Here is a 144,179-nt window from a genome sequence, read left to right as displayed (position 1 = left end):
GGATGCACATTCTAAGGTGTGTAATGATAGAGGAGCCATGTCCTACCACACGAGTCGACGGATGGAATAATATTTGTTATGTTTGCATCAGCTGGAATGAACCTGTGTTGCGCATTCAGGATGACACCTTGACTCGGATGCAGGAAAAAAAATATTGGATTTGTGTGTGACTCACGGTGTTTTTTGATCATCTGGTGACGCAGATCTTATGTAGGATAGATGTTCAGTGATGAATACTGGATGTTGAAGGTGAAGCGGTTGAAGGAGAACAAAACCTGCTGCAGCAGGATCTTGGAGTAATGAGTATACACTATTATGTTTATATAATGCTATGTGTGACTTCAATTAGCGCCACTTGTTAGCTGAGAGGAAGGATCACAATGCGACTGAATAGAGGAGAGAAGACAAAGGGGGGAGAAGATGAGACATGAGGAAATGTAAGACTTCAAGTTTGTCTTGTTTATGACAGCCAGTTATTAAATCAGGGAATACAAGTAATTCTCTGCTCAACTGACTCTGACGTTACATCTTGAATATTACATTTTTCACACAATTGCCACTATACCAACACTGGTTGCATGAACAAAACATCCAAAGCTTTAGACTTTAGCTGACTCTTGATCTCATGTTCTGTCATTCAGTATACAAAACGCAAGTCATTACAACGCAACATTAAGTTCTCACACTAAAAGCCTCATTGTGCAGTCACCAATCTGAATGTACAAAAAGAAAATAAAAGGGGTCATATGTTTTAGAGCAATGAAAAGATACCACCAACAGAGAGAGTACAAATGAGATAATAACACAGCAGTCGTTCTAATTTTTGCAGAAATGAGGGACAAATAGCCGATGGTGGTGGGAAAGAAAAGCCATTGTCAACATACATCTGTTCTCTGCGGTGATACTCACCCACGAGTACTACAGTGTAGAGGGTGAGGGCATTTTCTAAGAAATGAGCGAATCAACATTTTAACCTTGAACAACCACTTCTGAATGCTGTATAATGACTGCAAATAATGTTTCATGTGATGAAGCTAATTGACTGTGTTCAGGCATACTCTAACCTACTTATTTAGATTTCCTTTCCTTTTCCACCACCAGCTCAAGCCAACAGGTCATCCTCATTAAATGACAATATACATTACAAACCACTGCTGAAGAATAAATGTGTTGGATTATGTGGCCACGCTGTGGTTAGGGATTGGTTAGGTTTAGACACAAAAAACATTTGGTTAGATTTAAGTAAAGATCATGGTTAAAATAATTACTTCATTTAGGTTAGGCCTTCGTTGTCATGGTTGTAACAACATCCACGTTGTGGACAGCTCTTAACAGAAGTGTAAACTACCAAGACATGTTGTGATCCGATCACTTAAACCTACACTTGGCCCCGACTAAGAATTTTCCTAGTCGATCAATAGTCATCATTTAGGGCCGTTAGTTGACTAGTCACTGCATGCTTATGATATTAATTTAAGTATTAAATTATATATTTTGGGTGGGTCAACACAATGGTTTGAGTTCAAGGTCTGAGAAAGAATCATAACAGTAACATTGTTAACACTGTGCTACATTACAGAGAAATACAAAAGCGTACTAATGAACCTTCATTAATATAGGCCTATATTTTATCTACAAGTGCACGTCACACACTGAGCGAGCCGCCTGTTAATGACGCTGTCAGCTAATGGGCATGTAGCTACTTCCATGTTTCAGATGATACATCATGTTTGCAGTCAACCAATAAAGACGACTTTACATATCACCTTGGGTTCATCCTTCACCTTCTCAAAATGATCACACACTTTGGATTTCGTGCCCAACATGCTATTAACTAGCCTGTGTAATAACCGCAGGTACCAGCCCTGTAAATTAACGTGATGCCTGTCTGACTGCTGAGCGTGGCCACTTCCTGTGTCTGTCCTTTCAAATTAAATTCCCACATGGTCCAGTCATATAAGTTTTGATTAATTATGACTCCTAATGGTTGTGACTAAGTGACCAATGAAATCTTGCTAATGACCTTACTGGTCAGTTAACGTATGGTTGACTGGTAGGTGGCAGCCCTACTTAAACCCGTCCTCAATGCAAGACATGGTGGTTGTTTCTGTGACAGCACACTAACGCTCTGTAACTTGTCCATTTTATGACAAGTTGGCTGAAATGTTGCATAATAGTCCATTGTTTCTCCCTATGAAAGGAGATGTGTTGGATTTACAACTGCTAACATGACTAGCAAGCACATTACTGAGCATGCTTTGACCTTCTAGCATAAGTGATGAAGGCAGTAAGACAGCGATGTGTCTCAGCCGTCCACTAATGCTAGGTGAAAACAGGTTCACTGTCATGCTTAAAAGAACTTAGTCAAGTCAAGACAAGTTTCCATCCAAATGTAATGTAAATTTTAACAAAATTTCTGGGAAATTAACAATGCAAAATAATTAATGCGCATTTCTATCCACTACCATGACATGCTTATTAGTTACATGAATATTAGTCACATTAGGCTAATGCTAGCAGTTGCAGGTGCTAATTCTCCGGTCAGGTGCCACTAAACAACTGCAGAACAACAGGGCACAAGATGACATCATTAACAGAGCAGCAAGCCACAAATGAACAAAAACCATGTGGAAAACATAAAGGGAGTATTTTATTTATATCATTGGATAATCTGAGGAACGCCACAGTCTCTTTGTCGTCCACAATGTTTGTCTCTGGCATTCAAGTCAGATGATTTATGCCCGTCATGATTGATTCATGAAGTCTGTTTCTATTGCACTTTAACACATTTGTTTTTATCGACACCACATTTTCCACCTCATCCAAGCATTAAAACATTTTTTCCATTTTTGGACTTTCTCCAAATTTCCAGCATTTCTACTCAGTCTATTTATGGGCAAATTGAAAACACATCTAAAAACAGGTGGCTAGGAATGCACATACTGCTGGATGGAGAGAGGAAACGAATAGTGATCTCCCATGTTCACATCCAACATTTAGCCTACTTTATGGGTCTGTTGTATGGTTCAAATTTCAAAGAATATTGCATCCTGCACTTCCCATACAACAATTCAGTCAAGCATCTTTTAGTAAGACACTCCCAACCTAGTAAACACTTTATGACCCCAGGTTTTAATGCAGGCTTTCTCTAAAGTGTGTAATCGTCACCTTTTCAGTATTGACAAAGCTCAGGGTATTACTTACAGGCTGAGCACTATAGTACTGATGAATTGACTTAAACATATAAAATTGGTGTAGTGCCCCTTTAAGAAACGTAAACGTCTTCCAGAATCATCTGCTGAAGGTCGCATGATGGCCTACTTATCCTGATCTCTGCTGTACTTTATAGTAATGTTCTGGCAGCAGTAGGGTTTTTGTGATGTATGTCTTTTTTTACAGCAGCAGAGAATGCACTGCATCACAGCAGACGGCCTTGGGTTGCAGCAGAGGCAGTGTCATTCTTTTTCAGCCATCATGACATCCATAATGGGACAGGCAAGCCAAAGCGGGCCTACGTACAGTAATGCTAAACATCTGCTCGCATTCCTCAGTTGTCTCTCGGTGCTTTATTCCAAGAAGCAGAAGGAGGTGACGCTGGCCAGAGCCGTCCTGCTACAACATCTGGAACAATGTCAGGTCCGTATCTGCTGCTTCACTGAAATCCTTCACTGAGATTCCCCGGCTTGTTTCTACAGACCTATTCCTGATTATTTAACGCCATGATGGAGTTTTCTCCTCTGTGAGAGTCGAAGGTGTTGGACTTCAGAAAACTTCTCCAAGCTGTGGAGGAGGGCTCGTGGACACAAAGCTTTGGACTTGAGCCAGGGGTATTTCTGCTGCTTGCTGACCAGGGCCAACATTGTCTGTGATGTACACAGACCTCTGGTGTGACCCAGCCCAGAGGTGGAATGCTGGAAAGGAGTAAATGACCTTTTCTGTTTTTCTAATTGACCAATTCTCTTCTGTATTTAGAGTCTGGGGAAAATGTATCATCTCAGGAAACATGTAAAAATAACCTGTTTAAATTTCCAGCCAGACAGAAAGAATGAATAACGGACATATGGAGGGACAGATGGACAGATAAACAGACATGCAACAAGTCAAGGTAGGTAGACAGACAGACAGATGGATAAACAGAGGAAAGACTGACAAAAACGGTGTTTATCATAAAGAAGAAAATACAAGAGGGAGCTATGAAGGAGTAAAAACACAATGTCCCTCTTTGGTTGGGAAAATTGAGGGAAAAAACAGCTCTTCACTTCCAGAAGAATAGATTGTCATTATGACTACCAGCTGCCGCACAGCGACACCATGGTGACAGGTCTGAGATTGGAAATATGATTGGCTAATCCTGCAGGATGAAATGAAATACTGCGCCTTTCTGAAGACCAAGGTAAACTTTGTTGAGGACGGGGAGTTAATTGAAGTGTCACTCCATTCCCGATTTGAATGACGTCTCGGACAAATGAGAATCACTGTTCCCTTCTCCCTCACTCCCCTGCTCTGCATAAATCTCTGTTTGGAGGTCACTGACTCTGAAAACAGCATCCGGTCAGTTAGTTCACACCAATATCTTAGTCACTCTCAGGCATAAAACGGTTGCTCGGCTTTATCTGCCGCCAGTGGGCTTGACTGACATGCATATTAGCTCCTTTCTCCCAAGGCTCTGAAAACACATCATATTTTCCACAACTTTCATTTTCTCTATTCAGATTGCGGCCACATTGAGGTGTCTTTGTTGCATACTAATTGCGAGGTGCTCACCTCAGAGAACAAGCCAGATGTCTGTGCAAGGAACCAACTATTTTTCACTGTCTGCGTCGCAATAAAAAGTGTCACCCAAGACAGGTTGCCGAATACCTAAGATTCAGCGTCATCCGTGGAGAACTGCTGTAGATCAAAACACGAACAAAATGCGATTGTTTGGGGACAAAAAGTCTACATGGCAATATAAACACGAGCTGTCTTCATCTGCAAACCCACTTTTTGTTCCTCTCGGCCACGAGTGATATCCTGCACCCCAACTGCTGCTTCTCCCCCTTCCCAATTCTAATTCCACCTCAATCACCTTTGCTTTTGTCTCTCAATTAAATGACAAAAACAAGCCTCTTGTTTTCTCCCCTGAAAGATATCAGATTCCTCTGATGCATCTCTCAACCTTCACGCTCCTGTTGTCGAGCAGTAAGATATGTTATTTCCTGCCTGAGAGAAAAGATGATCACAAATAATGAAATGCCAGAGTGACATGTAAAAACATTACTGTTGTGGGGAGAGGGGCTCACCTAGGTACCAGATGTCTCTCTAGCACACACATGCACAGTTTTACCACTTAAATAAAAGGATTTGGTAGAGGTGCAGACATTTAAAATAACTGAGACAAAATCACATTTGAATGCACAAAACAGATTCTGTGTTATCGATAAGACCTCTGCAGAGATGGAGAGGCTGCATCTCATGTCTGTATTACATCTACAGGCCTTTTCATTATATGCATGGGGGGAATTCTCAAGGAGAATGGGACGCTCACAGAAATGTAAAAAAAAAAAAAAAAAAAAAAGAAATGAAAAGCTTCAGTAACCTTGTTTTGTTGCCCATTTCATAGATGGCGTGTGTGTGATGAAATATGGTCTGAGCAGGCCTTGTATTTAGGATGAAATGAGTAAGATGCTGTGTGTCTGTGTTTGTGTGTGTGGTTTAGGATGGTATGAGTAACATGATGATGTGTGCTGGAGCCAGAGGATGCATGAGTCGCACTGGAGGACAGAGGAAATGGCAGCTGCTGTGGCATGATCACAGACTTGCATACAAAGAAACCTCAAAAAGTAAAACCCAGGCCACTAAAAAAAATGCTTTCTCCTTTTTTTAAATACACTTGCCATGGATCATTTCTCATATCAGCATGCTGCTATATTTCTCTTATTTGACTGGTTGATTTTAGCATCTTGCATCACATGGTGCCCAGCCTAGATGGACTTACAATACACTTAACAACGACATCCAAATCCAGGAATATTTAAGATGGACACACAACAGTTCATTATATACCATTCAACAAATTCACATATGCATTTCTATTCAATTCACTAGAGAAAAGAAATTACAGAACATTTCTCAAGAGAACACTGTCACTGTCTTAGCTGCCTCACTCTCTGTTAAATTATTATATAATTTTCAAAAACAAAATCAACTTCTTACTATAAAAATAAAACCTTCAACATTACCTTTAAATGTGGTGCTCTTTTGACCCGTTCATTGTATACGAGATGGGTCAATGAGAGACAAAATTAAATGAATGCGTGCTGTGTGCCAGTGTAGCCCACTTATTTTTAATGTTTTAGTTTTAGGCTGTGCTGAACTTAATGACTGTAACTGACTGTGATTTGTCGCAAAAGTGCTAAAATCCATTAGAAGGTTTGTCAACACATAGGAAATTAACTGCAGGCCTCTAAGTCCCTGCAATAATGGTGACCTGACATCAAAAGCTTTAGAACAAGGTGGTTAATTTATTATTTCGGTACGCTAGATTTTTATTAAAGTGCACAAAGTGACTTCAAAATGAGTCACATAAAAAGTAACACAAAGAGAGGCAAAATGCATCACAGATTGATGCCAAATGACAGCAAAGTGACCACAAGGTGATGTAAAAATAACCACAAAGTGAGGCACATCCACCACAAAGTGATGTAAAATGACGACAAAGAGATGCAACATGACCTCAAAGTGAAGCACAACAACCGCAAAGTGATGTAACATGACCACAAGGGAGATGTAAAATAACCACAAAATAAGCAAAATGACCACAAACTAACATAAAATGCTGAAGTGAAGCCAAACCAACACCAGTTGAAGCACAATGGCCGCAAAGTAAAGTAACATGACCAGGAAGAGATGTAAAATGACCACAAAGTCAAGCAAAATGAGCACAAAGTGACATAAAACAACTACAAAGACACAAAACACAGTAATGCAGAGTGATCAAATGAAGCCAAACAACCACAAAGTGACACAAAATGACCACAAAGTAAAGCAAAACAACCACAGAGTGATGTAAAATGACCACAAATTGGAGCAAAATGACCACAAGGTGACCCCAAAAAGGCAAATATTGACCACAAAGAGATGCAAAAGAACCACAAAGAGATGCAAAATGACCTCAAAGTGAAGCACAATGACAGCAAAGTGATGTAACGTGATCACAAAAACATGTAAAATGACCACAAAATGAAGCAAAAAGACCACAAAGTGACATAAAACAACTGCAAAGATGAGAAAATGACCACACAGTAATGCAAAATAACCAAGTGAAGCTTAACAACCACATTTGTGATGTTTATGTTTATTTCGGTCATTCAACAAAAAGTACAATGCAGCACAACGTAGTATCTCTATAATTTTAACCGAAAAAGGTGTAGGCTGAAGCAATGAGCTTATGACGCCTACCCTTCTCACCTACTTACAACTAGCAGAAAAAATATATATTTTGTGAAGATTCATAATTTACACCATTTCCTATTCCAGTTGAAATGCAAAGGCAACAGTACCAACCGATTACACATCACCAGTCAACAATTTTCCGCAGCAACAAACAAACAACACTTAAAATATCTAATTCGCAAACACTTTGCTTGTATATATCAATCATCTTTCCTCTGAGGAGACTTCTAAATCTTTGAAATGTCTCACATAATTTCAGTTCATCCTCAAGATTGTTCCATAAATTCACCCCCTTTATAGAGGTGGACATACATTTAATATTAGTCCCTAGCTTTTATTTTTTTGAACATATATATTCCTCTAAGTTTACAATCACAAGGTGATGTAAGATCAGGCTGCGAAGAGATGCAAAGCAGGGCTAGTGGCGCAATGGATAACGCGTCTGACTACGGATCAGAAGATTCTAGGTTCAACTCCTGGCTAGCTTGTATAATTATTTAACTCATAACCACGTGTTCCTCATTTCTGATGTTCCTCATCTACACACCATCAAAAGAAAATTAACAACTGGAAAGAGCCACAAGATGGGTAAATGGCCTTTAAGGGGCGGCTGTGGCTCAGAGGCAGAGTGGGTCATCCACCAGTTGGAAGATCAGCAGCTGCATCTCTCAGGGCGACTGTGAGATAGAGCTTGTTGTCCACTATTTGAAAGGTAGATGGTCCCAAGCTCCTCCAGTCTGCATGTCGAAGTATGTTTGAGCAAGATACTAAACCCCAAATTGCTCCCGATGATGCTTCCATTGGTGTGTGAGTGAGTTAAAAACTGATTAGCAGGTGGCACCTTGCATGGCAGCACTTGTATAGCACTTCTCTAGTCTTCCAATCACTCAAAGCACTTTTACGTACACTACATGTCACATTCATGGATTCACACACACAGTCGAAACTAGTGGCTGAGGCTACCATGGTGCCACCTGCTATTAAGTAACCATTCACACACTGTCACACGCCGATGGAACAGCCATCGGGAGCAATTTGGGGTTCAGTATCTGCCCAAGGATACTTCATTATGGAGCCAGACCATCAACCTTTCAGTTAGTGGATGGCCCGCTCTATCTCACAGTCGCAGTCAAGATGGAAAAGACTACAAAGACATGAAAAAAGACAACAAAGAGATGCAAAAAGGATTCAAGAGACACAAAACAACCACACATTGACTGTAAAGAAATGCAAAAGAACTACAAAGAGACAAAACTATCACAAAGGCAAGACAATCAACAGAGACGTATTTGTCTCTTTCAGTCTGTGTCTCCTGCTCCTACACAGAAGGGATTAACCATTTTTTATGAACAATTATTTATTGCAAAGAACCCCAAACCACTTCTGAAGTCTTTCTCTCAAGTGCTTCAAATGTTTTTTAAGGAGTCATTAAATCAATCACAGATCTAAATTGTCTAGGCAACAGATGGAGGCAATGTTACCAGGAGTGGAGGAAGGTGGGTGGATGAAAGGCATAATAGCACCAGTGAAATGTTTTCACTTATTTTCACCATAACCTCCTGATCTGACTTAAAATAAACATTCAGGTCACACACGGGTTGCTCTCATCCACAGGGCATTTGTGTTACAGGTAAAGATACAAGTTAGTGTTACTGTTATTTATGAACGGATGTGCAAAGTCTGGCTGTTGCTGTGACACAGATGTCTGGCAGGTGCAAGAGGGGCCAAGTTGTCAGAGCAGCAGCAGAGTCTGTAAATATGAATATTAATGTACAGTAGAGAAGCAGCATTATTATGCTAAAACCACTCTGTCCTTCTGGCTGAGGCAGATTTACTATCACAATGCACTGATGTACAGTTCACTGTCAGTTTAGTCCATAAACTTTTATTTATTTTCTTGATTAGGGGGAGAGCAGACAGGAGAAAACTAAATACCGGATTATGTTACAGGGTGTTTTTAAAAGACATTATCATTTCTTTATGTTCTGGCCTGTTGCACAAAGTCTCCATCCCCTGCTGGCATCATCTAACACATGGTGTGTGTGTGTGTGTGTGTGTGTGTGTGTGTGTGTGTGTGTGTGTGTGTGTGTGTGTTGTGAGAGAGAGAGAAAGTGAGGGTGAGGGGTCTGACAAAGGAATGTCTGAGTGAAATGAATGGCTAAATCTGCCCATCAATAAGCAGCTTGGGTCTGTGCCATGAGGGCCGCATGCCTCCCTGCAGATGCAGCTCCACTTTGAAAAAAAAAAAAAAGAAGATACATCTGGATCTCAAATTACAAGTGCAGGCGTGTGAATGTGTGTGTGTGTGTGTGTGTGTGTGTGTGTGTGTGTGTGTGTGTGTGTGTGTGTGTGTGTGTGTGTGTGCGTGTGCGTGCCACATGCAACTTGGTGCTCCTTCCAACAAGGATTAAACTCTCAGACATAGACTCATCTAATCACTGGTGGCCCAAATGGAGAGAGAAAATCCAATCCCTTCTCAACAAAGTGTGATCACAAATACACACAAGCAAATGTGCACCACAGAGCATGGCAGGGCGAGGAGCTTCCCCTCTTTCAGCCCAGCAACTTGTGCTGCTTAGAGGAATGGTTCATACAAATTGCTAAAATAAACCCTCTCACTAGACAGTTGTAGATGAAGTATTCATATCACTTAAGTGGAACAATGAAAAAACACTCAAGTAAATATCCTGCATTCAAAACCCCACCTGAAGCCAGGGTGAGCAGAAATCTGGAAAAGGCAAAAAAAAACAAACCCAAAAAACAAAGCTCTCCCCTCTTTGTCCTAAGCATTTCCCACCAGACAACCACAGGCATATGCATGCACTTCATACAATAACCCAGTGTTTCTCATACATTGATTTATCTTATTTTATTGTAGAGTTGCACACAGCGCTCAGCCTCTCCTTGCCCCACTCTTTCTGTCTCTGTTTATTATACCATAAATGAGACAAGAAATAGGTAGCAAGCCACCCCACAGTCCCTCTGCCTCACTCCTTGCTACTGAAAACTGCTTTGCAGGGAGAAAAGCAGGTAGCAATTCCGAAGACGGACCTTTAGCCAAACTGGCGGGGTTGTGCTGGCTCAAATTTGGCCAGCACAACCCCCCACACTAACCCACACACTCACTCCAAAGTCGTCGGAATCTGTTGCTTGGGCAGTGACTTCTGGCGTTAGACACCAACAAAAAAAGACGTCCTTTCACGTTGCCATGATACATGGCCAGTCGCTGATAATGTTAAATGGTGCCCGGCAGCGTAAGGGGGAAACGCGGCAGAACAACAATGAAAGTTAAGGCAGTAAAAGTTTGTGTAGGGTTGGTGGGAGGGGTAGGTTGATGGGTCCAGCAACCACCGACCTTCACCCAGGACCTTCACCCAGGGGGATGGTGTTTGCTTCCTGTAAGATTGTACAGACAAACCATGTTCTGACCCAAGGTACCTAGCACATTGTATCTAGACGTGGAAAGCCCATGACCAAATGTCGATATGTGGCAAGGTTGGAGTGAGAATGTGTTGCCCACATGCACAGTGCCAGGTGTCACAGCAGGGCGGTGGGCAGCGTAGCTAACCTGTTAGCTGATCCGGATGGGAGTCAGGGCTGTCTGGTCCCCTAGAGCTGTGGTGTGTGCTGGCTGGATATGAGTGCTGCAGCTGCTGACTGGGGGTCCATCTTTACCCTGTAGATGCTACCCACTCTGGTCTGTAGCAGCAGGAAGTGGAAAAGAGGGCACACTGTGATCTGAGGCTCTATTTAATGTTAGCTACATGTGAACGTAAAGTCTTATGCTCTGATTAGCAGACAGCTAAACTATTAGCAATGTTTTCTTGCTTTGCCAATACTGACTCCATTTTGCTTGTTTGGGTTGCTTTGCAGAGGAAGCAATTAAAACTGCCTGTCCCTGCTTTATGTCAAAATACTGAAGGATCATCAGGATGCACTTGAAAGTATAAAAAGAGAACACTAGTGAGACGACATAACTTAACAGAGCCTTCATGACCAATCCACAAATAAATCCCCTTTTCCTTCCTAAGTGTAGCCTCACTAGAATTAACCAGGAAAGATGACAAAACTCAGACAGTTTTACAAATATGACCAACAAAACAATAAAAAGAGCTGCAGACACCTCAGCGGCTGCAACAAGCATTATTAAGACACATAAATTAAACAACCTGCCACTTTAACAGTTAAGTAAAGCATCACCTAGACAGACACCGCAGAGATGTAAAGACATTATAAACAGAACACACAGCAGCTACAGCCCACTAACACACACACATTACAGGAAAAAGAGCCTGCACGGCATCTGCACACAGGGATTATTGTCAAAACCAGGAGAAAAGCCTCACGCACCACACTGAAGGTAGAAGTTCCTGGAGAAATGTAGAAAGCACCACTGGAGGATCCATAAGCATATTAGCATTAAGCTAGATCCAGCATGCACCTGATGGGTGTGTTTGATTTAGGTCAGTCAGTGTGCTGCCTGGGTGGTGCTTACAATCAGTTATTGGGAACCACTGGTTTAATGTTCAGCAGTCAATTGTACTATTTAAGCCTGTCACATTTTTTTAAGTTAAGTTGTAATGTATAAAGTTACTAGCAATCACAGCTATTACATGTGGTGGAGTAAAAAGTACAGTATTGCTGCATTCTATTGGTAGCCGGAACCGGGATTGATACGGTTTCCGGTCCGGAAGGGTACAAAAGAACACCCGTTCTACCCGGAGGTCTCGTCATCAAACTCGGGCAAGGTCCAGGTAGACCGAGTCGGTAGAATTGACGTCACGATGAAGATGGCTGCGCACATTGTGAATGGTAAACAAAGTTATTTTTCCTCAATTTGTCCTCATGTATGCTGTTTAATTAAGCGTTTGTGTTGTAAAAATCATACAAGTACTTTGCAATGGCATTTCTATTTCCACTGTTGATTTGTGTTGGAAAAAAAGTCTGTGCAAGCCCGTTGTAGCCTAAAGTCGTTTGAACCAGCAAAGTCTCTGTTGCTCAGCAATCATGCCAACAAAAACAAACTTATGGCGCGCCACCATGTTTTCCGGACTGTTGCAATGAAACACATTCAGATCAGACGTGTCATACGGTCATATAAATCCGACAAGGAATGACCGGCCTGGATTGCCAAACGAATGTGGCATATTTCCCTGTGAGTAAAGTACAAGTAGCTTACCTAAAAAGTGTACTTAAGTACAGTATCTAGGTAACTGCCACAATGTATCCAACCATGCAGAGGGCTGAGATGAGTTTTCAACCTCCACTTCAATGAAATGGAAGTAAATAAAATGTTATTTTGGCGCTAACAGAATTGAAACCATGAGATATACCTGAAAACTCTGAAAAAGTTAGTAAATAGTAAGTAGATCTTTAAATGAGCAGTGTGTAAAATTAAGGGTGATCTTTTGGCAGGAATAGAAAAGAATATTCAGAGGTTTTCAGTATCATCACCTGAAACTAAGAAGTGTTGTTTTTGTTTGCTTAGAATGAGTCCTTGATATAACTACATGGGGAGTATGTGCCTGATTTGTAACGGAAACCTGACTTGTTGTGCAGATGTGCAAAGATGGTTGGGGTTATCCACTGATCTCAGATTGTTAGGTTAAGGACAGCCAATTGGCCGGGGGATAGGGCACGAACAGATTGGGTTTCCAGTACAGACTGGGTAGTAAAAGCTCCTGCATGTTGGACCGCCATGTTGAAAGAATATGTACCTTTTTATGTCACCTCTTTATTTCATTTTTCTTCCTGCTTCAAAAACAAATGCACTTGGTGCTTCTCAAAGTCAAGGATGGGTCCTTGGTAGGACAGGTCTGTCCAAATTGGGTCCTACAGAGGCTAAGCAAGACTCGGTGAACACACATTGGAACAGGTTAGCAAGTGCCCAGGGGTGCATCATTGAAGAGGTCCCACCTTCAATTTCAGCAAATTGTGCACAAAGAATTGTGGGTGATTCATGCCCACTCAAGATAAACACATGTATCCTAAAATTCTCTGAAGGAAGGATTTGGTCCTCTTAGAATTTAAAGGATCATTGACACTGAAACAGTCCTTCAGTGGGATTCAATGACGTAGCCTCCTTTAAATTCAGCCATTTAAGGATCCTTCCTGGACTTTGAGAAGCACCAAGCATCTCATCTCAATCTGTTCCACTTAGCGTTCCCCTCGAGGCCTGGAGAACTTCCGTTGTTTTGACTGGATTTGCAGCATTTTTCTGTTGCATTTGTTTTTGGGGTGTGTGTGTTTTTGACTGTGTATTATTTTTGTGTGTATTATTTCCGTATTTGCAGCATGTTGTCACAAACCAGTTCAGGAAGGACGCAAATGCAGAGCAGGAGGCAGGCCAAAGGTTAAACAAAAAGCAAGCTTTCATGCTGATAAAAAAAAATCATTGAAGCAGGCAGGCAACAAAACACAAAGTCCGTAAGAAAGGAGCACCAAAACTAAACTGATACAATCCAGGGAAGCTCGATGAACACAGGGAAGAACTGGGGAAGAAATCCAAAACGGAACACAGGAGACCAGGAAGAAACGACACCATGAACACTGGGATGAACACTGACGAACTGACAGGGAACAGAGGGAAACACACAGGTATTTAAACACAGAAAACTAGTAGTAGGAAGGAGTAGGAAGGCACGGGCAAAAGGAGGGGATTGGCTAACAACAAGGGTGTGGTGGGGAACATTAGGGTGGAGCAAACAAGACTAATAAGAACAGGTGTGAAGGGAAGACTTTGGGAACAGGCAAGGACTAATGAGACAGGTGTGACAGAAAACAGGCGGGAAAACACACAGACAGGAAGTCAAACCAAACATGACACATGAGGAGAGAATCTGCAAAATAAAACAGGAGGCAGATTAAACATGAATGACCAAGACTTTGTTTGGCTCTCTGCAGCACGTTTTTCATTTGCAGCACATTTCCGACACATTGTCATATGTATGACTAGATTGGCATCGTTTCTGAAGCAACAGCACATTTCTCCTATTGGACATATTTCGGGTCGCTGTAGCGCATTTGCCCTTGTCACCCACTGTAGTATTCAGTTGGTTGCAATCTGCAACCTCTCCACTAGATGCCACTAAACCCTACACACTGCTCCTTTCATCTTAGATTACTGTATTTCATTACACAAAATTCATAGTGTCTTCCCAAACCAGCATGTCAGCTTCTCTCCCTAATATAATCCTAAGAACACACTGTAAACAGTTTCCATATTCTTCTGCAGAAACTTGTTCCAGTGCAGAAATCTCAAAAACAGAAAAACTGGGGCAAACAAGACCAAAACTATCTGCATGGCAGTGGAAGCGAACTAAATCATGATATCCTGTCAAAAGTTATGTTACCTGACGGGAGGAGATAAAGATGGAAATGGAGATGCAACACAAAGAGCACCGGTTGCTGAGTGCATCAATATATAGTATGGTGTATGTATAGAATACACAGATGCAAATGGTCAAAAAAGACAAATGTTTATTGTCAGATGCCGTGGCAACACCACTCATCTATCATTCATGCAAGCACAGCACTGTGAATTGAAGTGAAATTAAGAGAAATAGTGAGGGAGGAGAGGAAGATGGAGCAGATCTGGCTTGGTTTGATTGAATTCTGCACAGACAGTGGCCAGATACACCTGGGTTCCTCTGTTCATCTGAATCCGGATATTACCCCTGAATATAAAACATCACAAGCCTGACAAGTCTGCCTCCAGTGTTTCTCAGATAAGGTGGAGCTCCTTCAGATGCAGTTTTTTCTTTTATAAAGGTGCTGGCTTTTGGATCTGCTGTGCCCTCCTTCATGATTATATGCATAGGAGAGGGGAGTGTGAAGAGCAGAGCAGCAACAAGCAAAACTCAGACATGGTGACAAATACCTGGAGGATTCACTCAGTTAAAACATTTTGGTCATGAAAATTATCATGAGGCTGAAACGTGACTGTTAATGCACACACACGTAGGAAGAATGTCCATCAACAGCAGAAATAAAAATGTTAACAAATGCAGACACATACTGTGCACTTCCCACTGAGGCGTACCCACCTACACTGCTGAAGTTTTTGCTTATTTAAAGCAAATATGATTACCTCGCAGCTCCAGAAACTTTCAGCTGTCATTGTTGATGTACACCAATTAGTTCACAAACCAACTGGATCATTAAGATGTTTTTTTACTCCTGCTGCACTGTTGTTGACATCTTATTCCATGCAAAAAAAGAAAAGCTAATTACTGTATGCTTCAAATACTTCTCGCCTATAACTTTCAACATTTTCTATACAGCTACAGAATAAGTGGCAATAGAATATATATTGTATTGACTTTCAGGAATTCAAAGTAGTTTAAAGTTTTACTGCACACATTTTATGAAACAGATCATTAAGGAGAACTACAATAAAGGCCATCTCCACTCAAGCCTTTAAAATCAATAGCATAGCAACACTGCAACAGATACAATCACACCTTATCTTCATAACAGTTTGTAGGAACTGAAACATGCTGTTCACTGTGGCAATGTTCCTTTCTACGATCATCCACCATTAGGTGCACAACTACAATGTCCAGAAATCATTATGACATAGCAACTGATTAATTTATATTGTATTTTAATTCACTTAATTGTTGTAAAAGGGAAGGAAATATGTGTCCTTTTTAAGCATATTTTTTTATATAGCATTTTCTTTGCTGGGCTTTCATATAAACTAATACCATGGAGGAAAGGATTCTGATACAGCTTTGCAGATAGATTCATGGATCAGCTTTACCATAAATTAGATGTCACTGGAGTTATTTTCTATGGAATTGAATAGAAATTGAGTATGAACGGGCCTGAAAGGTTTGGGAAAAGTGTAAAAAAAAAAAAAAAAAGAAGTGTTGCCTGGGCACTGAGTAGCTCACCTGGTAGAGTAGGTGCCCCAAGTGCTGAGGCTGTGTCCCTACCACAGCAGACGGGGCTCAATCCCAACCTGTGGCCCCTTGCTGCATGTCATCCTTCATCTCTCTTTCCCTTTCTTGTCACTCTTAAGCTGTCTTATCAAATAAATGCAAATGGCCAAAAAAATAATCCTTAAAAAATATGCCATGCTGTGATACATCAGTGTAAAACGGATATAAATGTATATATTAATATAAAGCAGTGTTGTCATACTCGAGACCGGTCTCCAGACCACTTTATGAATGTATCATCTCAGCCAAAGTTTTATTCAGCTTTGTCTTGGTCTCAGACAAAGAGGACTCTGGATTTTATTTCAGGACTAATCAAGACCACAACTGACGGGATATCAGTAACACCGCTTTTCCATCAAGATTAGCATGTGTATGCAGGTTAATTTATACAGGTCAACCTGCTAAAAATAGGATATACACTCCTTTCCTATTGCCAGTCTTTTTTTTTTTTTTTTTTTTTTTTTTTTGTTTGTTTGTTTGTTTTTTTGGTGTGTGACATTTGCGATCACGGGCAAGCCTGAAAACAGGTTAGTAAATAGTAGATAGCAGCATGAAGGCCCATAAAAAAACATATATTTCTTTCTTATTTAATCTCAATTTCACTTTCAAACTCTGTGCAGATTAATTAATAATTTGGATCAGTGTTTGAGCGCTGCTTGAGCAGAGACAGACAACATTTTGTGGTGGCATGTCATTGCATCTGTCTGGCTAAGGGGCTAAAATTAACGCCTTCATCTGGGTGTTGTGTTTTCATCAATGCGAATGCCAATTGTAAACTTTTCCATTACATTAAAAAGCCAGATGTTAGCAGGGTTTTTTTTTTTGTGCAATGGAAATTGGGCGTAAATGTCTGTGCAAAAAAAGGAGAGTAAAGTTAAAGACAGTTAAGTTGATTTTAGTATCTTAGTGTTTGCTTGAATTTGGTTGCTCAAACACAGAAAAATTCCCACATATAAAATTCACCTTTGTGATGCCCTTTGATTATTTTATTGAGACGGAGTGTGGATTTTTTGGATCAGTTTGAGAAGTGTCTATGGTTTGATTGTTTCACAGTTTATCTTAGATGCGTCATTCATTGTAGGAGTCACACTGATCTGGTCTTGACTTTGTCTCATCCCTTTAAAGTCTTGGTCTTGTCTCGGTTTTGATACATTGCAGTCTTGTTCATGATGACTTCGTCACAGTTTAGGTGGACTTGACAACAAAACTGATAGAAAGAGAATGAGCAAAAGTTTGAATATTGTTGTTTGGCCACTCCATTTATTGCTACGTGACTCCAGTCAGGAAAAAAGATTTATAGAGTAAGTCTTTCATGTAAGGGTGAGGCTTTAAAGTAAAGTATGGACTGTTCTTACAATCATTCAAACTGTTGGTGACCTACAAAAGCCTCCTCATTCCTATGGTCTGACTCAATAAGATCTATCAGCTGTGGTAACAAGAACTTGTTTTCAGAGTGATGCAACAACTGTCTTTCAAAGACTGCTCAAAGATCTCAGTTTTGCCCTTGCTATGACCTCCTCTCACAGGAAGTGTTATTTCCTATGTCATATCACTTCCTGGCAATTACACCTTGTTATACCACGCACCTCCTGACTGTATTTCGTCTGCAACACGACAGTACTTTCAATTGTGATACCTTCAGATACCAAGAAAATTACCTCTATCTTTGCTGTGACATTCAGCACGGATGGTTGTCAGATCAATAACTTCATAATGACGCCCTGTGAGGATTTTTGATAGAACTGGGGAGGATTAGACTTTTGCAGACCTCTGCTTCAGCTCCATCTCACTGATTCAGAAGCCACAGAAAAAGACTGCAGCCATAATCCAGATTCAGGCGCTGCAACACTACAGCCATTCCCACAGTTTTCTCAGATAAAATCTCAACCTATATACCTGCTGCAGCCCTGCTGTCATTTCCACCCAGTTACATCAGCAGCTCTATGTGTAAAAACCTGAAAGGCTGAGAAGCTCCTGCCATTTGGTCATGCAAAATTAATGAATGTAAACTTTTTTTTTGTAATGAATTGAGCAGGGTGTTTGTTTCTGCGTGCGTACTGTATATAGGCTTGTGTGTGTGTGTGTGTGTGTGTGTGTGTGTGTGTGTACGCTGTGAGGGAGGATGTGGATTATAGCTCTGCTACCTCTGTCTAATGAGCAGAAACCTTAATCCACACCTACCAGCTACTAATGCCTAACCTGACTCACCTCACACTCACTTACAAAGTAGCACTCAGTATGAGTGTGTCGATGGCAGCATGACACTGGTTCATGGAAGGTAAACAGTATTCAGGTCAAACTGTAACATCTGTATATATAATTTATGTCCTTGGTTTTTACTTATGTATTTACTTAATTAACATTTTCATGAGCAAAAAAAAAAAAAGACGTTTTAATGGTATTGTTTTCCAGCAGAGCTAGTGCCCCCCACATTGTTGCTCTCCAGGAGGCAAGAGTTTGTGGTACTGACTGATAATGTTGGGCGGTAATTCGATTGGTGCAATACTTGTGCACTAAAGAGTTCATAATACCACTTTAATTCTAGCTGAGGGGCCGACGCTGAGAGCTGTTATTTATGATATCAGCACTCCCAACTGTAGTCTGACCAATACTGGGGTTTTGAGGCTGATAACGATATATTGGCTTTTTAAAATACAAACACATAATATAAAAATGATCTTGGTACAGATCCCTTAGATTTTTTTTTATTGTAGTCAAGATACTAAATGAAACATTTGACAGTGCCTTGTTAGTGATCTCTGGTGAACAAACTATTCAAAGGAGACCTATTACAATCATTTTCAGGTCCATGCTTGTATATGGGTTTCTATTATAACCTGTTTACATGCTTTAACGTTAATAAAAAACACTTAATTTTTCTCATATCGTCTATGCTGAAACATCTGAATTCACCCACTGTCTGAAACACTTCATTTTAGCGCCTGTTTATTTAAAAAAAAAAGTGTCTTCTGCATCTTTGTTCTCAACTTCTCTGCACTGTCATAAAGTGCATCAGAAATGAGTCCTAAACCCGGATATGAGTTAGGATTTTAGCACTCTCAGTTCCCCTGTTTCAGATCAGTGGGTTTTGTGAATGGGTTTTTGCTTTGATGCCTGAAACAAGCTCTGTGGTTAACACAAGCTTTTCCTGTCTTGTTCTACAACATAATATAGGTCAGTTAATATCCCACTTGGCAATTTTTAAGCCTTTCCACAAATAAAAGAAGAAGTGGCTAAATGAGACTACACAACGTCATGACGCTAAATACGAATTTACAGCCTTGTTGTAGTGGTGACATTAAGTAATGCATCTGCACTGTAGTTTGTTTATTGCCTAACATTAGCTTTTTACTTGTGGTGATTGTATTACGCTTCAAAAATCATAGAAAGGGGTGTTCATTTGTGAGGATTATGTTGCCGAGCAAAACTTGAAAGCATCTTTTTGCCACAGAGCTTACTTTCTGCAATAATCCAAAAAACAATGGAAGTATCCCATTGGCTTTTTGACGAGGCAACCAAAGTGAAGCTTACTTCAGTATTGGTCCACAAAAAAATGTCATCCCTACAGCACTTTATTGTTTCCCTGACATTAGCATGTAGCTACATGTAGCAGTGTGCGTGTGGCCAGGGAATTACTGTAATAGAGTATAGCGGCACTTTCTACCATAAAAATTCATCAGTAAAAGCTTCACAACCAAAATCTTCACAACCGGACATGTTCCAGCAGGAATATGATCCTACACTAAGGAGAAATTAATTAAATCAGCAATCACAGTTACATGTTTCCCTCATGTCAGCATGTAGCTACATGTAGCACTGTAGGCTATGTGCTTGGGGCAGATAACCATACAAAGAAATCTGTCACGAGCTGCCATCAGTTTGCCTTGAAAGGAGAAAAAGAATGTTGGAAACAGAGTATGCAGAATGGTGTGAAGCCTGAGGTTTGCTCACATAGATTACTTTCACATACGTTTATTTCAGACCTTTGGCCTTTGGCATTTAACATGAACATCCGACATCAACTGAAAATAAGAAAGAACATAATAGGTTCCCTTCAATGGTGACACGATTTTAAAGGTGTAGTGCACCCAAAAATGAAAATTCAGCCATTATCTACTCACCCATATGCCGACGGAGGCTCAGGTGAGTTTAAGAGTTCTCACATCCCTTGCGGAGATCCAAGGGGAGAGTGGGTAGCAGCACAACTCCACCTAATGGAGGCTTATGGTGCCCCAGATTCAAACATCCAAAAACATAACTGAAACCACAAAATATCTCCATACTGCTCGTCTGTAGTGATCCAAGTGTCCTGAAGCCCTGACATAAAAAATTGTTTGGAAAACATCATTTGAACTCTGTTTTTAGCCTCGTTGCAACCTGCAGCTCTCACTGCCTCTCTGTGCACCGTGCTTATGTGTGCGTGCAAGACCAGCGAAAGTATGTGAGCACACATGAAAGGTGCACTATCCCTTTAACTGACATCAAACCTAGTTTGGCATTTCTGCATTGCAGGTCTTGTTACTTATCAACTGACATATACTCATACCAGTATATCTGCAATAAGCTAATATTGTTTAATAGTGGCCCTGGCAATTTATTGATCTAACTTTCCCCTATGTATCTCAGTGTAACAGTGTTCTGTGGTCACAGGACCTGTTTCTTTAAGTAGACCCATGTAAGAGAGACGGTTAGAACCCCTTCCTTTTTATACAGTGTGCAAGATGACTCGGCAGGTGTTGAAATGTCATGAACTTAGTGTGATGTGCTCCAGTTGATAGTGCACAGAAGTTGATCTCCTACAGATGCTGTTTCCACAAATATGTCCCACAGTAGTTTTATCCTCTTATGAAAAATGGAGTACACAACAGCTGCAGTATCACTATGGTTCATATTTCCTCACACAAAAAGTGAGGAGACTTTGAATTCAGTTCAACAAGCATGTGGAGATCACACAAATACACTCCTGCCTGCTACCAGAGCAAACCAGCAAACACAAACACAGGCCAACGTGCACACACAGACATCTACCCTCCGGCTCACACGCACGCACACACACACACACACACACACACACACACACACACACACACACACACACACACATAGAGGGGAGCTACACTATCTGTCATCCCATGTGAGAACCCTGTACAAGTTATCATATTGTTCAGCCAAAAGGACATCCTCTTTGAAAAGCCCCACTCACAGACACACCGTTTTATTTGTCCTTATAATTTGGGCTCACCGCCGCTGACAAGTGTGATGTCCTTTTATACACTGGCTGAGGGGGGAGAAAGTGCTGACATGGACACTTGTCCCATGAATTTTGTGCCAGCGGCGAGAATCTGCTGACGCCGCCAACTGTCTCAGGAAGAAATCTCAACAAAGAAGTGAAATTAAATGCCGACAACTTCTTCTGTGCTTCCTGGAGTCACACCCTGGCTTTAATATTTCATACCTGTTTCTTGCATTTTTTTTATGGACAACTTTGACCTTACTAGAGCCAGGTTAAAGGAAACAAGGAAAAAGACAACACAACAAAGTGTCCTTTCACAGACTGTGATTTTGCTGGTGGTTATCCCTCATTTTTGTGGAGAGCCTTTTAAATATCCTGATGTAAATAGACAGTAAATTGGATTTTTCAAATATCCATTAATTCATTTTTGAGAGGAAACTTAATCTGTCACACATTCTGGATGCCTTAAACAGTAAGGAGGTGTATACAACATTCAGAGCATTAATATCACTGCAAACAGCTATTTGCTTTGTAAAGATACAGTGGAGTAATGGCATCCTGAGCAGAAAATGAAGTCACATTCCTTCTGGGATTGATGTAGCTTCTCTATTCTTTGCTCTGGTAGACAGTCTAGCCACACATGGATGTTAGTGCATGTAAAGGTAGATTTATACTTGTGCGTCAGCTGTACGCAGAGCTCACGCCATAGCTTGTGCGGTTGTGTGTTTGTGTAACTCTGCTGTTACACCTCCAAAACACTAGCGATGGGGTTTTTGTGAAGTGCTGTAAAGTTGAGCTGATTCAAAACACACATTAAACATGGCTTGATAGATACAATTTCAAACACAAGTACACAAATCTGCGTCATCATGATAAGCCAAATTCACAAACAAAGCATTTGTCTTTTGCTGGAGACATTTTCCCCACAAATACAACATGCTAATGTTATTAGCACGAGTCTGTGGCAGTTTACATTGTATAAATTAGCTTAGTGGCTAGCGGACATTTCCTGTACTCATATGAAGCCAGAAACAACAGCAACATTTAACAAAGGTAACATTACAATATTGGGTTCCATTACAGCTCACAAGGTTCACCGACACAACTAAATACGTTTTCCAAACAAATACGACATGCTAATGTTGTTAGCACAACCCTATAGCATTTTACATTGTTTTGCCTAGCGACAAGCAGAGATTTTCTCTACTCATACCAAGCCAGGATAAATCACACATAAGACTTAAAATGCTGGAGGCTTTATTGTCTTCACAATTTATTGTTTCTTATCTGTGAAATTAGAGTAAATAAAGCTTTGTTTCCACTGAGGGAAATGGTTTTCACCTTACAATAGCTCTGAGGTCTGTGTCACTGCAACGTATAGTTACATTTCTGGGGAGGTGCACATCAGGCTACTGCGTAGGATACGGCATATGATGTCAATTCAGTGCAAAAGTATAAATCCCGCTTTGTCCTGTTTGTGTATCTCAATGGCTAGATAACCACTGCACTCACACAGTGCTAAAAACAGTGAAGGTGTCGCAAAAGCTAATGCCTAACCTCCAGTTACCCCGGTTGACACCATTAGCTCTTTAAGCACTGTTGCTGTGTTAGCACCATTATCTGCTAGCCACCGGCTCCTCAATGTTGAGAGCTGTGTGCAGTCAACCTCAGAATCATAGATACACTCTAAATATCATATAGAGCTGCTTTAAGTGTTACAGACAGCTGTGTTTAGAAATGATATAAGGACTTTTATTCTCCTTTTCACTTGTCAAGGATATCTAACAAAAACCTGCCCATTAACAACAAACTTTATCCTTTGCAAGGGATCCTTACCTCTCAACCGCTGAGAATAGAAACTCTGTACCTTATATATAAAGGTACTTTTAAGTGATAACATACCGTCCTTTGCTTGGCTAAAATAATGTGTCTTTGTGAGAAGCAACACTCATAAGATGGCAACATGATTCTGCTTTAGAGAATTTCTTGCTCGGTCTAAAGGTATTTAATTTAAGATCCTATTTTGATTATGAATGAAACGGTTAATGAAACACAACATCCTACACTGTGCATCCTTCATACCATTGTTGGCATTATACCCTCATTGATTAAGCTGCAATGGTCATATAACCAAAAAGAGAAAATAAACATGCCATATGGCTTATCTTTCAAGTTCCGGGACCAATATTTTTTTCCTCCTTTTTACTCTTTGTAAAGGACATTTGCAGAAACAATGCAGTATCATGTATCGCGGTGATTTGGCTGCTAACATTTAACAAGCCCCAGATGTAAAACCTTACATGCCCCATTTTACCTGATGTCTTAACTTACCTGACTTCACCCTATTGCAACATCCGAAACAGCATTAGAGACCAGGAAAAAAGAGCATTACCCAGAACTGGGTGAAGTCAAACAACCAAGTCATGTGAGAGAACTGGTCACTCAAAGAAATATGGGTCACTGTGTTGCCTGGAGTGCTGGATTTGATTCCTGAGATTTGACCTCAAGGAAAAATTCACCCCAAGATGAAATTCACATATTATATTATTGTCATATTGAACAGGCATGGACATTTCCAAAGATGACTGGCAGTTTTCTTGCCAGAAGAAGAAATAAAAATAATATATAATAGAAGAATAATTTAAAAAGTATTATGATTTCTGAGACCTTATGGACGGTTTTCAAAATTCCCTTTGTATGATTTCAGAAGCCCACAGAAACCCAGTGTTTGTTGTGGTTTCCCCCCTCAGGATGTGGCATGCTTTTCATTTATTTCTCGTGATTGCATGACAGCCTTGGTGGAGAGATGAAGTGTGACCTTGGAGAGAGTGTGGCACCTTGTAGCGCTGTGGGTGCATCGCAGATATCCTGTTTATGTACAGTAGCCATCCTAATATGATGCTCGAATGTTATGAATTTATGAGTTTATAAAGGAAATGTTATTCCCGCAGTACTTTCCCTTGTGTTTACTGAGAGCTTACAAAGCTTGAATCAAATAGAACTGGAGGGAAGAGCTCATCTCAGATCTCACCAAGACAAAGCCCGCAGAGGCTTGTCGAGAGCCTGGTAGAATAGTAAACCTGTCATCCTGATCAATATGCTGAATATACACATATATATATCAATCTATACCCGGAGACATATATCTGCTTCAGACCAACTCCCATGAGATGACTGCCTGTGCCTTTACTGATCCCCCATCAAAAAATCAGCAACTGACTTTTCTGACCATTACATTTGGTATTTGAGCGCTGAATATTTCTGATATATGTTGGTTTGTTGGTTGGTGTAGATGTATAAGTTTGGTATTCTCCTGAATTTCCCTCTAGCACCATCATGAGGTTGGAATTTGTGGTTTTTAGGTAAATATCTTATATGCAAAAACTAATGCCAGCCTCACACCAAACCACTTTTTAAGTGATTTCACTATCACAGACAAATTTCCAGTGTCAGAGTTTTGCTAGAGTTGTAGAGTTGTTGTACGCTCTGGGTTGTTTGAATTTCTTTAAACTAATCATACTCTTTTTGGGTAAGTCCAGGATGCAGCAACGGTGCCCTTACAAAAATGGTAGCACGCAGATAGCAGAAAGGGAAGCAAAAAGTGAGTCAATCTCAGGCTTATAACCACAGTCTAGTCTACATGAGTCAGACTAACAGCACCAAAACAGGAAACAGCAAACAAATGGGTAGAAAGTGAACCTGGAAGGGACCTGAGGGAAGCTAAAGAACATGAACGAGTCTGTTGGACTGTGGAAAAGGAGGAAAAACTGGTGGAGTTGTGGAGTTAACAAGGGTCCGTGTTTAATTCAGCATGTATCCAATCCACCAACCAGCACTTATTTTGGTGAGGACTAAAATTTGGAATGGTTCAATATAATCCAAAATGTAAAGTTTGTACGCAAACAAGATTTATCTGTATGGATTATATTGATGTCAACTTGACAGGAATACTCTTGACATACGATGCCTTTTATCTTGTGTTCCTAGAGTTGCAAGTTTTTGTGAACTCTTAAGGAATTATTAATATGTCCGATTTCTTAAAGGGAGTTTGGTGTAATATTTTCCACAAGGAGCAGGATGGGCAATAATCTCTAAGTAAGTAATCTAGTTGTAGTCTTGCAAATAGTGGCCCTGCAGGATTCCCAGTCTTTGGAAAATTGTTTAATGCTCTTATAATACTCTTTTTAAAGTCTTTTAGTGTATATTAGGCAGATAGTTAACATTTTAGCAGTCATTAAAAGCATGTTAGCATTAGCATTTAGCTCAAAGCACCACTGTGCCAAAGTGCAGCCTTCCAGAGCCTCTAGTGTGTTTGCAGACACTTTGTCATGCTCAAACACCAGCATCTCATGATGCTTAGATTTAAAAAAAAAAAAAAAAAAATTATTGCGACAGAAATAGACAGTTGTGTCAGAAGACAAACTTGAAGTCAGACCTCTTTTAACACTAACACGTTATACAACCAGAGTAATATGGCGTGCCCTTGTGACTGCATCTGAAAGGATGTCAGGAGAGAGACACCTCAAAGGGTTGAGAATAGCATAGCTTGGATCCTCTGGGACTTCCTGCTTTGGTAAGACGAATGAGTAGTGGCCATAGAACCATTCAGTGCGGTAATGAACATGGAGGAAATACAGCAGTGGAAATACTTGTAGTGTTCCCAAGTGGCATCAGGAAGAAGACATATGAGAAGCTGGAGAAATAATAGGGGCTGAGACAGGAACTGGAGACGATGTGGAAAGACCAAAGTGGTCCCATTGATGGTGGGAGTGCTTGGGGTCAGAACCTTAATGTTGGGATGATGGTTTCAATAGAATTAAGGAACAACTTTCAAAGTCACTGTCAAGAAAAAGGGAAGGTCTAGAAACAGATAAAATACAGTGCAAAACCCACAAACTACTAGCACAAAACCAACCTTTGGAAAGACATATAATATTTCTAATATAAATATCATCTTTGGGGGTTTCTAATATTTGTATGCAGAGGCTGCTGAGCTCTGCTTCACTAGATGTTCATTAGGGGAACAGCAGGAGGTAGGTCAACATTTTCAAGTATGTTCCCAAAGTCGAGTACATCCATTAGCAACCTGGGCTTTGGTTGCCAAAAGCATTTTAGTCAGAATTCAAACTCTGTGAAATCAGTCAATGGAGATGTCAGTACTTAGATGCTTTTGGGAAAGTCAGCCCTTTTAGCATGAATCTGTGATAGATAGAAACAGCAAGAGAGAGCGATTTGAAGAGAATTGGTCAGGAGAAGCAAAGTGAAAAGCATAAATTTGAAAATGTTTCTCAGTGGTTCAGGTGTGATTGTTAGCTATGCATGTTGGTGTCTTGTTTGTCTCTCTCCTGCACTCCAAACTCTCCCTGTATTAGTGGAGATGCTTTTAAGGGGGGCTGACAGCAAAATGGATTAAATGGGGTTTGCTGACGGAATACATATCAAATCTGCGGGCATGCAATTGTGGGCTGCGGCATTTGCAAGGCTTATGACTTCTGCTGAGGCTGTGGATCCATCATGCCTTGCCTGCTCTCCTCTTCTCCTTGCTATTCAGATGTGGAGGAAGAGAGAAGGAGAGAAGCGAGAGGGGAAAAGGAAAGAGCTCTTGATCACCTGCTTTGTCTGAAGTGAGTCACCTTGCAAATATATGAATAGCAAATGCAGGAAAAGTAATCTGGTGGCGCACTGGTACATCCTCCTATTTGCATACCTGCCAGCCCCTGTAGTTAGCTCCTGCATTTCAGGACTTGGCACCTCAAATACGCAACGGTATGCATATATTTTCTTCCTTTTTTCTTTAACTGTGGCTCTTTCTTTTCCTATCTCGCCTTCCTTTGTCTCCTTCTCAATCCTGTCCATCTTTTCCCCTCCTCTATTTGCTTTCCCCCACCCCTCCACCCTGCCACCTCACTCATCCTTTTCCCTCTGTCTCCCTCAGACATCAGGGTGTATTTCCCCCCCGGCAGGATGCATGACAGGGGAGCAGGTGGAACGGAGAGCAAATGACAAATCTCTCTCTCTCCGTCCCTCCCTGAATCTCTCTCTCCCTCTCTCTCTGCATCTCGCCCACTGTCCTGCCAGAGGCCCTCCTCAGCCTTCCTTCCTCCCTCCTTCCAGCACCTTCCCATCCTATCTGACCACATTGATATTCAAATCTGCCCAGGCTGCATTCCACCTTCTCTCGCTGTGAAGGTCTCGCCAAACAACCAAGGGAGAAAGAAAGTGGGCTAATGTCCCCACCCTGATTCTTAATCCACAGTTAGACTTATAAAAATGACAGAGCATACACTGCAGATGGTGCTCCGCCGCACTAACATCTAGCTCACTAGCCCTAAGATCTGTGCTGAAATAAACTAAAGAGAATTAATAAAAGAGTGTCGGACAATAGTCCATGCTGAGGGCGAATCCAGCCATGTTTTCTTTCCCAGACATGTGTGTACACTACTTGTTCATGTGTCTCTCCATACGTAGCTGCTTTTGCAAGACACAAACCCCACAGAGAGATGGCAGAAGAAAGTGAGAAAAGACTGTTTGCCTGTTGTTATTGACATGGTCCCACATGACATGCGAGCGGAGCCAACGTCTCACATCTGGCCATGAGCTATCATTATCTTTGCCTTCTCCTCTCTGATGAATCTGCCCCAGCTCCTTGCTGAGGAGCTGGGCTTTATTTAATGGGCTCTTTCAGCCGTGGTTTGCTAGGCGGAAGCCTCTTACAAACCCATTTAAAGAAGGGTCTATGGATTTCATGGCTCCCCGGGCGCTCTCTCCTTCTTTCAATAAGGTGAAGTCCAAGGCTTTATCCATCCGTCAATGGGCCAGGGGAACAGTGGATGCAGCAGTTTTTAATCCCAGAGATGCCACTGTCCACTGTATGCTTGGCTGTTCCCTGATAGGAGGGCCTCCTTGCACAGCTCTCACCTGGGGACTTTTTAGTTCCTGTGGCAGAGCAGATTTATTGTTACATAGATGGGGATAAAGACCGGGCACCTTGGACACCGCCTGTAGACAGAAATGTAGATAAAGGGAACGGAGGGAGAGACAGAGAAAGAGGAGAATCAGATGGGTCAGTAGGAACTATGGGATACAAATTCAAGCTTGACATGCTTAATATCTTTTATTCATAAAATATAGCTCAAAGTTCTCTGCAGAAAACAGTCAACAGTCAACCGTTGGTCAATGTCTGACACGTCTGTTGCTCTTGTCTTTGCGGTGTGTCCCGCACTGTTCCACCTTGTCAGCCCTTGTTGGCTGTTTTTCAGCCAATTCAGCATGTTGAATCACCATCAGAGTTGTCGGGGGCCCGTCGGTGAGTGAAATCACTCTGATTGGCAGTTTGTCTCAGTGAGCAAGTAGAGAAACAAAAGTGAGGAAAGCAAACAACTAAATTCAAGAAGGCGTGAGATTGAAATAAACGGTTGGTAATTATGTTTTTGTTCACTAGTGCACTGTGATTATCGTTTGTTCTTTTACATCGGGTTGTCTTGTTAATGAATTAACTAGTGTCTTGAATCCATCTTGTCAGTCTCCTGGTTTCCGTTTTTGAGTGATGAATATAGACTACTGCCATCTGCTGGTGTGGAGTTATTTCCTCTCTCGCGGGTGCAAGACGTACATTCTAGTTAGCTTATGGCTGTAGTCTTTGCAGTGTGTTTAAGTGCAACACTTTGGCTGGGACACCAACACATTTTCACTCCGACCTCGTCACATATTGACGTTTTTGTCATGGACTTTCCACATTCACATACAATGTGCGAGGTACCGTGGGTGCATTGTCTGTTGAGGTTCTGGGACACTGTGTCAAGTTCTGCCAGTTACATGCATTGTCTTCTTTCAAGATACATTCCGTCTTCACAGGAAATGTAATATTTATATACAGTTTCATTCAACATAAGCGCACTACGTTGGTACAACACCACAAATTGACATGTTTTTTTTTCCTTCAGCATCAAACACACATGGTTAGGTTTAGGCAACAAAAGCATGTGGTCAAAAACAACAGGTTTGGCTGTAGAATCTTAGCGGATGGTTAGGGTTAGGGTTTTGACGACTTTCAGAGTGAGACCGTGCTTGAGACACAGGTGACGTAAGGTGACGCAACAGTCACCCTTCATCGCTACTAGTTCATTGATGTCAGTTTGGTGTGTCTGGACCTCATGAGTCTACAGCCATGCTGGAGAGTTTATAAGGCTGTACTGAAGCACAAAGGTATCTTGAGCTAAATGCTAAAGGTTCACCATGATAGTGCTAACATGTTGATACTGAGTTGGTATAATCTTTACAATTATAGTTTTGTGTCTTGGCATGCCACATTTGCTATTTGGCACTAAAAAAGTGAAGCTAAGGCTGATGGAAATGTCATTAGTTTTTGAAAATTTGATCTGATGGTGGCGATAGTCAGGGGATCACCAAAGCTACTGTACTTCATCCTGAGGAAAACATGAATGTCAGTACCAAATTTCATGGCAATCCATCCAGTGGGTGTGGTGTCTGGACCAAAGTGGTGGACTGACATTGCCATAGATGGGAGCATAGTTAAAAGGGTTAAAACATTTAAACTGAATAAATGGTTTGCATACAGACTAAACAAACTGTGTTACCACTTTGTATATAAGTGGTAAAATAGTTAGAACTCTGAACACAGTATCAAATAATAAAATGATAAAATGCAGTTTGAGAAACTTGTATCTTAACATCATCTCTTCTTTCTTTCACACCAAACACAAAGGGCTCAGATCATTATCATGCTTTATTCTAGTGCTGTTTACAACAATAAACATAGACTACTTTTTAACAAAGGAGAGCTATTTGTCACTACCCATTCATTTGACCATCTTTCTCTATCTCACTTGCTGGCATACAAATGAAAGGCTTAGTAGGTGAGGAGCGATCGATGTATGATTCAGTTAGTTAGAAGCAAATAAAATGTGGTCAATTTTTGCCCTTTGATAAATCAGGGTGGAGAAACATCCGCACCTCTCTCAGAAATAAAAGTATTTTCTATTCTCAGTCTTTTTACTGCGCCCCAGAGAATTGCAGGGCAGTGGTTAATGGCATTATCAGAGGCAATCACTTCGCTGAGGTCAGGGAATGAGGACTTGAAAGCAATAAAATTCCCCACGATGAGAAATTATCCGCCAGCGCACACACAGAAATACACACACACATGCACACAGTGTCATTTCTATTGTGCAAAAAACGTATGGCAAAGCATTTTATTGTGAATTAAATCTGCAGTGAACAGTGTCTTTACATGTTGCACATATATTATTAACTGCAGAAAAATGAATACAGCAGATAAAAGACATAAATACAACACTAGCAGTGCTATTCATGTTTTATTTATGCTTCTAGCATGGCTCTTTTGGAGCAACGTTGGTCAGTAATGTCATGTGATAATATTAGTCTTATGCAAATCAGCATCTCAGTGATATGGGGTAAAATTAATTTTTTTTGTTTTCTCTGTGCCACTTCTCTCCCTCACAGTCTAGAGTTATGGAGGCTGTGCTGGCAATCATAAAGAAAGTTTTGACAGCACTTTGGCAGGAGGAGGCTCATCTCGCTACACAGCATGGACACCCATTCACAGAAAAAGCAAGCCCAAATTCATCAGGAAGGTGAAACCTCGAAACATGATGAGATGGATGATATGTGACAGTGTGTGGCAGAATCGGTTTTGTTTGTTTAACACACATTTTTAACAAAGAAGGAAACTACTGGACATCACCACTGTGTAGTATTTCTGTGTTGTGTAGAATGGAGTAAAAGTGATTGTGTGAGTCATATACAAAGCATAATGTCAATAAATTCAAATATAGTACAGACTTTGCTTATCCTGTGCAAATGCTCTGCATGATACGCAGGCGTGGGGGTGGTTATTTCTAAATCACATGAGGTCACCTTGTAATGTTTGTCCTGTATGATAAGGTCCTATATCTATATTTTATCTAGCATCTTCCACAGGTAAAAGCTTTCACTTATCCAGTGAAATATCTCAGGATGCATTGGCACATAGTTTTGAACAGATATTCAGAATTCCCAGACGTTGAATGCTGATGATTTCATGTGGCCACCATAAGGTTGACATTTGGGTTTTTGATTTTAATATCTTGACAAGTATTGGATAAATTGCCATGAAATTTGGATAAGACATTCATGTCTCCCTCTTGATAAAATGTAACAACTTTGGTGTTCCATTAAAAGGTAATTTCGGTATTTTGAGATTGGTACAGTATTGAGCAAGAGCGCTGTAGTTGCAACCCGGTCTCACTCTGAAGTTGTCAAAATCTGGCGCTTCGGCGGTGACTTGCGGCATCAGACACTGATGATTAATTTTGGCATGATATGCAGCCGATTGCCTGGTGGGGTCAGGGAGAAACGCGATGGGACAAGAACGAAAATAAAGCAGTGAAAGTCTGAGGGGGGCGGGTGGGAGGGGTTGGTGCATAGGTTCAGCAAAGAGAGCGGTGTTTGCATCCAGTGGGATTATAAAGCCAAACCCTGTTCTTTTTTCCTAAACCTAACCATGTGCTTTTGTTGTTGCAGGGGAAAAAAAGTCAATTCACGGTGTTATACCAATGTGGTACATTTATTTTGAAAGAGACTGTATGTAAACTGTAAATTTCCTGTGAAAACAGACGTGTATTTTGAAAGAAGACAATGCATGTGACAGGCAGAATCTGACACGGTGTCCCAGAACTTCAACAACCAACACCCGTAGTACCTTGTACATCGTATCTGGACATGGAAAGTCCATGACCAAACAGTGACAAGGTCAGAGAAAGAATGTGTTGGTCACTACCGGCTAAACAGGCTGAACTGTACTGTTAATGGGCAATTGTACAAGGTCAATATAGGTCCACTAACTTTGTTTTTGCCACTAACAGGTTCAGATTATTGTGTATTGTGTCCGACAACATAATGAAAAGGATCTCTGCAGAGATATACCTCTTTGTTCTCTCTCTCTCTCTCTCTCTCTCTCTCTCTCTCTCTCTCTCTCTCTCTCTCTCTCATGTCCTATTACTGCATCTTGCTAACTCAGGCATTCTGGATGTCACTAACTCGGCTTCTTCTCCGGAGCCTTTGTGCTCCACTGTCTCTCAGATTAACTCATATCGCAGCGGTGCCTGGACAGCGTGACGTGTGTGGTTGTGCTGTTGCTGTGGTCCTGCCAGATGCCTCCTGCTGCTGCTGTTATCATTAGTCATACTTCTACTGTTATTATACACATATGATTATTGTCACATATGTATACTATCAGATATTAATATATACTTTCAACATATTGTCCCACAGTAGCCAGAACTATAACTATAATAGTATTACTTTCATTAATATTGTTGTAAGCTACTGCTATTACCGTCTATCCTGCATCTCTCTCTGTCTCTCTCTCTCTCTCTCTCTCTCTCTCTCTCAATTCAATAAGCTTTATTGGCATGACTGTAGATTAACAATATTGCCAAAGACATTAAAATTTACAAATAAAGTACAATAATAAAAGTAAGTCAGAAAACTATAAAAAAAAGATTAAATATATGATATATAATACAAAATACACCAATCTACAATACAATACACCAATATATAATATAGAAAAAAAATGAATAAAGAAAAATGTAGATTGTGAGTTACAAGGACTGTAAATATAGACAGGTGTGTCAGGTGTTGTGATGGTTGTCCCTCAGGCTGTGGCATAACCTGACATATGTTGCTGCTGCTAAGCTGCTGACTCTGTTCTCTCCAAGGATGTGTTGCATTTTAGTTTGATCAGGCAGAGAATCAAAGTCAGTGACTTTATGTTTTATTTTTGAGAGGAAGTCGGCTCTGATGTGTTCATACTTGCTGCAGTGCAACATTAAGTGTGTCTCTGTCTCCACTTGTCTGTGTGGACAGAGCTCACACAACCTGTCCTCTCTGGGCAGCCAGGTCTGCCTGTGTCTGCCCGTCTCTATGGCCAAGCTGTGGTCACTGAGTCTGTACATGGTCAAAGTCTTCCTCAGTTTCTCATCAGTCACGGTGCTCAGATATTCTGCCACCATGTACTGTCTATTTAGAGCCAAATAACACTGAAGTTTGCTTTGCGTTTTTGTGGTCGATGTCCAATAGTTAATGTAATGTTCTTTTTGTTTCTCTATAATTTGGTGGGTCCAGATTGTGTGAGGGCTGTGCTGAGGTCTTGTGTTGTTAGAGGAGCTGAGCCTCAGGACTAGCTGGCTGAGGGGGCTCTTCTCCATGTTCTCCTCTTGGCATTGCAGAGCTTTGTAGTGGTAGGAGTTGGGGTCACTTGTTTTAAGGTGTTTATAAAATTTGATGGCTCTTTTTTGAATTCTAATTAAAGGGGAATTGGCCTAGCTCAGCTCGGCACCCGTTGTTGGGGTGTTCCTGTGCACTCTGAGGATGCTCTTGCAAATCTCTGTATGCAGGATTTCGATGGGGTGTTTGTCCCATTTTTCAAAATCTTGATTTGCAAGAGGACCCCACACCTCACTACCATACAGAATAATTGGTTCAATTATAGATTTGAATATTTTGAGCCAGATTCTAATGGGCATATTAATGTTTGAAGATTTCTTTATAGCATAGAAAGCCCTTCTTCCCTTCTCTCTGAGATCATCAACAGCCAGGTTAAAGTTTCCGTGGACGTGATGTGTAGTCCTAAGTATGTGTAGTCGTGTGTGCTCCACCTCATGAGAGCCCAGGAAAAACCTGGTTTGGTCTCCCTGACCCCTGGGTCGTTTCTGGAATATCATAATTTTGGTTTTGTCCAGATGAACTGTCAGGGCCCAGGTCTGACAGAAGGTTTGCAGATGATCCAGTTGCTGTTGTAGTGCTTCATGTGATGGAGCCAGCAATATGAGATCATCTGCAAACAGTAGGCATTTAACCTGTGTGTCAGACAGAGTGAGACCAGGGATGTCAGATAGTTCTAGTGATTTGGCCAATTCATCGATATAGATGTTGAAGAGGGTGGGACTGAGACTGCAGCCCTGTTTTACTCCTCTACTCTGGGAAGAAATCTGTTTCCATGTTGTTAATTTTAACAGCACATTTCATATGACTGTACATGGTTTTGATGATGTCATAGACCTTCCCCCCTACACCCTTCTCAATTAATTTTAAGAACAGTCCATCATGCCAAATTGAGTCGAATGCTTTTTTGAAGTCTACAAAACAAGAGAAGATTTTCCTCTTGTTTTGCTGGACATCTTTATTAATGAGGGTGTGAAGGGTGTAGATATGGTCTGTTGTTCTATGTTTGGGTGTGAATCCTATCTGGCTCTTGCTCAGGACATCATGTTCTCTGAGGAAGTCTTGCAGTCGGCTGTTTAGGATGCTGCAGAACAACTTCCCAGGTTGCTGCTGACACAGATGCCTCGGTAATTGTTTGGGTCGAATTTGTTTCCACTTTTAAAGATTGGTGTGATGATTCCTTCACTCCAGAGGTCAGGGAAATGTCCGACACCCAGAATAAGGTTAAATAATTTTAATATGGCAATGTTAAATTTATGGTCATCAAATTTTAGCATTTCATTTAAAATGCCATCAGGACCGCTGGCTTTCTTTGGCTGCAGTGCCTGGATTTTAGCCAGCAGCTCTGCTTCAGTAATTTGGTAGTCTAGGGGGTTCTGGTTGTCTTTAATGACTGATTCTAAAATTTGTAATTTGTTGAGGAGATTGTTTTGGGCCGAATTCAGGGGAACAGCAGTATACAGACTTTCAAAGTGATTTTTCCAGATGTCACCATTTTGAATAGCCAATAGTCAATAATAGTGGTTTGCTGAAAGAGTGCCATTTCTTCCAGAAGTCATTGGAGTCAATGGACTCTTCAATTATTTGTAAATGATGCCTCACATGCTGTTCTTTTTAGTTCCAGTGTTTTTCTGTATACTCTCAGTGTTTCCCAGTACTGGAGGCGGAGCTCAGGGTTGTCAGGTTGTCTGTGTTTTTGATTTGACACATTTCTGAGAGTTTTTCTCAGTTGTCTGCATTCTGTGTCAAACCACTCGTCATTGGTCGGGTCTTTTGGTCTGTGGTGCTGGCGCTTTTTCAGACTGGATAAGTCTGCCACATGGTCAAATATGTTGTAGATGTCCTGTACAGCCTGTCTGAGGCCGTCCTGATTGAGGGGATACGAGGTGGAAAGAAAACAGTCTAAATGGGATTGAAAGATTGGATTTTTGATTGCTGTCTGGTATTCGTCTTTGCTTTTGTTTGTCCATTCATAAGGTTGTTTTCTGTAGGTCAGATTGCAGGGTTCTACTGTGTGAGGGTCGTTTGCTGTCGTTTTAATGTGGAGTGTGATTTTACTATGGTCTGATAAGGGGGTTAAGGGGCTGACTGTAAATGCTCTCAGGTAGAAGGGGTCTAGGTCGGTGATGCCATAGTCTACTGTGCTGTTGCCAAGAGGAGAGCTATGCGTGTAGTGACCGGAGGCGTCCCCTCGAAGCCGAGCGTTCACCATGTACAGACCCAATGTTCGGCAGAGCTGTAACAGTTGCTGCCCACTTTTATTGACAGTTTTGTCAAAGTTGTTTCTGCGGGGTTGTGAAGTGAGGGGGATGCTGACTTGACCAGGTATATGTTTGTCTCCCTGTGTGCTGATAAAGTCTGGTTCTGTACCAGTCCTGGCATTCAGGTCTCCACAGATCAGTACACTTCCCTGGGCCTGGAAGTAACTAATCTCAACTTCGAGAACGGAGAAACTGTCTTCATTAATATAAGGGGATTGTGATGGGGGGATATATGCTGCACACAGGAATACATCTTTATCTGTGGTGATAAGGTCTTTTTTGATTTTGAGCCAAATTGAAAATTCTCCTTTTTTGATTAATTCAATGTATTGTACAAGGTTTGCCTTGTACCAGATCAGCATTCCCCCTGAATCCCTTCCTTGTGTTACTCCCTTTAGCTTGGTGGACGGGGACATTGTCTCTATGTAGCCTGAGGGACAACCAGTGGAGACATCTCCTCTACACCAAGTCTCTTGCAATATAAACACATCTGCATTTTCTAACTCTCTAATAAAGTCTGAGGTCCTGCTCTTAAGGCCAAGAGCAGAAGATCTCAGACCCTGAACATTCAAACAAGAGATGACAAAAGATTTAGATTTCATTTAAAACTCAAAAGGCTGCATTTGGTGATCAAAATGAGATAAACTACTAAGTCAAAGAAAATAATTTAAGAGTATCTACATGACATATTATAAAAGGTAACAAATCAATAACTGGTATATTAAATAATCAATACTTATGTACAGTGTAAATGTCCTTTTTTTTTTTTTAAACTGTATGAGCACAAGAAATACTCTAATAATAATTCATACAGTGTCTATTGTGGTACCTGTCCAATCAGATGAGAGCAAAGCAGGCTGAGCATCTGCTGAATGTCCCTCAGTTCATTGTGTGGGGGGGTGGTTAAGGTTGGTTCTGCTGCTCTCCGGACCACCTGGGCATAACTCAGTGGGCCAGGGTGTGGCTCTTGTCGCTGTGGTTGGGGTGGGGCCCCTAGGGACAGGAGTGACTGTGGTCTGGCTTGAGGGGGATCATGGTTGCCTTTGTGGGGTCTGATTTGGACATGATGTGGGTGGGGCTGAGGTGGTCTTGTCTCCATTGTGTTGATCTGGATGTTGGTTGAGGATGTCTTGGTGTTCTGTGGGGGTTGTGGGCTGATGTGCTCCTTCTGCGGGCCGTGGATTGGTCTCTGTTGAGAGTGACGCTTTTCAGTGTTTGGGCGAAGATGGGGACTGTGCTTTTAAACAGATGGACGTGGTCGTAGAGACAGCTGATGTCCAGGGTGGGGTGGTGGGCTAGGTGGACATTGGGTCTCTGTGCACAGTCTCTGGACAGGCTGCTGTTGATCCTGTGGATGGTGTCAGGGTGGAAGTCTTTCCTTGGAGTGGATATGACCACTCTGCTGTTGGGGAAGGTGGTGGAGGCTTTCTCTGTCACTCTCTTGAGTGACTCTGACACCCTCTCCTGCTGGCTCCGCAGATCATTGGTGCCAGTGTGGATGATGATGTGACTCGGAGATCCAAGCCGCTCCTCTGACAGCAGGTCTATGGCTTGGTGGGTGTTTGGACACCAGATTTTAGCCACTTTGTGGGTGGGGAAAAGTTTCTTTTCATTAAGGAATTTTCCATTGGAGTCGATGAGGAGGACAATGTCTGTCTTCTCTCTGTTGTGCTGGTCTGGTGGAATGAGGAGGTGCTGGTCTGTGGGCTGGATGTGGAGCTGGGGGTGGAGGTAGGTTCTTGGATTGGTGGGTCCTGGCTGCTCACAGGGTCCTGGTTGTGGTCTAGTTTTTCATCCAGGTCCTGTGTAGCTCCACCTCTCTCCTGAGGCTGTTCTGACAGAGTGGTGAGTGCTCTGCTGTGCTCCTCTCTCTCTCCTCTGAGCTCCTCCACCTCCTTTGAGAGAGAGGTAAGTTCTCTCCTGTGCTCCTCTCTCTCCTCTGAGCTCCTTCACCTCCTCTGTCAGAGCTGTCAGTGCTGCTAGACGCTGCTCTCTGTCCTGATGCAGCTCTCTGATCTCAGTCCTGAGCAGGCTCAGCTCTCTCCTGCAGCTGTCCCTGTCCTGCCTCAGCATGCCCAGCTCTGTGCTGATGGTACAGGGATCAGGCTGAGCTGTGGTGGGCTGGCATGGCTGTTGGCTGATCAGCTCTCTCAGTTGTACAAGTTCTCTCTCCAGCTCTGTGAATTTCACCTTCAGTTCGGTGATGGTGCGGTTCAGCTGGTGGTCCTGGGACTGCTCTGGGCTGGTGGGCTCCTTCTCTTCAGGGGGCTGCTCAGTAGTTAGGCAGCTGGGAGCTGGGACCTGGGAACTGTGAGTGGAGCTAGATCTCTCCTGCTGGGCTCTTTCCTTTATAAGGAGGAAGTCCATCTCAAACAGTTTGAGGTTCCCCTGCACTATGATAGTCCCATTCTTGTATAAGTTTACTGTCATCATGAAAGTATCTGAATCCTCTGCTTCTTTTATTTTTATTTTCCAGCCGTTACAGATCCCCTCTTTTTTGACAGAGGGGCAGTGGGCACTGATGGCAGAGTGCCATGCTAGCGGCTGGTCTGTGAAGAGGATCAGGTTGCTGACCTCCCCGGTCTTGTAAAGATCAGAAAACAGGGTTTCTGGTCTTTCTTTTAGCAGTTTTTGTTTAAATGCCTTCCTGGCAGTCTCATTGGTTACATCAGGAGGATAGAGGAGAGGAACAGCCTCTGTACAGCCTTTGGTGAACTCCATCAGGCTCTGCTGCTGTTGAACTGCTGCTATTTAAATTCCTTGGCAACAGTTGCTAAGGGTCTTGTTTACAGCTAGCTGTGTTATGCTAGCTTAAGTTTATTTAGTGTTCAGCAATTTTTTGTTTCCTCTTTTTAAATGTTATATTTTCTTTGTGATGGTTTCACTCACTTGCGTCTTCAGCTGCTTTCCTCCTCTTTGCTTGACCTTTTTTTTGTTGCTGGTTGGACAGTTAGGCTAACTGTCAGTTTGGCAGTTGGTTCCGTTGTTTTCCAGTCTATCACTGTTTTCTGAGGTTTTTGCTGGGTTTTTTTTTCCTTCTTGGTAGATTTTTTTTTTTAAAAACAACGGTTTTCTCTTCTGTTTTCTTCCAGCTCTTAGAAGAATAGTAGTTTATCTCACTTTAAAACATCCAAAAAAGCAAAAATATTCAGGAGCTCATGTTCATGCTCATCTTCATGCTCATGGAATCCTCTCTCTCTCTCTCTCTCTCTCTCTCGCTCTCTCTCTCTCTTTCTGTCTCATTGTGTCATACGGATTACTGTTAATTTATTATGCTGATCTGTTCTGTACGACATCTATTGCACGTCTGTCCGTCCTGGAAGAGGGATCCCTCCTCAGTTGCTCTTCCTGAGGTTTCTACCGTTGTTTTTCCCCCGTTAAAGGGGGTTTTTGGGGAGTTTTCCTTATCCGCTGTGAGGGTCCTAAGGACAGAGAGATGTTGTATGCTGTAAAGCCCTGTGAGGCAAATTGTGATTTGTGATATTGGGCTTTATAAATAAAATTGATTGATTGATTGATTGATTGATTGAAGAGTACGATTCTTTTTAACCAGAAACAGCCCCAAAATCTCTATCGCCAAAACCACCAGACTACATTTATATAAACAGTAATTTTATCATTGAAAACACACTATATTCAAAGTCAACAGAAACAAAACAAAACTCGCAAGAAATGGCTTGGTTTGTCTTTCCATCATTCCAAAAATCACCAACTCTGGTTTGGCTGAATTAAAAGCTTAGGTCACCCAGGTAGATGTGACAATATGTTGGCTATATTAATGCTAAAATTACTTCTTTTTTTTAAAATGAAGTCTAATGAGTTTGGAAATAGCATTTTCAGGACTGCTTATGGTTAAAGAAAGGGATCTTTCTCTTTAACAAAAAGGTTTGTCTCTGTATGGATCCTTTCGATAATGCTGTAACACTTAGAAATAATATTCTGAGCCTGTCCGTGGCAAAGACAAGCACTTTTAGTGGGCGTAAACTGACAGTGCACAAATGCCCTAAGTGGTTACACTGCAGCCAGTTTTGCCACTGTTCTCTAGCTCAGTACTGGACCAATTTCAAAACTGTTATTTCCATCAGTCGCTTAGACAAAAAAAACATGTGAAAATAGAGTCCATGTTGGAAAATACTGAAGTTACCCTTTAACTTAACCTTTAACATCTAGCACAATCACCAGGTCCTGAATTTGTCCAATACTTTGGTTTATGAGCGAATACTTTCAAAACTGATGACACTCCTATCGGCCTCAGATGTGTCTTGTGTTTAATTTTGATAAGAAAATGTCAGCATGCTAATATTGTTAAGATGGTAAAAAATTATATTAAACCTAGCTTAAAAACATCAGCATGCTACCATTGTCATTATGAGCATGTTGCCATGTTGGTATTAGCATCAGCTCAAACTCAGTACAGCCTCACAGAGCTGCTAGCATGGCTTTAGAGTCTTAGTCTTGTTAAAATGAGCATTAGAGTATTTCAGCATGATGTGGGAGAGTATGCCCTTAAGTGATTTAATTATGAGATTCAGAGCGAATAGTGAGATAGCACTAACATTAGCTCTTACTACTGTCTTTTATTTGATCCTAAATTTGAAATATGAAGAGTTGGCTTGTCGATGATCTGAGAAAAATAAAAAGCATCGTGTCCAGACGTACCTATTTATCTGCATACATTCAAAGTGCACAGATCGCTCCTACACACCATCAGTACCATCAGCACCAGAGCAGCAGTCACAGCCAGTCAGCCATGAGGGAAATGAGAGACATAAGCAAGAGTGGCAGAGCAATCCCTCAGTCCTTAGAAAGGTGATACACCTAGTGACAACATCTACAGATTAGAATATATCTAAATGAGTTGTGGACTGCTATGCAAATCACTGGGCAGCAGTTTACTGGCAACCTAAAGCCACGCTGCTTCTCTCATGATTGGGCCATTCCTTTGACATCAGAGAGTTTCTTAGAAACTACAAGACCGCATCAAAGGTTCAAATGTGAAAATGACTTTTATCTGCCTTGGTGTGTGTGTGAACGAATGGCTTTGAATTTGTTAGGTACTGATTGAAGGAAGTGAAAATGCATATTTGTCAACTGCTTTTTGCTGAAGGTCGGCGGAAAAGAATTGTAATGTCATAAAATGTTCTTTTAGTTGTCTTTTGATGAACAATTTACTCTTAATAACTAAAAATGCTCCATAAACATGATGAGTAGGAACATTTTGAGTATTCATATTTTCAGGGGAAACAGCAGCATTTTTAAATCTCGAAAGTAAAAATGAAATGCTCACTCTCAGTCCCTTGTTTTGTGTGCTGCCACAAATTGTTGTGTCCCACAAAATATATAAAGTGCTCTCATTCAAAGGAGCATTTTAAGTTTAGATTGCTGAAAATTGCATTCAGATTACACAGCAGGTAGCCTATATGTATTGTTCATTGTGCTATTTTGACATGTACTGTAAGTGCACCGTAATGATTGTACTGCCTGTTCCTGTTTGATTTGGAGGAAAATTTCACTCCCCACTACATGAGGTATAAACATCCAACTAAATAAAGGCTCAGAGACACCTGAACGACTGAATAGGGTTCTCTTTCTAGACAACCCGGACTCGAATATGTCTTGTCATTACTTTTTGTGGAACATCTTTACAGATTCTCATTCTTTTCATTGTCCGTATTTGCATAGTCCTGTTCAGACTCGTGGGGAGCCGGGCCCAGCATGAACTGTGAAGACGTCAAGGAAACAAGTGAGACAGGTCACCAGTCTGCAGGGGAAAAGTTACACAGACACACCTTTGGGCGACTGAAGGCCTCAAATTCACCTGATTTGCATCTTTAAACTGCTGTAAAACAACTGAACACACAGAGAACATGCAAACATGCAAATTTCACACACATCAGTACAGATCCAGGTTTGTTCTACAGAACAGAAGCCTGAGCAACCATTTCTGGTAATCCTGAAGACATTTATGAAGCATTTCTGACAAGTTAAAGGGCTTATCTAAATGAAATAGTAATTGAAGCATTAATAATTCATGATCATTTCTCCATTTAGGCACATGCCATGACAATTTGCTGGATGTAACATCTCCATCCGAAAGTCCTCGCAGGCAGCAGCCGATGGTTTTATTTCCATTTTTATGCACATTGTTATACTTTTGTAATTCAAGCAATCTCTCATACAGTAGCTGCTGTGTAATTTTTGGAGAAAAGGCAATTCTGGGGAGATGGTGTAGATACTGATGAAAGAAACAATAATATGTGTTGCCATTTCTTTCATCATAATCTCATAGAAAAATCCATTTCAATTAAGAAGACATGTCAAAATCTGTCCAACTATTGGAGGAATCCCTTCATGCTGCTGTCTGTCTTACTTGATAGTGTAAAAAAGACATTTCAATTGAACTGACACACACAGTTCATATGTATGGTTATGTGTTCACAGTGTATGTATGAGGTTGCTGTGGTATATGTGGGAGAAAAGTGAAAGAAAAAAAACACACAACATGCAGCACAATCGGATTTGTAGTTGTAGATAGTTGTCCATGAAAACCCACACTATCAGGGCAACAATCATTTTATCTCCTTGTATCTCCTCTGTACCCTCTCCGCTGGCACACAGCGCACCTCTCGTAATGTTCACTGACCCCTACAGGACTCTGCTGTGTCTCAATTCCAGTCTTGGGAACTTTTCAAGGAGGTGCATTTGAATTCTCACCAGTATATAGGCATGGATGGATTGCTGAATGGGCCTAATGGGCACAGGCCCAGGGGCCCGAAAGTGTCAGTGTCCCCCCCTGGCCTTCACCTGTGAAATGTCACTCAAATTAACTCATACCAATTGGGAAGAGACTCAAAATGATGACGGGAAAGATGGAAATAACAGCAAAGAGACACAAAATCACCTCAAAGAGACACAAAATGACTACAAAAAGAGGCAAAACAATCACAGAGACACATAATTACAATAAAGAGGCATAAAATTATCTCAAAGAGACAAAAATGACCTCAAAGAGACTCAAAATTGCCACAAAGAGACACATAATCACCTCAAAGACACACAAAATGACTACAAAAAAAGGCAAAGCAATCACAAAGAGACACAGAATGACCACAAAGAGACACAAAATTACCACAGACACCAAAATCCCCTCAAAGACACATCAAATGACAACAACGAGGCAAAACAATCACAAAGAGACACAAAATGACCTCAAAGACACACAAATGACTACAAAAAGAGGCAAAACAACCACAAAGACACATAAATTTACCTCAGAGACCCAAAATAACCACAAAGAGACACAAATTCACCTCAAAGAAACACAAAATTACTACAAAAAGAGGCAAAACAACCACAGAGACACAAAATGACCACAAAGAGTCACAAAATCACCTCAAAGACAAACAAAATGACAACAAAGAGACACAAAATGACCTCAAAGTGACACAGAATTACCACAGAGACACAAAATCACCTCAAAGACACACAAAATGAACACAAAGAGATACAAAATCACCTCAAAGACACACAAAATGACAACAAAGAGACACAAAATGACCTCAAAGTGACACAGAATTACCACAAAGAGACACAAAATCACCTCAAAGACACACAAAATGAATACAAAAACAAGCAAAACAACCACAAAGAGAAACAAAATTACCTCAGACACAAAAAATCCCCTCAAAGACACATCAAATGACTACAAAGAGGCAAAACAACCACAAAGAGACACAAAATGACAACAAAGAGACACAAAATGACCTCAAAGACACACAAATGACTACAAAAAGAGGCAAAACAACCACAAAGACACACAAATTTACCTCAGAGACCCAAAATAACCACAAAGAGACACAAATTCACCTCAAAGAAACACAAAATGACTACAAAAAGAGGCAAAACAACCACAAAAAGACACAAAATGACAACAAAGAGACACAAAATCACCTCAAAGACAAACAAAATGACTACAAAAACAAGCAAAACAACCACAAAGAGACAAAAAAAACCACCTCAGACACACAAATGACTACAAAAACAAGCAAAACAACCACAGAGACACAAAATGACCTCAAAGAGACACAAAATGACGACAAAGAGACACAAAATGACCTCAAAGTGACACAGAATTATCACAAAGAGACACAAAATGACCTCAAAGACACACAAATGACTACAAAAAGAGGCAAAACAACCACAAAGACACACAAATTTACCTCAGAGACCCAAAATAACCACAAAGAGACACAAATTCACCTCAAAGAAACACAAAATGACTACAAAAAGAGGCAAAACAACCACAAAGAGACACAAAATGACAACAAAGAGACACAAAATGACCACAGAGAGACAAAAAATCACCTCAAAAACAAACAAAACAACCACAGACACAAAATGACCACAAAGAGACACAAAATTACCTCAAAGTGACACAAATGTCTACACAAAACCAAGATGCGTAACGACTACAAAAAGATGCAAAGCCACCATCATTTCTGTGTCCTGCTCCTATGTCGGAGAGCTGGTGGGGTCTTTTACATGTCTGTGCCCAGGGGTCCATTGTCTCCTAATCCGCCCGTGCAGATAGGAAAGTATGCAGCACAAGAAGGTCCAAATTTTAATTCACCTCTCAGGTGGCACTCATTTAATCATTTTTTATTTGCAAAAAACTGAAGAAATAATTAACTGAAGCTTAATTAAGAATAAGATTTTCCCAGTGAAATGGTGATACATGAATATTAATGTACCCAAAAAAGTCAGTGGGCACCTTCTAAATCTGTACAGCACCCCCACTCCTCGTGCTCTCCCACCGCTCAGACCATCTGAATCCCTGACGACTGGTCTGTTTTTAGCCGTGCTGGATGGAGGCCTGGCACGGTGTGCGGGGGAGGCCGGACCAGTGGGGATGTCCTGGTGCAGTCTGTCCTCTGCTGTACGCTGGACTCCTGGCCATCCCATATTAATCAGATTTGCCGCAGCAACCATATGTCCAAGCAGCATGATAAACCCCGGCTGCTACCTGGCACCCACAGGACGCACTGTCAACACAGTGTGTGTATGTGTGTCTGCATGGGTGTGTGTATTTCACACATCGTTCCTCTGGAGACATTCCCTCAAAGATCTGTTGAGACGTCAAACATGTCATTGGCGTGAAGCTTTGTCTGTTTTTAATTTTTCTTGAGGATGCCCTGAGTAAAAGAAAAATGCATGAGTAAAGAAAAGGGCATCAGAGGTAACCCTGAAGGAGGAGGAAGTCATTTTGGGGCCAAGTGACGATTTGCCACACTGTTTTGGAAATACATGGGGTTATTTACGTCACACTGCAACAGGAGAACTGGCACTATGGACCTGCATTTAAAAAAAGCCTCATTCCTGTTCCCATCTGTCACCTTATGCTTAACAACACATTATATATTTCATATCCCCACATGATTCACATCCCAAGGTGTCACATATTTTAGACACTGTTTGTATCACACTGTTTAACAGCATTGTGGAGAATCTCGCCCTTGCATTAGCACTGGTGACACAGATAGGACGTTGGTGATACAAAGACTGACTGAATATCATTTCTTATCTGAAGCTTTCTATTAAATTCCACACAAAAAAATGTATTCCACAATCCATAATTCATAAACGAATCTCGCAAGAGGCAACACCAACACTTGTCAAACATGATTAACTACGTCTGTATCTTACACAAATTTAATTCCTCTCTGTGTCTCTGCCTGTAAATCAGCGAACAATCACTGGTGAGCCCGCTCGCAAGATTTGTGGCGGAGGTTTTTCAGGTGACACAGATAGGATTATCGGGTAAAAATAAATAAATAAATAAAACAGTTCCTGGGATTCAAACAACTTTTTTTTGAATGAATGAATAAAAACTTGCTGTTTAATTGAAAAAGAGTGAAGAGTGTGCAGAGCAGTGCTCATGCTTCTGTTATAATGAGGGCAGATGTTGTTATTGCCATCTACTGTCTGCAAAAGACAGAGAGCGGCGTGCACAGTACAGATCACAGTAATTACTATGAGCAAGTATTCAAAATAAACATACTGGCATTTAGATAATGTTGTGTATTAGTGTGTGTTTCATTATATTTTCCCATAATTCTGCAAGAGAAATAAACACAACTGAGGCTGAGTGTAACTTTAATGAAATTAAGCTTTATTGTGGATTTCAGCTGCAAAAAAAGATCAACTAAGGTCAGTTTGCATCATGCAATACATTCAAATCTTCAGTTTTAAGATACAAAAAAAACTCCACAATATCAAAAATATCTTAGAGTGCTGCAAAGTGACACACAAAAATACATTTTATTAAGCACATTAACACAAATTATTTTCAACAAGGCACCTAAACGCTCTCAGATGACATTATAGTCGCTCAATCATGCAAGGTAGACTCTTCTCCTCACTACCCACCCTCCCATGCGTGTATGTGTGTGTGTGTGCCCCCTTACTGCCGCTCAACCCCCTCCCACCACCATCCATCCACCCACCCTTACACTGACATACATCTGAGCAGGACCCTGCACCTTTTGTCTTGGGCTCCCTCTTTGTTAGCAGCTGGTGGACAGAGCAGCAGCCTGCAGCAGCAGCAGCATGTACACTTTACAATAACAGTGTAATGACAACATGCTGCAACATATCGGCCATGTTTATGTGTGAATGAGGGGCAGGATTAATTATGCAAAATGTATTGTTGGGGTTTTATTTGAATAAAGATGATAAAAGGGAGAGAGTGGTGATAATTAGATGGAGGCTGTGTGTGTTTTTAAACATATATTTCTATATTTTATTATGAATGTGTTTAAATATTTATTTTTAATTCATTGTGGTGGTTTAAATTCTGTGTCTATCTATCTATCTATCTATCTATCTATGCTGTCTGTCTTGTTTTCTGTCTGGCTTAAGTGTGAAGCAGCATCATCATCATCACCAAAGTGAACTGCAGATAACCCCATGACGTGGCAGACACACTATGGAAAGCCTATATAAAATTCACAGAGCCCCGCATGTATCTGGTGGTGGTCTGAGCCGCTGATAAGGCTTTGCAGGGCGATCTGACTTCAGTCTAGATGAAGGATGAGCTTCTCAGACATAGACGTTGTCCATCCTGCTGATGCTCCCTCGTCTCATCGTAAACTCTTGTGCACCCTCTGGTGCTTGCTAGTCTCCCAAACTTCTTTGTGTAGCCTGCTTTGCAGATTGTCTTCCTTGTCTGTGTGGTTGCTCATTATTCAGAGACAGACGGATCTCAGGTCATCTGCAGCTGCAGCAAAGGAGAAGCAGGAAAGATGGCGATCATCCATTAGACCGACCGGGCGCACGCATGAAATACGAGGACAACTTTTGGGAGGATCGCTTGAGGAGAAGATTGTACCAGTGAGTTTTTTCCTCTTGCACTATATTTCCAGTTTCGCCAAGATTTCGGCTGGGCTTTCAAGGTCTGCGAGAACGTCGGTATGGTAGATCATGGGATATAATTTGGAGAGCGCCTCGTGAATGACCTGGAAAGAGCTGATCCCCCCCGCCTCCACCACCTTTTCTCCTTTTAGTCCAGGTCCAGGCGACTTGGGAGAGGAAGCCGGGGCGAGATTTTAGTCGGTGGGCGCTCCGGCTGGCACCCATGCAGCCAAAGTCAAGTGGGTCTTCTCGCTTCCCAGTTAATATCCTAACCAACCTACCGCTTCCTCGCTATGTCGCCTTTCGGTCTGTTGTCAAAGTGACACAAGGAAATGGACGCGGCGGTGTAAAGAGGGGTCGCCTGCGTGTTTCAGCAGCACCGGAGCGGAGTGTTTTGTTATTCTGACATGTCTGGTCAGGGGAATTGTTGGCCCCGGCTGTGCGTCCCCTCTCCGGCCGTGCGTGTTGTTGCGCGTTAGCTTCATGGAGAAGCCATTGCACGGATTGCTCTCCTCTCCCAACCAGCCTCCATTAGCGACACAGAGGAGCTGGCATAGCCGCTGGTCCAGTCACACACACTCACACACTCACACACACACTATGAAAGCCATGTCCAGTGTGAGGAAGCAGCTCCTCTCAGCTTTTTAAAAAAGAAAGCTTATCTGGTGGCGATTGTGAGTCCACAGGGTTGGAGCTAGATGTCTCTTCATGGTGGTGGCTTTATATATATTTTATTCTACTGTTTTGTTTTTGCTCTCATTGCTAGGCTACGTTGTTAACCCGCCTGTCCCTGTCCCCCCCTCTCCTCTCTGCACTGTTTGGATGCTTATTTGCTGTCACTGGTCTCAAGTCAGGTATGTCATACTAGTAGGGCTTCACCATAAAATGGAGGAAAGCAGATGAGTCTCCAAGGAGAGCCCTGGAGTCAGACAGGCAGGATCCCTCACGCCAGAACAAAGGTTGTGTTCATAAATGATCGGCCACAACCTTCTTCTTCTTCTCCTCCTTCTACTTCTTCTTCTTTTTTCTGCTTTTTTCACCTCGGAAGTTGAGTCTGCTACAGGAAGCAGAAGAACTCTGAAAAGTGAGGTTAGATCCTTTGAAGGTTAACTCCATGGACTAACTTGCTGCTTTCATTTTTGCATGATTAAACACAATTTGGCTTGTGAATATGTGGGATTATATTTTTGTCCCCTGTGTGGTTTGCAGATGACACTTATGGACAGGACGTGTTTGTGATTATAATGGCCGAGGGACACATGGATGAGATAGGAATTTTAATGCTGAATAATGCAGTGTTTTGGCCATGCAAGTAGTTAATGTTCAACAAAGTAGTCTCAACACACACACACACACACACACACATTCTGTCTCCTCTGTGTGTGTGTGTGCGTGTGTGAGGGAGTGAAGTAATGGCTGCAGTTTCTTAAAGGAAGTTCTCAAGATGATTCTCTTTTTGTGTTTTGGATGACTTTTTGTGCGTCAGCTGTTGTCGAAGGCTTTAAATCGAAAAGTAAAGTGTTTATGGTGCTACTCGTAATTTGTAAACTAATTATTTACACAGGAGTTAGTGGAGCCTGCTGTTTATTGGCTGGCAAACGTGTGCTTGTTATTGTGAGGTTGCCTAAATACTTTAAAAGTTATTCAGACAAATGGATTTGGTCCATTTATGACTCATGTTGCAATGCACCCTGTGTCCACTGTACAGCCTTAGGTGACTTTTCACACATTATATCCTAAAGGTGTCTGTTGACCAGCCTGTCAGGAGAGCGAAGGAGGCGTGTTTTGCAAGCTGTAGTGTGTTCCTGTGGCAGTTACTGTGTGTGTATGTGTGTGTGTGTGGCTGTGCTACGCTCTGCAGTTCCCCTGGCCACTGTGTGAAATCTTGCTGACAAGGAGACTGTGAGCTTGACACACTGTGCTGCGACAATGCTGGGGCTGAGAAGAGCAATCAAAATGGTGGCGATGCTCCTTCTCCCTGGCGTGGCAGGGCAAACAGGTTCTCAAGGAGGAGCCGACAGAGGACGGCCGAGCAGGAATCTGCTGCGGTCGACACATTTGTCTCGCAGACAGGTGCAATGGATATGTAGTCTGGTGGATGGTGGATGTTCTGCAAATGAGCCCAGTGATTTAACTCTGGATGTGATTGTGATGTTTCTCTCTGGGATACTGTCTGTCTGCTGTGTCTCTGCGCACTCAGAGCTCCTGTAGTAACTTTCACAAGCCTTCAACACATTCTTGACTCTTTGTCGATTGTAAAGCTTATTCGTGCGACACTGGAAGCTAATCTGTGTGCTCAGGTTTTCACTTCAACTCACCAGCTAAGGTCATGAAGGTCGGGGCTGTTTGCTTTTGCTGCAGCAGAGATGGCATTTCTGGTACTTCTATAGTGTTGTAGTGTTACAATAAACCAAGGCTGGATTACTGACATGGGTATAGTAAGGAAGTGAACAGGGGCCCCAGGCTCTCAGAGGCCCCTGAAATCCCCAGGTTCTCTTTGTGGCAATTACTTTGTTGTCATTTGATTAATTATTTTTTTCTTTCTGGTAATACTCACCACTAAAGTAAATTAAAACCTGAAAAGCACAGAGCCCTGAGGTGGATCTTGACTTTTGACCTCATCTTGAGGCCCCATCCTGTAGAGAGCCTTTGTCTATACTGTAAAGTTGAAACTACAGATGTCATGATATATTGGTTTTGACAATAACCATGATATTTAAAAAAGAAAATACTGAAATCATTTTAATCACACATGCATGATTATATATTGTAAATTTTTCAAAGCCACTTGAATGATTTCACTTTGTCTCCCTCCCCAACTATGTGCAATCATATTTTGAGTGCTATTCGTTTACCAAAAATGAGACAAAACATATAAACAAAGTTAAAGATGACTCTCAGTAAAATAATTTTTTTCTCCAAATTCTCTATTGATATCAATATTGTGATTTTTTTTGGGCCTGATTATCATGTAGTGAAAATCTGGTAGCATGCCAGCCCTATAGTTGAAATCATTAGTTGAATAATCAGTTAAGAATTTATTTTATATAACTGTAAACTAATATAATTGCAAACCGTTGCTTTTCTTTGTTATCTAATGTATTGGTAAATTGAATATTTTTTGATTTTAGACTGTCAATCAGACAAAACAAGACATGAATATTTGGCTATGGGCTTTGGAAAATTGACAAAAAGATAAGTGATAAAAACAACGTAAGCTGCAGCCCTACTAAATTTAAAGTAAATTTAGTTCATATTTTGCTTGCATGATGTATATCTTTAAGCAAATGTGTACAGGGCTGCCCCAAATAGTGCAAAGGCCGCAGTAACATTAAATAATAGCAAGGTGATTTGCCGAACTTGTTGTGGATTTGTGATATGCCAGTGTCCTTTGGCGTTTCTGGCACTCAACTTTCACATGTAGTCAAACTGTTGCTTGACTGCTGGTGACTGACGATAAATGAGAGCGAATCAGAGTCACAAAACCATCGCTAAGTTTCTAACTAATAATAATTGATGTTGATGCATAATGAATAATGTTGGATACTTTAATCATTTCTGGGCTATTTGGGAATTGGTGAGTAATTTATATGTAAATAAATAGAGCATTTGACTACCAAGTTGGACCTCAATTACCATGGCAACCACTGAAGCTTCAAAGCCTTCAGGTCAGCCCTACGTGTGTTTAATCAGTTGAAACTAACTGACACACAGTCAGCCCGGAGCTCGCTTCTCCAGAGTCGAAATACAGGTTGGTTTCTTGAACTTTAGGCAAAACGTGTTGTTTATCCAGCTCTTCCTCAAATATCATCATATTTCTACAGTAAAGTGCCGTAATTTGTTCAAGGTTAAAGGTGTGGTGGTGTATGTATCTGCAGAGACTGTACAAACAGTAGCTTACGATTTCTACCTTTAAACATGCTCCATGTGAAATATATTTACACAGCCTTGATTTATTATGTGTTTAACATAGTATCTTGCAACATGCTATAAGATACTGTCATTTTTTTTTTTACTTTGACCTTTGTATAGGAGCTTTAATTTTAATTTTATTGTCCAACTTTTTGCCTGGCTAAGTATTTGTATTGTATTTGGAGGGCAACAAAGGTCACCCAAATCAGACTGGTTGAGTTTTACCTCTGCACAAGCTGTTTCATTCCCATTCTTTACTGCAGTTCAGCTTTAAGGTGACAGGGCAGAACTGAACTATGTATGGGAGATACTTTTAGAGAAAAAAAAATTACATAACTGGATTTTTGCAAGGTATTTCAGGATTACGCTTAAAAAGCTCGACAGAGAGGACAGAGGATTAAACAAGAGAGACTTCTGTGATGGTTTGAACGCTGGAAGGAAGTGGTTGTGAAGCTCATCACTCACTCTGATACTCTTTCTGTGTCTCTTGCGCGCACACACACACACACACACACACACACACACACACACACAGATGCACCCCCCTCCCTCCTGCCCTCCCTCCCTCCCTCTCCCCTCATTCACTCACTCACATTGGGTGATGCACTCCTCCATTCTTCTCTACCTGGGGCAGTGAAGAAGGCCAGGGAGACGCACAAAAGCAAATTGAAATGCTCCAGTGAGTGCTTTCTTGACATGATGCATGGCTCATGAGATGCAGCCGGGCCCCGCTGCTACACTTGTAAGTGTGCTGAAACACACAGGCCCCAGATCCAAAACACTATAGTCATTACAGCACAGCAAAAAAAAAAAAAAAAAACTCTCTACTTTCCGCTTGCTTTTGACCAACCTCTTTCACCCCGTAAACAAATTTCTTTCATGATTTAGATATTTGATTTAGATATGAAAGCACGGCATTGTTAGAAAAAAAAAACAGCCAGGATCCTTTGAATAATTCAGTGCTGTGTTGCTAGGTATAGGCCTATTTGAAACACTAAAAAGCAGCATCATGTCTGGGTTTAAATGGAACAAGGACGTGGCTTGCTTGAGGTGTCACTTCAGTTTCTGTTGTCAGTTGCCACGTTACACTGCTGCAGAACTGGTTCCTCCTCTCTGCTTTCCATCAGAACATCAACAGTTCAACGTCACCTTTCCCCTCCTGGAAAAAACAAGCTTGTAGCTCAGTATAGCTGTCTATCTTTGCTAGTTTATATAGGGGGGAGGGGGGTAGTTTCATAGAAAAGACGACTTCAGGTATAAAGTGGCCGTGCTGATGAGGCAGTTTGTCCGTTGAGATAAATTAAGCCATCTACGCGGCTTACTCAGGTTTCCAGCCTGAATTCAGGATTTATGCCCTTCTCTTATAAGACACAGTGAACCAACTCTGTCAGCCTCGAGCTGCCTGTGGTGGAAAAAAAAAAATCCTGAATTCTTTGGAGACGCCCGTTCCTTGGGCAGTGTGGTGCCACCGGACAAGGCCTTCATTGAGCAGGAACAGGAGTGGTCTTGTAGAAGGGATCCACACTGGCTCGGCCTACGAAGCAACAGAGCTGTCCAAGGACGATTAAATATTTAAGAGCTTGGAAAGGAGGTCTCAGTGGTAAGTTAATATTGATGGGTCTCTCATCTTTCCCTTCTCAAACTTGTTGAGCTGCCTCAAGAGGTCGGTTTTGGTGAACCTGGAGAGGAACCCTCACCTCTTCTCTTCTTAGATAAACTTACCAGGAGCTTTAAAAGAAAAAGCTGTCCAAAAAGGAAAAGTCTTTCATCCAACGTTTCTGAGAACAAACCACAAAGGGTTTGACGTTTCTTCTCATTTTTTATTGCTTCCTGTGTCCTCTTTTGGTCACTCTGAAATCCTCCATCCTGACTAGCTTGTAACCTCACCCACTCCCTGTAACTGTAGTAACTGCCATGTCAGGCTTACAAGGAAGTCAGCATTGCAGTGTTTTCTGGCAGTTGTCCACTGAGCACCACTTACAAGAAACTCTTCAGTGCATCTCACAGTCTTTTCTTGTAGTCTCTTTTCTTTGGGCGAATTGGTGGAATTGGATCCTGCTGAAGGCATTTTGATAGATGAAGCAGGACTGAAATCAAGGTTAAGACTTGTGATTAGGATGAGGTAAAAGGTAGATGGTTTTGCTCACAGCGAGAAAGAGGTGATCTCATCACTGTCATGCAAATAACATGCCTCACTTGATTGGAGTTTTTGTTTTCTAAGATGATAACCAACTTTATTTGAGACAGCAGCAGATTGATTTATGTCAGGAAATGGTTTCCTAGGAGAGATGGACTTCAAGGCTGGAATGTAAGATTTCCTGAAGTAATTGTCTTTGTGGAAAAACACTTCCTGGTTTCTCTCCAAGATCTGTCCTTGGACATCCTTCACTTGCCCGACTCTTCAGCAGTGTTTTATTTAGTCCGTGAACTTTGTGTGTTTCAGCTTGAAGAGGTCTGAATGGAGTTTTTTAGCCTCATAGGCCTGACTGTGAGCACGTATGGTTTATGTATTGTGTGCAGAGCAGCAAATAAATGAGTTTCCTTTGCCGTAGCCTACTTGTGTACAGTACTTGATAGAATTCGTTTTCTGAGAATTTTTCTGTTCAAGCTCGAGGGAAGAAACCTCTTGAGAAAACCAAATATATCTACCTATTCCTTCCAATATAAAATTGTAAAAATAAGCACGCCTGAGGCTATTAATTAAATTGTGCACTTAATCATTTTTGGATGGAATATTTAATCATGTTGCTGAGGGTTGCCCCAAGTTTTATCTTTTATGCTTTTCAGTCTAGAAAAAAAGGATTTGCACTTCTCTCATAGAAGCACCGAAACATGTTCAGAACCTGTCGGGTCACCTGTATTTGATGTCATCTACAGAAGACAACACATATTTTCTTAAAGTTTTTGGTGACAGGGTGATTGAAAGCTACATATTTAGAGGCGCTGTCCTCAGATCTCTCTTGGATGTTGTCTTCAGCTTGTGAAGAACAGCAGAGCCACACTCTAGGTGGCCATCTTTTGCAGCGAACCAAAAAAAGGAAAAAAAAAAAAAAAAAAACCACACATCTCACTTCTGCTTTTGCTGACTGCCATGACAGTCAGCAGAGGAACAGACAGGAGGGGAAGCTGCTGCTCGCTCAGGTCTGTGCTCTTAAAGTTAAACACTTCCATCTGTGTAACGAGATAGCAGAGCGAGCAGAGGCTGCTCCACTCAGCTGAGCAGGACAGTCAAAGACCTTGAGGAGCACAAAATGGTGGATGGCCATGCCACTGATACTCCAGCATGATTGGCAGTGTCTCCTTGGCCACAGTGGGGCTGGCTGCATGAAATGGAGTCCTCTGTGTGGAGCGTTGGCCCAGCCTCAGCTCTGATGCAGAAGATAATTCTGTCAGCCCCGAGAGAGAGAGAGAGACACAGAGACAGAGAGACGTTAGCGCAAGCCAAGTGAGGTGACTGTACTAAAAGAAGGTTGAGCTTCCAGAGAACTCAAACCATGCACGTCTGTCTGCTTCCACCTCTTATCCTCATTCAACTCTACTTGGTTTCCCAGGTTCTGACTTCTGCTGTTATCTAAAAAAAAATTCCCTTTTGGTGCTTTTTTGCATTTAACAGACACGTGGTGGCTAAAAAAAAAAGTTCACCTTAGATGAAAAGATTAATTTTTGGTTTTGTTAGCAGCAATAAAGGGAGCGACTATGTAAGGGTTTTCATAATCTAACCTTCACACCCAGCAGGCTTTAGCAGAGGGATTTACCAGCCCTCTGTTTTTGTTGCTTTGTGAAAATTTCAGGCTTGAAGGTCACATAAATATCTCTGAAAGCTTGTGATTAAAACGTGAATGCAGGAGATGTAAAAGACTGTAAGCGGCTACCTTTTGAATGGAGTAGTAGTTTTTTTTTAATTGTTGTTATTTTAAGGTGAGTTTTCACTATGACAACGTGAAGACAGTCGCCACACGGAAGACGACCATTAATTCTTGTCTCCTCCTTAATCTGCTCGGTCATTATCTTCTGTGCAAAAGAGGGCAAATGTTGCTACTGAGTGCTCTGTGTTGTAGCCGTCCCCCTTTTCAGAAGGAACAATCTGAGCCCTCTGCTAAACACAAAGCCTACCCTTGGAGCAAGGTTACTTGTACCATGATGGCCAGCTTCTTTTTTCTTTCTTTTTTCCCTTTTTTTTGGGTGCAGTTTTACAGAGAGGCATGTCGCAAATTAGCAAGTCGGATGTCTTTGATTGAGAAAGGAACTGTCTTGGTTTGCAAAGACAGGATATAAAGAGGAGAGTGAGCGCAGCGATATTAAGTATTAAAGGCCGTCTGACTGGGTGGGTGATGTCAGGTAACCATCTGTCAGAGAGGGACAGGCTGACACATGCACCGTCTGACCTTGCAGTATGGACGAGGCAGACATAAAATAGAAAACTATCATCTCTTCCTGGGATTAGCATAGTGTTGCAGACTGGGAGCCATACTTACGGCATTCCTCCCTCGCTCTTTCAGCCCCTCTGTGTCTGCCTTTTTGATGCGAGGTCTTGCTTGAAGGCCTCAGTCAGCAGAATACTTCAAGGTCCAGAGATCAAAATGCCTCAGTCCTTTAGACTCTGGTCGTTGTCCTTTATTATTGAGGTGACATCACACAAATGCTTTCATTTTGGTGTTGAATCAGATGATGTCCTGAGTATAATTTTGAAAAATAAACCAGGGCTGTAATATTATGTAAACACCCATAAAACAAAGGATTAATTTCTGCATCCACTGCTTTATTTTGTTCCATTAAACATTCAGTCACTTTTATAGGATGGTGGTAAGCGTACATGATCTTTTCCTTTACACACAATCGTCAAGGGTCACCCGGACCTGCAGTGGTGAGGCGTTTCTTTGTAACGCCCTCTGAGTGTGTCACCTGTGAAGGTCAGGCTGCAGACAGATCGGCAACGCTCACTAGATTGCAGCGTGTAAAAGGCTCTGCACCTGTATTTACCAGTCCTCCGAGACAACCTGGGATTACTGAGCTGTTTTTCTGAAAATTCACCAAGAATGTCCAGCTTTTTTCCCTCATTCATTCAGTTGAAGTATCCAGTAAAAGAAAGTTAAACACAAAAGGCTACTGTTTGTAGTCCCTTTGTGCAAGTATATAAGTATACTCATTAACTCAAGGTTAGAATTGTATTAAGAGTCAGTTAGTTGTATTGGAAATTAAGAAGTGAGCTACTTGTGCTTAATTGAATGTAATTAGATCATATAAAACTAGATTTTCAGAGATGAGCATGGGCAGCAAGGAGCCAACATTTCTGAGATGTTGCTGCAGAAAGACTCAGACATAAAATCAGATTTAAGACCCTTTAATTTTTTTTCTGGAACATAGTGAAGACAAACTTGGAGGAATTATGGCACCATGAGGACCTTATCTAGATCAGGTCATGCTGCTATGATGGATGGTCATGTAAAGAGGAAGCTCTAAAGGAAAAACTACCAAGAGGCCAACAGCAAGCTAAAAATAACCGAAGGGCTGTATAGCAGAGTCTGTCCACAGTTAGCGGGAGTTTCATGTGTTCTTAACACTTCTGAGCTGAGGGGTAGGGCTGCTTCTCACCAAAAACCACGTGTTAATTTTGCAAGCATGTGGTTCATTCCCATGACGGGAAATGGAACTTGTGATCTGATAAAACCAAGGTAGACTGTTTTGATCTTACCTCCAAAATATAGACCAATGGCACTGGCACATCAGGTACAGATCAAACAGTGGCTACTTTAACGCAAGCTGGTGGCCCATAATACCACACAGTTGTGTAGGCCAGAAGGGAAGAGAACAGTTTGAGACACTGAAGTTCTTTTCTGAGAAATGTTCTCCCTTGTAAAACAAAGGTATTTTATTGTTGCTGAGAGGAAATATCCTAAACCCACATATGCAGGTAAAAAAGATGTTTTTCCTCTGTAATGTAACAGCCGAAAAGCTTCTAACACCAGATCTGAAAGTCATTTTCTCCTGGGAAAAATATACCGTAGACAATTTCTAAAAAATCTATCAAATGAAAACAAAATATTTAATACAAAAGATTAGTTTTAGTGAGTTAATACCTTAAATGCTTGAGGGGGAAACCCACTTCCTGTCTTCAAAAAAGAAACCAGTGCATTCAAACATAGCAGTCCTCTATCATGGACAGACCTTCAGCTCCATTTAAAGCGATCCAATGTTGAACAGCTGCAACACATGGCAATTACAGGATGATAGAAAAGGGCAGCTATGCCTGTTTTCAAAATTCATACATGTCATTCTTATGGTCCGAAATCAGGCTCCCATTTACTGCTATAGAGCAGCTCCAGACTTTGTACTTGATGACATCACAAGTTTAAGACTTACTTCTCTGGTTTGTGGTTTTGACAGAGAGGAGCTCATGTTCTCACGTACTTACTGAACTTATCGGCCATGGAAACATGTTGGATTCTTAATTTAGCTGGTGTTCCCCTTTAACAGTAGCACAAGTATAGAAGAGGTCAGATTAATATCTGTCTGCTAACGTTAGCTAACATTAGCCACCACAAGCTACTAGTCATACCACTCCAAGAAAGGCTGCAGTAGTATGACGCCGCCTTTAAATTAGTAAGAGCTTTAATGCAAAGTACTTATGCTTAACATCAGACATTTCAGATGGCCTCGAGATGAAGCAGCAGAGCTAGAAGAATGTTTCTGGTCAAGGCCGTGTTAGCTGTTTAATGGTTGACCTACTTTTTTTGGTGCCATATGCTTCCTGAAGCAGATTTGTGGTCAGATTACCAATAGTGTTTTTAGTCAGGTGGCTGTTGAAACTGAATGACAATGTTGATGATTTTGGCTACTCTCAGTGACTTTAGGCCCATCCACGCTTGGTTGATTTATTGTTAACATGGTTTCAGTTTTAGGATCCACATCTGTTGCTGATGATTTAGCTTAATGTTTCTGCTCAATGTGAAATTTTTATTTAGAATATTGATCTCAGAGGATAACAGCTAATACAGACTCTATAAAAATATCACCAGCATTGGAAAGAAGCCTGAAGTTTGGATGTTATTTAAAATCACTACATTATAAGTCAAAATGTATGCCAACAGTTTGAAGGGACATGTGTGATGGCGTTACAGGTATATTTCCAGCTTTATCCTCCTGTTTTCTTTCTGTTGTATTTCATGCCATTCCCGTCCCTTTCATTCCATTCCAGCAGATGTCTGATGAATGTTATGACAAAACGTTTATACCGAACATTATTGATTCCTCACATCTCCTCTGAAAAGGCCTGCTCCATTGATTGGGCAGGTGGGATCGATGTCTCATCTCTGTGTATTCAGACTTTCTCAAATAAGCAGCGCCATGTGATCACATCATTTAAGGAAGCTCTCCGCTCTGATCACAGGCAGAGAGGAGTGAGGTCACTGTCCAGCTCACTGTTGTTCTTATCACTGAAAGGCTGTTGTAATGTAACAGATAGGCTCATCAAGACTACAGTAACAAGATATCTATCTGTCACATTCAGGTGGTTAGATTGTGATGCTGTAAATTAATTCCAATGTCAAACCCTGTTACGTTAAAGTGGGTTATTATTACATGTTTACCTGCATTTACAATAATCAGTGATCAAGGTATAAGAGGCCAGAGTGGCAGGCTTTCACTGATAGCCTACACTTCTAGTTAAAGTATGGTGGAGTTAAGACTAGAGTTTACTTACGGTAAATACATTGTAAAAATGTGGCAATCTGATTATGAAAAATCATTGAAAATTATATGGTCATTATTTATCTTACTTTAAATTGCTGTAGTGCTGAAACTTTCAATTAACTGATTAGTTGATTGACAGAAAATTTACTGACATCTACTTTAATAATCAATTTCTCATTAGAAACTTCTTATCAAGCAACACGAGTCTATAATCACACTGCTATGTGAGGCTGTACAGGTGAAGTGGTGCTGTAATCTGCATGCTAACATGTTCACAGTGTCAATACCGACATGCTGATTTAGCAGGTATTATGTCATCTCAATGACTGTATAAACTAATGGATGTAGCTGCCGTGATGTCACCCATTGTTATGTGGACTCCCGCCTCGAGTGTAGCATTTTGGCTGTCACCATTTTCTTTTATTTTTTTTGAGCCAGAAGTGACCATATTTGGATGAGAGGGTGAAGCTGTGGAGGAGGGAAGGGTGGATCTGACTCATAGACTGTTGCGACGCCCAGAGCCGATGAAAGGTTCAACTGGCGACACCTCGCAGATGGCGCATCACTCAAGCACCACCGCTCACAAATATGCATAATTTTAAGCTTTAATAAAATGGAAAAGGGCGAGTTACATAAAAAGTTATATAACAACCACCCCACCCCCACTCTGTTTTGGAGCCAGCCTCTAGTGGCCATTTGATGAACTGCAGTTTTTTAACCTTGAAGGTTGCTACTTGTGTTTACCATGTTGTCCATCTTAGATTAGCATGTTAGCATTTGTTAGGTAGCACAAAACCAAAATACATTTTGACCTGATGATGGAGCTAGATAAAAGTCAGTGATTGGGGCTCGGGTTCCATAGATATCTGCACCAAATTTAATGGCAACCCACCCAATAGTTGTTAAGATATTGCAGTCTGGACCAAAGTGATGGACAGACTATGGCAAAAATGCCAAATATTTGCCAGTTACAGCTCCTCAGATTTTAGAATTTGCTTATTTTCTTTTTATATTGCTGTGAAAATAAAACCCTTGGATTTTGGAGTATAGGTTGATCAAAACATGCAATTTGAAGACCTCACATTGGATTTTTGGAAACTGACACTTATATTTGTCCCTATTTTCTTAACATTTTAGAGAAGTGATAAACTGACTAAAAATGAAACTCTTGTAGTCCAATCCTGCAACCCACTGGCTATTGGTCTGACGACAACAGGCCTCTGGGGGCAACGATACGGTGTAGCCAGCGGATATCTGGGCCAAGACTTCCTCTTTTGTGTGCCAGTCATTCCAGCTAATCTCTATAAACAGATATCTGCATGTAAATAATAAATAAGATAATATAAAGCCAAATTACCATCAGACAATAGCCAATGGGTTCCGAGATTGCATCTTGGAACCCATGCAACCATCATCTTAACAGACAGTTAGCCTCCTATTCAGATGTGATTAGTTGATCCTTCTCAAGCAATAAATGGACTACAAATGGGTATCAGAGCACCTAGGATACCAAAATGTCCTGTTGCCTAAAGATTCTGCACGCATATGTAGATATCTGTTTACAGAGAAAAGTTGCAGCCCTACTCTTGTGCAAAATCTGCACCTCATTGTCATTTCCTATATTTTTCTTCCCTTGTTCATTTTTCTTCCCCTCTCTTCATTGTCTGAGCTTTCCTTTCTGCATGAAGACTTGTTTACTGTAAACTCTGGCATCTTCTTGTAGCAGGAAGCCAAACAGTTTTGGGTGCAGGGGGACAAAACACAAGTGTGAATTTGAATCGATCTGCTTTTCATGAAAATCTGTAAAAACCCGAAAGCGATGAGCAAAAAGCACAGCACTTACCTGCAGTGTCTCCACTTTACATGCTTACTAACACAATAATAGACACCCTTGCAGTGTTGTGGTTGAATCTGTCAATACGTTATTCTTCTGTGTAGGGATTAGGCAGCGGCACAGTATTGGAATATGAAGGTCATTCAGGTCGGACCAGCTTTTCTCTTTTGAACCAGTATTGTTATCTGCTACAGCGCTGACAGATAAAAGCCAACTGTGAGCCAACGAGAGTGTGAGCTGCACGCAGGCCAAAGAATCGCTGCAAACCAGACGCTGTTATTTTGGCTGGCTTGCATCTGAGGGCACCGTTCCTAATCTGAACCAAAATAACTTCCAAAGCATGTATTAAGAAAATTTTGGGAGATCCTTTTCAGGAAATATTGTTCTGTGACATATTCATGGCTTTAATGTGTGTTTTGAGATATTCAGGTGAGGCAAAGTTTTGAAAAACCCAACACAAGGTGATGTTAAAATTCAGACCTTTGTGTGTATTTGAGGTGGTGATGTTGCTGGTTCACTGCATTTGTGTGTATTTGCATCCTCTTATGAATGCTGTGCATATGTGGGCACATGGACATATGGTTGCATGTTAGCCGGACAGTACGGCAGTCGAAACGTTAATTACGCTTCCCAGTTATCCTTTGGCTGTGGTTTCAGCACCTGCAGCAGTTCCATGTCCGTTCACCATAAATAATACAGCAGGATTGTGCCAAAAACTATTCCATAAATGTGCCTGTTCACACTGTTAATATTGTCATTTTATTTAAAAAAAAATGTATTTGATTTATTAACATTTTGTCTGGCTGTTGTTTTAGCTTTTCAAATATGTGGATTAGCTGCTTTTCTTTGTCATATATGATAGTAAACTGAGTTTTATATCAGTGATCAGATGAGATAACACATTTTAAAATGCCAGTGGGCTCTGGGATGTTATGATAGGCACCATTTTTTGACATTTTAAAGACAAAACAAATAATAGATGGGAACAACTTTATATTGATGTGTAGTGTTGTTTTATGCCTACAGCTTAACTTCAGTAATAGTGCCGTTAAACTTTTTTATAGACTGACCTGTGATAAAAGCGAATGTGCAGTCACTGCACATCAAACCTTTTTTTTTGTGGTCAAAAAGGATGCTGAGGTTAAGTGAGTTCGCTACAGCTCAAACAGGAATGGCGTGTTAAGATTTCCCACAAATGTGGAAGGAGTGACTCAGTTGTCCTGACCCTCTAGTAGTCAGTGTCTCTGGTGGCTGTATTTGCAGCGGGGACATTCGGGCACTCAGTAAGTCTGAACTGTTTCAGGGTTCCATCTGAGTGAGCCTGTTCTCAGGCTGTTTCCAGGAGTTAATACAGTTAGAACCCTGTCAGGTCTAAGCACACATATCGTCCACTTTGAATACACTTAGCGCTCCCTTCAGCATGGTGGAATTTTCTTGATTTTACTCATTGTGTTTTCTCAATAACTTAAATGCAGCTTGCACATAATGTCTGCATCTTTTATACTCAGAGGTAAAACTTAAGAGGAAAATAGTGCTAAAGTTCTAAAAAAGACAAAAAAAAAGTATTTTCTTTGATGCTGTAGGTGCTGCACATGGAAGAAACTTCTTTTAAAGTACTGCTGTACCTTTGTGTATGTTTTCAAGCAGAGAACACACAAATCGTAAGTAATCGTAACTACAAAGTAGTTTGGTCTAGAGCTGCAGCAAACAATACTGTTTTTCACCAACAATTATACTCTCGATTAATTGTTGGTCTATAAAATGTCACAGAATAGTAAAGAATGTCCATCACAATTTTCTAAAGCCAGAGTTAATGTCTATTATTTGCTTTTTTTGCTTAACCAGCAGTCCTAAACCTCAAAATATTTATTCGGCTATCACATATGGCTGCAACTAACAGTTATTTTCATTGTCAGTTAATCTGTTCATTATTTTCTAGATTAATCGATTTGTTGTTTGGTCTATGAAATCTCAGAAAATTGTTGGAAAAATGTCAATCAGTGTTTCCCAAAGTTGAAGATAACATCCTCAAATGTCTTAATTTGTCCACAACCCAAAGATATTTGGTTATCTGTCAAAGTAAAGAGTAAAGTAAAGAAACCAGAAAATATTCATATTTAAGAAGCTGGAATCAGAGAATTTCGACTTTTTTTTCTCAATAAACTAGCAATACCGATAAAACTGATTATCAAATTAATTGGCAATTAGTTTAATAGTTGACTAATTGATGAGACGATTAATCGTTGCAGCTCTACCATCACATAAGACAAAGTAGCAGAAAATTCTCATAATTGAAAAGCTAAAACTAGATAATGTTAAGTATTTTTGCTTATAAATGGCACTTGCCAATTAGTTTTCTGTCAGTCGATTAATTGAATAATCAGCTGGCCAGATTCAGGTCTTCGTAAAACTGTTAATCTTAAACTGTTCCATATTAGGCACCAAATTTTGTCCATTTTAATGTGTTTTATGATTTGAAAACTGCTGCACTTCATTGATTAGGTATCCATTTCTTTTTATTTTTGTGCCAAATGACTGTTAGTCTACAAAACGCTGTAATATTATAACATTGTAACTAATATTGCAAGTTAAATGTTAGCCATCACAGTTGTTAATGATCCTATCGACAGTCTCTAATCATTGCTCTGAATCTCACACCTAATGATGCAGTCACCAGTTGTCGGATGAGTAAAAAAAAAAACAAAAAAACTTTGACTTTGAAACCGAAGCTTTACCTCAGTTTTTCTGGTTTCACAGTCCCTCAGTTGTATCTGGTAAAGAGAATGATTAAAGGTTTGGTGCCAAAATAAATATTTCTTGCTGCTGCTTGACTTGGCCCATACTTGCATCAGCAGATGTTGGGTTTCATGATGATGATTTGAGCCTTCAGATACAAAGCTACTGAAAGGCTGTCATACAGTGATGAAGACAGGTATTGTTTAAGAACAGACAAGAGGTCTTTGAGTAGTCATATTTGATGTAAATGCATCAGGAGCAATGGAATCTTTTTATAAAGCAACAGAAGATGTATCATTCCTGTAATATTTGAGGAGTATTTGAGAATATCCTTTCATAAAGCACTTGCTTCACTGTTCACCTCTACCGCCTTCACAAGGGTTGTTTAGTTTGATTAGAAAATAACTGACCTTTAAAAACCTTTGATTACTAATGAACAATGCGATCTAAAATGTTAATGTAATAATAAAATTACAATGGAAAGCATATTTTAAATTAGTTTAATTTGAAAATGTTTTTTTATTCATGGTCTGAATTACGGATACATTTTTAGAGCCTCATTATTTTGACTGAATATTAGTTGGTGTAAAGGAACAATGCGGAGATTCAGACACACAAAGGCCTTTTTTTGCACTTTCGGGAAAAACAGGTTGTGCAGTAAATGTTTACTAAACTCACAACAATAAGTGTGATAACAAGGGTGGGTGGGCAGGCTGCACACAGCGTAGGAAGACAGTGTCTCAGTAGGTGATCCGGTGAAATTAATGTGCATTGACAATTTGATATTAAGGGATGAACTGACCATTACACAAATTAAATTGCATTGAACAACAGACTTTGCACATGTGCTTGTCGACAACATCTTCATGAAGGTCTTATTGAATTACCTCATATTTTAAATATATTACAATTGTGCTTTGTTGTGGTGTGTCTCTGAGCATAGAGTAGAATTAAAACTAAAAGCAAAGGTGTACAATAAGCAAGTAAAAATAAAAACTTAAAAAAAATGACCTGAGCTTCAAGAATGTTCCATGTTGTTTAGAACATTAAGGTAAATACTGTAAAACTTCAGTTAGTAGCCCGGGCTATTATTATTTAAATCGCTGAAAACAACAGACCTCTATAGGGACAGGTGTCTATATGGGACAGGCCTTTAATTCCTTTCACACAAAACTGTTGCTCAGCAGTGATAGGAAATACAATCAAATTGTTATTTGAACAAGTATGAATATTAATTGTATAAAAATTACACTTTGAATATCAATTATGTGTTATGTTATGACACATGTTATACGGCACCTGGCATATCAACACAACACCACTTTATTCTGCTAACACAATATTCATAAGTCATTTTTATGAAAAACCCTCATGGACTAAAGAAATATAAATAACTTAACAGGTAATCGAGGAATGGACACATATTCTGACTTTAGGACAGCGGTAGGGAGTCACCTTTTGTTTTTCCCCCCTGCCCGTAAATCTTAATGAAGTTTGGTCTTCTCTGGTTTTAGTAAAATGAAATGAACCCACAGTGGTGGAAAAAAGTTTTCGGACACCCCGTGCATTTGTGAAATATTGCATTAAGAATCACTCTTAGGTCTTCAAGTACAATTACTTTTAGTACAGTCACAGCCAAAATACTAAATAAATCCTAAAAAAGCCATTAAAAACTTAAAATTGATTGGTTCCATAAAAATACATAAGAAATTTTGAGTATTGGGTCATTTTGGTACCAGTGATGAAGGTTGTTCTTTTTATTAAAAGACACAATTTTTGTTGCCAAGCTTCGTGTCTACATAAAGCCAGCACATTGGAAAGTTCTTCAGACACAAAAATGGCTAAAACAAGGAACCTAACGCAGGAAACATGCCTGAAGATAAAGATTCTCAGCCAGGAAGGGTACAGCTGCCGCCAGATAGCCAGGAAGTGCAGATGCAGTCCTTCAGCAGTTGGATACACTCTGCAGAAATACAGACAAACCAACAGCTTGGAAGACAAACCAAAATCTGGGTGTCCAAGGGTTTCTTCAGCAAGAAATGACTGCATCCTGATCCGCATGTGCAGGCAAAACCGCCGACTGACATCACAGGAGCTTCAGCAGCAGTGGTCAAACCAAACTGGTGTCCAGTGTTCCACCCACACTGTACGTGGCCGACTTTTAGATCATGGCTTAAGGTCCTACGAGGCTATCAAGAAGCCCCTGATCAATGAGAGACAGAGGTTAGCCCGGCGTTGGGCCCAGGCACACAAGAACTGGACAGCCAGGAATTGGAAGAAGATTTTCTGGTCAGATGAGTCCAGTTTCCAGCTTTATCTTCCTCCTACTAATGTGAGGGTGCATGAAGGCCAGGCGAAGCATTATCTCCAGCATGTACAGTACCTACTGTCAAGCATGGTGGAGGCAGTATCATGGTTTGGGGATGCATGAGTGCTGCTGGTGTTGGTCATCTCACTGTCTGTGATGGCACATTGAACTCTACCAAATATTGTACCATTCTCGAAACCCACGTGCTCCCTTCTGCGCATGCACTGTTCCGTCGAGGTAAAAACTGGATGTTTCAACAAGATAATGCCTGTTGCCACACAACCAAGGCCAGTAGAACATGGCTGCAGGAGCACAGTATCCAGGTCTTAGAGTGGCCAGCTCAGTCCCCGGACATGAGCCCCATTGAAAATCTGTGGTGGATTATCAAAAGGTCTGTTTCAAAGCATAAACCAAAGAATTTAGAAGAATTAAAAGCAGTAATTCAAGAAGAATGGGACAAGATTACCCCTCAACAGTGTGAAAGGCTCGTGGGGAACATGCCAGCCAGGATTAGAGCTCTACTACGTGCCAATGGCAGGACTACTAAATATTAATTTGATGATGTGATGGTTTATTTATTTTTTGTTCAGTTTTGAACACATTCTCTGTTATTTGTTGACTTTGATACCGACAATGTTGAGAACTGACATATTGAAACTGTCAAGATTTTAGTTTTGTTAGTTTTTCTTGTAAACAATAAACAAAAAAATATAATTTGTATTTGTTTGTATCTGTCTAATGCAGCCACACCTTTTGAAACACAAAAAAGATTTTTCCACAAATATTTCATGATAATATTTGAGATTGTGTAAAATTTTAAGGGTGTCCAAAAACTTTACTGTAGCTAACAATATGTAGCATCTCCATAGTGACATAAGTCAAACCATTTATATTTGTATGTGTAACTAACGTTACCTCAGGTAGGTCGTCAACAACCTATTTAGTACATCCAAATAAAAATGAACTGCTTGACAACTAGACCAGGCTTATAATTGAGACAGGCCTTTATTTGTCAAAATGTGTTGCTACACCGGGCCAGTCAATGAGGCCAGGCGTTAAATTGGGACAAGGCTTTTAATTGAAGTTTTACGATAGGTGAGGTGTTATTTATTTTTGAGCCATGAGATCAGTATTACTAGGCATTAGGGATTTCAGTGGATAACCCTTAATGAGTTATCTGCAGAGAATATTGTTGACTAGTTACGCATGTTGGTCTGTACGTTAAGAAACGCTGTCCCCGTGGCAGGACCAGCAGTAATCTCCAAATAAGCTGCTCTAGCTAGCTAGCACCCACCCAACCTAGGTGGTGCTCAGTGCAGAGCAGCCAAGGCTAACGTTCACTAACCAGTGGATACTGGAAGGTGAGCAGTAGGCACTATGTTCCCACATGTTAACTGGTCTAAACACAAAACATTTTGAAACGCAATGCGAAAGCTCACTGAGTCAATGGAGCACCAGACTAAAATGAAAGCCCTCTTGTATTTCAGTGGGTGATGAGCTGTCGAAAGCCAAATTAATTAAAAGTGACCTCCCCACTAAGGATAAATAAAACAAATCATGTGATGTTGCTTACGCCCTTGCTTCTGCTTAGTCTGATGACTAAGATGTCAATGTAGCTCAGGAACAATTAATCAATTAATCGACAAAAAAATTATCAGCAACTAATTTCATCATCAGATTAGTCTCTTTAAGTTGTAAAATAATTTACATATAATTGATGGCCCCACCAACTGACAGTAAACTGACAAAATCATCAACAGATTGGTCCAAAAAGAAAACACTTGTTAGCTGCAGCCCTGCTTCAGTGTACGTGACATGCCTGCAGCTGCTTCACAGTAAAAGCCTTTCACTGCTGCCACTATTGTACCTATTTCAGGTTTTTCAGTTCCATCCATTTTGATACAAATGCACTACCCGACGCTGTAAGCTCTTTAAGAGCTAGTTTCTATTAATATAAAATGTATACATTATGCATTTAATTGCTCATTGCCGTGCTCTCTTCTTTTGACCAGATGTATTATATCCTTGAATAAATTCTTCTATTGCAACATTCTGTCTCAAGTTGGCATATTAGCAGGAAGTGCTTTAAAGTGGAATAATGTGCACAAATGACAGGTGTGCATTATTACTGTGGGGAATTACGGAAAAGAAGGAAAAGCGCTGATTTTGGCATTGATGAGGTTGTCTGAATATTAGTTATTTACACAGAAAGCCAGCATGCCAGCATGCAGAAGCTGCCGGTTATTAACTATTATTTTGCTTTTTTTTGTCTCTTGTGTCTGCTATAAATGTATGATAAAGAAATTACAGTAAAGAGCCGCAAAAGCTGAATGCAAGTCTTACTCGCGCCAGGTGAGGTGCACTGCTTTCTGGATCTTATACGTAATCTTGAAGCCAAGTTTTAAGACACTTTGGATGTTACCTTAACATTTACTGTTGTAGTTAGTTTTGGTACATGTGTCTGTTGAATAGAGATGGTTTTGTGAGGTGTTCCTGAGCCAAAGTGGAAGTAATAATCAGAAGTTTTGTTTTCTGCGTTTAGTTTATGCAGCATTCTAAATGAATGTGATCGCCATGTGGGCTAAATATGTAGGACTGGGTATAGCCAGAGTGTGAAAGATCATCATATATGTGTTTCTTTTAGTATCACATTGCCCCATATGGGCCATGTGGACAGACAAACACCTGAGCAAATATCAATCCAGTACAATGGCCTTGCAAACATCCTGCTACTTTTGTCAAGACTCAGACTCACTGTTAGAGTGGTGCTGTTTCAACTCTGGTCATTCTGAGGCCCTCGTTTGTGGTTTATTGTATTATTTTAGGCAGTGTGCTGTATGAGCAACTGTTAAGCACACTATCAGATCCGGTGTGTTGAGTTCTCTTGGGCTTATGACATCAGAGGATGGGAGTAGCCATCTTGATCTCCAGCTCCCTATCTCTGTTTGTGCAAGAGGCCAAATTCTCACTGGGACGTAATGTGACGTAACGTTCTCTGCTCCTCTGCTAGACACTGAGATCTTTCTCTGCTGTCTCTTCTAAACCTGGAAAAGAATGCAGAGATGTAAAGATCAGAATTTGAAGCACTTTACATTTACCTTTGTTCTCCTTTCTCTCTCTCTTTTTGAATAACTTTCTTGAAACTAAAAATGTATTGATTTTTCTCTGATGTTGTCATCTCATCTCTGCAAGAAATCAATTTCCATGGCTCAGGCTACCTGCTATTATTGCCACTGTATTTTCCTTTAAAAAGCAGACTGTCATTTTCAATCAATGGGTCATTAATTATTGAGGGTGCGCAGGTTGACAAGATGCACATCCCGTCTTGTTTGCCAGATGAATTATCTGGAGCCAGGATGCTCGCCATATAATAATACACAGCATATTTTCTCTCCCTGACGGCATGAGATGGTAGCGCTAACCAACAGTTAAGGACAAAACCTCTGTACTCCTAATCAGCTTAATGCTGGCTTATTCAAAGGCCCTCTTTCAGACAGAGCAGCTGCTGTCAGCCAGTTTGAGTAGAGGGTGTGACTGCTGGCAGAGCTTGCCGATGCAGAGAGACCGGTTGGTGATTAACAAATGTCAGTAGACTTTGGAATCTGGGGAGCCCAGTCCGATGACTTTGTCCTCAGTTGCTCACCACCGAAGGTATTCCAGGTGGCTCTGTCATGCTCTCTCGCCGCCTCCCTTATCCTCCCACCCTTCTCCTTCAGGCCTGCTCTCTGCTTCTGCCTCTCTCTGCCCCCTTCTCCTCAGGGTTTCAGAGTGCTGAGATAAAGAAGTTCAGACATGCCTCACATTTTTAGACCCCCTCGTGGAACGCAGTTGGCAGTTTCCCTCTACAAAGTGTCCATGCATGCCGCTTGCTCTGACCTATTCTGTCTCTCTTTGGAGCGGGGATTCTAGCGTTTCTCTGGAAATCCCTTCATGTGAGAGATAATGTCCCTATGATATGAAAGGACCAGGCAAAGTCAGCCTGGCAAGAGTGTGAGATGTTTTCTGCTGAGCTGTGTGGGCAGAGGGCTTGGGTACAGTAGCGTACATCTGGCAGATAGATTTCTGTCAGCAGCTCTCCAGTGTCGGGCTGCCTGCCTTTGAGGAAGAGGATCAGATCTGTGGGTCCATGTTGTGTGCTGGCTGAACACCTAAGCGCACATAGTCAGCTCCTAAAATGGCTGCCCTTGAAGCTCGGCTCAGAGGAGGATCTGAGCAGCTCAGTCGCTGCCTGCTAGAGCCCCAGCTGACTAGATGAAAGCGGTTACACAATCTCACCCATTAACTTGGTGTGGCGTAGGGACTGACTGGCTGAAAAGACACAGCCAACTCTAAGGCAGATGGTGGTTGTGTAGGAGGTTTTTTTTTCCTCCTCCCCGGGCATTCCTCTCCCCTTCTCTCCGAAAGGATTCTCTTGATATCCATGTCAAGGAACCTGGCATTAGGAGGCAACTTTGTTCAAAACAGCAGTGAACTGCCAAGAGAGCAGGGTGGGGCCCCGTGGTGAGGCTGTAACCTGACCCTGAACAACAATGGATCCCCTGGTTGCTCAGGGACATACTGGCAGCTTGGCCGGCTCACATGGAGCTCTCCAATGGCTGGCCAGTTGGGTGTGGGAAGCAGGGCGGGATTCCCAACTGTCTCTGGCTGGATCTCACTTGAAATTTTCTTCTTTGCAGTATCCAGATCAGTGGGGTGAATTTGATCCTGGTACTGAAGCTGTATTTCACTATATCTCTGTTAAAATCAAAGCTGATTTTTTGTATTTTTTTCTCTATTGCATAATTTATTTCATTGGATTTTCTAGTGAAAATAAATAACACTGAAACTGTGAAATGTTTTCTTGCTCAATTTAAAGGAATAATTCACCCACAAAATGACCATTTGTATATCAGATACTCACCTCTCGTTATGCTGAATTGATGAGGAAAACTTTGTTTTTCTTGCATGCCTCAGGTGAACGAAGAATCCAAAATCAATTAATTGATGTTGGTACTCGTGTAGTATAATCCAAGTGTAAGTTATCTAGACGTATCATCAGCACTTAACAAACAGACAGCCCTTTTCAGCGGGGAACTTACCAATGCTCTCTTCAAAGCCAGATTCCATTAACAAAAACAGTAATTTTACTTTGCTGAACATGGGAGCTGCGGGTCTACCACTGCCTTGATCAGTAGTTTGTTTGTGTTACTTTGTGACTTTGGTGATTTAAAGGGTTAGTTGGGATTCAGACAGTAACACAGACAGACTACCTATCGAGGCAGTGGTAGACCAGCAGCTCCCATTTTCAGTGAGGTAAAATTAGTGATTTTGTCAATGGAGTCAGGCTTTGAAGAGGCAAGGGCTGTCTGTTTGGGAAGTACTGAGCATACGACTGGATAAATGAGACTCAGATTATACTGCATGAGTTATGTGAGAGTTTGATATAATTTTGCTGATGTGTAACACGGCCCCCTTTTGCTCAATTTCATCAAGATTTTCACAGTTTTTGGACTCTGTTCGCCATGGAGACATGCAAGAAAGATAAAGTTTTGTTTTCAAATTCAATGTAACACGGGATGAGTTATTGATACACAAATGATCATTTGGGGGGTGTAGTATTCCTTTAATATTTTAAAACCAGTATTTGTTAAATCAAAATTAAAGTTTTCAAACTAATGGCTGAAATTTTAATAAGTCAACAGCTTACATTTGGAGCTACTTTTCAATTATGTCCTAACAGGTTGTCTGTAATTTGAGAATTTCATGTCAAATACAGGAGCGCTTTTGTTTCAGGCTAACATGTGTATTCATGTCTCTTTTAAGTTAGTACACTTCAGTAATGAACCTGTGCCAGTTCAAAAGCAGCCCATGTGCAGCAACACTTGGAGCACTGCAAGGGCAAATATTTAAATCTCTCCTTTCTTGAGCCATAAGCCACAATTGAAAACATTAAAAGAATGCTGCACCTATCTAGCTTTGCGCTCCTGTAAAACGATTTCAAAATCAGAAAGATCCAAATCGATGCAGCAGAACCAGAGACGTTGTCTTTTTTATCCCCACGTATTCTTCTTCCTTGTCAAAGCACTGCACCTACATCACCCACTTTGTGTAACTTCCTCTGGAGCCACAAAAGGCTTCATACCACATTTTTTTCACATAGTGCTCCCCAAGACCTGTAAACAAACTTTGATGTGTAAAATCAGCTCAGTTCCACCTTAAGTTTGAAATGGCCGTGTCAGCGTGAGCGTCACATTAGCTTTAAAAAAATCTCTTTCATGGACACAGTGAAAAAAATCTATAGGGCCAAAGGAAATGGTGTACTGTATGTCCTATTGAATCACAACATTTTACATATTTGCATACTATATTGACCTGCTTTTTGACTTTATATATATTGATATGAAAGAATTACTTAATATCGAGCACTGAAATTAAAAAAGGAATTGCCTGTGTTAAACATCATATCTCTAAAGCTCAGTGCCCTCGTGAAAAACACAGTGGTGCTGTATTTATGCTACTCTTGCTCTGAAGCAACTTAATAATGCTGCTGTTGTATGAATATAATTTAATTAATATGATTATTCCCCTTATTTGTAAGAGCAGTAAGTGTTGATTATGATAGTTTTATAGAATGATTCTTTAGATATTATTACACAGCCACTGATGAAACATCTTCAACATCTGGCATTTTAGCAAGAAAATAAGGAGAACTGATGCTTATGGTATGATTGGATTTAGCTGGATTATACACACAAACCACATCATATTGTGATGTAGGGTTTTTTCATTAAGACCAATGCATCAACAAAGGGTCATGTTCGCAGTGTGAACCATTAATCCTCTTTGAATACATGCAAAATATTTCTGTCTTTGCCTAATAGAATATACAAATAAATACTTGCTTTAAATGAATAGTTCATAGAAAAGTGGCTCTCAGCTTTCAACAAAATGTGTGCTTTAGTTCTGGAAGTGTCTGTCGCAGTTTTATCATTTCTTAGTGGTATATTACATTTAATTTGATTTAAATTAAAGTTGTCTTTCTGGGATGTCATGATGGACCATAATGTGTACAGTAAAGGCAAGACATGTCTTAAAATACCAAAATGTTTGTTATGTCGTCAAAAAAGAGGAACGCATGCAAAAGTCGTTGCTGTGGCTTCTGTCCTGGTCATTTTTAATACTTACAAACTGACATGCAGTGTACACAGTTCACATGTTTAGATACCCTGGTGTTCACTTTATTGTTGTTTTAGTCTTGTATTTCAAGTTTCTCCGTCTGACATTGCCATGCAGGGCCGGGCAAAATAAAGAAAACACCCACTAATATATCAAGGAGAGTAATGAGGAGAAAGGCCACCTGTGCATTCAGAAGAGCTTTTATCCATCTTGAAGGCGTAGCTGAGAGTAAGTTCAAATATGTTCAGACCTGGGAGGTGTCCATAGTGCCCATGACACCACTATTAAACTTACTTAGTGGTTTGGGGATGTAATCATCCTGAAATGTGGAAACATGTATTTGTACCACAGGGTGCACCTGGGCCTGTAAAATGGTCTCATGCTGGTAGGCCATAATGTATCTACAGAGAGCGATCAACAGACCTAATGAATCCCATTTCATAGCCATACTCATACCATTATAGGTCCTTCATGTTAGTTGCATATTTGAGCATGGGCCGTGGATATGAGCAGTTTGGATATGAATGGAAGCCTTGTTATAAATATCAGCTCTGTAAACTCACGCACAGTTCTCATACAGAGTGAATCAGAGAGGTGCTGATTCACTTCCTGTTAAGTTTACAGCTCTTTAAAGGTGCTGTGTATGGCGTTCAGAGCATTAATATAGCAGCAAACCACCATTTGATATGTAAAGATGTAGGCTAGTGGAGTAATGGAGTCCATAGTGGCCAAACATGGAATTACAACTTCTAACATAATGCCATGGGGCCCAGAAAGACTTCTCTCATGGACTTACAATGTTAAATGTCCCTAAGTCAATGGAAACATTTTTTTTAGTGTTGCAACCTTAGTGAAATGACTCATTTTACTATCAGGATTTGATCCATTTGGTCTGGAAGCATTTGTTTTTTGTTATTTAATTTTTTTTGTTGAAGTTTTTCTATTTTAAGAACATCAACACAAAAAAAACAAATACATAAACACAAACAGCACAGACTAAACAAAAGCACAGCATCATCTCGGCAGTGTTGAGAACATTAATGATTCAAAAGTCCATCAGCACAGCACCAGTCCTTACAGGAGTCATCAGGTGACCTATCAAGCCTGGGAACAAACAAACAGACAAAAAGGTCCCAATGGCACAGCCAAAGCAAAAGAAGCAAGAATCCACTCCCTCCATCTGTATGTTACAATTGTAGTCCATTGAAAGATAAGTATTCATAATGATAGTTAAACATGGAACGCACATCCAAAAAGCAAATAAGTTCAGTACAGTGTCCAGCTCCTGTGACATGTTTAGTCCTTTTGTAAGACAAAAACTGGTTCCAGACAAGCAAATGTGATTGTATATGGTTATGTGATAGCATTTCTTAAGTCTAGAAGACCTGCATGATTAAATCATTAAATTTTATCCCCATTCAAATCAACCAAAAGTTGGTCGCTCGGCCACTGGAAGTATTTAGTGCACTTGCTCTATGGGCCCCATGATGTGGAAGTTCAGGGTAATTTCATACACCGTTTGCTGCTTACTGCTGAATTAGCCACCTCCATGTTGAGAGCCATATGCAGACAATCCTGGCTCAGACTCTGAATTATAGATATGCTCTGAATGTCACATATAGTGCCTTTTTTGATTTCTTGACACATACATTTACCGTAGAAATGCAACAGTAATACGATTCACTCACAATATTATTACTGCATTTACAAGTTAAACTCATGCGGTGTTGGGGTCACTGTCTAAAAAAAACCCATCTTTAATACAGCATGTTTGATTTTTGTCCTCCAAAATAATGGCGTGCACTACAGTATGAACCTTTTTTCAAACATGTGCATGTCTCACAGAAATTAGTAACTTTGTGCTTTTTAAGTGTGAGAAAATCCTCTATTGATTAGGTTTTCATTTGAGAGCCAAGGTTGTAAACTCTGCTCTTTAACTACCCACCTCAGATCCAGTGTGAGCTACAAATGCTATGTGTGATATATTATGCGGTTTTGCGAGACCAAATGACAATTGATTAGAAAGCAGTGATGAAAGAGCTGTGAAATGATGGCCACATCATCAGCTTCCATTTCTCTGGCCAAGTCCAAACTGCAGAGAAGCCCAAAGACATAAAGCCTTCATCTCTCCGTCGATTCATTCAATCTTATTTCAGAGCAGTTGATACAATCTGATGGAATAGTCTGCTCTAAATACTGAGCTGTGGAGCTGCTCTCCAGCTGTTGCTTATCCCAAGGTAATAAAAATGGGACAAATCAGCCCATAATCCCTCCTCAGTCCCTCCATTGTTCTTAGAATGATGCTATGCTAAAAAATGGGACCTTCTTAGTATTCTGAGTAACATCAGCATCTGCTGAATTCTGCTCTTTGTCATGTTTGGTTAGGCTTTCCATCAGAGTTTGTGGACAGCTGCAGTCGTTATAGAGATTGAAAATAATCCCTTTTATATGAATTTGGTGCGCTTTATGTGTGTGGTTTTGTCTTCATAATAACACAACAGGAATTTGTGTTAGTTTTGCATAAATAAACAAACATGCCTTCTTTGAATATATTACTTTTTGCATTTACAAATCTCTCATCGTTTTAATTTTGCCTGATTTGTTTGTTTGGGATGTATTTAAGTGACGTGATCTCAAAATGGATTTTTGATTTTATTAAAATGTTGGCAAACTTAGGCTTTTATTTTATTCATCACTCCCACATATTGTTCAACATCAAAGCAATCATAGCAGCATAAACACACAATATGTTGTGCCTTAATTTGTCTTAATTCACATTACAGTTTTCAGTCCAAACATCATGTTTCCCTCCAGTGTCAAATTTTCCACATGCTTCATTCTGTTGCAAATTCCTGCAAATGCAACTTGAAGAGGCTCTATAATGCTAGCAGATGAGACTCTTCTGAGAAAGGATATCTTAACACATAATCATCATCATCATCATTTTAAAGCGTTATATCTTTTGCTGTCTATTGTCTTACTTGTTCCGTATAAACCGTGCGTCATCCATCCTGCATTTGATTATTCTTGGTTCACAGCAGGAATTGACATTGGTAATCATGGTAGATCATCACCAAGCTCATTCTTATTGAAGGGCATGCTCACTACATTGAATATTGAAGCATTACAGGATAATGTTATTCACGCTCTGTAACAGCTCTGTACATACGAGTCTCCATGCTATAGTAAATACCCCTTAACTTGCTCTGTAAATGGCTCCTATGAATATTTAAACATGATTCTCATAAATCACTTTTATTTTCAATCACACTCACTTAATTAGACACGTGTTCGACATGGACTCATTGGGAAAATGCTGCATGTCCTCATGTGTTTTTTTTCTCTTTCTTTTTCTTTGCAGGTTTCCCTGATTTTCCAGGGAGTGCTCCCTCTTTTCAGTGATGGAGGTATTGCAGTGTGACGGCTGTGACTTCCGTGCCGAGTCATATGATGACTTGAAGACCCACATTCAGGAAGTGCACACAGCTTTCCTGCAGCCTGCAGATGCAGATGAGTCTGACTCTCTGAAGGAGGAGGATGAGGATGAGGAGGAGGAGGAGGAATATGACGACAAGGATGACAAGGATTACACGCCTCCTAAAGCTGGAATGAGTATGTCGACCAAAATAAATCAGATGTTACAGTTAATTTGTCGAGGATCAGGAAACACTTCTTTTTTTGTTTCAAATAACTCTTCATAGTAGGATGATTATACATTTTATTGGGGAACATAACATTTATGAGTTGGTGCTGGTTTTATTGACTGAAAAAAAAAAAAAAAAAATTTAATACTTGCAAAATGTAACACATTTACTGTCTTCCAGCTCACATGCTTTCTTGTTTTTTTAGGCCCCAACTCTGCTGACAATTCCAACCAAACACCACAAAAGCAGACAGATGAAACCCACCTGCCGTTTTACCAGTGCAAGTTCTGTGTCCGTTACTTCAGATCGAAGTCATTCTTGAGAAACCACACCAAAAAAGTGCATAACGTCATTGAGGAAGATTCAGATGCAAGCATCTCCTCGCAGACAGCGAAGCAGCCCAGCTACACCGTTATAATGCACAATGACCATTCAAAAGTCTACTCCTGTCAGTACTGCACATACAAGTCTCCACGCAAAGCAAGGATAATGAAACACCAACTAATGTATCATAACAAGGGTCCCTCAGACGGCACTGGAGATCCTTCAGAATACGCAGAGACCGGAGAGCAATCGGGCTCAGCAAGTGGACTCATGAAGGGAACATTTGCCTGCGAGTGGTGTGACTATCAGACTGACCAGAAGGACAGCTGGACTAATCACGTGGTGAAGGAACACAGTGACAAGGTCAAGATAGTTTCCTGCATTGCAGAGCTGGAAGGGGAGGCAAGTGCAAGCTCACCCAATATAGATTCTCCCTCCGCCTCCCAAAGCCCGACTAGATCAAAGACGACTTTCACTGAGGTTCAAGGGAAGGAAGAGCCAGTAGGAAAAACAGCAGAAAACACGTCAGAGAAGTCAATCCCAGAGCTCTCATCCTTTCAGTATGCACAGATGAGTGCAGTCACACCCAACAGCACAGGTACCTCCATTTTGTCCAAGAGGTTCACTTCGTCTGACGTCTCCAAGAGCGTCGTAGATATGGATGCCAAGCTACTCAATGAGGAGGACTCTAGGAGCAGCTTAGAGGATGATGATGAAGAAGAGTTGGGCGATATAGATGATCCCAGCTATACTGGGACACTGTCAGCAGATGCAAAGCAGCTTTTAACTGATGAAGATAATAAATTACTGGAGACTAAAGGAATACCGTTCAGAAAGTACATGAACCGTTTTCAGTGCCCGTTCTGCTCCTTCCTCACCATGCACAGGCGGAGCATCTCCCGCCACATTGAAAACATTCACCTCTCTGGTAAAACCACAGTGTATAAATGTGATGAATGCCCATTTATTTGCACCAGCCCACTTAAACTAGGCACGCACAAACAGAGCCACATATCCTCAGATTTAGACACCCTGGACCTAACAAGCGATAGTCCAGATCCTCAGAATGACAATGCTGCAGAGCCAGTGAATGGGGGTAGTGTAAGTTCCAAAGTCAATGGAAAAAAGACAACCAGCACACCGAACGACCAGCAGAACCCTCATCGCTGCACGCTCTGCAGCTTCTCTACCACCACTTTGAAAGGTCTGAGGGTTCACCAGCAGCATAAGCATTCCTACTGTGATGACCTAGATCCCACTGTCTTTGAAAGCCAGCTGACTGACCAGCCGGATTCTGAAGTGGACGCTTCTCCAATCTTTCTACAAAAAACCCAGACCTCCATTTTAGGACTTGCCACCAAAAAGCCCTCGGTAACAGGGAAAAGAGCCAGGAAGTCCATTAATGACTTACCTTTGGATTTGTCCTCGGTTAAGAAGAGAACTAGAATTGATGAAATTGCCAGTAACCTTCAAAGTAAGATAAGCCAAAGCCAACAGGATATGATCATAAACCTAGATGACATGGATGATGAAGATGCAGGAGAAAATCATGCCAGTGCTGATACAGAGGGTAGAAACCATGACAATAAAAACCCTGTCTTTACTTATAATACACAACAGTTTCATGCGAGAGAATCAGTGATCTCTCACGAGGGAGGCAGAATAGGGAAAAGAAAAAGCAACCCCAAGTCAAAACCTAGAAACATTCCTATATCCCTGACTCTCTCAGATGACAGTGAAAACATCTCTGCTGACCCCAGTGATAATGCTGTCCAAGAGAACGCAGATTATTCAGAGGAGCCAGGAACTACACGTTTTTACTGTAAACACTGTGATTACCACAACAAGTCAGCTCGTAGTGTCAGCACCCATTACCAGAGGATGCACCCTTACATCAAGTTCAGCTTTAAGTACATCCTGGACCCAGAGGACCAGAGTGCAGTCTTCCGCTGCTTAGAGTGCTACATCGAATACACAAATTATAATGATCTACACCAACACTACATGGATCATCACCCTGAAGCAAGCAATGTGCTCAACTTTAACCAACCGAATCTGGTTTACATGTGCCGCTTTTGTTCGTACACGAGCCCCAACGTCAGGAGCCTGATGCCCCATTACCAAAGAATGCATCCTACAGTGAAAATCAACAATGCGATGATCTTCTCCAGCTATGTGGTTGAGCAGTCCCACAAATCGGGGGAGTCGCAGACCCTGAGGGAAATATTAAACTCTGGCCCCAAGAATTTGAACTCAGCCACATCAACCACCAGGTCCTCCTCCAGTCCAGTGCCAAAACTGGTCTCCAAGACCCCTGAAACCAGCTCTGAGACAGACTCTCTCAAAGAATCCATGGGTGGCAATGTTGTCGTCTATGATTGTGATGTGTGTTCTTTTGCTAGCCCCAACATGCACTCTGTTTTGGTCCACTATCAGAAGAAACACCCAGAGCAAAAGGCGTCTTATTTCCGTATACAGAAAACCATGAAGGTCATCTCTGTGGATCAGTCGCAGCCTGCTGCAAACTCCTCATTCAATCTTAGCATGGCAACTCCTCCAAAACAACCAAGCGCAGCACTGTATGGAACAGATGAAGAAATGTACTACTGTAAACATTGTGTGTACAGCAACAGATCTGTTGTTGGTGTGTTGGTCCATTATCAAAAGAGACACCCAGAGGTAAAAGTGACAGCAAAATATATCAAACATGGTGCCCCCACCCCTGGTTTGATGAAATTAATGGATGAATTACAAATTGCGGCTCCGAAACAGTTCTTGAAGCAGTTTCAAAATAACGGTCACGATGGCTCTAACAGCACGAGCCCTAAACCAGGCAGTGGTGAGAAAGGTGAGGATGAGCTGTTCTTCTGTCAGCACTGTGATTATGGCAACCGCACTGTAAAAGGAGTGCTCATTCATTACCAGAAGAAGCATAGGGAAACCAAGGCCAACGCTGACCTTGTGCGTCGTCACACTGCAGTTGTCCGGAGCCAGCGTGAGCGTGCGCAGATGGTTCAGTCGAGTAGCGTCTCTTCTGCCTTGACCCCGGCCCCTCCAGACCCTGAAAACACTACACCCCTGCGCTCCCTGAAGTGCAAACACTGTTCCTACACATCCCCCTACGTCTATGCCCTAAAGAAGCATTTGAAGAAAGAGCACCCAACTGTGAAAGCCACAGCCATGACCATTTTACACTGGGCTTACCAAGATGGCATTTTGGAGGCTGGCTACCACTGTGAGTGGTGCATTTACTCCCACGCTGAACCCCAGGGCCTGCTGCTCCATTACCAAAGACGCCATCCTGAGCACAATGTGGATTACACATACATGGCCAGCAAACTGTGGGCTGGACCAGAGACCACCCAACAAGGGGGCAATATGGAAACGAAACATTACAAATGCAGAGACTGTGCCTTTGAGGCCTGCACAATATGGGACATCACTAGTCACTATCAGGCAGTCCACCCTTGGGCCATTAAAGGGGATGAATCTGTGCTTTTGGATATAATCAAAGGAAATGGCTCAGCTGAAAAGATCCAACAGCAGGTTGCCAAAGAACACGTGTCTTTCAATTGCCAGTCTGTCGAAGATGATGGAGCGCTGGTCATTGTCACCCCACCTCAAGAGAGCAATCCCCATCCTACCCACCCACGTCTTTCCATCTCTAACAACCCTTATCAGTGCACTGTATGTCTGTCAGAGTACAACAGCCTCCATGGCCTCCTCACTCACTATGGAAAGAAACACCCGGGCATGAAAGTAAAAGCTGCAGATTTTGCACAGGAGGCAGACATCAACCCCAGTTCTGTGTATAAATGTCGTCACTGTCCATATGTAAACTCCCGAATCCACGGCGTCCTGACTCACTATCAGAAGAGACACCCATTAGTGAAAGTCACTGCAGAAGACTTTGCAGATGATATAGAGCATATCACCGACATAAACGAAACAGACGACAAGTGCAAAACTCAAAGGCAAGGCTATGGCGCATACAGATGCAAAATGTGCCCGTACACGCACGGGACACTGGAGAAACTCAAAATCCATTATGAGAAATATCACAATCAGTCGGCCTCTGACATGTTCGCCCCCTCTCTGACACACTTCTCTCCCGCTAAAGACACAGAGCCAGTAGCCGAATGCAGCGCTGGTAATATATCAAGCGCAGCAAAAGTCCAGGAGGTCAGTGAATTGGACCTTGCCCTCTCTCAGTTACCCATCAATAAGGCAGAGAAACATGCTATATTCAAGTGTCAGCTCTGCAAATACTTCTGTTCCACAAGGAAAGGCATCGCTCGTCACTACCGTATCAAGCACAACAACGTCCGTGCTCAGCCAGAGGGTAAAAACAATGTCTTCAAGTGTGCTCTGTGTTCATACACGAACCCTATACGCAAAGGTCTGGCAGCACATTACCAGAAGCGGCATGATATTGACGCCTATTACACCCATTGTCTGGCTGCTTCCAAGACAATGACCGAAAAGCCTAGCAAAGTGATAGCACAGCCGCCGTCAGAAGGGGACAGTTCAGAAATGAGTGAAGACTTGCGCTTGGCAGTGGAGAGACGAAGGTGCTCTCTTTGCGCCTTCCAGGCCTTCAGCAGGAAGAGCATTGTCTCACACTACATTAAACGCCACCCAGGTGTCTTCCCCAAGAAGCAGCACGCTAGCAAGCTTGGTCGCTACTTTACCGTTATCTATGCCAAAGAACCCGAGAAGATAGCAGTCAGCGCACTGGCAGAGGATGACAAGGATGTACTGGAGGTTCAGCTTGAATCCGAGGAAGACAGAGAGGCTGAGTGGCTGCCGTTCAAGTGTCTGAAATGCTTCCGGTTGTCCTTCAGCACAGGCGCGCTGCTCTCTATGCACTACAACGACCACCACAGCAATGACTTGAAGAGGGACTTTGTGGTGTCGCCCGGTCCCGGGGATGAGGAGTCCGAGATGTACCAGTGTTCTCACTGTGAGCTGAAGTTCCTTGCTCTCCCAGTTCTGGCGAAACATCTATTCAACCACAATGAGGAGTTCCAGAAGAGGGCCATGAGGCAGGAGAGGAGGAGGCAGCTGCTCAGCAAACAGAAAGCCTCAGAACTACCTGAGACCAAACCTGAGAAGGTGAGCGGAGATACGAGTCTCCCTTAAAGCTTGTAAATGAAAGAATAAAACCGGCATAATTTAATTTTCCTCTTACCATTAATATCTGAGAGCATACAATAAATCTTCTGATGCTGTAAGCTACTACTATTATCATATCATACTACAGCTGTTTCTATACTCCTTGGAGTCATGGGCTCCCATGGTTTTGGAAAACAGCTTATAGAGATATAATTTATCACTGAGCGTATTGTTAATTTATCATAACATGACTTTATAAACCCACAATCATTGTAGTTGTACCCAAAGTAGTCATATTCTGCCAAAACGGCATTAAAGAGATAATTATGTGTCTTAAATTGCCCCTTTACTGTCACCAGGAATATATAACAGTGATAATGAGGTGTGATAATTAGTTTCATAATAAGTTCATTAAAAATACAATTGATCTCATTAAATGTATGTTTAAGAACAGTGGAGTCTTTAACTTCATGGGGAAAAGGTAAATCTCAAAGAGAAGATGTAGGAGTATCATCTCACGGCACATACACCAGCTGGTTTAGATTACACACTCCTATTGTCCTTGAAAAGTTAAAATAATATAATTTATAATAAATATATTATCACAAATATTTTCCAAATGCATTTAAAAAAGATGTCAAACAAAAACAGTAAATAAATAGTTTTTTCCGTTTTTTGCTCTGTGAACAGGAAAGTCCTGTAAATAAAGCTCCTATAGGATTCAGGTGTAACTTCTGCATAGAAATGCACCCCACCCTCCGAGCCATCTGCAACCACCTTAGGAAGCACGTCCAGTATGGAGAGGTCAAAGAGGGACACGTCAAGGTAAATGGAATTGGATTTATTTCCAAAATGTATTTAATGCTGTTACATTTGTCTTATTTTACCTCTGATTTGTTACATTAAAGATGTACTGTGCAGGATTTTCCTGAAAAACCAGAACTCATCCAGAAGTATTCCCCCTCAGTCATCACTTATGATGCACTAGAGGTGTGTGGCAGTGTATTTTTCCGCAGAGACTCTGCTCTTTGCCTGTATTTTCTTAATTCCGACTCCTTTTCTATGCTCAGGATGTTTATGAGTATGTAGCCCCACAGTACCCAAGTAAGGTCGGGGATTTATAAAAAGGTAGCCACCAGGTGTCAGAGCATAAGCAGCAGGCAAAACGCAGAACGAGAGTGATTCTGGAGTTGGCTTTTACTTAAACTTTCACTGGCAATCATATTTACAAAGACAATCCTGCATAGTATATCTTTAAGTCTGAACTGTTTTCATATTAAATACACACATGTCAATGTTAAAACTTGGTATTTTGGGAAATGTACTTTCTTACCAGGGGTTTGATTCATCTCATAAATATAAAGCCACAGCCAGCAGATTGTTAGCTTAGCTTAGCATTAAGACTGAAAACAGGGGGAAACTAGTAATCTTTAGAGCCAAACTAACTGTTTTGCCCTATGCTACGCTAGCCGTAGCTTCATATCAGGTGTACAGATTTAAAAGTGGTGTCAATCTCGGCATAAAGACGAATAAACATGTTGCCCAAAATGTCAACAAATTGTGCAGCTACGACTTCCGAGATCACGCAAATTTATAATATGCATTGTTAGTTGATATCCGCATTATATTTTGTTTAACCATATACTTGAGAGACTAACTTTGGCTGTCCCCGGTGTGTCTGTCTCATAAACTCCTCGTCCTCCTGGCTCTGCAGTGATCTGTTTTACTGGACTTGGGTTCTGTTTCCCATTTTGTTTATTACTGACGGTGGCTTCTGGGTAGACAGTCTGTCAGCTTCCCCTAGAGAAAACAAGCAACGCTGTCCCATTGCAGTGGAGGGGGGGAAGCAGAGGACAGAGTGGTGAGCCATAACTTTTAGGGCAGCGGTGGGTAACCATTCGAACATTAGTATTCCACTGAGGCTGCCAGTAAGGGGAACAGGCCTAAGGATCCAACGCCTTACCCATAAGGAGGCCTGGTTCTTCTGTTAGACACTCAGTCTGTCTTGTATGTATTTAAGATTTACTATATTCACTTTGGCAAATAAGGTCTACTGCAAAAAAAATGAGTGTGTCTTGCGTTGGCAGAAAATGTCAGCCTGTGAAGCTGATGGCACGTGCCAGGGTAATGGGTTAACTGTGAGCATTCATTTCCCACAGCATCCCTACCAGATGGAATATACTGCATGTTTTACACATTGCAGAAGGTATAAATGAAAGATGCTTCTCTATAGTATCATGAATAGAGTCCCAACTCTAGAACTGCAATGGTTTCTGATCCAGTTGGATGAGGAACAGGCTGACAGTGCAGTCAGGGCAGACTCGATGGCAAGGTTGGGCCTGTGGATGCCACATCTTATTTATGGCTGCATGAAGTGCAGGGTCAGGTCCTTCCACAGAAAGAATGAGCTTCCTCGGGGCAATAAAAAAGTCATGGTGATTGTTTGTCCACTTGTGACGACTACAGAAACCAGACTGCACTCCAGCAGATGAAGCAAGACGAAATAGACAGAGTTTTTTTTGTGTGTGTTGTTGTTGGGAGATGTCCGAATGTGCAAGGTCTTCTTCTTATCTGTTCTGTTGCGTGACTAGTTTTGTATCCTCCTGTTTCTCTCCTGAGTGATTTAGCATCAGCAGCAGCTAGTAATGAAGTTTATTTATGGTTTGATATAAAGATGGAACCGTGGATGGATCACTGAATGGGCCTACTGGGCACAGCCCCAGGGCCAAAAGTGTCAGGGCCCCCCTGGCCTTCACCTGCAAATTTTCACTCAAACAAACACGTACGGGACCGGAGGAGACTCAAAGTGACCACAAGGAGACACAAAAAGACCACAAAGGGATGCAAAGGAACTGCAAAGAGACACAAAATAACAATAAAAACAGGGAGAACAACCAGAATGTGGCACAAAGCCACTACAGATAGATAAAAAACAACCACAAGGAGACACAAAATGACTACAAAGCGACACAAAACAACCAAAAAGACACAAAATGACTTCAATAAGGTATAAAATGACCTTAAAGACACACAAAACCATAACAAGATGCATAATGACTACGGAAAGATGCATAAACACCATCAAGTCTTGTGTCCTGTGTGTCTTGTTCCTGTGTCAGAGAGGTAGTGGGGCCCTCTCGGCCCATGAATAGGACTGGGTGGATATTTTGATTGACTCTGTGAAGGAGATTTTTTACTCTTATTCTATAGTTACATGGTTAAGAGAAGGGAATTATATGTAACAAAGCTGCTGGACAGAGTCAAGGGTTTGACTTGAATTTTCATGTGACATTCCATTTGGATAGTGCAATCAACTCAATTTCAACTAAGTATGGTGCGTCAGTAAATACCAGCACACTACAGAGTTTCAGGTCAAGGTTGGAGCTGGTCTAAGGTTACTGATGAGGATTGGCTCTGCAGGACTTGACCCAGTCGTGTTTTTCAGTCATTTGTTGTTGGTGCAGAAACATTTCATTCACAGGCTCACACTGCAGCTTGAAGTATTTTGGTCAGGTGCTTTGGCTGTTTCAGGAAAATGTCTTGCATAGAAAGGCTGTCAGGTCAATGACACACCTACATGTTGATCTCCAGCACAAATGTATCCAATTGACAAAACAGAGGGTGAGTGAGAGAGCTGTAACTAACACTGATTGCACCGATACAGCACAGACAGAACCAGAGGTGTTAGACAGATGCTTAACTGTTGCTTATGTGCTGTTAACATGATTTGCCTGATTTAGGAAAAACGTTTAGAGGTGCCAGACTCTAAGTGATACTTCAGTGAACAGCTATTTTTGTCATCTGGTAGCTGACTGAGTGTCAACACTGGACCATCCAAATAAATTGTCACCCTTAATCTCTCTCCCTTTATTGCAGCTCTGTGCATCCGCATAAGAAAATGGCTGTGACAGACAGAATCAACAGAAAGGTTGCTGAAACATCTGAGACTTCTCCTCTTTGTTTTGCAGCAGGAAGTCAGCGACATCCCCCTGACCCTGCCTTCAGAGAGCCTGACTAATGGCGACCTCGAGGGGGATGAAGCAGCTGAAGGTGACAGCCTCGAGAGACCCGCAGCTACGATGATGGGTCCACCCTTGGTTTCCACAGTGTCTGGTGGTGGAGGTGGTGGTGGTGGTGGTGTTGCCGTTGCCGCGGAGACACTGGAACCAGAAACGCATGCCGTTGAAGGAAGGGCAGCGGCCCTCGTGGCTGCAGCGAGGGCCGCGGTGTCAGAGGGCGAACTGAAGCAGAGATTAGCTGCAGGGGGTCACCTGTGCGCCCAGTGCGACCGAGTCTTCATGTCCATGCAGGGACTGAGGTCCCATGAGAGGAGCCACTCAGCCATGGCGCTGTTCAGCAGAGAAGACAAATACAGCTGCCAGTACTGCCAGTTCGTCTCACCTTTCAGACACAAGTAAGTAGGGAGGAGCCGAATCTGTAACTGACACTTCTAACACTGTGAATAGGATGGTACTTCATAAGGAGTAAATAATAGTAAAGTGGGCAACTTTGTCCACATATGTAAACACGTATTTACCTGAATGTTAGATTTTTACCAGTATTAATGTGTTGATGTGTTGATCCTCCATTGAACATTGTTCTATTCTGACTGTCCATCTTTCATTCATGTTTTTCAGTGAAGTTAGTTCAGTCTTGATTGATCTGATGAAACCCTTGGTTACCGATGGTAACAGCAAGTGCAGTTGAACACTACAGCAAACACATAGAGATGATCTGCTGACCTAGAATTCTGGAAAAATTTGTTCTCTAGATTCAAATTTTATGATTAATCTCGGTCAGCTCTAACCTTGGTCCTGTATCACCTTCACAATAAAAGCCACCCCATGGTTTGCCAGTTGACTGCTTTTAATGTGAAACAGCATCAGTAGGAAATACTTAGTGTGCATCAGCAGTAGCTTAACATAGCTGTAATATGGCTTTGGAAAAGGGAACAGGAAACAGTAAGGCTGATATTAATGAGATAACATAACAAACAATGACTCTGGATTACATGCACGAATCATTTCCAAGGCAATTTAAATCCAGTGCAGTGATGGTGAACTCCGCCACAAACAACTTTAGTTTGAGGCAGTTATATAAGGGCTGCTAGATTATGGCAAAAATCATAATCATGATAACTATGGTCAATATAAGATCACAATTTTTTAACATTATTACTTATTGACTTTGGAAACATGCATTTATTGATTTATTTATTTATTTTAAATTTTGTCTTTTTAACAGTGTATTTTCTTGAGTTTAAAGTATATTTAAACTAAAAAACAAAACAAAATAAATAACAGAAATTAAATAAAATCTATGACTATAAACCAAGAGGAGAGTGAGAGACCCTGCACTCTTGGCATAAGAGATGTATATGCTGCAGTTACTCTGAGCAGCATGCATGGGAATAAATTACAGTATATTAGATTTAAATATACTTCCACTTTTTCTGTAATGGTCTGAATAAGTCACTAAATTTGTCGCTAGTCACTTTTTTAGAAAGTAAGTCACTAAAAGGGTCTGAAAAGTTGCTAAATCTAGCAAGAAAATTGCCAAATTGCCAACACTGAGTGCACCGCTGTAAAGGAAATGGGTGACTGGATTAATGACAAAAGACAAAGCAAGAGTGTCATTGTGAAATGGAATGTGGCATTATAATTATTTTATCTGGGATATATCGTTTTCATAGTTGTTAGAAACCAATTCATTTAGTTCCTCAGTCTTAGAGTATAAACCTGCAGCTGTACATTCAATAGTATAGCCCTGGTAGCAGTATATTTTAAGCTCCCACCCGTATATTCTTCACCAGTCTTACACCAACTGTTGTGCAAATCAACTGGATGTTAAACTCACTTTGTACAGAACCCAATTTTACACCCTATTCTGTTTACCCTATCACAATCCCTTTGAATCCTCAATCTTCTGTAAGATTTCCCGCCTCCTAGGAGAGTAAGACAAACATTACAGCGAGACAGACATTTTGGTAGTGTGATTTGTTTTATCCATCACAGAGACACAGAGCGAGAGAGGAAGAGAGAGTCCTCATCTCCTCTGAGCTCCCAGGTGTAATCCCTCTGTACTGTATGTGCCCTGACCCAGAAAGAAGCCGCATTCCCATGCCACCTAGGAGGCTGGCATTAAAAACACAGCCACCGTCCCCACAGGCGCTCACACGCTCACTCCCACCGAGGGATTGTGGGTAGATGAGTTCACCCCACGGCTCCTTGTTCTGTAGTCATTGGCAATGTGCGGCTCTTGTTTGTGAGGTAAACAGAATCGAGCGCTTTAGATGCTGCAGAAAAAACCCCGCTGTTGAAATCATCAAAGTGGATGCTGTTGAGTAGAGCTCTCTCTCTGTCTCTTGCTTTCCTGTACTCTATTCTTGTCACTTTCTCTCTTTATCTGCTATCCTTTTGTCCTCATTCCATCTATTTTTTTACTCTGTCTTTTATCCTCTTATCTCATATCCTCCCTTCTGTGTTTTTTTATTTGTATATTTTGTGTCATCGCCAGTCTGGACAGACATGTGCAGTCTCACCACGGGCACCACAAGCCCTTCAAGTGCAAACTCTGCCCCTTTAAATCTGCCTACGTGAGCCGCTTGAAGAGCCACCTGCACAAGGCACACACAGGTAAAAGCAGACACAACGCATACATTAAATCACATCTCACAGCTGTATCCATGACAAACAAGGTATTCCCGGGCCAGCATAGCAGCCTCCTGTTTAGCATCATCCACATAAAAGTGCTGTGCTTGATTTAGCTGATCCTGCACGGAGTAACCAGTGGATTAGCTGGAGGAGCAGCTCCGCCATCCACCGAGTACATTAGATACACCTCATTAAGCACATCCAAAAGAATCATGATTTTAGCACAAATAGCCCCAATGAATTTATTGTGAATTATGTTTATTTGGGGAAATGGGGATGAAATCCTCAGCATGTTTCAAAGGTGAATGCCAACAGGTGTCTTCAGTTAGATGTGATTCATCTCCTGTAATCGTTTCTTTGTTGCTGAGTGAGCCAGACGGCAGACAAAGACATAGACATTCAAGCCAATGTAAAAAAAAAAAAAAAAAAAAAAAAAAAGCTCCACCTGAGAGATCAATACATGAGCAAAAGAAACAATCTTAAAACTAGCAAACCAGAAAGGCCAATTTTCAAAAGGCATTTGAGTGCTCTCAACTGTCTGATTGGAGAGAACAAGAAACAGCACCAAGAGTTAACAGCTGCTGTGGATAATTGACACAAAGCAATTTTGAGTTGCAATTACATTCAAAAAGTGGAGTTTGGTGATTTTGCAGACTTTGTGAAAACAATCAGCGTTAAATCTTCATCACTGCGGCTCAGTTCTTCTCCTCTGTGTCCTCGCTTTCTGTCCAACGAGATATTTTGGATTGATGCATCCACATTCAGGAGCTAACATGTTCTCTCCTGAAATAGCACAATCAGGAAGTTGTTTCCTTATTAAAACCACTTCTGGTAAGAATACGTTACTGTCAGATCAGATTTGGCTCTAATGGCACCACTCCTCAGGATGCTGCTTGCATTAGGGTTGTTAAGCAAATATATTCAACAGCTACAGGAAGCAAGGGGCTATAAATCCCCCCATGGGTACATTCGAAACTCCACCATTGCTGCCAGAAACACACACAGTAGCCAAAGCAGCACCAGCACAGTCGTATACTGTGGCAGCATAAATCAAAGAAATTGGTCAGTGTATATGACTCTAATTCGTGAGTAAGAGAGTAGCTGTGGGCAGTATATGAGATGCTGTCCTTTTGTGAATGGCTCAGATACCGCTACAAAACTTTATTTAAAGGGACAGTTCACCCCCAAAGTAAATATACATATTTTTCCTCTTACCTGTAGTGCTATTCATCAGTCTAGATTGTTTAAGTTTGAGTTTCAGAGTGTTGGATATAACAGCTGTAGAGATGTCTGCTTTCTCTCAAATATAATGGAACTAGATGGCACTCGGCTTGTGGTGCTCGAAGTGCCAAAAAAAATACATATGAAAAACTCAACAGCAATGTCTCTTTCCAGAAATCATGACCCAGTCACTCAAGATAATCCACAGACCTTGTTGTGAGCAGCTTCATGTAGGAACTATTTTCTTTCTACACCCACCAACTGTATCACTCCACAGACGGAAGCTTGGCTCTACTTATGGATGAGAGGCTCGTGCTCATGACCGCACAAGATGTAAACATTAATGGTGTCCTCCTCGGCTGAGCTGTAACGTTAGCTAGCTCGGTGCTGCTAGGTGAGTTAGCAGTAGATGTGTGCTTTCTTCTGTGCGCTGATACAGTTGGGCAGTTGTAGGGTGGTAGAAAGAAAATAGTTCCTACGTGAAACTGCTCACAACAAGGTCTGTGAATTATCTTGAGCAACCAGGTCATGATTTCTGGAAAGAGACATTGCTTTTTCAAATGTATTTTTTGGCACTTTGAGCACCACAAGCTGAGTGCTGTCTTGTTCCATTATTTTGGAGAGAAGGCAGACATCTCTATGGCCAATGTCTCCAACAAAACTGTCTACTCTGACTAATACCACTACAGGTAAGAGGGGAAAATCTGTATATCTGATTTCGGGGTGAACTGTCCCTTTAAGGCAACAAGCTTCAAGCTAAGTATGGAAAAAAATCCTCAGTAACATTTTGCCTTCCCTTCAGAATTGCCTCCCTCTGTCAGTGTGAGACTGCGGTACATTCATGTTTACAATTATAGCCGTTGTATCTTTGTAGAATTAATACAAAATCAAAGTTGTAACTTCCAAATTGCCTACAAGAAAAGTGTATGTTGAGGAGTTAGTTGTCATGTTTATTTGTGATGCCTGAAGACATTTCTAATAAACACTGCAGCTCAACATTTTTTCTATCAAAATTAGACTAATTAGTCCGAGAGGAGCACAAAGTGACATGTTTGTTCCAGATTGGAGGAGAATAGCTTTGTTTGTGGTGGAGGATGTGTTTATTATTACTCTGAATCTTATGCCATGCACTGCAAATCCTCATCAAATGCTGCCTTTATATAGTAAACTCCATACAGCAGTCCAAGTTTTGACTCAAATCTCTTGATTGTCCTCCAGGTGAGCAGCACACATACAAGTGCTTGTCGTGCCCCTTCTCCTCCATGACCATCAGCCAGCTGAAGGAGCACTCTCTGAGAGACCACGGTGAGGCACTGACCCTCCCCAAACTGCGGGCTGCTACCCAGGCTGCTCATGGTGCCCTCAGGCCCTCACGGCTGGCCAGTAACACAGAGCAGACTCCCTTGGCCCCGGATGGTATGAGATCCTGCATAATTCATTTATTTCAATAGACATAGGATGATATGATAGGCCTGTCAGGCTGGATTTGGAAAATCTCAATTGAGCATCAAAGCACAATCCACTGCTATGCTGAATTCCTTAAAACTGAGGGGGTTTTTTTAGTGTTGGAGCTGTTTTATTTTATTTTATTTTATTTTATGATTTATGATTTTCTTTCAATCTATAAAACCAATTGATTTATGAAATATTTGACAATAGTGATATTAAAGAAGAATTTCAAATATATATTTTAAGAATAGAAAATAGTTTCCCACAGCAGAGGAGATGCATTCAAATATTTGTTTAAATTGTCCAACTGTTTAAAACCCAAAGAGATTCAATTAAGTATCATTATATGACAAACGAAGGCATCAAATCCTCACATGTGAGAAGCTGGAGCCATTAAATGTTCAACATTTTTGCCTGAAAAATTAGTCCATCATCTGAATAGTTATAGATCCATTGCCTGTTTAATGACTGTATAATCTATATAATATAAATCATGCCCTTGGAAATAAAATAAAGTAGCATTAGAAATGTAATTAAATAAAACTTAAGAGCTAATTCATTCACAATCTAAAGCTCAAAAGTAAAATTATTACTAAATATACATGTTCAAGTGGGCTTTTTATCTAAGGTGGTTTTATTTTTTATATATTGTTTATGCATCACATTTGATTTGCTATAAATACAGAAAATTAGCAGTTAGCATCACCAATTCTGTGTCATACGAGTTTGACTGCTAAGGTTTGACGACCCAAACCTCCTTTAATGTCGATGATGGCACCTTTCTTTTCAGAATATTCCTTATCAAAGAGGCACCTGCGCCGTAGGTTGGTGCAGCAGCGATCTCCTAGATGTGATGCCAAGTTTTAGGTGTTTTAGTGGCAGTGCAGCCGCTGCTGTAGCTCGCAGACTGTTCTTGGCAGCAGCTGTCACCTTGCTGCTGGAGCTGTGGAATCTTTCCTGGAGCTGAAGCAGGGCAGCATTCCTCAATGCACCAACCACCACCGTCAGCTGTGCCCTACCAAGACAAGTGAAGCATTGAGAGAGAGCAGAGCTGACATACTGAATGTCTCTCCGCCGTGTCAAACGAGCTACCTTCAGTCGAATGTCTTGAATTCTGATATTTGAAGTGCAAAAGAGGGTTTGTTTTGAAAAGATTAAGATTTGATTGGCTGTGAAACTATGAATAAGATCCAACTTCTTTGAACTCCAGCCCCGTCCTGGCTTTTTATGCTGCTTTAAGGTCACCCTTAAAATATATTTGAGGTGTTCTCCTCCTCCCCTGTCTTCTCCAACTCCTCACAGAAGTATTCCACCTCTCATTTATGAAATGTAATAGACAGTTTTGGCCCTTAATCTATTCAAAAAGACACATCACTACCTCACGACAGAATTTGCTCTCCATCTGCTATCTCATCTCCATACATCTCCACAATGCAGAGAGGATATTAAAAGCATGAATCAACTGTGGCATTGTTTGATTCGTGTGAATTCCTCTGCCTCTTCGGCAGAAGTGAGAAATTGGATCTCAAGCATTTTATAAAGCAAAAGTTTAAAAAGAAAAGTTTTTTTTTCTTCCATGCTTCTTCATACTCTGAGTGCTGAATGAAGCATTTTTCACACGGATAGATATTCTATTAGTGTCACTGTGGTTTATTTATTGATGTGTTGGAGGCTCAAAGTAGGGCGAGAAGATGAGCTTGCTCACTGATATTATAGACTCTTGAGAAAGGGAATGAGGAGGGAAAGAGGTAGGGGACAAATGATGACAGTCATAGTTATACTTCTGTATCTGGGGGGGGGGGCATTTGGTGAGAGCACAGCTAAATTCCAGATAGTCCCATCTCCGTTAGAGAGGAAAAAGATCAACTGCCGTCTGCTGATTGCCTTTTATTAAATAATAGTATATGCATTTTCTTTTTGAAGAAATAAGCAGACATCTCTCATAAATAGATTAGAAGAGGCAGATGAAAGAGACGATAAGTGAAGTAGGTTAAACTCCATCCTGCTGTGCAAAAATGTCCATTGGAATAACATGAGTCTTAGATGTACACTGACTCATGTGGGTTGGAAACTGGTGCCCAAATCCTCTTGAAAGCAACAGAGATTTTGATGATGTGTTCTTGTCGGAGTGGTTACTTCCTGTCCATGTCAGAAAATAATCTTGAAAGAGGAATATGCTGGTAGCCTGTACACATATCTTGTGCTATGCTAAAACATTTCTTCTCCAAAAATATCTCCAGACTAGAGCCAGATGACATACGCGGATATCATACTTTAAGGAGCAGTGTGTAAGATTTACGGTGAATAGTGGCATCTAGTGGTGAGAGCTGCAGGTTGCAGCTATCTGAAACTTCTCCCGGTTTGAATTCCTTCAGTCTTCATTGCTCAGGTTTTTTTTTATTTTTTTTATCAGGAGCCAAATGATCTAGAGGGGCCTCTGAGTCTAACCATGAACTCTGAGTTAACGAACCCTGAGATGGATAACTTTAAGTTTTTTCAGTTTCACAACAGCTGATCAGAACCAGTTTAGTCAATCTGGTCATCAATGGAGCTCAGATACTGCAGTTCACCATGGCAACTGGTAAATAAAAAGCCTCAATTTTAATCCAGTGGATGCAGAAGTTTTGATGCATGTATGTACAGACTGCGCACATTTATCTAAAAAAGAAAAGAAAAGAAAAGAACTTCCACTCACAATAAGACAGCTATGCAGAGGTTTGACTCCCAGCTGTGGTGACTCAATCTCGGAACCCATCGTCTGTCATCTGACAGCGATACATATGCAAATATGTGTGTATAGAGATTAGGGCTGACTTAATGCTGTGTGATATTTCAATGTGAGGGCAAAAACCACTGTTTGAAGAAACAACTGCATATAAAAGCAGTAACTTTATATTGTCCTGAGTATCAAACTAACGTCCAAACAGGGGTTTGATTCTGACAGACAGTAAACCTCAGCTAATTAATGCACTTCAGTACTCACTTTGATACGGACTGAACCAGTGAGGACATGAAACAGCATGTCTGGCTCTGCAGAGGGAGGAGACAGAGAGAAACTCAGGATTTGTTGAAGAAAACTAACTCAGAGTTTAAGTGACCCTTCTTTCTGAAAGGGAAAACCCAGACTTTCCCTCATCTCAGGGTTAACCTACTCAGAGTTTACACTAAACCAGCTTTCTGAAACAGGGCACAGTTTTATTTTTATTTCTCTTCTTCTCCAAAACAAAAGGACCAGGTTATTAGAACTGGTAAAGCAGTGAATAAAGCAGTTTCTCCAAGGCTGGCTGCTAGTCCAGCACCTGCAAATGTGCGCTCACCTTATACTATGACTGATACTCTGATAACTTAAGATGCAGACATTCAAGAGGTTTTTACCAGGAGCCGAATTATTTGCAGAGGTGTCTTCCTCTCAAACAGACAAACGCTCCCGGTGATTTAAACCTGCTCTTGTCATAGAGGAGCTGCTAACTAGAGTCGTCCATGCAAAAACATGAATCACCCTATTTAGAGTCAGTGTTTGGTATGTCCACCCTGGGCTACTGTAGAAACATGGTAGACTCTATTGACGAGGACCCACTCCCTGTGTAAATATAAACAGCTCATTTTAACAACCACACGATTCCTATGTACAGGTGGTCATATACTAAAAAAAAATATACCTATTGTATTCCATGTCTGCCAGTACAGCCCCATAAACCCTACACACTGGACCTTTAAATAAAACTACCAAATACTACCTAACAAGGAAATTGAAAAAGGACTTAAGTACAAGTGCAAAGGTTTGTCAATTAAATATAATTAAAGTATCAAGAGTATTCTTTCTGCTGGAAGATGCCTCTGCAACTGGTATATTATTACATATGACATTATTAGTTTGTTGATACTGATACGTCTATGTTAAAGTAGTATTCACTGTTGTAGCTGGCAGAAGTGGAGCTGGTTTTACTACTTAATGTACAGTTAGGTAGTTTAGTCCAGTGCTTCTCAACACAGGGGTTGGGCCCCCTCCAATGGATGACAAGATAAATCTGAGGGGTCATGATATGATTAATGGATAACATAAGAAGAAAGAAGAAAGTTCTGCTCCATAAATCTGCATTAACTTTTTGGATTTTTCTCTAATCCTTGCTTTTTTGTGATATATTGGAGACTTTACCTCTTCTGGCCTCGAACAGTTATTTAAACGAAACCATCTGAGAGGTTTAGAGGGGAAATGTCTCTTTGGGGGAACTGCTAACAATTTATAAACATCTGAGATGTGGCAAGGAGCCCCGACTACAGACAAGGTGCACAAATCCAGGCAAAAATAGGAGCCCCAAATACTCTGCGTTAATGTCGGAGGCCATGAGCCAAAAAAGTTGGACAGTCTTTAAATGTGAAGTATTTTATAAGCGAATCCATTTTCACTTGAATCCGAAGTGTATGTTACAGTATAATAAAGAGCAGGTTCTCTGCCCCTCTCTAAGATCCTTCATACCTGGAGCCAGCGGATGTTCGTCAGCAGCTCAGTCATTACCAGCTGGCCTCCCGCAGTCAAATGTCTTCCGGCTCAACACCTGGCGGCTCAACAGTGGCTGATAATCGACCAGACAGCGTCCTCACTTGTGAGTTCTGTGAGTTCAGCTCTGGATACATGCAGAGCCTGCGTCGACACTACAGGGACCGCCACGGTGGCAAGAAGCTCTTCAAGTGCAAAGACTGTTCCTTTTTCACCTGCTACAAGTAAGGACAGACTTCAGCAGAGAAAACTAGGACAATGACTATGAGTAACATACATTCCAAGGAGTATCCAACTGTACTGATACCAGAGAGACAACCGTTGGATAAATCCCCCCAGTGATTTAATGAACCTTTTCTCTCCCTCTGAATCTGTCTCAGGAATACCTTCACCATGCATGTGGAGGCCGGTCACAACAACAACATACCCGAGGACGTCCCGAAAGACCTGCGCTGCCCTCTCTGTCTCTACCACACCAAACACAAGAGCAATATGATTGACCACATTGTCCTGCACAGAGGTACACATCATGCTAAATGCAACCATATTAAACTTTATTTTTAAAGAAACAGTTCAACATTTTGGAAGATAATGTGCTAATTTGCTTTCTTGCCATGAGTTAGATGAAGAGATTGAGCTCAGCTTCAAGTCACTTCACCCCCATATCCAAAATACATATTTTTTCTCTTACCTGTAGTGCTAATCATCGATCTAGATAGTTTTGGTGTGAGTTGCAGAGTTTTGGAGATTTCAGAAGTAGAGATGTCTGCCTTCTCTCATATATACTAGAACAAGATGGCACTCGGCTTGTGGTGCTCAAGGCAGCAAAAAATACACTTGAAAAACTCAACAGCAATGTCTCTTTCCTGAAATCATGACCCAGTTACTCAAGATAATCCACAGACCTTGTTGTGAGCAGCTTCATGTAAGAACTATTTTCTTTCTACCAAACTACACCTGCCAACTGTATCACTGCACAGAAGGAAGTCTGGGTCTACTGCTAGCTCACCTAGCACCTCTGAGCTACCTAAAGTTACAGCTCAGCTTAGGAGAACTCCAGTAATGTTGACATCTCACACTGTCACGAACGTGAGCCTGTCCATGAGTAGATGCACACTTCCTTCTGTTCAGTGATTTGATTGGCGGGTGTAGTTTGGTAGAAAGATACTGCTCACTTCAAGGTCTGTGGATTATCTTGTGTAACCAGGTCACGATTTCTGGAAGGAGACATTGCTTTTGAGTTTTTCAAATGTATGTTTGTTGGCACTTTGAGCACCACAAGCAGCAGAGACATTCATATACACCTTGTATTCCATTATAAGAAATGTAAACATAATTCAAACGAGTCATATAAACTGTCAGTGGAGCTGTTAGTTAATGGAATAATTAAGGCATTGCATAGAGAACATTCATGAGAACTGAAACAAAATAAGATTTAGATGCAAGCACAGAGTGATGAAACTGATGTGATAAATTGATAAAACTTTTTGGGGGGCATGTAGACAGTTTTATATTAGGCTATCTCCAGTTATCTGGAGGAGCTGTTTATGTTGAAATTGACAAAACCACCAAACAGTAACAGCCACTGGGATCACTGGTGTGTAAGTGACAAATTTGATATCTCTCCTGCGCCCCCGCATCTCCTCTTCCCTTCTGTCATCACCTCTCGCTGCTCTTCTCTCTCTTCCTCCAACCTAATAATCCACTTCCACTTCTCTCCTCTTCCTCCACCAGAGGAGCGCGTGGCTCCGCTGGAGGTCAGCCGCTCCAAGCTGTCACGCCACCTGCAGGGCCTCGTGTTCCGTTGCCACAAATGCACCTTCACATGCTCCAGTGACCAGGCTCTGCAGCTGCACCTGCAGAAGCATGCTGAGATCAAGCCCTACCAGTGCCAGCTCTGCTATTATGACAGCAGTCAGCGGAGCCAGCTAGAGGAGCATCTACGCATTGAGCACAAGGTCAGTGGGACTCCGTATATCATGAAGTTTGGTGTAACAAAATTTGAATTGATATATCTTACATTAATTCATTTCTACAATAAAATTAGAGACTTTCTTGCTTATCTCTGACGGAGAGTCTTATTGAACATGGCTTAAGAACATGTTTTAATAATCAGTCCGTTTGATGGCTGTAACATGAGGTGTTTACAGCTTAAACACTCAACACAAACTGTTCATTTATGGCCTCTGCCTGTTTTATTGGAGGTAATCGTGAGGCCGCTGCCAATCAACCGTCTATATTCCCACAGAGTCAAGATATTGTGCCAAATTCAATTTACAACTCCCAAATTGAACATATCCTCAGCAGTCAGCTGCTGAAGGAGTGAGAAAAGCAGAGCTCATATCCTGAAATTATTGGAGTCCCAGATACCCAGAACATTTAAGAAAAGTGAATGCAGTTTTTAAAATAAATTATCTCTATAATCAGGCAAGTAAACAGCAACAATTGATACCCACTGAAGCAGTGGTTCCCGACTGGATCAGCCACGGGGTCCAGATTTCTCCTTTGTCATTAGTTCAAGTTCCCACAGTTTAATACATGCAGCGTCATACTTGTGTTTGGCCATGTCGTTGAGTTAGTTTGCTGTCTCTGTCTGGCAGTTGTCCATTAGTCACTCACTCTACATCAGGAAACAGCACTTCAAAATAAAAGCTCTCTACCGGAAATTCCCTGTACTTAAAAATAAAGTGTGTTTCAGTCAGGAACACTTTTGTCACAGAAAACTTTATTTTCATTTGCAGTATTATATTTGGCGCAGTATTATATTGCGCCTATGTGGAGAGAGAGCACACCTCTCCGTGCTTCTGCATGCCTACGTGGAAAGCCTAAGGCGGAGAGGGCACACGTCTCCACCCTTCCACACACCTGCGTGGAAAGCCATAAGGCAGAGAGTGCACACCTCCCCGCCCTTCCATGCGTCTACATGGAAAACCTAAGGCAGGGAGAGCAGTAGCAAAGGCCCCCCAGGAACAGAACAGAGCAGCATCAATGACAAACAGAAATGACATTGATAAGTCAGATACAGCATGAGAAGGAGGAGCTGGGGTGGAGGTGGGTTACAAAGCGACTTGCAGAGGGAGTAGCAACAGTAGGCAGACCAGAGCACTTTAAATAGGGCACCCTGAATGAGATTCGCCAATTGGTTGCATAGAAAGGAATCATGTCAGCTATCATCTATCCTGCCTGAACTAACACTGTGAGTCAATTGCGGTCCATTCAGAATGGATCCGTGACCCACTTTTGGACCACAACCCACCAGTTGGGAACCACTGATTTAAAGTGTAGCAACAGCAAATGAAAAGGATTTGTTTACTTGGTGATTTTAGGCCCACCTAAACTTGAGTAAATGTTGGAAAGTCTTTGTCTAGCTTGTCTACAGATCAAATGACAAGAAGGAGCCAAAAGTGTTTTTAAGAGCATCTTAACCAACATTAGTTAAAATGTAAATAAGCTACATTCCAGCCGACTTTAAACTTAGGCAGGGAAACCCGCTTAATGATTCCTTCACTATCATTTATTGTGTGTGTGGTGTAATTTTGTGAACATGCGCAATAAAACTTTATTAGATGAGAAATTATTAGAGGATTCCAATTACAGTGGGTCGTAAAGTCAATCAAGAGTATGAAAGTATGTAAACTGGCCCACAAAACACCTCTGTTCTTCCTTGTCTTTTTTATCCCATTCAAAGTTTTAGAGTCTTTAAAAGTGAATATTAACATACGGAGGTGATTTATTAAAACAATAACATAACATTGCTACATAAGCTTATGAAGCCAAAAATAAACTCTGTGTTGCAGATGATAAGAAGATAAGATATTAGTGAAATGACCACTCAGTGGAATAATATGACCACACATATTAGATTTCTAGAACTTCAGTGTGTTCTCACCCCATCCAGGAGAGAAAAGGTTTCATCTCTGAGTCTTAATGAGGATAATTTATGAGATAACGTGAGACGGCAGGTGGCATTTTAGAAGTTTAGAGTACATTAAACTCAAAAGGGCAACCGGTTATTGTTTTTCAATTCTTTACATAGATCCCTGATTTCACCTAATGCATGCTGGGATAAGGTCCAGCCCTCCTGTTTCCTAAAATAGGAATAAGCAGGTATGAATAATGGATGAATAGATAATTAACATAGTACATATACAGATAATAAAGATAATTTGTTCCTATATATAGAGAAAATGTCAAAGGTAGCAAATCCATCAGACCCTCATCAGGTTAAATTCATATAAACAGACAGCTCATGTGAACCATGCTGGCACCCTCTTTCCTTGGCTGTGTTTACATACCTGTATATGGTACTGGTACTGTTTGTCTATATGAAATGCATTTGATGAAGGTCTGCAGAACAACACTTCATAGACTAGAAGGGCACTCTGAAAGCGCAGACCTCCACCAAGGCCAAATGCTCTCTCGCGCAATGTCAACGGAAATTAAAAATAATTTGTGTATCCACCCTGTGATTCAGATCCACTCCAAAATGTAATGGGTTCTTTCTTTGCTCATGCTACACCCTTCCACCAAGTTACATGAAAATCAGGCTGGTCGTTTTTTCGTTATCCTGCAAACGAACAAACAAACTGAATAAAAATCCTTGGTGGTGATAATGAAGTGAGAATGATAGATTGGCAGCATACAGGAGTTTTTTAATCATTCACGTGTAGCTGAAGGACAAAAAAGGTGCAGGAAGCAATGAAGGCTACGCAAAAATATATATATTTGTCTTCAGGGTTGTGCAAATATATGCGTAGTCTTGCAAAAAACTTGAATGTCCATTGTTGACATGCAGCTGAAAGGAAGATTGAGTGAGCAGGGCTCAGAGCTAAAGCTTCTTCATTGTAGGAGGAGTGGAAGAACAGACGTTGTCTCGTGGGAAGGATGTTGCAGGGCTACAGCTGAGTCCTCGGGGAGCATGGGAGGAGGGAATAGCTCCAAAAGAGTGACATCATTTGCAACAAAATAAGCAAGGAAGAGATGGTTCTGTCATCAAAATCTTTCCATCTTATATCATTGTACAGTGTACAAGTACACCTCTGACTCGAGAGAAGTTCAGTTTTATATTTACGATCTCACTACAGGCTCTCCACTTTTAAACTTGTACTTTGGGTTACTAGTACATTTCAGTCATCCTCAAAACTGCTAAAAGTCTAATTTTTACTAAGGTTTAGATTTTGTGTATAGGCAGGCTGTGGATTTGTGTAACAATAAATTAATCTGGAGTTAGGTGTACCAAAAACCCAACATCAGCTCTACTGTAAAATCTGCATTAAGAGGTTTCAGAATTTATAATACTGTTTTAATAAGAGAGATTCTTGAGCTTTCCAATTAATGTTAAATATAAAAATTGCAAATAAGAACAGTCAGCCTAAAACTCATGTAATAACGTTCTAGTTTCAATTCACTTAATAAAAAAAGGAAAAATTAACACTTAAACACACCTAAATGTGATGCTGCTTACTGCTAATTTTGCAAGCTTTAACAAATTGTGGTAAAACAAGAAAAGACCAACATTAAAAAGGGAGATAATTACAGCTCAGAGCACACTATACCAAACTGATTAAAACCTCTTGTTTGCGATCAGGTTATCCGGAACTTCGAGCTGATGGGCCGCGTCAACCTGGACCAGCTGGAGATGATAAAGGAACATGAGAGCAGCGCAGATGAGGACGAAGAAAGACAACTCATGGAGATGGTTGTAGATGGAAAAGTAGCTGCAGACGAGGAGGAGGAGGAGGAGGAGGAGGGGGAGGAGGAGGATGAAGATGAAGGAATGGAGATTATGGAGAACATGGTGGAGGAGCAGAGGGAGATGGATGATGAAGAGATAGAGGACAACATCAAAGAGGAGGAGGAGGAGGATGAGGAGGAGGAGGAGGAAGAGGATGAAGAGGTAGTCAGGGCGGTGGAGGAGGAGAAGCCTGTCCTACAAGGTAAATACAGATGACTTAATCTCTCTTGCTCTCCTGTGTTACATATGATCGTCTCGTATTCATCCTCACTCTGCTGACAGACAGCGTCCATGTTCAAAAGGTTTGCTTCACACTGTCGAAAACAACCACTGATGTTTGCTGAAAGAACAAATATATACCTCACACACCACCTCAACTCCACTGAATACTATTTAACTGCTGCATATGAGCCTATTGCACAACAAATTTCTTTACAAAACCTTTTGGGATTACACTATAAATGAGTGTCTGCTGAAAAGTCATTTTCTGTCGCACTCGCAGTAATTTTATATCAAATTGCGATATGTGTAAAAAATCTCCCGTGTCTCCTTTTAAGCCAAACAAATGGGCCCATAAGTAAGAAAACAATCATACTGCCACAGTATTGGAAGTCCCATAGCATACATACGCTTTTATAATGTGTTTTAGCTATTCTTCATGAGCAGTGTATTTCTTCCAAAATAGCCACAGTCTTGTAATTCTCAATTGATTTTTGCACTTCATTCTTCTAGCGTATTATTCACTGAGTGTACTTGACTGGTATTGGCTGCTCACAGAACGAAAAAGTAGGTTTTATACCAGAATATATACTGATCATCCCTGGTCCACAGAGGAGCTGTTCATTTCTAACACATTAAACATTTTTACTTTGTGACAGATGTGTTATCAGGGTGTCTGCAGAGCTTTATAAAAAAGTTTTAAAATGTCTTTAATATCATAAATATTAGGTCTTAAAGGTCTAGTGTGAAGAATTAAGTGGCATCTAGTAGTGAGATTGCAGATTGCAACCAACTGAAACTTCTCCCATGTGTTAGGCATGTAGACGAAATGCGATGGCCCTAAATAGCCCTATGTGGAGTCAGGGTTTGATTTGTCCATTCTGAGCTACTGTAGAACAACATGGCGACCTCCATGAAAGAGGGCCTGCTGTGTGTGTAGATATAAACAGCTCACTGATTATATTACATTTAATTTCTGCCTATATATTTCCCCTAAATCTTACACACTGGACATTTAAAAGTCATAAAATAAAATAGAAATTTAAATCAGTGAGGTTTTAACCCATTGAACGCTGAGCAAATTGGTGCGATTTCTTTCAAGTCATGGGAAAAAAGGCATAAATCAACTTGGTAAGAAATGTCCCACAAATTGCAAAAAAAAAAAAAAAAAATAAAATATTTTTAAAAAATAGGGAAAATAGAAAAATGCCAGGGAAAAACTAACTTTACCAAATTATTATGATTTTTAAGCACTTTTGCCAGGTTATTTCCTTGTTTGTGTGTTGTTGTTGTTGTTGTTGTTGTTTTAACGTTCTTTATTTCTTTCTTCTTTTTTTTTTACTAATTTCCTTGTTTTCAATTTTCTCTTTTCACTAATTTCTTAAAAAAATTGCCTCATTTCTTCTGTCATTGCCATCTTCCCATGTTTTTAAAAGAAACAAGTCAATTTGCTCAGGTTTCACAGGGATAATTACCAACACACATTTATATCTAATTTCACTGTTCCATCTTTTAATTTCTTTTCTTTTTTTGTTGTCATAATGAGTCAAGCTCTTCTATCTAGTCCAAATTTCTGATGTTACAAATATTTCAACCTACCACTGAACTAAAACTGTCTTTTTTTACTAATTGCACTTACCTGTTAACCTAACTCGCTCTAATAACTATATTCCTACTGTACATAAAACCTACCGACAACATTTACAGTGACATGCAAGAGTTTGAGCACGGCTGGTCAAAATTTACTGCAAATAGTTAAGTGAGTAGAAGATGAAATGATTTCCAAAAGGCATGACGTTAAAGATGAAATGTGCTTTTTAACATTTTAAGCAAGATTAGTGTATTATTTATGTTTTGTACAATTTTAAAGTGTAAAAAGGAAAGGCGCACCATGCAAAAGTTTGGGCACCCCAAGACATTTGAACTCTCAGACAACTTTAAACAGGGTCTCAGACCATGATTAGCTTGTTAGGGCTCTGGCTTCACAGTCATCGTAAGGAAAGGCCAGGTGATTCAAATTTCAAAGCTTTATAAATATTCTGACTCCTAAAACCTTGTCCAAACAATCAGCAGCCATGGGCTCCTCTAAACAGCTGCCTAGCCCTCTGAAAATAAAATTAACTGATGCCCACAAAGCAGGAGAAGCCTGTAAGAAGATAGCAAAGTGTTTTCAGGTCGCTGTTTCCTCAGTTTGTAATGTAATTAAGAAATGGCATTTAACAGGGACTATGGAGGTCAAGCTGAGGTCTGGAAGACCAAGAAAACTTTCTGAGAGAGCTGCTCATAGGATTGTTAGAAAGGCCAATAAAACCCATCATTTGACTGCAAAAGACCTGCAGGAAGATTTTGCAGATGTTCTTCTATGCAGCAACACCTGCACAAATATGACCTTCATCAGAAGAGAATATTTCCTGTGTCCCCACCAGACGTTTGCAAAGCAACGTTAAAAAAAGCTGGATGCTTTTTGTAAGTCCAAGTGGACTGATTGGATGCATTGAGCAAAAGCATGTTTGGAAAAAAGGGTGCAGAATTTCATGAAAGGAACACCTGTCCAACTGTTAAACACGGGGGTGGATCGATCATGCTTTGGGCTTGTGTTGCAGCCAGTAGCACAGGGAACATTTCACAGGTGGAGGGAAGAATGAATTCAGTTAAATTCCAGCAAATTCTGGAGGCAAACATCACACCATCTGTAAAAAAAAAAAAAAGCTGAAGATAAAGAGCGGACGGCTTCTACAACAAGACAATGATCCTAAACACACCTTAAAATCCACAATGGACTACATCAAGAGACGCAAGTTGAAGGTTTTGCCATGGCCTTCGCAGTCCCCTGACCTAAACATCATTGACAATCTGTGGATAGACCTCAAAAGAGCAGTGCAAGCCTTTTGCAGGAAGAGTGGGTGAAAATCCCCCAAACAAGAACTGAAAGACTGGTTACACAAAGTGTTTAGAAGCTGTGATACTTGCCAAAGGGGGTGCTACTAACCACTGACCATGCAGGGTGCTGAAACTTTTGCCTCAAGGCAATTTTCCTTTGCAGCTGGAAAGGTTTTATACAGGGATACCCAAACTTGTACATGCAGCTGTATATTTCTATACTTACTTTACACGTACATGCACTGCTTGAGTAGCTCAAAGTAAGTAAAAGACAAAACTGTTTAAGGTTTTCTTTAAAAGGTTTTTAAAAAGTATTACATTTAATTGCCTGTAGACATCCTGAGTAATTTTGTGTTGAATATTGATTGCCTGACAATAAATAAACCATAGCAATAAATATTTAATGTTTTCAAATAATGTGGCAAATAGAAAATGAACACTTGTGTAATTACTGTACTCTGAGGCTCACCAATCATTTGAACTCTATTTCCCAGAGGTCCTTGCATCTCCCATCTGCAGCAGCAACAGCAGCAGCTCTGCGCCGAGCGGTACAGAGAAGCGTCTTCCCTGTGAGTTCTGCGGCCGCTGCTTCACCAACAGCCTCGAGTGGGAACGTCATGTTCTTCGACATGGCATGTCAGTATTTCTTCCTATTTCTCCTCTAATTTTGTGTGTGCACTTTTATACTTGCCTTATCACATAAGCCACCATGGTCCTGTTTGTCTTCCCAGCTTTACTTTAGATGTTTAGTGCTAATTAGCAAACATCAGCATGCTAAACATAGAAGAAGAACATGGTAAACATACCTGTAAACACCAGCATGTAAACACTGTCACTGTGAGTTAGCATTTAGCTCAGAGCACAGCTGTGCCTATGTGCAGCTTCACAGCCATAAGGCATGGATGGGTGTAGACTTTTAGTGTATCCCTACAGATTTAAAATCTTGCCCCCTCTGCCCTTTAGTCTCATGTTTGTTCACATTTTTCCACATTATAAGCACTTATTTCTGCCTCCTCCTTCGTTATTAGGATGGTTAACAACAGCCGAATGGACACCAGCACCACCTCCGCAATAGAGGCCTCAGCTTCATCTTCCACTGGCTCCTCTGTCTTGATGGACACAGGATTGGACCTGTCCAGCCACAGCAACGAGGAGGGGAACCCCGCTGATCTATCACTGAGAAGTCCCAGCCAGTATGTGGAAGACAAAGAAATGCTCGACACCAAAAAGGATCAACAGTTTGGCTGAACTGATTGTGGCCTCTTGAGATGTTGTGCCAGAAACTGTTAACATTGGGTAGGATCAGCACTGAGTTTAAATAGGACGTCAGAGAAAACAAAAAGAAACTGAAAAAAAGTGACTTCTTATGAGTTGGCGCATTACTAGATATTAGGTGTTACATACTGTATTTAAGTATTAGATTGTGCTGCATAAAACGGCTGAGCTCTCTAAATGGGCAGTCCCCTAGGACAGATCTTAATATATTGGTAACCAATAGTGAACAGAACTCTTTATTGCTGACATTCTGGTCAAATCTACCGTGAAAGATCCCACCTAGATGAAACGAAGCTATTTATAAAGAATAATGTCCAAAATGAATAACTAAATTTAGTATTTTATTATTTGAAGCACCTTTTACACTCCCCCCAAAACAGGGGTACTGTAAATTTACCCAAAAGAACAAATAGGATATGAAAGCATTTAAAAACCGTGGCCCACTCTAGAGCTACATTTTCTCGTTTCTTGTTGAAATTTGAGACTTTTTTCATCTTAGCCTTGTGTTAAATGTGTAGAAGTATTCCTTCAGAAGAGTCGCACCTTATCTATTTTAGTAAAACCACAAATCATGTTTTCTTCATTCATAGAAATACTGAAAATTTCCCCCGATGTTTGTAGCAAATTGCTATATTTTAGGTCCTTTAATAATATTATACTACGTATAAGCCTTCAGCCTGTGGCACCCTTTGCATTCTGACTGTACTGTTTTATTGTCCAGTAATTTCACTGATGAAACCATGGAAATAATGGGATTGGTTTAAATCTCCCGCCCCCCCCCCGTAAGATATCATGTTTGTAGTCCAGGTTAAACTATATCACAGTTAACCTGTGCACTCAGCAGATCAATATAACAATGAGATATGTTCGAAGTGTCATGACTGTATCCATGTGATATAGGTATCCGTTAAGCTGAGCACAGCAAGAACGCAACTACAGGATTTAACAACAGTGGCGTAATATTTGTCATCATCAAAAGAAGGAGATTACACTTGTCTTTTCAGTGCAAAACTATTAATGAGATGTGCCAGAATACGGCTTTTTTCAACACCGTATGTGCATCCACAAATAACAATTAAATGCAAAGTTTGGAGGAGGCTGACCCACATGGATGAGTGTTGCAGCTAGTGCGTAAGTGCCTTAAAATGCAGTTCCTCTTGGGCGCCCCTGTAGCTTACTGGGTAGAGCACATACCATTAAGGCTTACGGCAGTGTACATGTCATCCCCCTCCTATTTTATCAAATAAAGCAGAATGCCCCCCCCCCCCCCCACAAAAAAACTTTAAAAAATGCAGTTCCCCTAATGGCCACTAGATGGCTTTAATTGCTTTGAAATAAAAACATCAGCTGATTTGAAGTAACTTGGAAATCATCCCCAATCTCTCTCTTGAAATATAAAGTTTATTCCGTTACTTATCTCATTGTGTGTTCAGGTGTTTCACAACACTTTGCTGTGAACATGAAGGCATTCGCAGGTGTTCCAGGTGTTCATGAGACCGTACGCGAAGGCACAGGAGGTGTGGCCGACGCGCCCATTTGTTGTGGTCTGAGGTGCTTTTTCTCTAGTCCAACATTTAGTTGTTCCAAATGTCATCAATAGAGCCGTCAGTCCACAACCCAGTCACCAACATAAATTGTACATTGTTGTTGTTGTACATTTCCGCAAACCAAGATTATGCTAAATTTATATCTTTCATATGTAGCGGAAATGTTGAAACTTTTAATTTCTTTGCATTTCAGTTTTCAGTTTTATGTTGTGACAACGCTGGTACACGTGGTTACCTGTAAGTTTAGGCACAAAAACCACTTGGTTAGGGCGAGGAAAACATCCTTTCTTTTTTCGTAAAATACCCGACATGGTCACTCTCGTCAACAAACACTTGCTTTTGTAGGTCTTGAACAGTGGTCTGCTGCTATCTGCTGCTCTTAGCTCATATACATGTAAACTGATCTACGACACACATATAAAACATACAAACGTGTCATGGTTTGCAGAAAAGTACAACGCCAAAATTTTATTCCTGTAATTGGACTGTATTTCAGCTAGATTTTAAAAGATATATAAATACATTCTCACCAACCTCTGGTGGTGTTTAGCCTTGTAGATATCTTTGGTTTATTTGCCAAGGTTTATAGATATCCGTTTCGGAGATTTCTGCTGATCCAATAGAAGCAGGTGGAATTTAATCGGTTCTTCTCACAGCATTTTAAGAAAAATGAGCAGTTTTCATTTGGACCTCTTTCAACCAGATAATAGTCTCTATGAAAACTGTGTTTGCTGAGTGCCCTATGTTATCTGGAGTGAAAGGGTGATGCTCTTTATGGAAAGAAATGCTGCTAAGTGTGTTTTTTGTTAATGCTGTGACCACCACAGATGAAATTCCACGCTAAGCTGCATATAAGTGGAGCCATGTTTGCTTGATTGACAGATGTCTCTGCCTTTCACAGTCAGCCCTAGTGATTACCTCAACTTCATCCAGGTCTCTCCACATTGGCCAAATTTGGATTTTTAGGCTCCAAATGACTGACAGGCTGGCATGAAGCATTAAACTCAAACCTTGGCTTCGAGACGTCCCTTCAGAAACTTATGGCTGATGCCACAGACATGTTTTCCTACAGTTTGTGGTCCAGTTTTGATGTGATGGGATATACTGAAAAGACAAGTGTAACCAAGTCGGAAAGCCCTGAAACCATTTGTTTCCACGTAATCAGACGATATTTGCCACTGGGACTGTATGTAGAAGATTGACTTTTTAAGGGTGTCAAATTCCCCAACGTAAACCCCTTTAAATTCCGTACTGACACACCTGTCATAGCCTGCATATGTGTGCTTCGTTTTTAGACAATGCTGTCATGTTATTGTTGATACTGACAAAAGGCAGAGATTGTATTTGTTGGAAGTTGCTGCTTGAATGCCCGAAAGCCTTATAAGATAATGAAATAGCAATTAAATCAAATTTATGTCCCAATTCCTATAAGACCAATAAGCAACGTTAAACAATCTGAGATAAAATGGCTGATTACTGCAATTTGTAGAGGAGCACAATTCATGTAATTGTGTTCTTGGTACCAAAATATTTACCCAGCCCGCTGTGTTTGCTGCTGTGATTGTCCTTCTTGAGCATTGAACCATTGATGGAAATGGGAAAATTTGGGTTCAGAACCCAGGTGAACCACATGTTTGCAGCCATGTATAGAAAACAAAAACTACTCGTTAAGTGTTTGACCCGTGGTGTTTCAGAAAGGATACTTTAACCCTTTTTTCCTTTAGGTGTTCTCATTTTAAAAAAAGACGAAAAAAAAATCTAAAGATGATAGCTAACCCTTAGGGGCTTTTTGAGTCCCCAATCCAACATTATTACGCTGTTGTACAATGTCTGGTTACAATGAAAAATATCTCCTTTTTTGTACTGTAATGGGAATGAGCAGATAGGAAGAGCAGTGTGGTTGTACAATATTTTAACACGTGAAGGAAAATGATGCAGTTCTCTACTAATTAATGGCCAGGGCTTTAATTGTGAAGAAGAAAAACATGACAAAGACAGAAAATTGTTCCTTTGGGGGCATTTACCTAAACTGCTTGGTCCTTTTCTGGGCTTGGCCACCGACCTATAGATCCTTCTGAGATCTAGCTCACTCATGTCCAATCCAACACCTGACACTCCAGTATTTTCTATCCATGACCAGTAAGGGCATCAGCTGCCCATAGTCTACCCAGTCAACAAGAGGTGGGAATGTAGCAGCCCCACGATGCTCCTCAGTCCTTGTAATACCTTGAGAAATCGGTTGAGTTGGTGCTGAATCTCGAAGCCCTTTTTCTGTTCTTCAGGACCAGCTTGTAGCTTTTTGAAAGTAAAACTGTTTGAAAACTGTTGTTGTAGAAATAAGCTTTGTAAGGCAGCTCGTTGCCCAGCTAGAAAGCCCAGTGTAAACCATACGATGAATTGGGACAATCTGGGTAATGAAGCTGTCAACCCAAAATTGTTTGTTGTTCTGTGATCATTTTAATAGAAAATGACTATGAATCCCTCACTGTGTGCAGTCCCTGGACTGTGATATTCCCAGTTTACCCAAAGTTAAGCCCCTGCTGACAACACACTGGATACTTGTATATATGTTTAGTTTGTTTCCGATGCATTTCTCTTTTCGGACTGTTGTCTCCATAGTTTGACACTAGAATCTCTCCTTCTTGCCTTTCTTCCCATATAAATCTGATTACCTGATGGTGGGTTGTGATGTTGCCTAGAATGATTGTTTACAATTTTATTCCATTTATCTCTGGATATTCTGTAAATATTGTAATTCATTGTCTTTTTTTAACTTGATAATAAAGTTATCAGATAACGGTTTATTGTGTTTACCTCCTCTTTGTACAGATTCATCATATATATTCAACCAGGCCTTTAAAATGGAACCTTTGACACTGATATGTTAAGTCTGAACTATGCGATCACTCAAATATAGAATTGTGAGACCAAGCCGCACTTTTACCTCGTAAATAACTCTTTTATATTTGTTGCAAACTTGATAAACTTGAGATCATGCATATCAATTCCTCATGCCTGATATATTTCATCCGCTGCCCTCTAAATCAGTGAATTATGCACATCAGTGCACATGTCAAACTGTTTAAATTCCCCGAAAAGCAAGTTTCCTGAATAGCAAATTGAGAATTAAGTGTAAGTGAAGTGCTTCACCGTCAAGGGTGAAGTGATGCCAAAGGAACTAGTCAGGAAAGTACAAGTACCATCGGACAAGTGTTATTTTTTTCATCAGAGCACCTTTAATACCTTCTTTCTTAAGAAGTAATCACTATCACATCAGATCAAATAGCAAGCACTTGTCATTACTTGTAGGCAATGTTGGATACCATTCTCATAGGGAGATTAACATGAAATTTGGTAGACATTCATGTTCCGTCAGGATGAATTTAGTGATATGGTGATCCCCCTGGCTTTTTCATCTAGCACCATCATCAGGTCAAATATTTTGTTGTATGATGGAATACCTGATGACACTGCCATCAGCCTCAGCTGTACTTTGTGTTCAGTACTAATTGGCAAATGTCAGACATGCCAAACTAAGATGGTGAGCATGGTTAAAATTACACCTGCTTAACAACAGCATGTTTACATTGTTGTTTTGAGTATGCTGACGTTAGCATTTAGCTCATATCGCCTCTGCCTAAGTACAACTTCCCACAGAGAGAGTAGCATGACTGTACACTATCAGTCTAATTATGCCTCCTTGCAGGCGACAGCCGTGGCCAGAGGCATTATGTTGTCAGGTTGTTTGTCTGTCTTTCCCAGGGGTGGGCAACCTGCAGCTAGAGTTGCATGTGGCAGCTAGAGTTGCATGTGGCTTTTTAGACCCTCTCCACTGGCTCCCTTTGATATAAAATTATATGTACCATTCAGATTTTCATTTGTTATTGTTGTAGGCCTGAAGTGATTATTGCATTCTACAACTGTAAAAATTTGCAGCCTTTACATCGAATTAAAAAATCTTTTAACATTTCATCACCTGAAATGTGCATCATACACCTACGACATTCTGTTGAACTTAGTAGCGGTGGCTAGCCTGGAGGCTATCTGTGGAGTACAAATCCAAAAAAAGAAAAGTCTTGGAGGAAAATGAAGGATTCAATAGCATGTGGACAGATTCACTTGCTTTCACCACCAAGGCTGCAAAGTTTAAATACAAAATAATTATAAATAGCCTATTGCAGAGTAGCCACCTTGTAGTAAATCACATTAATGAATGCTCATTTAGACCTATTTGTAATTTTGATGGGCTAATTTAGAGTTAATAGGCTGTTACCGTTATTCAAATATGTTTTGTGGCTCCAGACAATATTGATTGATTGATTGATTGATTTTTATTTGTGTCATGCACACTTACATGTGCCCGAACCTCATGGGTTTACAAGACACCATTACAATGACGTTGCAGAAATTAAAAAAATACATGATATTTAACTACTCAGTCCAGAAACAGAGTACTCTGCCTTCTATCCCAAGCCTGGCAAAGAAATTCAGCCACAAAAAAAGGTTGGCCTTCTGAAACAAAACTCTCATTTTTCATGATCATCCAACCAAAAGAAATCCACATAACAGAGGTCATCTTACTGAAAAGTACATTCCTTATGTCTTCATATACAGGACAGTAAAACAAGAAGTGAACCTCATTCTCAGCTTCACCTAAATTATACAACAAACAAATTCTGTCCTCTTCTGGGGCAGCATTAAACCTTCCAGTCTCTAAGGTAGCTATTCTTTATGAGATAATAGCTTCATAGTTTTGGTTTATACCATGTGTCAACGGACTATTTTTCTCAAAACATGCATAATATTTCACTTCTTATCTCCTGAATATCACAAAGTAACCTCTCTGGTGATTTTAATGGCAAAGGTTACCAGCCTCTGGTCTATCCCATTCTTGTTAACGTGATCTCAAGAACACCTTGAGAGACGTTCTTCAAATTTGAAACACATGTCCACTTGGAATCAGCAATGAACTGGTTAGAATTTTGTTGTAGAAGTTCAAAGGTCAGGGTTACTGTGGCCTCACAAAATGTGTTTTTGGCCATAAAATTTCACACAAATGTATGATAGAATAACATGATAAAGTGATGACATCATATATCCAAAAGGTCAAAGGTCAACTTCACTTAACATGGAGGGGGCGGGTTTATGACCTATACTGCAGCCAGCCGCCAGGCAGCATTCATGACGTTTAGGCTTTACTTTTGAGGAGCTGTCATGTCGTCCATCTTCATATACAGTCTATGGTACAGATCTTCTGTGCTGCTGGGGGGAAGATGTGTGTAAAGCATCCATGTTTAAGAATATGTCACTTCTTTGCAGCAGCAAACATATCTGAGTCATTGTCAACTGTCATGGCTACATATGAGTCTGGACAGAACTGGATGTAATTGAAACGTGATGGGTTCATGGATGCATGCAACCATGAGGCAGTACTTCTAGTTTTTTTACTTTATATCTGCATGCCGTCTCATGTTTGTTCATATCAGTAATTTTTATTGTGGTTATGTTAGTGATACTCGGCAGAAACACTGTGGTCTTATAATGCAGTTGCTCTCATGTTTAATTACTCCTCCTCCTCCAGAGTTAATCATATGCTTTGCAAAATATCTCCATGATTATGAACTCTAGCATTTGTGCAACATGTTTCCCATCTACAGTGACATATAGGATTTCCTCTGTTACATGTCCAGAGCTTCTGGAACAACCAATAATAGTCCCGGCAGCTCTTCCACAGGAAATAGCTTGGGGCTGAGAAGGCATCTCAGTGGCCTTCACTCTGTGTTACACCCTTCCACCCTTCTGTTTCTCTCTCTACTCTACTTCACTCCACACCCAGCAAGAGCTCTGCTGACCAAAACCACAATCCCTGCAAATGCCAGTTGTGAGTGTGTGCTGTGTACATCTGTGTGTGTGTGTGTGTGTGTGTGTGTGTGTGTGTGTGTGTGTGTGTGTGTGTGTCTGTGTAATGTACATGCATAAAATGCTGCGGCTCTTGCGCCCTAAATATCACGAGTCATTGAGATCAGCAGGCTATGCTTGTGCTTTATATTTCTCTGTTTGACGTTTTTATTTTTTCAAAATCTCTCCATATCGCCAAAAAACAGCACTTGGAGGAGTCTGTCTTCAAGTGAAAGTCTCAATTTCACACTTGTCCTCTGCATTTCCTCTCCTGCCTGTTTTAGAGGGGGGCAAGTCTTTATTTCACATGTCTAACATCATCTCTTAAAAATATCTCCAAGTCACCAGGGATTAGACTGTAATCTCTGTGGCTCGCCACTTCAGAGGGGGGCCGATGGCAGACTGACGACCCCTGGAGACAGGAGCAAGAGGCACAGCCACAGTGGGGAGAGGGGAAAGGAGGACACTGCTGCTACTGCTGCTACTGCTGCTGAGTGGAGCAACATAAGGAATGCCTGATGAGTGTGTGCTCGGGCCAAGGCAGGCGAGGGCACTGCTCCTGTCGTAATGACAAGAGAGGAGGGGGGGGATTGAGTGGAGAGATAGAGAGGAAAGTCAGGATAGAAGAAGAGTAGGAGCAGCAGAAGGACAGGGAAAGACAGTGGAGAGTAGTGGGAGATAAACAGATTCACACGTACAGTGATAGAAAGTGAGGGGGAGTGATAAGAGAATAAGAGAGAAGTGGCCTGGGGAAGAGACCCCATTGAGCTCCAGCATATTATCTCTCACACTTAACAGTCCTCTCAAAGTCAGAGCTGTGCAGAATGTGAGACAGAAGTCAATAAAGCCTCTGAATACTGAGTGCTCGGTGGATGATATTGAAATTCCTCCATGCTTGACGGACCTGGGATTTTTAAAGTTTTGATAACAGCATAAAAAACTGACTTAAGTTCAGCAAGGGCAACAAAGTTTGTTCTACCAATGTCAGTCTTGAGAGGAGCCTGATGAAGACGCACCAAAATCATGCGAGTTAAAATGCAAGACATGTTTTCATCACAGTTAACACAAAAAATGTGAAATCTGTCAAGAATTAATGAAACAAAAATTAAAGAACTGATGACAGGCTATATTTTCAAGGCATCAGAGTAGAGTAAAACAACATTATTGTTTACTATTACACAATACTTCAGCCGTGTGTGATTGTGGGAGTGTGAAAAATAAGGCTGGATAGGATGAGAAAAATACTTACTTAAATTAGAGGCACGTTTGTGTGTGTGTGTGTGTGTGTGTGTGTGTGTGTGTGTGTGTGTGTGTGAGATTGTATGTTGACAATGCCCTAAACATTTGAAAAAGAGTGTAATGTCTGGACTTAAGCTCATTTTGGGTATTAAAAAACATGTTGTGGGTTCACACAGAATCATTCATTATCGAACTTAACCTGGAAAACTGGCAATTTTCGCTGCAGTTCTCCGGCTGACCAGTAGGAGCGCTGGCGTTTAAATATATCATAGAAGAAGAAAGTCATGGCGGCTGACAGTTTGTAATGAGCCAACAAAAACAGATAAGATTCTTCCAAGTTGGATCTACAACGTTTAAACCAGGACCAGGGATAAAAACTCAGACGGCAAAATGCAGATAACTTTGAAAACCTTACAACAGCAGACCTTCAAAATCGACATCGATGAAGAGGAGACGGTGAGAGTTGAAACCATGCATTTGTGCAGGGGGTGGAGTGGGAGTTGGGTATGTCCTGGAACGGAGGGCTGTAGTTTTTGAACATGTACAATTATACGACAAATAGATAGGTCTGCGTAAACTCTATAAATATATTAAAGATGGACTCACAGTTCGGGTTAATACGACTCTTGATTGACGCGGGGGTTGAGACAGATTAGCGTATTTTATTAAATACTGGACAGGAAAGTAGTTTGAATTGTCAGTATTTAGCCGTAGCCCACTTATGGTTTCAGATTGGTGCGGGGGGGCAAGGTAGCATACCGCTGATAAGCGTTTAGTGTTTGAGAAATAATAGGTTAAGTTGTGAGAAATGAGTACAGTTAATTTTCTGTGAAATTAAATACAATAAGCACCACAATGATGAACGTAGCAGTTAGTTATTATTATTAATGTAACGTTATCATTACTGATATACTTTAGCTAACCTGTAACGTTAAATAACGGCAGTGCAAACTTATGACCGTTAGTCACGTTACAAAACGGCACCAACTGTTTTATTTGGGGAAAAAAATATGTGACGTTAACTTTATCAGACTATGTGACGTTAACTTTATCAGGCTACTCTACATTTTAATAAGACTTTACATTATGCTTACGAAAGGCAGTTTTAACTTAAATGTTATTTTTGATTAGCTCGCATATAATAGCCAAGTAAGCTAGCAATAATTGTAACGTTACAGCCAGCGCATAAACTTATGTTTAGACATAAAACTGGCGCGGTTTTCTGCGGTAGTTCACCTGAAGGAGTCAGCAGTATTATGTCTGTTAAACTCCAGTTTTATGAAACACTTTACGCCAGTTTTATGAAACACACTTTGGATTATTATTATTTATTTTAAACTCGTGCTTTAGTTAGGGTTGTGTTAAATGGTGGCGAGAATCCAATTGTAATGTTTCACAAGGATCAAAAAGTGTCATGTTTTTGTCCACAGGTGAAGACATTAAAGGAGAGGATTGAACAGGAGAAAGGGAAGGACCATTTTTCAGTGGGTGGGCTGAAGCTGATATATGCTGGTATGTTACAGACTGTTTTAACCCCTCTTAAAGGAATACTTCACACACACAATTTCCATCATTTATAAATCTGTTATTAATGCCATGTTATGTTGAATTCACAAAGGAAGTAAAGGAGGACCAACAGCAAAACTATGTCAAAACATCTTCGTACAAACTCTCAGACAATTCGTGCAGTATAATCCAAGTCCCATGTATCTAGTGCATGCTAAGTGTTAAACAGCACGTTGCATTGCCTTGCCTTCAGCCTTTTCTGACCAAGACTGAAAGTTAATTTATCTATGCTTTCACTTTTATTCCCAGTCAGAAAGGGCCAAAGCATAGACTGTATCAGTAATGGACATTCTGTGATGTCACCCGTTGGGTTGTGGGCTGCTGTTTTGAAGCCTTGAGTTTGACATTAAGGCCATCGCCATCTTGCATTTTCTTAATTTTTAATAAGCCAGAAGTAATTTTCTTTGGATGAGAAGATGGAGCTGCGGAGGAGCAAGGGGTGTATCTGATTCAAAACCCTGAAACCCTAAGCTGATGGTCAGCCGTCAATCAAAGTTTGGCCGTGGGTGAGCACTGCTGCCCTCGTCAGTGCGCTATGTCCCACACCGTTGGCATCAGCACAGCGGAGCCCGTATGCGAACGAAAACACTCTGGCTGGCAGTTTAGCTGAGCACACGAGAAGAGAAACGGAAATGAGGAATGTAAACAAAGAGCTAAAGTCAAGAGAGTGAGGTCGAAACGAACTTGTTATATGAGGTAATACAGAGTTTCTTTAGCCATTGAGTTCTTACGCAAAAACATTTTGTGCTGGTTTGTGTTATGGTTCAATGGTGCACAGTAAATATGCTATGTTCTTTCAACACTAGATTGTTTTAACACATAACTAGCATGACGATCTTCCAGTTTTCGTTTTTGAATGACAGTTACAGACAACCACTGTCTGCTGGTATGAAGGGGTATGTCTTCTCACGCAGGCGCAGAACATACCGCTTGTTGGCCATCAGTTTGGTGTGTTAGGGCTGGGTGGTATGACAAAATAATCGTATCATGTTGTTTTTTTAGCCGCTGCTAGTTGCATATAGGAGAAACGCTGTTCTTTTTGGTATGAGTTCTTCTTGGTCATCGTGTTCTTCAGCAACATGTACAGTTGCTTCGCTTTCAGGACTCTCTCCAGCAGCCATTCTCGCCTCTAAACTTTTCTCTATGCCCTCACTCTAGCCTGCTCTAGCCCACCTGTGGTGTGCAGTGGTGAAATGGGTCCCCGCTGAAACACTTTCCCGCCGCGCACGTTGTTTGGGCTATTCACCGGTATTGTGGTATATGAAAAATTCATATCATACAAAAATAAGGACCGGTTTTCGGTACGAACTGGTATACTGCGCAGCCCTAGTTTATGTGCAGCTTTTTTTTGCAGAGACATGGCAACGGGGGCAACATAACAGCGGGCTCTCATCGCTGCAAGTTCTCTGACGTCAGTTTGGTGTGTCTGGGCCTTCGCAGACTGAAGCGATGCGTCACATGCAGCATGTCACTCAAGCAAAGCATATGACTGGATAAATGAGACTTGGATTATACTGCACAAGTTGTGTGAGAGTTTGTAAACACATATTTTGAAATAGGCTAGTTTTGCTGTTGTTAAATGTGGACCCCAACCTGTCAGTAAATTAAGATGTTCACTGTTTTCCATGGAGGCATAGAGAAAAACAAAGTGTTCTTTGCAGATTCAAGGCATGAATAACTGATACATAAATAATCATTTAGTGGGTGAAGTATCCCTTTAAATACTCGCACTTCTTGATAAGTACTTCTCACTGTCTTTATTATCATTTGATCGATGGTTAACTGGAATACAAAACACATCTAGAAATCCTCCCAAAATGCTGCATTGTTTTATTGTCTTAATTTATTGTGTGCTGCAATCCATATTATACTGTTTTCATCAAATACTCATCAGTAATGTGGATATAATGATTAAGTGGGTGAGCCTGAAGTGGGCCTACATTGGGAGCATCACAGTTTTCCTTTAATGGTTTACTGTAACGTAACATCCTCTTGCATGTTGTATACCATACATGGAGTGGGGAGCGATACTGTAAGCAGTGTGAGAAAATGTTGTCAGTGTTCTCTTCATGATCCAGCATGAAAAGTTCAAATGCAGTTTGTTTTTGCAGGTTGTTCTACTCTTGTGTTTACAGATCAAACTGATGTAAACAACAAGCCTTAAAGAGGATCAGAAAAATCTTTAGTTTAAGTGTTTGTTGTTGTCTGTTGACTGACTTGTACGTAAATGTAAACACACACGATTTGCTCTACTTTTTTGAATAAATGTATCGTGTCCATGACATTTTCGACCCTCTGTAATATTGCACAGGTATAAAAACATAGCACTGTAGAACTGGTTTTAATCTCCTGTTGCCAGTATTGCAAAGCCTATAGCAAGAAACTGTCAGACATATGAAAATGTTAGCCAGATAACTGCAAAAACCAAAGCTTGGTTAAGCAAGTGTTTCATGATATGACATACGTGACATTTGTTTAAACAAGCATTGCTGTTATCTGTCTTTCAAAAGACAGATAAATATTTGGGAACATGGGGAAAACTGGGTAGTAATTAAGATTTTTGTCAGACTCAAAAAAATTCCTGATTACACCACTGTACTTTGTCTTTTCAAACAATCAAACATGACAAACGCCCAGGGAGACTGAATACATTTTATAGGCACTGTGTATATTTAAGCTTATTGTAGCAATTTAGACAGTGGAGTTTTGTGTGACCTACTTATACACAATTAAAAACAATATAACAAAAAGAACCAGATGTGGTGACAAAAGCAGGCGATTTATCCCCTCAAAAGCTCTCTGTTCAATGATAAAATATGATACCATCTACTGTTACATCCCTGCGTGTTGTTTCAGAGTTCACGTCAGGTGAAGCCGAAAGCATTGTGACTCATTTTTCTGCTTCTTCACAGGTAAAGTCCTCAGCGATGACACAGCGCTCAAAGAATACAAAATCAATGAGAAGAACTTTGTGGTCGTCATGGTGACAAAGGTTTGTGAATGAGAGATTGTCTCAGTAAATGGTAGGTTTTGTTTGTGAAAACAGATTTTATGATTTTGTTTTCTTTGTAGAGCAGCAAGCCCATGAATGTTATGAATATGAGCCGACACTGAGTTATAATGAGGCTCTGTAACCTTCTCTTTCCACCGCCAACCACTTATGTGTGTCTGTGGGTGTTGCAGAACAGGCTCTCATGGTGCACTCAAACATGTAGCTCAGAGTGTGATCATTGCTGACTTGGAGTGGGGTCAGTATTGTCAATGCCTGGCTCTGGTTTACTCCTATATATTCCAGTACATTGCAGAAAGAAGATAAGATTATCTCTAGAGATTGTCTTGTGCCAAGCGTGTTGAACTCCTAACATGACTTTGCTGGATTCTGTATAAGATGGTCTGCTGTTGTCTTAATACTGTATTTCCTAACTATTTTTCATGCTTGAGATAGAGAGAAGCTGTGTTTATCCTGCTCAAACCTTCCTATTGAAACACTTCCTGTAAAGTATAATACAGTAATGCTACAGGACAGTGTGGAGAAGGATGATTAGATTAGATTAGAAATATTGATGGTGGTCTGTATCTGACAACACATTATTTAAAGCCGTGGATTTAAGGGCAAAAAAGACATGGTTTCAGCATCCCTAATTAGGAGGAAACTCAAATTGCTAATTAGAGTATGGAGGAAAGATCAAGCTGGCTATAGCTTCGGAATTCATGTCTATCATGGCCTTTATTGGTGTAATTTAGGACAACCAAGAAGATTTTATTCAAGCAGACACCTCAAGGTAAAATGCAAGAAGAGTGAGGTAACATTTTTTTTTATATTTTAACCGCTGTCTCGCAGCCTAAATCAGCCTCAGCCGCCCCGCAGCCCTCACCTGCCACTTCAGCTCCCGCAGCACCTCCCGCCTCATCGTCTAGCTCTGAGAACACATCAGAGCGCGCCTCCACAGACGAGAAACCAGAGGAAAGAAGGTCTTCGACCGCTGAACCGGCTACCACCCCTGTCGGGTAAAGATGGGTAGATGTTTGTCTTAAACTATCTGGTCTCAGCGCGTCTTCTTTTGAGAGGTAACGCGCAGATCACGTCTCACCCAAGGTCTGTTTTCTCTCGCAGAAGCTCCGAGGCTTCAACAAACACAAACCTGATCGATGAGGCAGTTTCGAATCTAGGTAAGGCTGCATTTGTAAACATCATTTGTCGGTCATTATTGTTTGGCATTTTGGATCTGCCGGAAATGTAATTATGAAGCTGATGTCACAAATACCGCACCATTTATTAGACAAAAATGACTTTTTGCCTCGGTGCCTTGAAGCTGCTTTGTGTGTTATACGTGTTAGGCTTGGGCGGGTTCATACCTTCCTGAAATTTTACCAGGATATAAAGTATATAATGGTATTAGTGTGTAGCACAATCCATATCATGCTGACATAGATGTATCTTAACCAATAAGTAGCTCAGCCAAAACATAATCCCACAGTTCCTCATGGTCACACAAAGCAGATCCTGCAGGACTTAATTATTATGACTTATGTGGTCATTGATATGAATTTTTAGTGTTTAATGCAGATTGTTTATCTTTGTGTATGCTAACTCCTAAAATGCTCTTCCACTGTGTATTAAAGTTGTGCTCAATTGATATGTTGTTAATTAATTATGCTGTCTTAATATTACATTATAGTTTTCTGTGACCCTAAAAACATAAGTAGCATGTCCTCTGTTTGACATGACATTTAGTGTGTCATTCATTTCTAAGTGCCATGTGACTGAGTGTTTAAGCATTAATCATTTGAACATATATTAATGTCTACTTTCATGGTGGCCTTGACAGTTTGACACCCATGTTTTAAACTAAATGACTAATGCACATTTTTACACTCAACACTTAAACAGAGTTTGACATTAATTTGAAAATACTGGGTTATTAACAAATTAAAAGTGTCTCGGCTTGAGTTCTTAATTTCCTGAAATGGCTCTGCGATGCTCTCAACAAAACTATGACTATAACTGCGAAGCTCTTTAGTCCCACTACTGATCTGTCTTCGTGTTTGTGTTCTTTACCTTTAGTGACAGGCGCATCGTATGACGCCATGGTGAACGAGATGATGCTCATGGGCTACGAGAGAGAGCAGGTGGTAGCGGCTCTCAGAGCGAGCTTCAACAACCCAGACAGAGCCGTGGAGTACCTGCTCACAGTAAGGACAAACTTAAGTCTGTGGCTGTAGTGTCCTAGAGCAAATTGCTGGATTGGTACGTAACATATGACAGGTTAGACCTCTGTGTGGTTTGGGCCAATTACAGCTTCGTGTCCCTGCTCAGGTCAGAATCAGGTGTTAATATGCAGGTTTTAGTTTACTTGCCAGTGACATTTATGACGTAGTTATATGAATCTTCCACCCATGACCACTTCTCAAAAACCTTTGAGTTGCCTCCTGAATAATCAGAATCCTAAAATGTGTACATGACATGATGTAACCCACAAGCTTTAACTGAAGAGGACTACAAGTAATCCCGACTCACCCACGTGACACCCATATGCTGTGTTTATAATATGTGATTCTTTCCCTAATTAATTGTTGTATTTCATGACTTTTCTTTCAGGGTATTCCCGGCAGAGATCCGGGCCACGCACCAGGACCTGATGCGGTGGTGCCCCCAGCGAGTGTTTCTGCTGCGCCCATAGGCGGTATTAGCCTCCCCGCCAACACTGGCTCTTCACCAACTGCTGGGGGAGGTAAGTGTCCCATACTGTTCTGCATATTCCAGCAGACTCTGAGCAAATGTTTGTTTCTTTTATCATCCGTCTGTGTCTGTCTTCTCGTTGCTTAAACCAACATTGTCTCCTTTCAGGCAATCCCCTGAGTTTCCTAAGAAACCAGCCCCAGTTCCATGTGATGAGACAGCTCATCCAGCAGAACGCCGCCCTCCTTCCCGCCCTGCTGCAGGAGATCGGCAGGGAGAACCCTGAGCTGCTGCAGGTGAGGGCGGATGACCTTGACACAGTTCTGATTAAATGACTTCACGATTGTAAGCGGTGGAGTCACAGTTCAGTTAAAGGGGCACTCCACTGATATTTTACATTAAGTTGTGTTCACACATCAGGAGTGTTGCTCAGTCTTTGAAAAGAGTTGTGTAATGTCCTCTCTGGCTCTGGAGGGAGCTATCCCAGGGTTGTAAAAATATTATCTCAGGTTGGACTTTAGACTGTAAAGCTGTAACATGACTACGTCACAAACTGGAGGTGTGAGTCTGACTCATATTAGAGACTTAATGTCTGTCTCTTTGGAAGTCCCCAAAATTTATTTAAAAAAAAACAAATGTTTAAATAGCAAGTATTATTTTTAGTTTTTTAATAATTCTTATCATCAGTTCAGAGTTACAAATGCCAACATTCAATGAAGTTCCTGTGCCTCCACAGTCTACACCTAAACGCTTCATTTCCCACTTTAGGAGATCAGCAGCCACCAAGAACAGTTCATCCAGATGCTGAATGAACCCAATCCAGAGGCGGGGCCAGCGGGGCCGGCAGGGTCGGCAGGTGATACACCTGGCGGGAGTCACATGAGCTACATCCAGGTCACGCCACTGGAGAAGGAGGCCATTGAGAGGGTGAGGAGGAGCACGACACTCGCTAACCTTTTCCTCACAGTCCAAAGTTCAGTACTGCTTTACTATAAGTGCTGGAATGTAATGCACAACCCTGATGATGTTTTCAAAACCGTCACTTTAATTTTTATATTTCACCAAGTGGTAAACATGAGGAACAAATTATAATTTGCTTATTTAAAGTATTGTTTGGCTAATTTGCAACTCTTGTTTCTAATTGCAGCTAAAAGCTTTAGGATTTCCAGAGGGACTCGTTATACAAGCCTACTTTGCTTGTGAGAAGAACGAGAACCTGGCCGCCAACTTCCTTTTACAACAGAACTTTGAGGATGATTAAATCATCAGTTTGACTTATTTCTTATTTCTTCCTCTACTTTTTGATTGCTACATATGTGTGTACAACAAGCCTTTTACATTTCCAAAAACAAAGTTTTATTCACCACTTCCACATTCACCTTTTGTTAATAACACTGGATCGTTATCAGCTGGTGTACAAGGACAGGTTTTTGTTTATCAGTTCGAAATGGAGGAACAATTAAAGTACAGTAACTTTGCATCAGAAATCACCTGTGTGCTATTGATCTTTTTTTTTTGTTGTTGTTTAAATACTTTAGTTAATCAATATTGTTTGCAGTATGTGTCACATTAAAGGTGAGGTTCAGGGTCGGTATTCACGCACTCTTAATCTTATGTTTTTGAAGTTGACCAGTAAAAGATTTGAAAAATTAAAGTTGTGCACAACAAACATGTATGGCACTAGTTATTTTTCTATTTAACATCCATATCTGCATGTTAATCAACAGGGAATGTGGGCAGGAGCTGTTGTAATGTTATCTGAACTGCAAGGCATCATATGTGAAGGCATTGTAACATGTATATAGTTTACATACATGTGTTAGGGTTTAGTGACAATGTCATTTTTACAGAAAAATAAAAGTTTTCGAAATAAATGAAAGCCGTGCCTATTCTGCTGTGTTTATATGGAGTGTCAAGTACTCAAAGGTAACATTTTCTGTAAAATAAATAATGTTTACAGTTCTTTATTACATTATCAATTGATCCTGGTCCCAAATTATTGGGTGGTTTTTGCATCTTTTTTTTCTCTCTAGTAATTCTGTCCTCCAGACCAAAGTTATAGTTCCATAAAAATCAAACTAAGTTGTGAAAAAAACAATTTAGATAAATTAAATAAAAACAAAAAATAGACTTATGTAAAAAAAAAATTAAAAACAATTAACAAATTATTTTGTGCACTTACAAACTAAAAGTATGTACAGAAAATATCTTTAATTTTAGTTAGTCCATACAGTCAAATATGTTGGTACAAGCATGAGGAGGCATTGGTGCATGTTTATTAAGACTGGGATGTACATGACATGACAAACACCCCAAGTGTTGTTTGTATTGTTAAACCTATTCTAAACTTCTTAAATCTGGCCCCTGGCAAATAAATACTGAAACTAATAATAAAAAAAAGAATATAGAATAAAAATTAGTTAAAAAGAAATCTGTTGTTGTCTGATACATGACGTTACCACTATAGGGCAAAAAAAAAAGGTAATGCACTAAATTGAGAGCAGGATCAATTCATGATGTCATACATACATGTAATTAACTAACAGGACTTAACAGAGAATAATTTGTCTTAATGTGTGCATCAGTGTCATCTCACCCACTCCTTATAGTTTGCACCTGTTAGCTTTATTAAAATTATTTTTAAAGGCCTAAAAGTCACTTCCCATAATGCTCTGCTCAGGAGTAAAAGTTGAATGACAAACGCCTTGAGTGTGCTTGAAACTGAATTGACCTATAGGGGGCAACATAGACCACAACATGTTTCCAAAAGTCAACCGTAAGCTCAGTTTGCCAGCCTGAAGATGTGTGACCTGTATGTTTTTTTTTATCTTTTACCGTGTATAAAGTAAATGTAGTGACAAATAAAGAAGCAGACTCAGCTGAAATACATATTTTAAGACCTTATGGCCCTTTTATGAATAGAATGCATCATAAGACAGGCAACAACAAGCTGATGCGTTGTTGAAACCATTTATGTTAAATAGATTGTAATTCTTTGCATTAGTTGCCTGTTAGTACTAGTTATTATGATATATATATGATATTGCAGCATTGTGCATCAGAATTGTGGATCATTTGGAGATCATGCGCTCATAGTTCTTACTTTAAATCAATTTAAAAGTTGTATTACTTAAGTAAAAGAAGTGTCATCTTATTTTTACGTGTTTCACTTTCCATAGAACTTATATTTTTATATTTTTATGATTTTTGAGCAGAAATACATTAAACATACATTAAAGCATATGCATTTATTAAAGTGTTATCATGAGCTTTACAAGGGGTTCCTATTAGTTTCATGTAAGTCATTGACACTGAGCCTACAGCAGGATTTCATGAATGTACTTTAAATTTTAAACTCATGTAACTGTCATGTAGCTGGATACATTACATGCATGACGCAGAGTCAGACGCTATCTCACTGTAACATCTTTATGGGTTTTATTCATATGGTGCACCTGAGAGCGTCAACTCCGGCACAGAGTGGCGGTCAGATTTGGTGTCACCCTTGAATGTCAGCCAGTAACTGGGTTGTCCTCCCCATTCTTCCCACTGACAGATGGAAAGAGAACCCCATGGAAACAGGACATTGTAGGAGTGTACTTTTTTTGAGGATCTTTTTAACAGCAACATTGTGTTAGCACGCCTGTGGCCATCTTGCTATTATCGTTGGGGGGGGGTATTGTGTGTGAGCTGACTGTTAGCTATCGCTGCCATTTAAATGTGCATCTCCATTACACTTCCAGGAGGATCTGTGTTGTCTTGTTTTCTATGAGATAATGATGGTGAAGAGTATAAAGGTCACTGTCTTATTTCAAATACATTTTTATTTTATTATAGTGTAAAATACAAAACAATAACAAAGCATTTTATTTACAAATGTACAAAATTCAAGATTATATTACATATTTTTTGGCTATAAACAAAAAAATCTTTGTTCAGAGTTACTCATTCAATACAAAAATATGAATGTCTCATATAAATTATTGCACTTTGCAGCTGCAGTGCATTGAAGATTGCCATCACCATTTATAAGTGAAGTGTTCACCTGATTTAAGTCAGATTGTGGAAGAGAGGTTTCCGAGAAACACACAAACAACCGTATGGCACTTTTTCATAGTTTTCACCCTTTTGTATATTTTCCTTTATCTTTGGTACCTTTTCTTTGATTAAAAAAAAGCCTTCTTCAGAGTCACTGAGCACCATTCTGTATAAATTAACATTGTACCTGAAATTAATGGCATTGCAGGTGAAATGTGTATATAAATATAGATGTATTTATTAATACAGTATTTTGGACAGTGTGTTGATAACAGAGCCTACATTGGCGTGTTGCTGGTTTAAGGCCTCTGGAGATGTTTGTCTGTTGCTCCTGGTTTCCCTGACAAAAATACATTTCCAGTTAAAAAGTCGTTGGCACCTGGTCCTCCAAGTTTTGTCGGTTAAATAAGACAAATTCCAGTTTGGTCCCTTTCATAAAAGTTTACAACCCTGACTGAGAGGTCCTTTCAAGTCGCCTGCACGACGTGCGAAGACGGGATCAGTCTTGAGAAGAAATTCTAGGCTCTTGAAGGAGTAATGCTGTTTTTGCCGTGAACACCACAGCTTGTCTTGTCGCTTGACAACGGCTTGAAGGCAAATTATGGTTTTTCAAAAAGAGTAGGTCACAAGTTTGTTCAGAGTTCTTGCTAACATATGTTCTTTTTTATGGAGCCTTCATCCATCGCCAAGTCTCATAAGTGTCTCTTCATATGGAGAGCAAGGTGGTCTGACCTTGAGAAGGCCCGGTCACATTTCTGACACTGAAACGGCCGGTGGCCTGTGTGTTTCCTGTAGTGCCGTGTGAGCTCGTCCGAACGTGCAAACTTCCAACCGCAGCCCTCCCAGTCGCAGTGGTAAGGCTTCTCTCCTTTGATGAAAACACAATACACACACACATGGGGCAGTTAGTGCTGGCCCTGAGGTTAAACTGGTCCAACCTTCCCCGCCTCGAGGAGAAAAGAGGTCAGTCCTGTCCTACAGCTAGTGTATAAAGGCCACACTAATGAGCCTGGGGTTTGTGTTTGAGCAGGGATCAGTATCAACCTGTTTCACTGCACCTGCCAAACAAGTCCCCTTCCCCATCCCCCACCCACCTTACCCCCATTCACGAGTCAATAACTCGCTGTGAAGTGCTTGTTTTGATGGTAATCAGCTCATGACAATAAAAACGGAACAAAGCAACTGCATTAAACACCAACTAAAAAACAGAAACATGCTTCTTCTACCGGCAACATTCAATCAGATATGAAAGACTTTAAGGAACATCTAACACGGAGTTACACACCTGTGTGCGTGCGGTGATGTGCTTTGAGGTGGGAGCTCTTTGTGTAAGTTTTCCCACAGCCAACGTAGTCACACGTGTGTGTGGCAACCCTCTTCCTCGGCCAGGAGCGCCTACCACGCTTAGGCTTTGGTTCCTCCGGCAAGCAGTCCCCACTGGAGATCATGAGGGGATCTGTGGGGGTCAAAAGATCAGGGTCATCATCATGTACAGAGAAAAGCTTCAGTGTGTACATGTAACAGATATAAAAGGTCACAGGTTGTCATGTTTGGCTCACAAGAGAGCACTTAGTTGCTTCAGATGCACAGCAGAATGTCATAAACTTTCAACTTTAAGATGCAAAAACCTTCAGCCTTCCTCTTAAAAATAGCCAATTTTAAAGAGCTTAAAAGAAAACTGTGTATTTTGTTAAACCGCTGGTAATGTCATCTTGTTTTTTGGCTGGTTTAAAGAACTCCATGATGAAAAGAGGTTTTGTTGTACAAGGCCATGTAGGTTTCAGTCCTTTTGAACTGCTGCTTTTCGGGATATAATTAAAGCCCTTAAGGTTGTATAAGATGTATTTAAATAGACTCCATGGACTTTATATTCCTGTTGTCTAATCTGTTCTGTTAGTCTGTGTGTTCTCTCCACATTTAAGCATTCAGTAGCTTCAAGAGATTACAAGAAAGGATATAAAGAAGGTTGGAATAATAAGGATTGTGTTCTGACCTTGGTACTGCATGGAGGATGGCTGAGGGTAGGAGGTGTAGCCCTGCGGGGAGCTATGGTGATATCCCTGGGGAGGTAGAGGGATCTGAGAGTGGGGATGTCCCAGAACCTGGTGCTCCCGGCTCAGAGGATGGTCTGGGGAGAGGGAAGAGGATGAGGATAGCCTGCCGCCTGTCATGGGTCTCCCTCCGCCGGGGAAGCCGTGCAGCTCTAACTGGCACGGGCGCTGCTGCTGGCTCCCTCGGCCCTGGGAGTTCACCCCAGCCAGGTGTAGGTCCATGGGCTGCGAGATGGTGCAGTTACTGGGGTTCTCCTGCTTTATCCTGTGGCACGGAAAGGATGGCGAGGCGCGTGAAGCAGTCGGGTCCGACACGGCCGTAACGCAGGCCTTGCTCACGTTCACGGCTTGGCTGTATTCTCCCATGTCCATAGTTGTCTTTACCACGAATTTGCCGTGGAGGCTGGTGGGGTGGAGGTACGCCGGGTCCAACTCGGGTCTCATGAGCTCTGCCACGAAGCCTCCAGAGGGGGAGACGTCACTGATGTCTGGGATGGTGTAGAGCAGCTCGCTGGCGGTGCCCTGAGGGGAGGGGAGAGGGTAAGACGAGGAGAAAGAGTTGGGGGAAGGAGACAGGGTCTGGGCAGAGCTGCACGCCATGGCCTCCTCCTGCTGTTGCTGCTGCTGCTGCTGCTGTTGCTGCAGAATGGAGTTTGACAGAATAAAGTCGTAGTCCAAGTCCAGGTCAGGCTCAGTGTCTTTTTTGGACATGCTAGGGCTTGTTGTGCTGCTGGCAGTGGGATGGTCTGGGTCAGGACAGCTGCTTCCGGTTGGCACGCTGGGTTTCTTAAGAAGGGACAACTCCTCCTTCCATCTCTAGAGGAAAGTTACAGAAGCATTAATGACTGCACTGCTACAAGCTGTTTGTGTCATGCTGCTGTTTATAACACACAGAGAGCAGCCAAAAAAAAATCACACTTGTCCTGTCCTACTTAGAAATCACTGTTTGTTTTTAATATATATAACAGCATAAGATTCAAGTATAAGTCACAGCTTGAAGGGGGAAAGAAGAGGGATCTGTAATGGAGGGTGATTATTATGACAGCTCAGCTACAGAGCTCAGTCTGGTGCAGCAAGTGTCCTTGGCACAGAGTACTTCCTAGAATACAGATTATTCTCACTGCCAAATTGCATTGGAAAGCAGCAGTGGTGGCAAAGGTAAGCAGCAGAGGACTGTGTGAAGCCCACTGGACTGCTGATTCTGACTAAAAACAATAATCACATCTGGGTGTTTTCTAGGAAAGGGTGCAGTACCCCATGTGCGCTTTCACGGTCTGAAAACCTGCTGGAGTAGCCTGTGTAAACTGGTGCACGCCCCAGCAGAGCGTGGTGTCAAGCCCTGACTGTGCCCATAATAACATGGGAGCGACACAAAACAACTACACTGTAAATAAAGCCGCACAGGCTACATATTTCCCCCTCACAGATCCGTTGATGCTTACGGCTATTTGGCGTGTGATAATATAAGAAAGTGACCACGGGCTACTCACTAGATTGGCACTTCCTATGGATTTACTCTTGACAGTGGGGCCGCTGGCGAACGTGGATATGGATGGCAGAAGCGTCCCACCTAAAGCCATCTCGACGTCATTTGGAGGCTGCCTGAAATTAAAGAGAAAATATGGTAAATCCTTGCGGAGTGATCCAGGGAGCGCAGTCTGCTGTAGTCCATAAGTAGATGCGCATCAGTGAGAAAATAAAAAATAAAAGTTTCCACACCTCATCAATGAGAATCTGGATGTGGAGTCCTGTCGGCTGCTCTTCGCTGTGACTGCACTGCCTTCACTATCCCTGGGTTGAAAGTTTCTGCTCCGCGTCGCGCGTTATACCGTATCCCAGTACATGCTGCCGCGGATGGGCGCGCCGGGTACGAGCAGCCACTGTGGATTCAACTTTTCAAAAGCTAAAGCGATTTTTGATTTTGTACGGGAAGACAGAGGGGCGACGGACGGGGGAACCCCTCGCGCCTGTTGCCATGCAGGGACCGGCAGCCTGAACTGAGACAACCGCGTGAGTGTTACCCTTAAATTACCGGAGCTGCTGGACACGCCTTCGTTGCTTGGCAACAAGTGCGGAAAAAAAACATTAGCCGCGCGAGGGAGGGAGGGAGCACGTGGGGGAGGCTGAGGCGAGAGGGGGAGGAAAGAGAGGGAGAAAGAGAGAGGTTTGTTTGTATTCATAGCAACCGTACTGCTGTTATCCCTGAGAAATGTGTGTGTGAAGCAGCGCATCTTGTCAGTCTGACACTGGCAGTATTATTAAATCATATCTGGAGGGTCACCTGCAGGCATAGGCCTCACCTGGGTGGACAAAAGCACACCTTAACCTACTGTATCAGCTACTTAAAAAAAGTAGTCAATAAATAAAAACTTAAACAATAGCACTTTGTTATTTATCTGCCTTTGCTCCACTTGTATAACAGATTCAGTGCAATGACTCTACCTGTGCTTACAGGTAATTATGCAAAGTATTGTGGGTACATGCTGGGTTCACATTGCATCACTGGATTGCAATAGGAGCCAGCCACCATGCAACACATGCATGCACTTGCAAAGCAGCATTTAAAGCAGTAGTGTGTAGGATTTAATGGTGACTAGCAGTGAGGATTGCAGATTGCAGCCAGCTGAAACTTCTTCCATGTGCCATGCGTGAACTCCTGGTAAGAATTCCTTCAGGTTTTTACCAGGAGCTGAATTACCCAATACAAATGGAGCACTTATTAAAACCAGTAAAAACGCTGAATAAAGCACTTTCACATTACAAATTAGTGTTCCTCTGATGCTGTGTGGCTCGTCGCTAGCTCAGTGGATGCTCATGTGTGCTGCAAACAAATGGAGCCAGCCATTCAAACTGCTAAAAACACTGAATTAAGCAGTTTCATGTTAAAAATCTGTGTTTTCCCCACACACAAAAGAGCCAGTGTTCAGTTTGTCCGTTGTGGGATACTGTAGAAACATGGCAGACTACGTGGACGAGGACCTGCTCCCTACAGTACGTAGACATAAACAGCTTTTTCACCAAAGAAGACATACTTATTATATTATGTTCCATTTTTGCCAATGTAACCCCTTAAATCGGCAGGACCTTTAATATTTTTAAGATTTAAATTATTAAGATTAAGATTTTTTAATGTATTTTATTATATTATTTTTTACATTTACAGTTAGCGTTATGTGTAAGTTAGCATGCAGCACAAAAGGTCTTTATTTCAACATTACACACATAGATAGCAGGCATATACACTTTATTTTCTTGGCACAAATGTCAGAGATTTATAGGAAATATAGAAAGGCCTAATCTGAATAATAATCCAGTCCATGAGCTGCTGTGTGTCTACATTTTAGTGTAATGCTTCATGAAACAGGTGTTGGGAGAACAAAAATTACACACTCTTTGCCACTACCAAAACCCCTCCATTAAAAAGACTTCAGTATAGGTGTAATAATTCTGTATGAGAAAAAGAACACAGACCGTACCTGGGAATATTAAAATGCTGAGAACTGCTCAGTGTTGAGTTTGAATTGGGTTCAGGCAGTGTTTGCTCAGAGCTAGCAAGCTAACACAAACCTCTCTCTCTCTCCAACATAATTAGACACATTGACTCAAGAGTTCAGTGTGAGAGCAAACAAAGCCCTCGCCGCTGATCCTGCTGCATCAGGATCTTGTCCGTTAGGCATGTCAACAAACATGCCGTCACTTCAACAGGACACGGTTACAGTCAGCGTGTGTCGGTGTCTTCATTCAAAGGCTTTAAATTGGACGAATGCACGTCTCTGTGGTTGGCAAACAAAAAACAATGGGAAAAATATAGACTACAATTAAACTTTGTAAACAGAAAGTGTATCCTGTTGGGCATCTCATTGTTAATTGTTTGACACTTTGTCTCACGAGAATCCAAACGGTAATATGTGTATTGTCTTACTTCTTTCATTGCGTGGGTAGGAGAGATGGCTTTAAACCTACAGTGTTTGAACTACATGTCTTGTTCTTGAAGACCTGCTTCCTACAGCAGGTAGGAATACAATGGCAGCTGTGTCATTATAGCCATATTCTTTATGGTGGGAGATAATGGTTTTGAAAATGATCCCGAAAACAAAGAGTTGACTTTGACAACTGAGGTGCTCTGCATGGCAATAATGACAGAGAGATGAGGAATAGAGAAAAGAGATAAAGGAAGAGAAGATGACACCACTGTGAGCTTTTTCCTGACACAATGAAGTCATGGTAATTTAGTAACTCACACCAAAACCCTTGTGTGGAATATGTTAATGCAACATTTAAAGTATTAACTGGATGCAGTGCTGAGAATCTGAAAGCTGCAATACCCTGCCCACAATGAATCATTTTAAGTGTTGCTCAGTCGCAGATATTGACATGGTGTGCTCCATCGGTGACATAACTGCAAGAATCGGATGTGGAGAGACTGAGGTAATGTTGTTGTACAAACAAGGACAGCTGATGAGAAATAACTCAATACTTTACGGGTCACATTTTCCACTTATTAATTCAACAAGTGTCCTGATTATCAGCGTGGATTAAGTGTGGCTGTTATGACACATACTCCAAGAAGCACCTTCAACATAATTACTGTTTTAAAGGTGAGCTCAGGTGTTATTCTTGGCTGCGTCAAGAGTTTCGACTGCTTAGACGTTTAACATTTTCAAAACAGTCGCTGTGCGGCTGACATAATCTGTGGTTATGCTAATATTTAACCCGAGATCAAACGCAGTAGATGATCCAGTCACACAGTTGTGAACATTAATATTAAATAAATAGAGTGTGAGTAGTCAAATATCTCAACTGCACAACTCTTGAGTATTCGGGCTTCCCCCCCACATCGGTGTGCATGTGACTGACATGGTTTCCACCAGCGTCCCTCGGTGAAGTTCCCCCTCCTGGAAAGCACCCAAGTGAATATGAGTACCAGCGGATCATAACTCCAGATATTGAGGTTTTCAGTGCTCTCTTCCAGATGCTGTTCAGTAATTAAAAAATAGCTTTCATTCTTTCCTTAATTCTTGAAAGCTGAGGCAAGCTTTTTTGATTCTCCGTGCTGCACTTCTCTCCACTCCACCTCGCATTAGCTCTAATGCAATTATATATGTATTTAGGAACTTTCTGTCCGTGCAAAGCCAAAAATTTTTTTGAACAGCTCAAGCAACAAAGGCACCAACTATAGGTCTGATTGTAATTATCTTTTCCTCTTGTACTTCATTTCTTTTGTTTGTTTTAGTTTAGAGTCATAACTCTTCATCTCAGAAAGAATTAAAAAAATTCACTAGCAAAACTTTTTACACTCAAATTTGTCTTTTCACCCAGTGTCCGCTATTCAACACCTCCTTTCACCCTTATATTTGCAACCAACATCTTTTCAAGTTGCATGAAAACCATGCTGATGACCAGGCATTTAAATGAATTCTAAGGTTGCAATTAATGATTACTTTTATTATCACTCAGTTTTGTAAGCTATGAAATGTCAAAAGTAGTGTAAAAATGTCCATCACCATTCCCTAGAGCCCACGATGACGACTTCGAAGTGCTTGTTTGTCCAAAAACAACAAGATATGCAATTAAAACAGTGATATACAACACCAAAAGAGCAGTGGAGCCTCCAAGGGGGGCCATACAATGACTGCCCTCCCTGGCAATAATAAAAAATTGGAGGCCAACACTACTGTGTTTATGAGGCTATGGCACATGGTGTCTTGTGTTATTGGACAACCTAAGGCGTCCTTTGGTAACTACCATATTAGCATAGCATTGCAGGAAGGGGGCTAAATAACAGAGTAAGGTCAGTTTTTGGAAAAGGAACAACAGGCACGGCCATTTTCAAAGGTGTCTCACCTCAAGATAAATAAATGAAAATGAGTTCTATGGGTACCCACGCGTCTCCGCTAAACTTGAAACGCTTGTTCCCAGTGCATATTTTGTTCTTTACAATCAATGTGCTCCTTCGTATAGATTCGTAACACATTACAACAGGATTTTTGTGGCACTCAAAAATGTTAATGTCGTTAACAAGCCTATATACTTCAACAGCGTAATCAGATTCCTGAAATTCAGTTATGGCTTTTGGTTTTGGTGTGCCACCCCAACGCTTTTTAGTGGCCCCATCAGGCCACCCCTGTAAAAAAAAATTCCTGGGGACGCCACTTCAAAAAAGCAGTAAATCATCACCTTTGAGAACCCGGAGGACTGCCTTGGTATTTCTGCTTAGAATGGCTGAAATGATTAATTGATTATCAAAATAGTTGCAAATTCATAATAGTCCCAATAAATTACATCAGTTTCATATCATTTTTGTAGATCTGTATCTGTATCTGTACATTTGAAACAAATTCTGAAACATTCACATTACAAATTATGTGGCTGATTGTAACATCACCTAAATGCTCAGTTATAGTTGTTATACGGACCAGGACTGCACGACTTTTTCATTCATAATAATCTAAAACGCTTTGTGATGGATCCAGGCCTGGTGTTTTTAGGCCCAAAGAGCTCACCACACCTGTCACTGTGGTCCAGACGTCCACCAGCAAGCAGAGCTTTGTATATAAATTATCCCTGTGACAGAAATTAGCTCTGGTCATTTTTATGACAAAATAGTTCTGTATTTGTTTTCCAAAGGGCTCCTATGCTAACAGACGGGGCTGGTTGACAGTTCTGCTGTGTGATGGTATGCATATGGATGAGGTCTGAGTCAGTGGGGGCTGTTTGTTTGGACAATCCCAGCCAAGTCTCTATAGCCGGACAGAGCTGCGGTCGGGCTGGGATGCAACCGACCAACACCGAGCTTTCATCGCGTCATATAATTTAGTGGTGGGCTTCCACAGACGCAGGAAAATGTGGTTGAGGTATGGGGTGGTGGTCGTGGTCATGTTGCAGGGCTTAAAATGGGTTAAGAAGAGGAAGCAGAGGGAGCGAGAAGTCAGCGAGAAACAGACTGAGAGGGAGGAGAGAGCTCCTGCCGGGCGGCAGGCTGTCCAGCCTTTGCCTGCCCTGGGATTCCTCGGCAGCCTTAAATATGCCAGTTATTTTTAACCAGCGACGTAACAGAGCCCAGCGCCGGCCCCCTCTGTTACAATATTTCCTTTCTGTCAGGAGGGGAAATGGAGGGGAGCCACACTTCCTGGTCACATGATGCAGCTTTAGGAGACATACAACAGGGGAAGTGGGGAAGAACGAAAGAAGGGAGTAGAGGGATCTTGGTTGGCTGCCTCATATCCACGCCAGCCCACATATTCACTCAGCACCGCCTTTCTGTAAAGCTTAACCCCCTCAGCTGGCCAGATGAGGCAGTCTGTTTTAATCAGATGCTCAGACGTCAGAAGCCAAAAGGACCAGAGCACAGATTGGTGTTCGTGAGCTGCGGAGGAAATGAGAGTGTGGGTACGGCACATCAGCAGACAGAGGGGTGGGGGGAACGGCCCTGTGACGTCAGACCATGGACCCGCCAGGATTAGAAGCCTCTAAAAAGAAAAGGCCTGGGACTGGGCTGCCAGAGCTGGAGAAAATGTGTTTCTCTGTCTGTCTGACATGGGAGAATCAGGGACTTCCCATGAGCTCACCTTGTTGACATACAGAGAACTTGGACTGGTTCATGTCTCAATCTGCACTAACCTCACCACTAGCGAAATTAGTACCAGCCTCACGTCATAGACTGTAATGCCTGACTGATTCGTATTGCTTCATGTCCACTGTGAACAGATGTCAGTTAAATCGAAGAGCATGCAAAATATGTCGGCCTTGATTTAGTTAAACACACATAAAACCATTGGATGTTTGTCTAATATACACAAACTAAAAACCACTGGGTCAAACTATGGTATGGATGATCTGCTCCAGCTCATTTTAAAATTACATGTCAGTATTTGTTACTGACTGGTAAAGGTATATTATGCTGGAATTGTCAGCCGGGATAGGCTCCAGCCCCCCCGCGACCCTCAAGAGGATAAGTGGTTACGAAAATGTATGGATGTTGGCTATTGCTTGTAAACTATATCACCACCCTCCTTCTAGAATGAGCTTTGTCATTCACTTGTTCGTGTATTGCCGTGCTATATCTGTGTTTTTTTTCTGCACCGTTTCCACCATTTTCGTAGCTTCCTCTTGGATGCGTGCTGCTTAAGGTCTGGCACCTGGTTACTACCTTTTTAGGGCTAGGACACATGCCACGTGTTTTACCACCTGGTAAATGCAAGGTTGAGCATTAGGTGCTACTGTTGTGCCTACTCTGTGTCAACTTTAAAGGGCACAGAGGCAGGTTATGCCTGGTGTTGCTACGCTACCAAAACCAGGTCGTATCATAGCCTACTTAGCAGAAATCTAGAGTTCAATTCTCATCTTCTTCAAGGCATTTCCCACGTAATTATAAGTCAATAATTTGTGTATAACCCATGAATTTGGGAAGACTGCGGCCATGTGACCAATGCACTGACAGGAACAGAAAAGGAAGTGGTACACTAAGGAGGCAGGCTGGCGTGGTGGATTGGTCACAAAACCCAGGACTTTCCCTCAGGACTTTAATCAGAAGACCGATGTTCAAAAACGTGTGAACTTTGACTCACTTTCATGTACATTATCACCATGTTTCTTTTCCTAAACCTAACCATGGTAAATTAACATTAAGTACCTCACTTTATTTTAAGTATTTGTGGTACACTAATTGGTAGGATATCATATGAACTGTTATGAGGACATGCTGCCATGGGATTGATGTAAAGCTCTGGATAGCCCTGCACTAAAATAATGAAATTCTCCCTTACATTTACAATAGACTGATCATTACAGAAGAAAGAAATGATTTCTGCCAGCTGTGGTTGCTCCTTGTCACGTGACATGTAGTGTGTCTTGCTGTGTTCCAAAATTTTAACTTTGTTTATCCCCAGGGCGCAGCCATCGTACTCTAAAAAGGAGGCACTTGTTAGCACTTGCACGTTGCGATGGTGTCGCTCTTGCTTATGAGTACAACTTCTGCATGTCTACGTTAACAACAATGGATTTGAGGGCGCAAAAAATGCCGCATGTGTCCTGGCTCTTATGAAGTCCCAACCTCACTATGCATTGTGCCCAGGAACATCCCAAACAAAGCAACATAAGAATAAAATACAGGCAGAGGGCGGGGTCTCTGCAGATAAATACCCCACCACACACTTAAAATGGTTTTATAAGGGATGATTGAGAGCGATTACATTTAAAGGAGTATATAGAGTGGTGGAAAAAAGTTTTCGGACACCCTTAAAATTTTACACAATCTCAAATATTATAATGAAATATCTGTGGAAAAATCTTTTTTGTGTTTCAAAAGGTGTGGCTGCATTAGACAGATACAAACAAATACAAATTATATTTTTTTGTTTATTGTTTACAAGAAAAACTAACAAAACTAAAATCTTGACAGTTTCAATATGTCAGTTCTCAACATTGTCGGTATCAAAGTCAACAAATAACAGAGAATGTGTTCAAAACTGAACAAAAAATAAATAAACCATCACATCATCAAATTAATATTTAGTAGTCCTGCCATTAGCACGTAGTAGAGCTCTAATCCTGGCTGGCATGTTCCCCACGAGCCTTTCACGCTGTTGAGGGGTAATCTTGTCCCATTCTTCTTGAATTACTGCTTTTAATTCTTCTAAATTCTTTGGTTTATGCTTTGAAACAGACCTTTTGATAATCCACCACAGATTTTCAATGGGGCTCATGTCCGGGGACTGAGCTGGCCACTCTAAAGACCTGGATACTGTGCTCCTGCAGCCATGTTCTACTGGCCTTGGATGTGTGGCAAGGGGCATTATCTTGTTGAAACATCCAGTTTTTACCTCGACGGAACAGTGCACGCGCAGAAGAGAGCATGTGGGTTTCAAGAATGGTACAATATTTGGTAGAGTTCAATGGGCCATCACAGACAGTGAGATGACCAACACCAGCAGCACTCATGCATCCCCAAACCATGATACTGCCTTCACCATGCTTGACAGTAGGTACTGTACATGCTGGAGATAATGCTTCGCCTGGCCTTCTGCGACTCACATTAGTAGGAGGAAGATAAAGCTGGAAACTGGACTCATCTGACCAGAAAATCTTCTTCCAATTCCTGGCTGTCCAGTTCTTGTGTGCCTGGGCCCAACGACGGGCTAACCTCTGTCTCTCATTGATCAGGGGCTTCTTGATAGCCTTGTAGGACCTTAAGCCATGATCTAAAAGTCGGCCACGTACAGTGCGGGTGGAACACTGGACACCAGTTTGGTTTGACCACTGCTGCTGAAGCTCCTGTGATGTCATTCGGTGGTTTTGCTTGCACATGCGGATCAGGATGCGGTCATTTCTTGCTGAAGAAACCCTTGGACGCCCAGATCTTGGTTTGTCTTCCAAGCTGTTGGTTCGTGTGTATTTCTGCAGAGTGTATCCAACTGCTGAAGGACTGCATCTGCACTTCCTGGCTATCTGGCGGCAGCTGTACCCTTCCTGGCTGAGAATCTTTATCTTCAGGCGTGTTTCCTGCGTTAGGTTCCTTGTTTTAGCCATTTTTGTGTCTGAAGAACTTTCAATCACTGGTACCAAAATGACCCAATACTCAAAATTTCTTATGTATTTTTATGGAACCAATCAATTTTAAGTTTTTAATGGCTTTTTTAGGATTTATTTAGTATTTTGGCTGTGACTGTACTAAAAGAAATTGCACTTGAAGACCTAAGAGTGATTCTTAATGCAATATTTCACAAATGCATGGGGTGTCCGAAAACTTTTTTCCACCACTGTATATTGGCTTTTAGGGAAATCCTGTACAGCATACCTTTAAAAATGTGTTTAAATAGCACTGTGTCAAAATGACCCATTTCCTTGTCATTATATTTGATGTTGAAACCACTTAAATGGTGGTGCGTTGCTATAACCCCAACAATAGAAGTTTTAGGAGTGGGGGGAAAAATCGAAAGATCTTGAATCCTATTGATTGCTAATCTTAGACTTTAATTTACTGAACCCCTCGACCTGATTTTTCATGTTTCATACTTATTGTTTTACTTAAAAGTGACTCACAGGCCAGAATTGAGCCATCTGCATAAACAAGGCAGTGTTCTTAATAAAAGGGATACTGTGTGTATTATCCATCCACAGGGTGTAGACAACGTAATGTAAACATGGAAAAGAACTTAATTTCGGCAGCACTCTAATCACATTTACAAACCGTGCTTCAAAAAGTGGGTCATCTAAGGTTGAATACCACTCGGCAGCATCTGTCAGCTATAAAAGAGATCTGGCAATCATCTCTTTGATATGAGTTTTCAAAGTTTAGACGCAATAGGAGACAATTAACTGAGCTCCGAGGAGGCCAAGTCATCTGTGACTGAAGTGCAGGTGCAGAAAAAAAATATGTTAAAGGAACAATCTCAGAAATTATTATACACTGACACACAAACTGCAACAGAAAACAAGTACAGCATTACAAGCTGAAGCTGGACAACAGGGACACAATATGTTGCACATATACAGCACATTGTTCATATAGTTCAGCTAATCAGCAGCTTAATATGATAGCAGTAAAAGAAATTGATCTTAAAATGTTTCCATTATTTTGTCCACCACTGTATCTACGGCTTTTAAAGTATATTCCAGAGGAACAGAGGAGCTACAGAGCAATCTAATTTCACTCGAGCTGTTTCAGTCACGCTTGTACCATAAAAACTAAGTGTATATGCTGTCAGTTAACCAAGACCACATCTTTACAATGTTTGAGAGGTTCCTATAGAAACATACGAGTATTAAAGTTTTTTATTTCTTTGTATGAGTTGTATCAGATCCCTGCTGCACAGCAATTACGGCAATCACCAGCATTCTTAAACCTTCAAGAGCGCTCTGGCATTGATTCAGAGGCAGCTAGTAGGTCGTCTATTCTCTCAGTGCGCTGCTGTTAAACCGTGGCTGTCACATTTTCACAACACTTGATTAAATCTCTATGTTCGCGAGGTACACTGGAATTCGAGACACAATGTTGGTAGAGGCTCGGTGGTTCAGTGACACGGACGTGTAGCGAGGAGTTTGTGATTTACAGAGCTTTGAGCCTGTGTATCACTGCACTTGGAATTTTAAGCATCTGTAATGTGAATTTTGAGCTCTCCAACAAATTTAGTTGAAGCCTAAATACTTTAAATGGACAGTTAAAACTATCAAATAGCCTGCTGAACACCACTGAGTGGAGGTCTGCAGGAAAAAAGTGTTTGGCATTATAATATGCCGAAATTCATGTGGTAATTGTTGTCAGATTTCAGGGTAGTAGGCCTCTGCGTTCCTGGGAAGGTGTGGACTCTCCTGTTTTCCCACTGGGAGCGGTTGGGAATGTGTGACCTTTTCCACGGATCGCCGTTTTTAAGGCCCTGGATTGACTCTCTGGAAACATGCCTGCAATCGGTGCAAACATTCAGAAATGTAAGATGACAACAATAATTCTGGATATCAGCACGTAGGCGCTGCAGGATGATCCATGGTTTGCAGAAGAGAGGAGACAGTCTTGTTGGGAAACTCCCGTCGCTGAAACCAGGGAACTCCTAATAAATTCGCAGTGTAATAAGAGAGGAGAAACATAAATGTCACCACTGCTTCTCTAAACCTCCCTATGGTAAGAACTTTAATATCCAAGCATAAATCTGAGAGTTAGATGGCAAAACTTTAGAATACTTGAATAAAAGAGGAATGTTGTCACGGACTGAGAGGAGAGACATGGAAAATTAGTGTCAGAGCAGTTCAAAGTTGAAACTAGCTTGCTTTTTTCACTCTATACCATTAGTTTTCCTTCCTCGTGCATTTTCTCTGTGTGCATATATATACACAGTAATAGGCAAACAACTTTTATGGCAACGTTTTCCAGCCAAGCGCCCAAATCAAATCAGAAATGGCACATTGTGGTAACCTTAATCAAACTACAAATCATTTCAGACTGATCGTCCCCGCTGGAATGCTGAGGAAAGAACAATACTTGACAGGCCCAATTTAAGTGATAGCTTCTCCGGTCTGACGTTTTATTGACATCATGCTGAGTCTAATTGAGGAGGGGGGTTTCAGTAACTCAAACCAGATGGGCCACCAGCTCATGAACTAACAGCCCCCCTCTCTCCACCCGTCCTCACTCACTGTCTCTCTCTTTCTCTCTCCTCCAACTATTTTGGCTCAACGAAATGCTTAACTATGAAATGTCATAAAACTGACCTATTTGGTCAAATTTATATTTATTGTAAGAATCTGATACCATGCCATTTATCATAAAGACACTTGAAACTGCCAGGAGCAAGTATGTGGTGAAAGCATTATCTTCGCATGTCAAACTCCATAGAATTTATATCAAATTTTCTTTATGGGGTAGGCTAACAAATCCCCTTGAAGGAACAGTTCAGCATTTTGGGAAATATGCTTAAGATTGATACCACTTTCATGTTCATTTGTTAGCTTAGCTTAGCTGCTAAACAATAGTGTAAAAGCGCTGTCTTCCATGGGAATATGCACCAGACTATTTCTTGGCCAGGAGCATTGGCTGTTTAATAAAGATGGATGATGTGAAGCCAAAACATCTCAATTGCCCCGTGGTGGCTGGCTGCAGTATACTGTAGAGATTGCTACTGCGCAGACTCTGGCTCCAAATGACGTCACCAGTGCAAGATGGAACCGACCGAATCAAGGATATTTTGGCTTCATTTTTGTACAGTGGGAGGAAATGGAGACACATCGTCTATCTTTATATACAGTCATTGGCCGGGACCAGTTGGACTGTACTTAACTTTTTTTGCACATCACACTGGTGTTACAATGGTTGAAAGTTTTACAGCGCAGGCCACAAAATTACAGCACGAGTAAAACAGTATCAAGTAAGTCCACTGTAGTTTGTTGACTATGCAAATTCTGTGTTGGGGCATGCTAAAAAAATGCAGACATTAGCCATGTTTCCATCAGCCTGTTTAGATGCGCATCTAGAAGTATTGCATCGGAAAATTATGATGGAAACACCAAAATTCGAATTAAAATCCCCTGATTCGCACAAACTAAAATACACTCGCTTCAGCCGGGTTTTGGTTGATTCGAAAAAATGCTGATTCACAAAACGGGGGATGGAAACGGTTATGTTCGTATTAAGTCTGTTGTAGCGCACCTCTCTCCATGGTGATATCCACACTCCGGGTTGGGAAGGCGGTAATGCATTTACAAGCTGGTTGCCAACCACCAGAAAACGCAGAATAAGAAGAATGTGAGACTTGTTTTGTTTCCGGTTCTGCGGAAAACGAACGCAAGTTCATAGTTTTCACCAAAGCCTGTACATTTAATGGAAACACATAGGATTCGTATTTCTTTTAATGCGCATTTCCCAATGATTCGAATCACCTTTGGATGGAAACATAGCTATTGTTTTGAATATATGAATTTAATATCATTTATACATGTAGCATGGACATGAGAAGGAAGGGTACTGAGGAGATGGCAGCACCTCCTAAATCAGGTATTGCAAAAACCATACATTTATATATATATAAAAAAAAAAAGTCAAATTAGTTTTGAAACTGTAGCATTTCCCCTTTTTACTGGGGCACAGGCTACATGTGTGTTACACAACTATTTGTAGCGAGAGAAAAAGACTTTCTTTGATCAGCGCTACTTTACAGTTCTTTGGTTTATCACTGAAGTGTATGAACTACACAGCAGACTGGATTCTCTACTAACAGTGAGAAACAGAGAGAGACAGCCTCACATGGATGTGTCCGGGGTGTCGGTGGCTTAGTGGTAGAGCAGGCGCCCCATGTACAAGGCTGTTGCCACAGCGGCTGGGGTTCAAGTCCAGCCTGTGGTGCTTTGCTGCATGTCATCCCCTCTCTCTCTCTCTCTCTCCCCCTTTCACACTTAACTGTCCTGTCCATTAAAGGCAAAAAATATCTTAAAAAAAAAGAATGTGTCCAATGCAGGTCAAATGGCGGGTACTCATTTTACATCAACAGAACATCTGGTGGTATGAAGTGTTTGATTTGTCACTGTGCTGCATTCTGTAAACCCATCTGTCGCCTGCAACCAGTCGCCATCTCACCATTGCATGATAGACAACTACCTAGTAGTTGCAATGGGCAAACAAACAGCTCTGTCTCACACATGTAGCGCAAAGCTGTAGCATGGGTGCTATTTCATTCATCACATGGACTGATTTTTGCATAGCATGTGCAACATATGTGTCACACTGTGCAGCTCTGTAATGAGTGAGCTTTAGAGGCGTGGGGGTTTATAATCTTTCAACAGTGCCACGCTAGCTGTTTCTCTCTGTTTACAATGTTTATGCTAAGCTAAGCTAACTGGCTGCTGGCTCCAGCTACATAGTTTGTGTACAAAAATGAATGTGGTATCAGCAAATTATGTTTCTTTCATTTTCCAATACAGTATGTCGAACTATTCCTTTGAGCCCAAAGTAAAGCTCCAATACAGCGCATTAACATGACGCACACACATGCACACACTCGGAGAGAAAGAGAGGGAGAGAGAGCGCGCGCTACTACACGCTGTTCATTAGACACATGGATTTAATGAGCCTGCAAAGAAAACTGGCTGTTAGAAGTAACTAAATTAGTAGGTTCGCATGGATTTCTTTAGAGGCAAAATGGGAAATTTGCCACATCAGCAAGGCACTCTTCGTTTGCAGGCATTTTTGAAAAGACATCAGAGACTTTCTGATTTCATACCAACTGTGATCAATAGTGCACTTTGAAGGCATTAAAGTAACTCCACTGACTGTTAATGACATTTATGACGCAACTTGTAGGCAATGGTTACTGTAATCAAATAAGCTCAAGGGGCAAAAAGAAACACTGAGAAGTTCTTAGGAATTAAATTAGGATTCCCCTGGCAAAACCTTCCACATAAAATACTCATGAACATGACAAAAGCATGGTAATCATTAAAGTTTGGCCATCGGTGGAAATACATGTAAGTCTGTTTTAACACTCTGAACAGTGTGTTTCTTG

The 144,179-nt window shown here is 41.1% G+C and overlaps 3 protein-coding genes and 1 non-coding gene across 8 annotated transcripts; 3 read left to right on the top strand and 1 right to left on the bottom strand.

Moving 5' to 3' along the window:
- The first annotated feature begins 7,849 nt into the window (after window positions 1-7,849).
- Window positions 7,850-7,922, top strand: trnar-acg (transfer RNA arginine (anticodon ACG)). The gene has a single exon. It is a non-coding gene; the product is annotated as a tRNA-Arg (tRNA).
- A 38,433-nt stretch (window positions 7,923-46,355) lies between these two features.
- znf462 (zinc finger protein 462) lies at window positions 46,356-110,520 on the top strand. 4 transcript variants are annotated; one of them, XM_049603532.1, is made up of 14 exons: window positions 46,356-47,507; window positions 48,295-48,382; window positions 76,524-76,774; window positions 77,012-82,245; window positions 82,936-83,070; window positions 86,214-86,659; window positions 88,762-88,880; window positions 91,338-91,535; window positions 96,035-96,290; window positions 96,447-96,586; window positions 97,801-98,024; window positions 101,654-102,002; window positions 105,394-105,535; window positions 105,928-110,520. In XM_049603532.1, the coding sequence occupies exons 3-14, from the start codon at window positions 76,564-76,566 to the stop codon at window positions 106,145-106,147; spliced, it is 7,674 nt and encodes a 2,557-aa protein (XP_049459489.1). In that variant the 5' UTR covers window positions 46,356-47,507; window positions 48,295-48,382; window positions 76,524-76,563; the 3' UTR covers window positions 106,148-110,520. The 4 variants fall into 4 exon arrangements, with proteins under 4 accessions (XP_049459489.1, XP_049459488.1, XP_049459491.1 ...); XM_049603531.1 differs by lacking the exon at window positions 48,295-48,382; XM_049603534.1 differs by lacking the exons at window positions 46,356-47,507; window positions 48,295-48,382 and adding an exon at window positions 48,404-48,487.
- Window positions 110,521-115,114: 4,594 nt separating this feature from the next.
- On the top strand, window positions 115,115-124,142 carry rad23b (RAD23 homolog B, nucleotide excision repair protein). 2 transcript variants are annotated; one of them, XM_049604569.1, is made up of 10 exons: window positions 115,115-115,314; window positions 116,289-116,370; window positions 119,337-119,416; window positions 120,266-120,432; window positions 120,542-120,594; window positions 121,490-121,617; window positions 122,024-122,156; window positions 122,273-122,400; window positions 122,873-123,031; window positions 123,252-124,142. In XM_049604569.1, the coding sequence occupies exons 1-10, from the start codon at window positions 115,249-115,251 to the stop codon at window positions 123,363-123,365; spliced, it is 1,110 nt and encodes a 369-aa protein (XP_049460526.1). In that variant the 5' UTR covers window positions 115,115-115,248; the 3' UTR covers window positions 123,366-124,142. The 2 variants fall into 2 exon arrangements, with proteins under 2 accessions (XP_049460526.1, XP_049460525.1); XM_049604568.1 differs by having other exon boundaries at window positions 120,539-120,594; window positions 123,252-124,137.
- A 1,766-nt stretch (window positions 124,143-125,908) lies between these two features.
- Window positions 125,909-130,211, bottom strand: klf4 (Kruppel-like factor 4). The gene is made up of 5 exons (XM_049604531.1): window positions 129,913-130,211; window positions 129,684-129,795; window positions 128,136-129,009; window positions 127,428-127,598; window positions 125,909-127,010 (listed from the first exon to the last, which is right to left on the bottom strand). The coding sequence occupies exons 1-5, from the start codon at window positions 129,915-129,917 to the stop codon at window positions 126,835-126,837; spliced, it is 1,338 nt and encodes a 445-aa protein (XP_049460488.1). The 5' UTR covers window positions 129,918-130,211; the 3' UTR covers window positions 125,909-126,834.
- Between the last annotated feature and the right edge of the window lie 13,968 nt (window positions 130,212-144,179).

This window comes from Epinephelus fuscoguttatus, linkage group LG18 (assembly GCF_011397635.1).
Source record: "Epinephelus fuscoguttatus linkage group LG18, E.fuscoguttatus.final_Chr_v1".
Classification (NCBI taxonomy): domain Eukaryota; kingdom Metazoa; phylum Chordata; class Actinopteri; order Perciformes; family Serranidae; genus Epinephelus; species Epinephelus fuscoguttatus.
Note: the sequence above shows the minus strand (reverse complement) of the source record. Positions and strands in the feature narration are given on the sequence as shown.

Coding starts and splice junctions, on each gene's coding strand:
- znf462 (XM_049603531.1), top strand. CDS start 76,564: ATGGAGGTATTGCAGTGTGACGGCTGTGACTTCCGTGCCGAGTCATAT. Junction 76,775..77,011: donor GCCTCCTAAAGCTGGAATGA/GTATGTCGACCA, acceptor TTGTTTTTTTAG/GCCCCAACTCTGCTGACAAT. Junction 98,025..101,653: donor ATCTACGCATTGAGCACAAG/GTCAGTGGGACT, acceptor GTTTGCGATCAG/GTTATCCGGAACTTCGAGCT.
- klf4 (XM_049604531.1), bottom strand. Junction 129,010..129,683: donor CCATAGGAAGTGCCAATCTA/GTGAGTAGCCCG, acceptor ACTTTCCTCTAG/AGATGGAAGGAGGAGTTGTC. Junction 127,011..127,427: donor ACATCACCGCACGCACACAG/GTGTGTAACTCC, acceptor TTTTCATCAAAG/GAGAGAAGCCTTACCACTGC.
- rad23b (XM_049604568.1), top strand. CDS start 115,249: ATGCAGATAACTTTGAAAACCTTACAACAGCAGACCTTCAAAATCGAC. Junction 119,417..120,265: donor TGGTCGTCATGGTGACAAAG/GTTTGTGAATGA, acceptor GCTGTCTCGCAG/CCTAAATCAGCCTCAGCCGC. Junction 121,618..122,023: donor CCGTGGAGTACCTGCTCACA/GTAAGGACAAAC, acceptor CTTTTCTTTCAG/GGTATTCCCGGCAGAGATCC.